We start from the raw sequence: 123907 nt of genomic DNA, 5'->3' as shown, positions 1-123907 counted from the left end.
CTCATCTGGCCGCGTGGGTGGAGGGATGTCCCTGGGGGCAGGGGCTGGCTCCTCCTTTCCCCGGATCACCTTGAAGGGCACCGAGCACCTGCCCCCGCCGTTCTGTCAGATGAGGGCATTGTAGATAATGCGTGTTGTTATTTCCTAATTTCAGTAGGAACTGTGTGAGCGCCCACGGCGTGAGCATTCCACGGCCGCAGGGAGATGCCAAGGCCTCAGCACTAGCTCCCCGTCACTGATGCCCAAACTGCCTGACATGTGGTTGCACTGTCCCACTTCTCCCCCTGCAGAGCCCTGTGCTTTGCTGTTGTCACAGGCCCCTTGGTGAGGATGGGTTATCAGAGTCGTTCCCCTGAGGCTGAGGGAGGATGGGACGGAAGTCGGGGAGGTAACACAAAGTCCTAAAGTGGCTACAGCCCCCCATCCCAGCCCTCCAGGGTCAAGAAAGAGAAAGACCCCCATGCGCCCGGGCGGGACGTCCTCCAGGATGCCTTTCTATCCCCTCTCCCCTGCCGGGCAGGCAGCCCTCCTCCCCACGCTCGGGAAGCTGCTGCTTGTAGCTGATGCGGCAATAATAACGGCCGCTGCTCAGTGAGCAGCTACTGTATGCCAGGCACTACTCAGCGCTCATGAGGTGCCAGGGCATTATTCAGAGTATAAATACTACAACACGAGTAAGTACAAGGAGTACCCAACAAATGCTTATGGAATGGAAGGGGTGTCAGACATAGTTACCCCCAACGTCCATTCCCCCTTTTCCTCAGTAAACAATCCCTTAATTTTTTTGTTTTTGTTTTTGAGGAAGATTGGCCCTGGGCTAACATCTGCCACCAATCCTCCTCTTTTTGCTGAGGAAGAATGGCCCTGAGCTAACATCTGTGCCCATCTTCCTCTATTTTATATGTGGGACACCTGCCACAGCATAGCTTAGCAAGCGGTGCCATGTCCGCACCCAGGATCCGAACCTGAGAACCCAGGGTCGCCAAAGCAGAATGTGTGAACTTAACCACTGCACCACTGGGCCGGTCCCAACAACCCCCTAATTTTTAGCTGGGAACTTGGCTACCTGGAATTAAGGCTATTCCAGACCCCCTTGCAGCTAGATGTGACTATGTGATCAAGTAGGAGTGTCATGTGTCAATTTCCAGGAATCTTTCTTAAAAGGAAACTGGAATGTACCATTTGCCCCCTTCTTCATCTTTCCTCCTTGTTCCTGCCTGGAATGCAGCTGTAATGGCTGGAATTCTGGCTGCCATCTTGGACCATGAGGAGAAGATGGTGAAGCAGGGAGCTGGAAGGAGCCTAGGTCTCTGTGGATTGCAAAAAATCACCATACTGGCTTTGGGCTGCCTATGTCAGGACTTTTATGAGGGAAATAGACATTTCACTTTTGTTAAGTGGGGTCTTTATTCTTCAAAGCCAAGCCTGATCCTAGCTGAGATAGACCAGAAGAAGACAGAGAGATGAAGATAAAACACTCTTGTAGCCAGTGAAGATATCTCACTGCTGGGTGGCAATGGGAAGGGGCTTGGTCATAACACAAAAACCCTTGACCTGGGGAAGTCTACTTCTTGAAGGCTGGGTACAGCCTTGCTCTGGGCCCAAGGGAGCACTTCACAGGTGTCTCCAGGGATGGGTGAGCCTCAATGGATGGACCAGGTGAGGCTGTGCTGTGTGTGCACAGAGATTCTACCCACCCAAGCCTGGAGTGGGGACCCAAAGAGCCTGGAGTCCCTGGAAGCAGAAAAGTGCCAGGAGGGGGCAAGGAGGGGACTCCCCATCTGCTCAGCTGGGGCTCACGTGGACTACGGCGCTGAGAGGCTGCTGGGGACGGACCTTAGTGGTGGGCTCAAGGGAGGTTTGATGCCCACCCTGGGGCAACTCTGGTGGGCTCCAGGGGGAGGGCCAATTAGAGCGCATCTTTAACCCATGAGGGGAACCTGGGATACATACAGCCCTCAACGCCTTGATGCGTCCAGCACGGTGTCATGGCACCAGTTCGGGATTTGACGCAAATACACATTCTGGTTCTGTCACCTTCCAGCTCCATGACTTAGGCCGAGTCTGAAACCTGCCAGACCCGCCCTCCCCATCCCTAGAGAACTCCCTCAGAGATCAGGAGGGAGATGACGTCTGTGAAAGTGCTCTGTGAACCCAGACGCCCTGCCCCAAAGCCTTGCTGACCACCAGCCACTTGCCACGTGTCTGACATGAGACATCTTACTCCCTTGCAGGTAGATATTACTAGGCCCATTTTTCAGGTGAAGAAACTGAGGCCTGAATGTTTAAAATGTCTTCCCAAGGTCACAGCTGGGAAGCAATGCAAACTCAAATCTGCAGTTTCCTCCATCACCCCGTGCCTGATGGGACCCTGGTACTTCGCCCATCCCCTCGGGGCCAAGCCCCAGGTCCCCGGCATGGGTCACTGCCTCCATCAGACCTCCTGCCTCCTGCCACAGCTCCCCCAGGCTGGTCTCCTCTTCAACCCCGCTCTGGCCACCTGGTGTTGGGTGAAATGTGCCCCTCCTGTTTTCCCCCATCCAGACCCCACCCATTTGTTGTGGGCGATGCCCACCCCAGAGCCGCCCCTCGCTGGCCGTGTGACTCCATCCTGGAACTTTTCTCTGACCTACAGAGATAACACATTCTCTCTGGCCACTGGGGTTTCTGAGTCTTGAGAGTATAAGCTAGGAGCTGCCAGCCCCAGAGCGAGTGACAGCCCAGAGGAGAAGGACCTTGCTGACACTGCTGTGCGAGCACCTGGAGGAAGTGCCACTTCCTCCCTCTGTTGTTCACATGGGTTTGAGCTGAGTTTCTTCCAAGTGCGAGGGAAAGAAGCCCCATGCTTGAAGCCCGGGCTCAGGGACCCTCGTTCTGGCCCCTGCAGACCCGACATGGCCCAGTGCTTCGTGCCCCAGTTGTTTCCCAGGGTTTCTTTTCGTCCCAGGATTCTGACTTCTTGAGGGCAGGGACTCTGGAGCAGCGGCAGCATCAGGCCCATGGCACAGATTATGATTTCTGGAGCCGCTAGCCCGAGCGCCCCTCCCTCTCGGGTCCTCTCTCACCGCTAGCCCAGCAGAGAGTGAAGAGCGCTGGGTGGGAGGCAGGGCCGGGGCTCGGTTTCGGGGCTGCAGTTTATCAGTGGTGTCATCATGGAGTCTCAGGCCCCCTCGGAGCCTCCCTCGCCTCCTCCGTGAAATGCAGATGATACTTGCCCCGCTGACCTTGCGGGAGGGCGATGTGACGCGTGACTGTCATTGACAGCAGAAGTGGATGTACTTTGGAAAGGGGAGTCTGTCTGTGGGTCAGTCAGTCAGATTGCCGCCTTCCTAGCTTTCTTTCTGCCCCATCTCCTTGCACCCCCATCCTCCTACTTGGGTCCTGCCCTCCCAGGAGTGGCAGCCTGGGGGTGATGGCAGCAACAAGGCCGGGACCCACGCCAGCCACAGAGAGACGGGGCTGCCAGCTGGTTCTTGTCCGCCCCCTGCCTGGTTGACACAGGGCCCTGCCTTCGTCCTAGGCTCCAGCTATGAGAAGGTGGGAACAGCTGGGGGGAGGGCTCCCCTGCTGACCTGTGAAGAGCCTGGGGCTGGTCACCCAAATGGGACCTTGAGGGCAGGATGGGCAGGAAGCCTGGTTTGTGGGACCCAGAGACCACGCAGCCTCGTGGCACAGAGGAAGACCCTGAGACCAGAGAAGCTAGGGAACAGACCCGAGGACACCCCAGGGCTGGGGTCTGAATGCAGACCCCCAACCGTGCCCGCTCACATGTGCTGCGAGCTGTCTCATCTACTCGTACTAAGTCCAGCGCCTGAGGGGTTGCTTGACCTTCCCACTCACAGCTGAGGAACCGAGGCCCCTTCGACTTCCCCAAAGTCAGGCTAGAAAGCAGCAGAGGCAGGACTCGGGCTGGGTCTGTGGCAGTCCTGTTTCCAGGACACCATGCTGCAGCTGGAGGGGGACAAGGGGACCAGGAATAGCCTGGGGGGTGGCATCTACGTCCTCAGGAACACACAACTAGGCGTTTCCATCAAATGGAGTCTGTAGGGCTCGCTTGGGCCCAGGGGTGGCCCCTGGGTGTCCCTGGGCCATGACACATTGCTCTGCACAGGCCACCATGCACTTGGAGCACCTACTCTGTGCCAGGCCCTGCAGGAGGACTGGGGCATGGTGGCCAGGCACAACGTGCCCTGGACGAGTTTGTGGTCTGGTGGCTACAGCCACTCAGTGTCTCTCTGCCTCCGAGGGCACAGATGACCCCAGCATCCCTCCCAAGGCTAGTCATCTGTGGGCTTACTGGTTTCATGAACGCCTACTGTATGCAAGACCCTTTTCTTTCTAGGAAAAACTGACAGGTGGGAGGTGCCAAAGGCCTTGCCAGCTTGGAGCCTGGCTCCCCAGGCCCTAGGCTTCCTCACCAATGCCATCTCCTGCCTGTCCCCACACTGGCCCCTCCAAAAGAGACCCCAAGCACCAGAGGGGACCTGAGCAGATGGGCCAGTCTTCTCTGTGTCCAAGGCCTGGCTGCACCCAACTCACACACCCTTCTCTGTAGCCTCACCCCACCCCAGGGCCCAGCACAGCCCTCAGGGTCCCCGGGGTTTCCCTGTGGATGGAGCCAGGCAGGTTGCTGCCAGAGATGGCCTCCAAGCCTGGGGACCCTGCAGGCCTGTGCAGGGGGCAGATAGGACGCCTTCCCGACCCTGCAGGCCCCCGCGATGGCGGCGCAGGGTGGTGTCCCTGGCCTGGTCTCTGCCACAGGAATCTACTCACTCCACAAACATGTGCTGAAAGGATTAGCGGTGACCCTCGTTGGGTATACATTCTAGAGGAGAGAGACGGACAGTCAACAGTAAAAGTAATGAACAGGCAAATTATACAGTACACTGAAAAGTGCTGAGCACCATGACAAATAGGATGTCAGAAGTGCTGGGCAGGACGTGCAGAGTAGCGTCAAGTGTGGCGGTCGGGGTGGACCTCCCTGAGCAGGTGGGATTTGAGCGAAAGCATGAGGGAGGTCAAGGCATGAGCCCGGTGGTTATCTGGAGGGTTCCAGAGTGGAGGCAAAGCTTGAGCAAAGGCCCTGAGGCAGCTTGTGCTTGCAGAACATGGAGGAGGCGGGAGTGGCTGGAGCAGAGGGCAGGGGTGCAGGGAGGTGAGGCCCAGGAGGCAGTGTAGACCTGACTCCAGGGCCTTGAAGCCGCAGCCCCTCATTTCCCGTCTCCCCTGCCAAGCACCTCACTTGTCCGCTGCTCGCTGTGAGCCAGATGCCACGCCTATTGCTTTACAGAAGCTGACTCGTGTAATTGTCTTCACAACCCCTGGAGGTAGAGTGTCCCTATTTTAACCTCAGTGAGGAAACTGAGGCGCGGAGAGGGTGGCAGCCCGCGTGGCGAGGCGTGGAGCCAGGATCTAAAGTGAAGCCCCCCCTCCCTGCTCAGTGCGTCAGCTGTCCCTCCGGAGCGCCAGGTGTGCCCGGGCTGGGCCATCGTGGGGGGTGGTGGTGGAGGGCCTGTGGCACTGCAAGAGGTGGCCACTGCTTTTCACCCCCGCCACCCCGTGCAGAACCAGCGGGGCCTGACAAAACCGCAGGCCCAGATAAGAGCACAATCGGGACCTGTTCTGTGGCCGGCCGGCTGGGGGCTGGGCCGGGGCAGTGGGCCGGGGCGGCGGCTGGCAGCCGGGGCCCTGCTATCGGTGCTCTGCCCCCCGGCCCATTAGCCCCTTTGAAATTTACCCACCTTATCAGGGGAGACTTCTGGGGGCGGGCTGTGGTGCCTTCGTGTCCAGCTGCGCACGGTGGCCTTGCGCCCACTCGGCCTCTGCCCAGAGGAGATGATGGGGGGGACGCAGCTGGGAAGGACCCCGAAGGGGCCCCTCCTCTCACACACAGACCTGGGCCACTGTCACTGCAGGTGGGCTCCTCCCAGGCCAAGAGATGGCCCTGCCCAGGCACTGGCCCTCCTTGCCTGCCCTCCCCCGCTGCGCCACCCCCTTGCACTGAGCCTGGAGCCCCCCAGCTCCCTCACCCCTTCAGCCACACTCCTCTCGGCCTCCCGCCTCCTCCTGTCCCTGGCCGGCTTCCCTCGGCAGCCCAGGCCTGTGACGTGCCTGAACCTCCGTCACACCCTCAGCAAATGTTTATTGAGCACCTGCTACACGCCATGGGGCACGGCGGTGGGCAGGACGGACCAAGCTGGCTCTCCCTCGGAGCAGACATTCTCGTGCTGGGGACAGAGGAGAAATACACACAGATAGGTAGGACACAGAGGGTGTCAGAAGGCCATGACGCTGCCCTGTGGCACAAATGAAGCAGGGATGCAGGATAGGAGGTACTGGGGCAATTTTAAGTGTGTGTGAGGGGGCGAGGGGTCAGGGACAGCTTGCCTGAGAAGATGTTTGAATCAAGACCCGAAGGGCTCTAACTCTCTCCTTCTATGGGGTTAGACTCACAAACACAAGGGCAGAGCCAAGAGGGGGACAGAGATCAACCAGTCCTACACGTTCCCTTTTTACTGAGGCTCAGAGAGGGCAAGTGCCCAAGGTCACACAGCACAACGGCAGCAGAGCCGAGCAGGAGTTAGAGCCCAGCCAGGTCCTTTTCCCCATTCCTGCTGCCCCCAGCCTGGGGCACTGCCAGGGCCCTGGGTAGGACAGTCTGGCTATTCTTGGGGAGTCTGGAGGGTGGACTGAGCCTGAGTGTAGATGCTCACAGCCGCTTGACTGCCTTTTGCAGCTAAGGGGCCCACCAGGTCTTGTTGGAGGCTAAGGGCTGGGGTGTAGACCCTGGTTGAAGGACTACAGGGTGCACGTGGATGGCATTGTGACTCCGGGAGCTCTGCTCTCAGTGCCCCCTGCTTGGTGTTGAGGTCCTCCGGCTCCCTCCCCCACCCGTCCATGTTCTTTGTCTGCCCCGGATCTCCAGGTCCAGCAGAGGCCTGACCTCAAGGGCACGTTCTTCTAGAAGCCCCTTTCTACTCCCCACCCCGTCACTCCCCACACATGCCTGCTCTCCCATGAAGGGGTCAGTGGCCTGGAAGGGAGGAGGGGGCAGCGGCTGCAGCTGTGGGCAGGTGACGGTGGAGTCACGGGGCAGGATGGGCAGGTCCTGGGGCCTGACGTGTGCTGTGGGCTCTCAGCAGATGGATGAGAAGCCGATGCTGAAGGGAGCTCAGGCTGGTGGGCCGCTGGGCCATGGGGGATGGTGTCAGAGGCCCTTGGGCACTGTTTCTATTGAGCTGGAGAAGCCGGAGGCAGCTGGGCTGTTGAGGAAGAAACTGAGTTCAAACCTCAGCTCTGCTGCATCCTCGCTGCGTGACCTCGGGCAAGTCACTCCCCCCTCAGCCTCAGTTTCTCTGCTCGGTAAAAGAGCGACAAGGATTCCTCCTTCAAAGGGGTGCTGTAAGGAGCAGCGGGCTCTCCCCGTGGGGCCCCCTGTCTCGCTCCTCTGCATCACGGCCAGAGTTCAGGGAGCGCTCAGCACGGGCCAAGCGCCAGAGAGACTTTTTAAAGGACCCCTGTTAATGGAATTAGCCATAATCCTGGGTTTGTGACACACTCACCATGGGTCCATGCATGGCTCTGTCTTCATTTTTAATAATACAATGAATATTGTGAACCCATGTTAATCCAGGGTCAAGGTTATTGTCAGCAATGCCACGTGTATTAACTCACTTATTTCTCACATCAGTCCTATAGTTTTGGCTCTAAGTTGTCCCCAATTTACAGATGAGGAAATTGAGGCACAATTGAGGGTTCAGGGCATCTTCTCCACTGAACGATGCTGGAGATGCACCAGCTACGTTCTTCCCCGTGATGTCCTGTTCCGGGCTCCAGAGCCCTGGACAATAACGTCTTCACACGACCCCCACCCCAACCCCGCCACGTTCCTTAGCTCAGCTGAGGGGGTGACAGCCACAGGCTCAGCCTCCTCCCCCTGCAGGGCCCCCTCTGTCACTGCTCTGACACCTGGGAGAGCCCCGGGGAGCAGCCTGCCCAACCCTGTGCTCCCTGACCACCCGGGCCTCCCCAGGCCCCCTCTCGCCCCCACCCCTCCAGCACTCTCCCAGCCCAGCTAGTGACACAAGAGCCTGGGGCTCCCAACCACTCTCCTGTCCTCCTTCCAGGTGGCGCCCAAGAATGAACGAAAGAAATTAATAAATGAATGAATGAGGATGCTAGAAAGGGAAAGAGATGTCAAAATTTAAAAAATACAGAGCATTTCTGAGAGCTGGGGGGTGGGGAGGGGTGGGGGGAGGGCAAGGTGGGACTCAGCGTTGACAGACACCCCTTTACCAGCTGCCACATTCAGGGAGCCCCTGTGTCCTCGTGTGGATCCGACTCTCAGATCCGACTGCCCACGCCCTGACCCTGAGTCCTGCCCCTCCCCCACGGTGACTTCCCAGATACAGTGGCCACCAGAGTTCCCCAGAACCATCCTAAGCAGATAGAGCTAAAGCTGCTCCAGGGGCCTGGACTGTGGGCAGGACACCCCTGCTGGGCAGCAGCGCCACCAGCCAGGAAGTTCCGGGGCCCTTGCCTGCTGCCAGAACAGCTAGCTCCGAAGGAGGGCTGGGGAGGGTTTGGGGCCCAGGGCAGAGTCAGGGTTAGGCTGAGGCTGGGAGCCCTGGGCCTGAAACTTCTCAGCACCATCCAGGTGCAACGCCGAGGGAAGAAACTTTCTCCCCGACACGCGTGGGTCTTGAGCTGTGTGGGTCACCCTTGAGAACCTACAAAAAGCTGTAGACCCCCCCCCACTCAGAATACACACACACACACAATTCTATGGGCTCACAGGCCCCCTGAAACCCCTCCATGAACCCCAGATTAAGAGTGCCTGTCCTGGTTCGTGGGTAATGTGTAGGACTCTCTGATTCACCTCCAGCTAACAGCAAAACATCTGGCATGCAGTAGGTGCTTAATATGTGCTTATTTTCATGAATCAACAGATATGGATGTGTTGGATGGAAGGGCAGGGCAGCTGGGGCTGGGCTGTGCATTGGATCGGAGAGTCAGAGTCGGAGAAGGGAATGGAGGGTGAGGCGGGGCCGTTGCTCTGCAGCTCACCATCCCCCACTCTCCCCATCACCCTCAGGGAAAGCGCAGGGGGGGCGTTGGATGCTGCGCGTGACCCTGTCCCAGGCACCCATTCTGCTTCAGCTCACAACCACAGGCGCTGGAAGGCTCTAGGAGCTGCCTGAAGCTCTCCCCAAATTTACTTATTCCAGCATTTACTGAGCCTCCATTGCATGTCACCCTGTTCTAGACACTGGGGACACCACGGTGATACCTCGCCGGGCTGATGGTAGCTCTTGCTTCCAGACTTTCCTACCCCCCCTCGTACTTGGGCTTCAGAATCCAGCCTGGGCTTCATCTCCCCTAGGAAGCCCTCCCAGACCCTGGGGTCACAGTGCTGAACCCCCCCTTATCCAACTGTCCTTCTCCTAGTCTCCTGCCCTGGGCGGGGCGTGCACAGTCAGGGGCTTTGTCTTATTTGCTTGGCATCCTTGGACTCCAGTGCTGTGCCTGCAAACAGCTGTGCATGGAATAAAGGGATGGACAGAAGGATGGATGGACAGATGGATGGACGGACGGATGGATAGATGGATGGAATCTGTTGGGGGGGGTGTACCAATGAGGAAGTGGGAGGGGAATGGGGGCTGGGGCCAAGGCAGTTCTGGGAATGTCCGTGGGGAGGGCAGAGGGTGTGGGGAGGGTGCAGGGCCCGGCTCCCTCCTGCTTCCCACCTGAGACCGGAGTGCCCTGGACAACAATGGCCGCAGGCGTGCGGGAAGGAGGATCAGGGGAGGGGTGACAGAAAATAGGATTTGCTTCCTGGTCTGGGGTTTCCAGCCACTCCCACCCCACCCTGGGCTCCAGTCAGAGGTGCCCCTCCCCTGAAATGACTCAGGCGGGGCAGGCTGCAGGGCAGGTGGGCATACAGACCACCTGCGTCGGGGCTGGGAATCTCAGAGCTCCTACTTCCCTGAGTCATGACCTGTGTGTCACCAACTCCGGGAGGGGCTGAGACACTGCCTGCCCTGTGCACAGACCTCAAGACAGGCTCAGAGAGAACAAGGGGTCTGCCCGAGGTCACACAGCTGCCAGGGCTCGACCTGTCGCCTCTGCTGTCTTCTTTCTTTCGGGACCCTCCGAGGCAGGACCTGCCCACCTCCACCAAGCCAAGGAGGGGGCTTCTGAGAGGGTTCTCCCTCCTGATGGAGGGGGCAAGCCAGGCCTGCCTTGGAGGGTCCCAGCCTGGTAGGAGAGGAGCAGCCGCCTGGCCCAGCTGCCCATCCCTGGGGCACCAGTGGGCAGCAGGAACAGGACAGAGAGTTGGTGGGAAGGGATCCATCAGCTCCTCAGCATCCTGAACCTGTGACCGCCTCCACCCTTCACCACTAAGTCTGCCCCTCTCCTTTGGCCGCCTTCCTGGAGGAGGGGAAAGGAGAGATGGAGACGGAGAACAGAGGCTGGGGAGGGGAGCTGTCCTCAGGTGTGTGGGGACTGTAAACAGGGGAGGGGGGTGTGAACCCAGCGTGCCTCCGCTCCCCAGAACTATGGAGCTCAGAGCTGAAGGAGCCTCCAGCTGACTAGTCTAATGGTTCATTTTAAAGGGATGAAGCAAAGGCCCAGAGAGGGAAGGGACTTTCTCAAGGTCACACAGCACTATAACTGCTGAGCTTATGGAGCGTTTTCTCTGTATAAGGCACTCTTCTAAGCACTTTACACATATTAACTCTTTAATCCTTCCTATGAGGCAGGTGCATTATTATAACCCCTATTTTATAGATGGATAAATTGAGTCACAGATGGAGAAACTGAGACACAGAGAGGCTAAGGAACTTGCTTGAGGTCACACAGCTTGTGAGTGGCAGAGCTGATCTGTGAGGCCAGGAAGCCCGGCTCCAGGGCCTCATGCGTAATCCCATGCTTTGTTGCCCCTTGCTAGAGGTACCAAGTAGGAGTCTTGGTTCTTCCTTGGCTTCCACCTACTGCGTGGCTTCAGTTCAGTCTCTCATGGTCTCTGTGCCTTTATGCTAATAAATATAATAATAACAATATTACTATTTGTACTTATTGAATCTTCTCTATGGTATAGGCACTGAACGAATGCCTTTTCGACATAATATCATTTAATTCTCATAACAACCCTATGGGGTAGGTATCATAACCTCCATCTGCAGATGAGGAAACTGAGGCCCAGATAGGTTAATTAAATTGCCCAGGGACACACAGCTAATAAGGAACAGCCAGGATGCAAAGCTAGCGAAGCCCAAGCTCTGATCATGACTCTGTCCTGCCTGTACATGGGCCGGGATGGGGGAGAGTTTAGTCAGTCAGTCCCAGGAAGGTCGTTCTGTCCAGTCCTTTCCTCCGCCTTTGGAGACATCTTGCCACGCGCGCCCTTCACTGGGCCCAGCAGCCGGTGGCCCTGAGGAACGCCCCTGCCCCCGCCAGTGACCCTTGCCTGCTCCTGCACCTGAGGCCGCTCGGCTCGTGCGTCATGTCAGGGAAGCCAGGGTCCCCGCGCCCAGTCTGGGACGCACTTGGCAGCAGCTGCCGGAAGGAAGCAGGGCCGCCCAGCATCTCGGGTGTCGCGGGCCACCCTCACACTCTCCCGCACGGCCATCCACCTCCTTCTTCAGCCCATGTGTGCCCAGCCGAGCCCTGCCCTAGGGAGCTGAGACCGGCTGCCCCCTGTAACCGGGACGGGGTAGATGGGAAGGCCCCCAGGAACAGGAAGGGGGGGGTGGTCTTGGGGTTCCGAGAGCCCGGGAAGGCGGCATGGCCGAGGCGGCGGAGCCAGGGAGGGGCTGGGACTTGGCGAGGTGCGAGGAAAGGGAAGGGAACAAGCCAGTGAAGGTGGTACTCGGCATTTCCCACGTGGGAGGCGCGTACACGAGTGGGGCGGGCGGGGCGCCCTCAGCGGAGCCCCCTCCCTCCCCAGGCCTCAGTGGGGACGTCCTGAGTGGGGGCAGGACTAACCGCTGACACATGTAAAGCAGGGAACACGTGGTAAGAGGTGGGGGGCCGCAGGTGCGTCACCCACGGGTCTTCGCAACCACCCTGGGCAGAGTTCTGCCCTTACCCCCATTTCAGAGACAGACGCAGTGAGGCAGGGCAGGGACCCAGACGATCAGAGCAAGGGCCTGCCTAACCAGGCACCCCAGAGCATCTGAGGCAGGAGTGGGTGGGAAGTCTGGGAGCCGTCTCTTCGTACCCCTCGAGGTCGGCAGGCCATGGGCCTGGAACTGGGGGCTCAACACCCAGCTCTAGCCCCAGCCCTGCCTTTGACTTGCTGTGCAATCTCCACAAGTTCCTTTCCCTCTCTGGGCCTCAGCCTGGTCTTCTGAAAGCCGAGAGGCTGGATTAGACAGTCTATCATTAAATGTCTTGTGGGCCCTCTCAGTACTTGCCCACAAGCCCTCTCATGGTGGGGAGGGACTGCCTCTGCCCCTCACTGAATTTACTCTGAATCGCTATCCCCAACAACACTATGGCGGTAATTGTGCAGGATCTTTACCTACATAGTCTCATTTCATCTCCACACCCTTGAGGAAGCTCTCACTTCCAGTTTACAGATGAGGAAATTGGGACCCTGAGAAGGTGAGTGGGTGGCCAGGCCCCACAGACAGTAGATGAGTGGGTAGAATGGGAAGCCGCAGTCTTCATGCCCCTGCCTCTCCTCCCAGGGAGACGGTCACCCGGCCCAGGGGAGGCCACAACTGGCGTGTCCTCCAGCCTAACAGACTTGGAGGAGGGAGGTTTCAGGATGGGGTAGCTTCACTCGGCCTACCCGGTGGCCACCCACTACCTGGGGCTGCCCAGGCCTGGGCTGGGATCCTGGGGGCACCATCTTTCCACGGTTCAGCCTTTCACAGGCAGGGGCTGGCAGCGCCACCATGGTGAGTGGCAATTGCCGTTCCCCCTGCGTTGCTCCACCAGCGATCTTCCTGGGCGCCTCCGAGGAGCACCAGCTGGGCCTCTGGGAGGTCCCTTGCTCACTGGGCAGACAGACGAGAAGAGTGGCAGTAAGACCATGCACAGAGCCTGGTGGTTGTCAGCACCCCACACGTCTGAACTGTTAAAGCTGCATGTCGACCCTCTGAGTTGGGCGCTACGATTATTAACCCCATTTTACAGAGGAGGAAACTGAGGCCGAGGAGCGGTTACATTGCCTCCGGGGTAACACAGCTAGCAGGTGCAGAGTGAGGACTTGAACCCTGGCAGCCTGGCCCCAGAACCACAGCGCTCCACTCCCGCCCAACACACATGAAACGAAGGGCAACAATAGCACGTAGGCGTCTGTAATTAAGACTTTAACTGCACAGGACGGACTCTCTGTGCCCAGGAAGCTGAGCGGGAGGGAGATCAAAGCTGCAGAGAACGCCTGAGTCCTGGGGACCCAGGGGTTGGAATGGGTGTCAGGGCTGAGGCACAGGGCTCCTGATAAAGGTGTTTGATCCCTGTGAGATACTGGGTCCTGGCCCCATGGGTGCCAGGCACTTCACCCAGCCCACCTCCCCCCGACACACCAACCCTGCCGCTCCTATCACACAGATAGGAAACTGAGGCCCGAGCTCGGTCCAGAAGGGCCCTCTGAGAAGAGGGTGGGGATGTCAGGCTGAGGGTACGAGTTCCCGGGGGCCCAGGAGGAGGGGATGTGGCCCCTGCTTGCCTGGCCTGGGACCTCAGCTCTCCAGGCTCCTGCCCCTGCCCACCTGGGAAGGATCACCCCTCCTCCTCCCTCTTCCCTGCCCCCTCCAAAGTAGGAGGTAGGCAGATGAGAGGCCAGCAGGCTGCCCTTCACCTGAGGCCTCCCAAGGCATCCTTTAGTCCTCACAGCCAGCCCAGGTAGGGGGCCATTCCACAGAGGGAAAAGCGAGAGCTCAGCGAGTTTCAGTGACTAGCCCAAGGTCACACAGCTGATTAAAGTGGGTCAGTTTGCCTCTCTTGAGAAGGGGGAGGAAGAACAGAGAAGAGAGAGGAGAGGAGAGAGGAAGGGAAAGAGGACGGGGTGGTCTCAAGTGTCCTGAGCCCATTTTCACAGCTCTCTGCTCTGGTCTCAGTCTCCCTGGTTGGCTTCTCCTCCCCCTTCCCGGAAAGGACAGGGCACAGCCCTGGCCCCAAACTGCTGCCCCTCACACCTGGCCCCAGCCATGAGGCATCCTGCAAGTGGATGGTGTGGTGTGGGTTCGAGAGGGTGTGGCCTCCTGGGAGGGCCGGGGAGGGGATGTTTGTTCCTGGGCGGCCCAGGTTCGAGGTGCCATCTGGAAGATGTGGCACGGGCGGGCCTAGCTGGCACAGGGCCAGGGAAGGGAAGGGGGGACCGGGGCACAGCAGGAGCTGCCCCCCAGCTGTTGCCTGGCCCCAAGAGGAGGGTGGTGGCCTCAGGTGGGCGGGAGCCCAGTGTCGTCTGAAAAAGACCCTATGAAATGGGAACTAGCCCCATATCACGGGTGAGGACACCGAGGCCCAGTAGATCAGTGAACTGCCCAAGGTCACACCTGGCCAGGTGTAAGTGACATTGGAGCCTGTGTCCTACACGCCTCTCAGCACTGCCACATGGGCGCTGGGCACAAAGGGCAGGCATGGGACCAGAGGACCCGGCCCAGGTGTCCTGAAACCTTGGGCAAGCGTCTCCACCTCCTTACGGCTCAGTTTCCTGTACCGTGAACCGGGGATAACGTATACCTTGCAGGTGGATGGATGGGAGAAACAGATGAGATACAATTGGTAACCACGGTCAGCAGGATGAGAGCAGCCGCAGGGATGGGGGTGGATGTGCGTCTACATCATGTGGGTACATCAGGCTGACGACCCCACAGGGCTCACTGCTGCCACTGGATAGGGTCCTAGCCTGGCACCCAGACCCTGGACCGCAGGACCCAGCTCTGCTCCTCCCCGCAGCCACTCCCCTCCCTCTGGGGGAGGTTGAGCAGGTTTGTCTCCTCTTGCAGAGCCTCTGTCTTCTCACATGTCGGGCGGGGGTGCAGTGACATTCTCTATAGAGGGCCCACGGGAGGCTCCGGGAACCCCAGCGTGAGCAAAAGCGTCCTAGAGACACAGGAGGTATCATTACTCAGTAGCAGCATGGACACCGTAAGCTGTATCAGCCTCAGCTCCTCGGTGCGAAGGGGTTCGTTTGATCTTCCTCAGGGCCTCAGAGACATCATGGTGAGAGGCACGCTCTGGGGCAGCAGGCCGTGCAGAAGAGACAGCTTGGGGAGCCGGCCCGTCCCCTCCCTCCCCAGCACCCGGGCACTTTCTCCAGGGGAAGGTGCTCAGGGCCTAGGTCTCTGCCCCGGGGGTGGAAGTCCCCTCTCTCTCATGGCCGTTTTGGGGTGGGGGGGCTCCTCTCCAAGCCCAGCAAGCTGCCAGGAAGGTCCGCCAGGGGTGCGAGGATCTGGGCGGCGAGGACCTGCCTCCTTCCTCAGGCCTCCTCGAGTCCACCATCCAGCCACAACCTGGAGCCCCAGCGGCCAGGGAGGACCACTCAGGGGACCCATGGGGACCCCAGTCTTGGACCTTTGGCATCAGCTAGGTGTCTGGACCCAGCAGCTCCTCTGAAAGCCTCAGCACTGGCACAGGAGCCCCCACCCAGACCCCCCTGTTATTTCTTTGTCCCCCAGGGCTGAGAGCATGGCACCTGACACCTGCCCTGGGCCTTCCGCCTGGGGCTGCGTTCCATCAGCTGCCCCTCAAGGGTCCACAGCCTCTGGACTCTGGGGCCCTCTCCTGAGGGCTGTGTCCCGCACACACTGAGTGCGTGCGACTGTGCCCAGTGCTCCCCGACCACCCGGTTCATCTCTCTGCACTGCCCTTCCCTTTATCTTCTTGGCACTCAGAGGAGCGTGAGAAGCCTGAGATGACCTTGTTAGATTTTGGTCTGTGCAATGACCGTCTGTCCCCATCAGAGTGTCAGCTCCTTGGAGGCAGAGACTGGACCTGGCTTGTTCACTGCTGTGTCTCCAGCCCTGGGCTGCGCAGGAGGTGGGGAGGCCCTACCCCTCCTCTCGGATAGACACAGAGCACAGAGGCTGGTGTGTGTTCTTCCAATCAACTCCACCCTCCCCCTTCCACTTGAGCAACTCTGGAGGGTTTCTCTTCCTGGCAACCTCCACAGGTTCAGAAAATGTGCTGTAGGCTCCTTAGCAGAGAATAGATGTGTAGGGGTGAGGGTGGAGGGAAGAGCATGAGTTTTTTACGTACAGAGATGGAAGAGTACACGGCATGCATACGGAAGAGAGCACTACTTGCCTCCCTAATATCCATTCTCTTTCTTTCTTTCTTACAAATGGAATCCCAATTTTCTTGGGTGAAATAATGCCAGCATTCCTAGCAGACAGAAGGAACAGTTAACCAAGTTCTGGCCAATGGCACATACATGAAGTTGTTGGGTAGGGATTCCAGGACTGTTCTGTAAAAAAGGGACTGATTCAGTCTTTCCTCCTTTCTGCCTACAACTGGAATGTGATGACTGGAGCTGTGGTGGCTACATTGTGACCATGAGGAGGCCTTGAGGATGGAAGCCAACCTGTAATTACCTTCAGATTTTACATTCAATGAGAGAAAAATAAACCCCTATCTTGGTTAAGCCGCTGTCTTTCAGGACTATGTTACTTGCAGCTGAATGCAATTCCTAAATGACCCACGAGGGTGTGTCCGTATCTCCTTCGCCATCTTCTTTCTTGTCTAGACGGTCTTGGCTGACCACTTCCCTTAAGGAGGCTTTTGAGAAAAAAGGGGAGGAAGGGAAGGGAACAGAGAATAGACGTGAAGCCAACCCTGGGAGGAGGCCAGGGGCTACCCAGGAGAGAGGTCCTGTAGACATCGGCTGGGCCTGGGCATATGCAGGGAGAGCGGAGTCTGAAGGGACCCTGGATTCAGCTCTCATCCGCTGTTCCTCTTAACAGTAAATGTGCAGATAAACATACATACGATACCCAAGGCACCCCAGGAATGCCACCCCATTCTCCCAATTACACGTAGTCACTATTGGAAAATGCTCTAATGTCCAGGAACCATGCCAGGATCTCCCCTACCGCCATCCCTGGCCACTGCATCAAAGGGGTCAGGGCCCTGGACTGAGGCTGTGGCCAGCCCTGGAGTGAGGGTGGCCAGGCCAGAGACACTGCTGTGGAACTCTGCCAGGCCCTGTGAACAAGCCTCCTCCACTGGGTAGGGAGGCCCGCGAGGACACAGAGCGCTCAGGTGGACAGGGCAGCTCATTATCTAAGCCTCACATCATGTGGGTGAAGAGACAGAGCCCAGAGAGGGGGAGTGGCTCCATCAAAGCCACACAGCACTAAGGGCGAGGCAGGTGCTAGAATGTGCATTTCACAAAATCCATAATGGGCATCTAAATACAACAGGTGCCTGTCTTCTCTCACATATCCACAATGGTCACTCCCTCAGCTGCTTCCCATCTTTCCTCTAACAGCTCCTTCTCAGTGGGGTGGACCCTGGTGTTCTGTTTAAAGTTGCACTTCCGCCTCCCTTCCCTATCCTCTCTCCTTTCTCCAGAGCCCTTTTCATTACCCCACATCCCAGATATTTCACTGTCTGTCAGCTCCACGACGCAGGGATATTTTTTGCGTTTCACTGCTGCATCCTCAGCACCTAGGGCAGGACTGACACAAGGTAGGGAAGTGCTCAATACACATTTATTAACAGAAGGAACGAATGAATCTCAAGCTTCACCAGTTCCGTCAGGCGCCGCATAACAATGCTTCAGTCAATGATGGACCGCATATCTGGTGGTCCCAGAAGACTAGTACCGTACAGCATGGACATGGGGGAAGCTAGACCATCTAGGTTTGTGTAAGCACACTCTATGACGTTCACAAGACAATGAAATTACCCAATGACGCATTTCTCAGGATGTGTCCCGGTTAAGCGACACGTGACCATGGTGCTTCTGCAGGTGGAGGGCATGATAAAAATGTTTGAATGGCTTCTTCTAGTGCAGAGGTGTCCTCGAATGTGTCCCCCGCCCCATGGACACACTATGCCCGAGGGTAGGAGCTGCAGCCCCTGAGCTCGCTCATCCTTTGTGAGCCAAGATCCGACCATTGAAGGGCAGGTGGAAAACAAAGCTTAACGTGTCTCTGCTGCTTTCCTCATGGAAAAATCTGAATAGGCCCCTCCACTCTGTTTGTGATCACGGCCCTCTATCAGTGTGAGGGTGTGCACTAATGGACATTCATGCAGTGTGGGAGTCCACAGGCGCAGAGCTTCCAGTCCGGCCGCCTCTTAGAGTGTGCCCGTGGGTCTGAGCCTTGGACTTCTCACCTCTTACGTGGGAATAACAATGGCGCATCAGGAAGGCACAGCGGGAGCTTGCTGGGGCTCTGGACGTGCTCTCCATCTTGACCTGGGTGATGGTTCTGCAGGGTGTGCACACGAAAGAGCTCATCGATTTGAACCCTTGAGTTTTGGTTCTTTACTGTATATAAAGTATACTTCAGTAACAAAGAAAAAATAGTACTTACTTCAGAAGGTTGTTGTGAGCACAGAATAGAAAGAATTTCAAATACGCCTGACTTACAGAGAAAACTGGTAAAAACTATCAACTATGATTAAGTAGAAATGTGTGCAGCCAGGTGTGAGCTTGGTGTGGGTACGTGCTGGTGTGAGACTAGGGACCCTAAGGGTTTGGTGGTGTGTCTGTGTATGAACTAAGGTCATGAGTGGGCTCAGTGTAAGTGGATTCATGTGTTGTGTGAACATACGCCCTTGAGTGTGAGTAGCACACAGAACTGCACGTGTATGTTGGAGAACATGCTTGTGAGTGTGTGTGTATGCACGTGCAGGTGTGTAGAGGGCTCTGTTCTATGACCCACTTGTTCTACACTGGACAGAGCCTGACTGCTGAGCTAATGGCACTAGGATGCAGCTGTGTCCCTCACCCCGGGTCAGGTTGGGGCTGGTTGGCATATGTCCTGCTCCCCCACACCCACCCCATCCAGGGGGAGACAGGAGACTGAAGGCCTGAGTAACGGCTCCCAGCAGCCCTTCCCTTCCCACAGTGGTAACTTCTCAAAGATGCAAATACCTCTTCACTCCATGCAAACAAGTCCTAAAAGCAGAGGCTGCCTCCCCTGAGGGCCCAACCACCACCACTACGATTGGACCCCACTGGGCCTCCCCAGCCTGGCTGCCCTCGCTTGGGGATGGGAGCCAGCTGGAGTCAGTTCCTGTTTCCCAGCCATTGATTCTTTGTCTTCCCTGGGGGGCCTTGGCTCTCCTTGCTGGCTCAGGTGTCCAGGACTGGGCTGGGAGTGGCTGTGGGACACTGGAAAACGCAGTGTCCCCTCTGGCTGGGCTCTAAGTCCCTTCCTGGTCTCATGTTTGGGGATGCTCTGAATGGTCACTGCCCCCATCCTGTATGGCATAATTACTGTGGGCTCCACTCACAGGACCCTCAGCCTACCCAATTCCCCACCAGTGTTGACTTTTCCTGTCTCCTAGGTCCTGTCTCCCATCAGGGACGTGTGTTTTCAGCAGCCCTGGGTGACCCACATAGGGGAACCCAGCATGGGCTCAACACACACACAGATTGTCCTCCTGACCCATCTTGTAACAACTGCCCCAAACCCATCAGCTCTGCCAGCACGCTCACCCCCAAGCCTTCAGCCCCATGGCTCCTGGTTAAAGTGTGCTCAACTATCAGGAAGCCCGGATGCGTGGGAGGAAAGAGGCAGGTGGAGGAAACAGCATGAAAGCAAGAGCTGGAGATGTTCAGAGGATTTGGGTGCTGTGTGACACAAGCAAATGCCACGAGGACAGAGTGCAAATGCCACCTTGGTGCCCACCTGTGGCCTGGCCTCCATCCCTGGCCCTGGTACTGATACAGCCCTTGCAGGAACCTGGATGCAAACATGTCCGCCCCAGTGCCGCGCCCTCGGAAGTGGTAAACCACAGTGGCCAGACCAGTTCCAGGCATAGGCTTCTGGGCTGTCATTTTCAACCTTGGGCACACCTGTGATCCTGCCCCTCTCCAGGAGCCCCCACCGCTGTCTGGGGTCTGAGCTGGGCTGGGCAGCGTCCAGCTCCAGCAATCAGGCCAGCCCAGCACAAGGCAGTCTCTCCTGCACATCTGTTCATTTCTCCACTCAACCAAGGTGGACTGAGAGCCTCCTGCATCGACTGCTGAGGACAGCTTCCTGCCTCACAGCCTTGTCTTAGAGGAAATTAGGATCTCTTAGACTCTCTTCCAGAACAGTCCTTTCCAGCATCCCAACTCCCACCCAGCCAGGAAATACCCGTAAGGCAAGGATTTGCTGGAAATAAGAGCTGTGGTCCAGGGAGAGATTCCTGAGCAGGCTGCAGACTTTCTGGACTCTGCCTCCCCAATGCCCAGTGTCCCAGTCCTCTCTTCTCAGGAGCCCAGACCTGCCACATCTTGCAGGTCACAAAAATATAACAACGGTCACCACATATTGGACACTTATTATGTGCCAAGTATACGATGAGAAACTTAACGATGGGTTTTCACTCTCATGATACCTCTGGGGAAAGGAACTGCCCTCATTTACAGATTAGGGCCCTGAGGTTCTGAGAGCTTAAATAAAGCAGTCCCACGGTGGACAAGCAGCAGAGCCTACAGCAAACCCCAGCTTGCCCACCTGGAGTGGAGAGCAGAGGCAACACTTGCCCTGGAGGAGTAGGGGTTTGGAAAACACACTTGCAGGAGGGTGGGGGGGTTCGGCCAGGGCAGTATCTATCCTTTCCGGACAAGGTCTGGGCCATGTGGCTCCCTCTGCTGGCCTTGGGCCCACCCTGCACCAGCTCTGAGGTGCAGTCCCCTCAAGGGACTCCTGCTCTCCACACATCCCCCCTCCCACCCACAACACACCTGAGGCCATTCCTCACGACTCAGTGCCACCCTGGCCCCTGCTATCCCACTGCCCTCTGCGTGGGGGGCCTCAGCGGCTCAGAGGCCCCGAGCAGCGACAGCCCAGCCTTTCAGGGGTCTTAGGTGTCTTGGCTGCCGACCAGGGCTGGGGGCTTGGTACAGGTGAGCATGGCCCCCAGAGGGCCTCTCTCCTCGGGCCCCTACTCAGACACAGCCCCCTTCTTCTCTCAGACTTCCTCCCTTTCCCACAGCCCAGCAGGAGGAATTTCTAGAACTTGGCTCCAGGGCCCATGTCCTTGAGGACAGGACCACAAGAATGAAGCCATGACCTACTGGGGCCCTGGCTCCACTCCTCATGCCCATGCTGCCTGGCTCCCGGGTGGGGCCCACTCCTGGCCTGGACAGCATCTAGCCCCTTGTTCACTCCATTACCATCCGCGGGAGGGGCCAGCAGGGAGAGGGCCGGGACACAAGCGTCTAGGGACAGGACAGGGATTGCCAGGACAGGGGAGAGGTCACCTGCAGTCATCAGAGCTCTGAGGTCTGAGGAGGGGACTTCTCGGTCAGAGATCCTTACAGAGGGAGCTGGCTAAGAGCAGGCTTTGAGGGAGTGTTTGACAGATGAGGTCAAACCCACTGACAACTCCTTTGATGATCTCATACAGTCCTGAGACTTGAAATTCCATCCAATTGCTGATGACTCTCACAATATGTCTCCTGCCCCAACCTCCCCTCTGAACTGCAGACCTTACATCCACCCGTCGGCCCAGCACCTCCCATGGATGCCTAACAGGCATCTCACGCTGAACAGCAGGTCCAAAACGGATTCCTGATTTCTAGCCCCAAGACTGCTCCCCGTCAGCCCCGCCTGTCTTAGGTAACAGCAACTCATCCATCTACTAAGTCGATTCCAGCTGTTCAGGCCCCAATGTCAGGAGTTGTCCCTCCCTCACACTGTACACCTAACCCATCAGCAAATAGTGTCGGCTCAGCCTTCATATTGTTCTGAGGCTCTAACTCCTCACCACCTCCACCGACACCATCCAGTAAACATGGGGTCTCCCTGCTTCTGCTCTTGTCCCTACAGCGTATTCTCAACACAGCAGCCAGAGACATCTTTTCTAGGATGTCGGAGGTGTCCTTTCTTGTGCTCACAATCCTTCAACGGCTCCTGTCTCTCCTGGGGTGAAAACAAAGCCATTTCAGTCACCTCCCAGCCCCACACGATCTGACCCCTCACCTCTCTGACCTCATCTCTTACTACTCTTCTCTCTCACTCTGCAACAGCCCCGCTCCCACCTCGGAGCCTCTGCCTTTACTGTTCTCCGCCTGCACCGTCCTTACTCTTTGTGGCTATGAGTGAAGGCTTCTCCGACCGCCCCGTATGAAACAGCAGTGCTCGCCCTCACCAGCACTCCCTGTGCTTCTTGGCTTTATTTCTCTCCCCAGTGCCTGTCACCTCTTAGTACGTCTCTGCTGTCTGTCTACCCTGACTAGAACGTCAGCTCCACGAGGGCAGGGGGTCTGTCTCTTTTAGTTACTGCTGTATCTCCAGCACCTGGAAGAGTGCCCGGCCCGTAAGTAATGGTCAATAAATGGATGAGTAAATGACCCTCCCAGCGCAATGGCAGCAGAGCTCTCCCGGACGGGGTGAACACTGGGAAGCGCGTGTTCTCATACCTCTTCCCCTCTAGACACACACAGGAACAGAGAAGCGCTGATCTCCTTTCAGAGTCTCAAGTACACCACCCTCTCTCATCTTCCCACAGGCAGTTTCCTCGGTGCCCTTCCCATTTCTCTGTTCTTCAGGTCGCAGTTTAAGTGTCGCTTCCTCAGGGAAGGCTCCCAGATACTCTGGACTAAGTTAAGGTTGCTTACTCCACACTCTCCAGCACCTGCACGTCCATTTTCACAGGAGTCGTGACACTCAGGAGTTACCTGTCACAAACTGAGCACCAGGCTGACCTGCCCTCCACTGTTGCATCTGGAGGGTTGTGAGGATTATATGAGGTAAATCATAAAAAATAGTTTAACAGAAGTTGGTCACTAATGATCAGCCAACATTATCATAATTATGGTGGACACTTAGATATTTGTTGTTTGTGACAGAAAAGCAACACACTAGAAATGATGTTTAAATCAGAAGTCACAGCCTGGATAAACCCTGGGAAGTGCTGGGAGCCACGGCCACATTTCAAGTGTTATTGTTCTAGGTGACCTTAGCTCCCTCAAATTCTAGTGGGCCTAGCCAACACAGCCCTGCCTACATCTGGCTCAGTCTCACAGATCAGGCGGGTGGTGGGGTGGGGGTGGGGAGCTGCAATCCTTCAGGCCACCCCTCCTCATGTGAAGTTCAGACTGAGCGCCAGCAGTGTCCACTCACCTGGGAACCTGTTAGAAATGCAGAATCTTGCCCTCTTCCCCAAGATATACTAAATCAGAATTTGCATTTTAACATGTCTGAGTTTGAGAAGCACTGCCCCGGATCACAGCATCTCAGAACTAATGGCTAAAAAGGATTTAAAGGAAAAATCCACACGTTCCATCCAGGTCCTGGTTTCTAAAGCAGTACACCTCCACTTCACACAGGAGGCACCTGAGACCCGACAGTCACGCTGGCCTGTCAGAATCCATTCGGTGGGCACCCTGACCCCCAAACACACACACTCTCCCCGATCTCCAGGCACTCTCGTCTGCTCCCTGTCCCACTCCTATTTTTGAAATCCAGAGCTGCCATGAGCGCCCTTGGTTTTCTTGGCCGCCAGACAGGGCCGGACACCAGGCGGTGTCTGGGAAAGTTGCTGGGTCACAGCGGGGAGGTGAGGGAGGGGCCTTCCCGAGAACAGAGAGGGAGGCACCAGGTACAACCTGAGCTGGGGCAGGCAGGTGGCTTGAGAAGACCTGTTTGCTCTGCCAGGAAGGCTGGGCCCAGACCACTGCAATTGCCTCCCTCACTCTCCACCCCCAAGACAAAAGCTAAGCCGAGAGCCCCCTCCCTGTCACCTAGCCCCCGTGGGAATGGCTCAAGCCAGGAGCTACCATCAAACCTGCTCCCTCTCCCAGGGCCTGGTGACTTCTTGACAGGTTACAGCCCCAAAGACAAACAGATTCTGCCAAGCAAATAACTGTCCAGCAGTGGGGGTTTTGGGGAAGGCCTGGGAGTGGGTCTCAGCTGCCAGAAGACCCAGGTGACAGACAGGGTGGGGGCCCCTCTCCTGCGAGGACTTCCGTGGGCACCTGGAAGGAAGCAGGATGCGGGTGGACAGTCCCGCCACTGGGGGCGGAGGCAAGGGCGCTCACCCCAGGGGTCTCCGGGCCAGTCTCCCAGGCTCCCTCGCCCTGGGCTCTGTATCAGGCTATACGGAGAAAGAGTTCTGCATTCAGGCCCTTGGGCCAGGAACAGTTCTTTTGTGGGGTCTCCGCGTCTCTCATGCACTCTGTGGCCACAGGTTCCCTTACTGAGCTGCCTACCGGGAGAAGGCCATGGAATCCCCTTCCCACAACTCCCACAGCATAGATGGCCCAGCTCACACCCAGGGCCACCATCACTTAGAACACACAGCTTTGACAGCCAGGGTGGAGGCCAAATTCTGGGGTCTGCAATTAAGTGAAAATAATGCCGGCATCTGGGAGTCCTGGGTCATGGTCTGCAAGACTCAAGGAACTCCCTTCCCTCTCTGATCTCACTTTCCCTTCAACACAGAGGGGTGCTGATGTGACTGAGGACAAACTTGAGATCTGAGCTTTTAAGAGTGTTACAGACAACAAGGGATGGATCCAGTGAACCCACCATTTGCTGTGTTATCTGCCACTTAAGTTTCTTTCATGCTATCTGACCACCTGTATAACTGACCACCCCATCTCCTGGCCAAGGTCCCAGGCCTGTCTCACATAAGTACATGGGATAGGTTCCAATTTTGTTTGCCAACTGCCTGGACTGTGGTCCCTACCTGACTCTCAGGCTCCCAGGCCAGTCTGCAAAAACTTACCTAATCCAGATTATACCAGAAGGAGCACCTAGAGCAACCAGGACCTATACCTAACCACCACGGGAAGAGGCACTCCCTCTTCTAAATCTAGGATGCTGGGGCCCAGTGGGGACTGAGGACGACAACTCCCCAGCTTGGCTCTGCTTTCCCAGTGGGGAAGAGGCCTGTGCAGCTCTGCACTCTTCCTGTGCTCGTCCTGCACCCGTGCCGTGTGCCTGACACAGTAAAGGCCCAAACAATGCCTGCTGGCTGGTCAACACTCACTTGGCCAGTACTTGTTATGTGCTGGGGATAGAGTGGTGCTCAGTGGACGCATGGTACCCTGGGGGCCTAAAGGCCACTGGAAGCAGTTTCCTCACCTTTCTGGTCACTGGGAGCCAGAAGGGCAACAGATCTAATTATAACCCCCGAACTAATCTCCCAAACACATAAGGAAACTCAGGGTCTGTTTTCCCATTTGCAAAAGGCAGAAATCTGGAGACCAAAAAGTGCACATCACAAAGCCACTGTGGGGCCAAGCAGGTACACAGGGCTCAGAGGCGCAATAAAACTCAATGACACACATGAAAACAGGGTTTTGTGTGTGTTAATTTAATCATACAAATATTCATTTATACAGTAAGGAAAAACCTCCTCATCTTCATCTCCTCCCAGGCACCATGAGGCCCCACCACAAACGCCCACCCAGCTTGCTTGTACACACCAGTGTCCAGGCGAAGGGGCAGCCATCGCTGCTCCAGCACTCACCCAAGAAAACAAACAAAAGGCAAGGCAGGGTGGGATGGGGAATCAGCTTGCATTTCTGAGCCCTGGCAACCCCACCATCCGCTCCTGCTGGGGCTCAGACTGAATTTGGGGAGGTGTTTTTTCTCGTGCCTACTTCCCACCTTGGCCACCCTGCCATCCTCGGGCCACACCAGCTGTCTTGGTGAGGTTCTCTCCAGGCTGGAAGCGCCTTTGATGGGCTTAAGGTTACAGCCAGTCTTTACTGGGGGAGAGAAGGCTGTTTCTTGTAGAAAAATACCCCGAATTCAACTGTCCCCATGGCAAAAAGAAAAAAAGGCATGCACTCGTGCACACACATCCACACACACCTCACTCCATGCACACAGACAGGTTCTTCCCAAGCCTGAGCCCCTCTGCCTCCCACACTGGGCTCAGGCCCCTTAAGGATGGTGCCTGCCTCACCTCCTGGGTGGCAGACACTGGTGATCCTGCCCAGAGGCAGCCTGCAACTTGGTGCAGAGCCCAAGAGGAGCAGGGAGTACTGGGGCTGAGAGGGTAGCCTCTACCACCCGACTAGGCAGGGGAAGAGAGGGGCTCTAAGCATTGCTCACAACCCAAACCACTGATAGGAGGCAGAATAAATGGTACTGATACCCTCCTGGTCCTGGGGGAGCCATGGACTCCCTCTGCCCCTACTCTAAGGCTTGCACTTGCTCTGGCCCTCTGCAAGGAACTCACTTCTCCAAGGATGTGCACAGAAATGGTTTGTTCTTGGAAGGGAAGCCAGCGTGCCCGGGGACAGCCAATGTGCTTCCCGGGTGAGGGTGACTATAAGCAAGAGGAGCAGGACGCCTCTGGTAGGGCCAGCCCCACTGCTGGTGGCCTATGAAGCCCCTGCTGAATAACCACAGGCAGCCCCTCCTGGGAAACGGGGCAGGGACACCCAGTGTGGGGCAGATGAGGAAGCCAGGAAACCAGGGGATGTAAAACCTCCCACGACTGCCAGGGGCAGCTGGAGATGTGCTGCTTTGAGGGCTGTCAAGTGAGGAGAATGGCTGGGCATGTGTGGGCTCCAGGGTGGCAGAGTCCCAGGAGGTTGGCACCAACAGCAGTGGCAATCTGGGCCTAACAGAGTCCTCAGACAAAAAGCCACAGTGAGCCCCTGGCTTGGGCCAGCGGTGGCCTGGGCACCCAGCAGGGGCTCCTCTCTGCTCTGCTTGGGAATGGGGCATTCATCGTGTGCATAGAAAGTGGGTGCTCCAGTGTGAGCCCCAGTCCAGCCCCAGACTCCGCTGCACTGCCCTTCTCAGCAGGCTGGCCCCACCCTCCTCCAGGGCTTCTCCAGTGGACCAGTTTATTCTTCATTTTTTGGGAGGTGGGGAGGTGAAGAGGGAATTTCATACAAGCTTTTCTCCCACAATCAAGCTTTAAAAAACAACAGTCTCAGAAGAGAATGAGGAGGAACAAACAACACACATTTTTGGAACTCAGACACCCAGACAGAGACAGACAGGCAGGCAGACCCTCACCCACACCCAGGCTATATGACCCCTGCAGCCGCTCATCACCTGGTCTCCCTGCTTGTCTTGCACCCCCAGGGTGGGTGGGGGTGTGGTAACAGGCAGGCGACCCTGCAACCGCACCCTAGATTCATATCCCTGGCTATCAAACCAACTAAGACTCGAGGGAAGGATGGGGTGAGAAGAGAAGAGGGACTTTGCATATTCTTGTATCTTTGGCAGATAGCTGTTCTAGCCTGGTTCAAGCTTCCCATGGAGATATCCACATCTCAACCTGCTCAGAGGCCAATGGGGCCACCTGCCCAAGTGAGAAGACAGCCAATCAGCCTCTGCTTGGCTGGATTGCACGTCCCCCCACCACCCCATGCGCCGCCTTCCACCTCGCAATAATCAAGCATTCTGCTCAGGGCGGGGGTTCCCTCATTTCCATCAAAATGTGGTCTCCAAGATCATGTAGTCAGTAACTGTGGCCCTTACACATGGCAAATTCCCCATTTGCGGCTGTGTTTTCATACCTTAACAGCTCAGCCTCCACTAACAGGCTGTGAGAACACCAGAAAGGATAACTGGAGGGAAACACGGGGAAGGGAGTTGTGTGACAACAGAGAAGCATGGGACATCTTCACACTCGCCTTCTGCACACTCACTGTGAGCTGCACCAACACCCGTGTGTGGGTGCAAGTGGTACACACATAGACCCAGCACAGAGCCACTGTTCCCAGAGCAAACAGGAGCCAGTGTATGAAAAATCCAAAAGAGCAGTAGGCATGATGGCATTTCTCTCTGCCAAGAGAAACAGGGAAGAAAAGCAATTTGAATTGTTACAAGTTGTGTAGAAGGACACCTCTCGGCCTTAGAAACTCCCAAGTCACCCAAGATCTGTCCTAAAGGCTTCCCGTTGGCCACATAGGGAAGTTTGGTCTTCAGAGAGGTTCTGATGATAACAAGCCACAGGGTTGACGAATACAAATGTCAAAGGTGTAAATCAACAGAAGGTTAAGGAGAAAAGAAGAGGAAAAGGGTGATAACTCATTGGCTGATGCCATTAAAAACAAATGGGGTCAGAGACTTCTGGAGTCATGTGGCACAGCAGATGTCCTCCTGTAGTACTGACCCACAGAGTCCCCAAACGTGCCACGCCAGCTTTTAACCTGAATTGGTTCCAGAGCAAGCAGCTATTCTATAAAGAGTATGTTATCCCTTATCTAAAAAAATAAAAGTGGGGAAAGAGGGAAGAAAATTAACATGTGCTCAAAACTACAACCTGTCTGTAGGCAAAATAATTTTTGTTTAAAAAGATGGCTTTTTTCCCCCATTTTAAACTTATTTTCCCTTCCCGAGTGACCTAATGATTTGTTAGACTGACGCCTAATAAACAAAACCCAAGGTGGCTGCATGGATTTCTTCTTGGTAGCCTCAACACCATTCCTGCAATTCAGCATTCACACATGCATACTGAGTTTACTCAAAACTAGTCTGTTCTGCTTCTTCCTCTTCTTCCGGGAAGGGGGTCAGAGCCAGGGGTCTGTACGATGTGGTCTGCAATCCAGAGGAACCCCTTGCCCACCCCCCCCAAAGTCAGGCCTTCTGTCTTTTAATTTTTCTTCTTGCTGACACCCGTTTAGGACTGGCCGAAGGGGTAAGGCCCGTGGAGCCCCTGGAAGAGAGTGAACACAGTCAGTGACGGTAGACACAGCAGGTACATTTTGACAACCAAACCAAGTGAAACAATCTATGGTTCCCAGTGAGCCAAAGGAAGCCCCAAGGACCCGACAGGGCCCAAGGGTTATCCTTGCCACACAAAACCTCAGGAGGCCAAAAATTGGCACATTTCAAGTTGCTAAGTGTTCTTCTGCAATCACACCATCTGAACAGAGGGGAGGCAGAGGGAGAGACTCCTCATCTTTCAACTTCTAGGTCACTTGGTGCCAACTTTCCTCCACCCTGGTCACAAAGCCTTCCTTCCTTCTTGAAAGACTGTCTCAACCCCTCTGCTCAAGGTCCCTGTACATCACTTTCTGCACTGTAACTTCAGAGGGAGGCTACTGCTGGCTAACGACACTTACATCAACAACAAAAAAACCACAGCAGAGGGGCTGGCCCCGTGGCCGAGCGGTTAAGTTTGCGCGCTCCGCTGCAGGCGGCCCAGTGTTTCGTTGGTTCGAATCCTGGGCGTGGACATGGCACTGCTCATCAGACCACGCTGAGGTAGCGTCCCACATGCCACAATTAGAAGGACCCACAACGAAGAATATACAACTATGTACCGGGGGGCTTTGGGGAGAAAAAGGAAAAAAATAAAATCTTTAAAAAAAAAAAAAACTACAGCAGAAAAAGCGATTGGCTACTGGGCACCCAAGTACCAGGCATGGTACTAGAAGCTGCTTTGCGTACCTGGTCTTTAATCCTCACCCCGAAAGCCAGGTGAGTATTATTACACCCATGTGACTAATGCCCATTCAAGTGCAGAGACTAAGAGACTTGTTCCAAGTCACATGTGTAGTAAAAGGCAGAGCCAAGATTCAAACCAAAGTCTGATCTTTGTTTTCCCTACATTGCCTCTCCCTTGCCACATGATGATAAGGTTTATTCCAACTTCCCAAAGGCATTTCCAGGCTGCTTGGCTGGGTGGAAAAGGCTTCATGGCCTTGCTTTTCCCTTATGTTAAAAATGAGACACCAAGATGTGCCAACATCAAAAGCAGCTCCAGGAACTCACTGGAAGATGACCTGTGTCTCCCTCTACCTTACCCCCTCCTCCCAGAGTACCCTCCTTGGAAAGACCCAGTCAATGCCAAGACCGAGGAGGGTAAAAGTATCCAGTGACCAGCCTCACTAGGGTCCTACACTCCAAAGTGGCCCAGGAGCAGCAGGGCCCTTTGACCAAAGGGACTAAATGGGCGTGGAGAGCAGGTGCCTCGGCCATAACCAAGACAAACGACCACGGGGGTTTCCCAACCCTTGACAACTACCTAAAGAATCTTGAATCCAAGCACCACTCGGGATGAGGAGCACAAGAATGACTGAGGTGACATTTTTCATTAGTTTGATAGGATGTGGGCAGTCAGAATTTGACTGCCTTAAAAAATGACACACTTCTTTGAAAAGAAATAAAAATGCTTGGTTGCAGGGCTGCCAGTTGAGTTAGAATCCCTTTTCAGTATGACTTTGTCTGTCTGCTGCAATCTCTCCCACACCTAGCACGGTGCCTGGCCCTTAGCAGGCACCCAGTAAGTATCTGTTGAATTAGTAACTAAGGAGGACAGGCACTTCTCAGTCTACCACCTGGAGCGTCAGACCCCTCTAAGTCACAGGAATACTGGCCCTTCCAAAACCAAGTTTTTAAACAGCTGCTTAGGCCTGGAGATATAAGTGTCTGGGTCATGCCTTCCATCTGGTCACAGCCTCCAGGGTCCTGGGAGAGGCTGGGCTCTCTGGAGATGGTTAGCTAGGGATGCAGAACCCTCACAGTTTCCACTGCAGTGTGATGAAGGTCATGCAGAACTGGGAGAAGGAGATCTGAGTTCTGCTCCCGGCTTTGCACCAGCTCACCAAATGACCTTGAATAAGGTCCCATCCCCAGCCCCTTATAGGATCCTGTGAGGTTCCTCCTTAAATCTTTCCAGATTTAAGGTTCTAAAAACCGAAACAAAGTGCCTGGCTCAGGAGGCTGAAAAAGAGTATTCCAAGAAAAAATGCCCTTTGATCACGCTTTTAAGCCAGAGGTCAAAGCTGTCAAATGTTCTTCATAGTTTATTCATAGTTTGTTCAGTGGAAAGCACTGAAACTGCTTTTGTTCCCTCCTCCCCCTATCATATAAAGCCTCAGAAGACCAGGAGTATGCCTGTAGCTGCCTGTGGTGTCATTGAACAAGAAGTTCTGAGGAGGTGAATCTGGGGGAGGGGCAGGCCAACACTGACGGAGCGTCAACTGTGAGCCAGGGGCTGCGGTAGCAATTTAACATCTTCTCTGTAATTCTCACCAAGATCCACGGAGACGAGTACGATCTCCAAGTTCAGAGAGGGGAAGTAACCTGATCAAGGGCACAGAGCTGGAAAGTAGAGCAGTGGTGCTTAAAATGCCAAATGCCACAGTCTGCCAGCCTCGAGCAATCTTGCCTCCAGCAGGCAAGCCAAGGCTGTCACCATCTCAGTAGCCATGGCACCCACCCACTCAAAGGAGTATGGGCTGGGGTAGCAAAGGACTCTCAGATTCCATTTTGTGGGGCCTGGTTGGAGGCCAGAAGTGGAAAGTAACAGAAGCTTAAAACAAGCTGCTCTCAGTACTTTCCAACAACATTCATTCATCCGGAACAATCCAAGGAAAGCAATAAAAGTTTCGATTCCCCTAAGACTTAGAACCAATAAAATGCTCAAAGGTCTCTGTGCAGGAAAATGTGCACAGAGAAAAGAAAACTTGAAAAACAAACAGCATTTGTTTTCTATGAAATATTTTCCCCTTATCCTAAATGTAACTGCTTTCCAGACCAAAGCTCCACACATTTCACATGGGCCTTTATAAAGCAAGTACCAGCCTCTGACTTGTCTGGAATGCTTGGAGATAGATAAAATGGGTCCTACACAATTGGCAGAGAGAGGAATAAAGACATGAGCATTTTCCGATTTCCACTTGAGGGACCCAGCCTTTAGACCATTCAGCGTGGTATTTAACTAGCTTAGAGGACGGAGTCACTGTTGATCCTCTGTTTACTGACTGAGGTTCCATGCCTTTTGGAAAGAAAAATGCTACATAATTCCCTTTCACCCAGAGAATGGCACATGGAGTTGCTGATGTTTAATTGGTGCAGAAAGGTGGCTTGAGGAACAAGTTCTATTTCCCTTCCCCCCCAAATTAACTACCATCACTTCAAGGAAGGGAGAGGGAGCCAATTCTATTTCAAAATCACTTCATCATCTAGACTCCCCACATGCAAGATTATAGGTGTCACAAGTGGATCACAGAACAGAGGCAATGCAACACCTGTTGTAGAGGAAAAAAGCTTGGCAGAGAGTCCAAGAACAGCTTGGTCAGGGCATCTTATGGCAGGAGGCCAAGCAGTAAGTGCCTTTCCTAACAGTGGGATGGAGGTATATTCAAAACGGGAGGCCCACTCACACTTTAGGTTCCACTGCGGTTCCTAGACCCTACGTAACTGGTTTTGATGGCAAACGTCTCCAACCCTAGTCTAGAAGTAAAGTGCAGCAAAACAGATAAGGTTCACTCTCTGCTGGGGCCCAGCAACTCTTCAACTTTTATTTGTAGGAAAAGCAAATGTCAAATATTTTAACTAACCTGCATCACTGACATCTCTCCTGTAACAGTGTGCCACTACTAATAAGGAAAACAGACCAAGAGACAGATGCATCGGATGGCACTACAGAGCCCTGAATTAAACTCTGAACAAAGCAAAAATTGAGGAAATCAGCATGATTACAAAACTCCATGAGTCTGAAGTACAAGGCCACCCTCCTCTCTCCGAGGAATCACTCTCAGCACATAGGGAACAGAGGCAAGGCAGGATTTATCCACGCTAATAGAGGGTATGAACAATCAAACCCAGAGAAGAACTCCTGTATCTGACTCGGGGTCTAAAGGCCGGTTCCCCAGGGCCTACCCAACTTGCATGGAAATAGGTTTTCAAAGGCTCCATTTCTTGGAGTAGCTCCACTGCTGCTAGGGGACGAGAAAGTGTTGCTGGTGAAGGAGAGACAGTCTTTAGGTCCATGGGGGTTGAGGCGCTGCCTGTTTGTCTCAGCCTCCCTTAAACTTTTCACTGAAATGCTGTCACAGCTGTGAGCCCCGGGACCTAAGTTTTACTTCGCTACAGGGCAAGTGAGCTCTCTTAAAGCACAGACGCTCCATACTTGCCAGCTAAGACACAGGGGTCCCCCTGTTTGCTGGTGTCTGGGAAGAGACCTTGGCCTCAAGCCAGCTGAATGATTACAGTAGATGGGCCAGGTCCTCAACTGCACTTCCATGATGGAATAACTACTGCGAGTCACAATTTGGCTAATTCTCTAAAATATTTTGAAAAGAGAACACTTACGGACATAAGAGTCTCAAGCTCAGTCTCATTTATCACAATCTCTCTCTTTTTTTTTTTGCTGGGAAAGATTTGCCCCAGGGCTAACATCTGTTGCCAGTCTTCCTCTTTTTTTTTTTCTCCCTTCCCAAAGCCCCAGTATATTGTATATTCTAGTTGTAGGTCCTTCTAGTTCTTCTGTGTGAGCCACACATGGTTACTGAGCGGTGTGGTTCTGTGTCTAGGAACTGAATCCAGGCCGCCAAAGCCAAACGTGCTGAATTTTAACCACTAGGCCATCAGGGTTAGCTCCATCACAATCTCTTGAACTGACAATTTAAGATCCAGTACTTGTTCTCAAAGCAAACCTAAAAATAACAACTAGCACTCTGCTTTGTTGTTCACAATAGTTTATAGTTGCCCTTGTGGAATAGCAGAATCACTCCTAGCCAGTGATTTGGTTATCACTGATCTTATGTGAGTGTGCACCTGCAAGATCTTAAAAGTTCTTCCCAAAATTAAACAGAAATCAAAATAAATTTTCCAAAAAGGAGTACTAAAAAACTGTCACTGAGAGAAAATCTGAACTGTATGCTAAATTACTAAAAAACAAGAAACTAGTTTTGTTTCAGCTAGAACATTTTTTTTTAAAGATTTTATTTTTCCTTTTTCTCCCCAAAGCCCCCCGGTACATAGTTGTATATTTTTAGATGTGGGTCCTTCTAGTTGTGGCATGTGGGACGCTGCCTCAGCATGGCTTGATGAGTGGCGCCATGTCCGCGCCAAGGATGCAAACCGGCGAAGCCCCGGTTCACCGAAGCGGAGTGCACAAACTTAACCACTGGGCCACAGGCCCGGCCCCAGAACATTTTTTAAAACAAGTTTACTCATCAATTTTCAACAATAATAAGTACAGTGTTACCAGAAGAGCAAGGTGCCCTTTTATGAGGGTGGAACCTGTTTCTGCCAATTATTTGTGCCCTGCACACAGTAAGACTCAAATATAAGTAAAATGTACTGTGAAATATTCTGTTTTCTGACCTTCCAGGAAAAAAAAAAGAAGGCTGAAATTCCTAATGAAACAAGGATGTCTTCTGAGGGCTTTTTTGGGTTACTCTTTGCCTATGTGAAAGTTTGTTGTTTAGAGAAAGCACTTGGAAACTTTCACATACCTGTCTTCGTTTTGCTTTTATTTGTGATTTGATTTAAATAAATAAAAAGGTTTACACAGGTTAATAAAAAGACAGGAGTGTTTGCTGCATGGCTGTGAAATAACGTGCTCGCCCAGTGTATACTGATAGCAGCATCGGATAACACCAAGAGGGCCCTCCTCCATCTCATTTCCTGGGCCAGTCCCCCTTTGTGCCTCACTCACCTAGTGCTCCTTATGTACATGGAATGCAAACACAGAAGAATACAGAGCTTAGTACTAAGTTCTGTCCTGATCCTATACCACAAACATGGTGTAGTGAGGCCCACTCATAGGGCTGGCTTGGTTGGCAAGGGCCAGAGAGTGACGAAGCCCTGATCAAACCCATTCGTCTCTCATTAATTAGAAATAAAATAAAGTCTGTATTGGAGTAACGGGAGGGCAGCAAGGATTCTCTAAGGAGTACTCAAACCAGGGCGCCTCCCTTGATGGCTGCCGACCACTCAAGGTGGTATAAGCCACGTCAGCACAATGGGAACTTCCGCAGATGCTTCAACACTGGTGTTCAAGCCACTTTCACGTGACAGTCCTCTAAAATTTCAAAGATGGATTTGATGCAGTGGCTGAGGATTAGTGTGAGAACCAGCCAAAGAATAAAAAAATCTACTCTTATGCATGAGGGTTGATCACAGGGCAGGCGAAGTTCACAGCCTTCTGGTTGTGCCAAAACTGCGTAAAAGCTTGACTCAGTTACAGGTGTGCTGAACTAATTTTTCAAAAGCCCTATAAAACCATTTTTTATACCTACCTAACACAGTTTTCTGTTGCTCTTAACTAACTTCTCCAGTCCTGCTTAGGACCTTCTCATCCATCCATCCATCCTCCCTCTACCCATCCATCCAATCCTCCATCTTGCATCCCTCATTCCTCCTCCCTCCATCATCCATCTTTCCATCGGCCTTCCACTCTTCCTGTCACTCATCCTCCCGCCCATCCAAAGCTCCTGTAGCCAAAGGCAATTCCCAGAGCCTTCACCCACCCTCTGCCAAATCAGGAAAATCATCAAGAAGAATACAATCCAAACATAATTGTCAATGAAAACACATTACGTAAATTTCTGCAAGGAGAAGGAGGATAGTGGCTGAGTTCAATTCTCCCTTTCAGTAAAGACTTCAGAAAAAGCTATTTGCTACCTGGACTTCTAGCCCCAAAGATCTTGTGTAATAGCAAGGGTGACAGAATCTAAGTGGGATGCTGGCAGACAGAGCTCTCTCATGGTCATCTCCTAGGGCAGAGGGGATTCCTAAAAGGGAAGAAAGAACTGATAAGAATCTCACTGAGGAGGAGATCGAAAAGGAGAAAAGCTTACCAAAGTTCCCACCCTGTCGCCATTGGTGCTGCACTGGGATCCTGCTGAGGCATAGGGTGGGCTGCTGGTCCCATTTCCTCTCAGAATTTCCACTCAAGCTCCTGTATCCTTCTGTCAACTACCCTTCCCTTACATGCTATGGTCTTCGCTCATCTATTTTACAATTAATTCACAGCATTACCACCCCCCCACCAATGGCTGGCTGACTGCGGGAAGAGAATAAATTGTCCCTCCTTGGTCCCATTCAGCCATATTTGGTTTCTTCTTGCCACTCCCCTGCTCAAAAGCTTTGTTGGCACTCTGTTTCCTTTCACATTAAAAGTGAACTTTCCTTGGCTTGGTTTTCAAAGGTCTTCTTCCAAAATTCACCCCACCCTCTCTAAGCACACCTCACTCACCACAGTCAGGCTGGCCAGCATCCCATGAACACACCCTGCCTGTGGTTGCCCTGCCTTCCAGCATGTGGTTTCTTTTCTCTCTAATTCAGTTTGAATCTATTATCCACCAAGGTATCACTTTCCTTGCTACTCCAAACCTCACTGCTTTCCCCTTCCTCCAAATTCCTACGAGCACTTAAAAGTCAAGTGGAACTCAACAGACTCCATCTTTACTGGCACTCATTCGTTCCTATGAGCTAGTCACATCTATGTAATCAGACAGTAATTTCTTTGAAGATAAGGATTAGCACAGGCTGAGCACCTATTCACTTACTGGCTGAATAACAGCAAGGCTATCTCTGCGTAAAGCAAACAGTTTAAACTGGCCTTTGGGCAGTAAAATCACAGCAGAGAGCCCAAGACCCTGAAAGCTTTGCAGGTGAACCGTCCACAGCTTTGGAAAGGGTCTAACTTTCAGCTGAGCTTTAAGGAAGCCCACAATTTCCCCCTGAGGTACCACATCTCTTAATCTTACATTCTGCAGCACCTGGTCCTACCAGAGTACAGTTATAGCAGACTTAGCTGAGAACAAGTCATTTGAAACCCGAGCATCTACACCAGGAGACAAATTCTCACATTTTTGAATTACAGTTATCTGTTTGAACCCGTAATTTCACTAGTCCAACTTTGAGAACTTTTTTCAGAAATTAAAATGTTGGGGCCAGCCTGGTGGCGCAGTGGTTAAGTTTGCACATTCCACTTCAGGTGCCTGGGGTTCACCGGTTCCGATCCCGGGTGTGGACCTACACACCGCTTGTCAAGCCATGCTGTGGCCAGTGTCCCACATGTAAAGTAGAGGAAGATGGGCACGGGCACAGATATTAGCTCAGGGCCGGTCCTCCTCAGCAAAAAGAGGAGGATTGGCGGCAAATGTTAGCTCAGGGCTAATCTTCCTCAAAAAAAAAAGAAAAAGAAAAAAAAGAAATTAAAATGCTAAATTCAGAGTATAGGGAAGAGAATGTGTTCTTATAACCAAAAGAAAATATGCTGGCAATCTTGAGAACACTAGCTCTGTTTCAGCTATAAGACTGCCCAGGGTCAGATCAGTCTAAAACAATGCTCAGAGCCCTAAAGCAAAGAAACTGGAGCTGAACAGCTTTGAAGCTGTTGAGGTACAAAAGGGAAAGTTCCTGGAGATACTTTTTATTCTCAGTCAGATAGTAATGTTACAAACAACAAAAGACATTTTCTAAGGTTCACAGTGTTTGCTTGATTTATTTGTAAAATGCACATATGACCCATGCCAATGCAAACACCAATAAGACTGGGAGGGCTCTACTGGCTCCGCTGGGTTTTCAAGAGAAAGTCAACGGAGTATCATCCAGGCTTCCTGGCAAACCCCTACTGGGACGGAACGTGCTAATCTGCCGGGGGTGGGGGCAGGTTCCTCAGTTACTCTGCACTGCTACCTCCTTGGCCACAAATGTTTTTTGTAGCTACCTCCTTGGCCACAAATGTTTTTTGTAGCTCCCAAAGGAGGTCTTTACAACCTGACACTAGGTGTAAAACCACCTTCAGAGAACAGCCAACAAACAGCTTCTGCCAGCAAACCTCATCACAGTGCAGTCTACAAGAACGTTAGATTCAACCTGGGCTCCTGGGTTCAGCCCACGGCCCACCCCCAATCTGCTGTGTGAAAGTGAGCAAGTCACTTACAACTTCCTTATTATTTTGTCAAGTGAAAAGAGTTAACTACAAAAGTCATGAAAGTGCTATGAATCAAGAATAAGAATAAATGCAATAAGGGTGCTCTGGATAACACGAAGGGTTTGTTTACATGTTAGACAGAGAGTATTAAGCTCAGTCCCCAGACCTCTTCTCCTTCTATACCAGTGGTTTGCAAGTAGGGGGATTTTGCCACCTCCTGGGGCATTCGGCAATGTCTGGAGACATTTTTGGTAGTTACAATCTGGGGTAGGGACGTACTTCTGGCATCTAGTGGGTAAGGGCCAGGGATGCTATCAAACATCTTACAACACATAAGATGCCCCCTTCTAGTTACTCAGGCCAAAAACCTTGGTATCATCTTTTACTCTCTTCTCTCCTACATCGCCTTCCGACCCATTAGCAAATCCTGCTAGCTCTAGCTACAAACTAGATCCAGACTCGGACCGCTTCTCCTACCTCTGTCGCCACCACTCTGGTCCAAACCACTTGCTTTTTTTCACCTAGATGATTGCACTAACTTCCCTATTGGCCCCTACTTCTATTCCTGCCTTGTATTCTCCTCACGAGAGCCAGAGTGATCTTTTCACAACACTAGTCAGGTCACATCACTCCTCTACTCAAAACCCTTTAACGGTTTCCTTTGTCCCTTAGAGCAAAAGCCCAAAGCTTTATAAGGGCCCACAAAACCCTCCATGACCTGGTTTCCGTCCTCTGACTTTGTCTCCCTCCACTGTCCTTCTCCTTCACTCTGTTCCTTGAACAAAACAGGTAAACTTCCACCTAAGGGCTTATAGTGGCTGTCTCTCTGCCTAAAATATTTTTTCTCCAGACAGCCTTTGCAGAAACAAAATCCAACTTTAAAGGGAGTAAGATATCCCCTAAGTACGTTCTAGTTCTAAAATACTAAATATGTTGAAAGGGTTATTTTAAAGTTGTTCCAGAAAAACAAAACTCCAGAGACTGTATCTTTTGGTCACAACCAAGGAATACAGACAGGTTTTGTGACTTCAAGAGGTGTGGGCATTACTGTCACAGGAGTGAGTTAATGGAAATTTCTATGTCAACAAAAAACTAAACCCAAGTGACCATGGAAGTTAGGGAATCCATTCCCTTCCTGGATGCTAGAGAGAAAGGCTGATTTCTGTAGCTTCCATAATAGCTTGTGGGAGAGCGGTTTAGTAGCAGAAAAGTCACATACTATTTGGTCAATAATTGGCTTGGTCCTCATTTGAAACGCAGTAGCACAATATAGAAAGCATGCTCTCCCTAGCCCACAGCTGTCAGCTGCGTGTAAAAATAAATTAACAAAAATGTGAACTTGAACATTATCTGTAATTGGGAAGCAATGTAGTGCACTGTTAAGAGAGCAGGCTCAGGAGTCAAAATCAACTGCTTTTGTTTGTATCCTGCTTTTACCACCTTCTAGCTGCATGACCTTCAGCAAGTCATGCAATCTGTGCACCTCAGGTCTCCACAACTGTAAAGGTATAACAAGAGTACCAGTACTGTGGTACTGTTGTGTGGACTAAGTGAAGTAATGTATGTCAAACACTGAGCCTGCTGCCTCTGGGGAACAAACACTGGGGGCTGGGAGGTGACTGGCACTTTTTGCAATAAGTTCTGTAGAACTACTTGGCTCCTTAAACTAAGTACATTGATAATTTTAACAAGAAAACTTAAATTTAAAAAGTCCAGGCACCGGCCCCGTGGCTAGCGGTTAAGTTCAACGTGCTCCACTTTGGTGGCCTGGGTTCGCAGGTTTGGATCCTGGGGGCAGACCTACACCACTTGTCAGCCATACTGTGGTGATGACCCACATATAAAATAAAGGAAGACTGGCACAGATATCAGCTCAAGGTGAAATTTTCCTCAGCAAAAAAAAAAAAAAGTCCTCAGCACAGTGGTTGGCACACAATAAGTGCTCAATAAATGGTAGTTTTACAGCTCTGACTACTGCACTTTCATTGGCTTCTGCATAGGAATAGCATGCTTTTGCTACTTGTCCCTTGCCAGGTAAAAACACAAGCTGGATAGAATATCAAGTGACACAAGTTTTCTTTCCAGCTTCTCTCAGAGCCATCTTTAAGCCTTTCATGGAAAGGGTCTGTATCTGAGAACGAAGACTCAGGTTTCATAGCAGTGGGAAGGTTACACTGCCCTCTATTGCCTCACATAACCATTAGCCCAGCTAAGGACACCAACCACCTGCCTTCTGCTCAAATTCAGCACCCTCTGCACTGTGCAAATGTTGGGCTCAATTGCACTGAGTTGCCCCAAACCCATCCCTTATTATGTCAAACTGGCTGGCTACCTTAAACTAGATAATAAGATCCACAAGCCATTACATCCTCAGGCCCATAGAGCAGACCTGCCTTTTCCAAACTTCCCCTGTACCCTCTACAACGATGTCTAAACCCTCACCTGAACAGAGGGAAAACAGCTCACCTATGCCTTAGTCAACACAGACAGCAGCAGGTTAGAAGAGAGTTGATTTCTGATGTAATAAAAGCAGCCTGACTCCTCTAGCTCCAGAGACAAAACGTACTAAGGGCGTCAGAGAGAGAGAGAGAGGAAGAAGAGCAGGTGGGAATGTGGGCAGGCAGGGCAGATGGCACTCGGCAGTGGCTGACGCTGGCAGTGGCTGACGCTGGAGGAGCGCGATGAACCTCCCCACAAAGATAATAGCAGGTTTCGCCTTCGGAACTAGCACTTGGCGGAAGTAATAACAGCAGCTCAGACTGTAATCCAGTTTAAAGGAGGAGTGCTGTATGACATATACCAGCTCCAACATTTTTTTTAAGTAAGAACAAACACAAAATAAGAGCCATAGTCCAAGTAACAAACTAAAATGAATTTGGGATTCTTTTCAGCTCCCCAGTACAAATTATTACTCTGTTAGAGAAAGGAAGCAAAGCATCTGGCCATCCGAAAGAACAGCCCCTCGGTTTTTGCCAGCCATCCTCTTACTCCCAGTTGTCCTCAATCAGACCATTTGGTTGGTGTCTTATTCCTCTGTATGTCTTAGAAAACATATAGAGATTTTAAAAATTACAGAAAAAGAAGTATCTAACTTAACAGGACTTACTCTCCTTCCACACCTCTATAAACTGTTTTTCACTTCTCTCACACTGTCCAAACAGGAGCTATCCTGGCCTCCAGAGATGAGTCAGAGAGCTGGAATTCATGCCAACACTAGCCTTGGGTCAAAAGACTGAGCATCTACCCTACTGTGACCCTTTGTCCTCAGAGGCTCTTGAACTAGTCACATTAAAAGGGTTCATTAAAACAGCACCTAACCTTCACCAACACTTGATCTGACTGTTCACCTGGGACACGTCAGCCACAATTGAGCTGACAATGAAGCCAGCCAATTTCTAACAAAAGCAAGGAGTCAGATTTATGGATCTCTGGAGCAGGTCAGCATATACTTACTTTTCTGACTCCCTCTGACAGCGCTCACACAGGGAGAGGCCAGGCAGGCCCTCTGGGCTGTGGGATGGAGTTAGGGCTGGTGTTTCCACCCAGAGCTTTCCCCTAGGCATGGAGCACTGAGTCTAGAGAGCTTATGGGTTGTCAAGGGCAGCTGGGGAAGGGCTCTAGGGGTGTCCAGTTCCTGGAATGACAGATATGCCATTATGCTGGCATATCCACCCAGTCCTCATATGTATGAAGCAATTTTTTCATTTTACCCTACCAACCTTAACAAGTTAAATTATAACTATGGAGGCAGCAAGAAACTCTACCTGCCTACTAAAACTGTGGTCATAGGCCTCCAAGAGCATCATGTTCTTCCCCAGCCTTAACGGCAGGCAGGGAATTTCTTTAGAGTAAATCAAATCTATTGCCACCTCAGTGATCCCTAACAGTAGGCCATCAGGAACTCCTCCTACCCATCCAATAAAGACAGGACCTGGAGTGAGCTGAAGACACTTGCCCCAACTCTAAGAGTCCCAAGAGTCTCTTTCATCCTTTCCACCCCTCCATAAATAAAAGGGTGCTATTTATTATAAACACCACATGGTTTGTACACCCCAAGAGTTATAAAAACAGTTTTTACTTTTATCAACCAGGAAAAGAATTCACTACTATAAGGACTCAACAGACAAGGAAATTCTTCAAAAAGAAGATGGCACAGGCAATCCTCAGTTTACATTAGAGCCGCTTATCTTAGTTCAACTCTGCTTCTTTCACGCCTTGATGATACTGAGCATCAAAGCAGTTAATGGTTTCACTCAACACAGCCTCCAGCCCAACAGGAGGGTCTAGGGAAAGCCCAAGCTCACCTATTAGGAAATACTTTTTAGTAATGTGGCACCTAGATTTGAATCCCAGCTCTGCCTCTCACTAGCTGTGTGATACTGGGCAAGTTAGCCCCTCTGAGCTTTTGTTTTCTTATCAAAAAATGAGATGATAAATGTAAAGTACTTGGCAGCACACCTGGCACACAGGAACAGTTAAAAATAACTGATTATATATATACCTGATCTCATCACTTGGTCAAGTACACCCTTTAGAACCTCAAGCATGCCTGCCTTTAAAAATAAATAAATCTATATTCTCAGGGCAAACACAAATGTTTAGAATTATGAATTATCTCTGCTTTAAGATATCCGTTTAAGTATATAGCCCCAAGTCTTTTCAAAACCATTTGTAATTATTTCATCCACTGCTTGTCAAAGGAACACACTGCCCCCAACTTAACCTAGCTCCCATTGTCCGTCATCCACATCTCCTGACCACACATCCCTTACTCATTCTGCCCTCAGCACTTAAACTGTTCTCCATACCATCGTACTTCCTGTCTGTCTTTCCAAATCTGTCCATTCTTTGGAAAGCCCTTTCCATCAACTCCATCTCTACCTCATCTCTGCCTTCCCTACTTCTAAGCCCAGTCATACACACAAATCACACATTTGACAGTGTTGTTCTCTAGTGACCAAATTCATACTTGGTCTTGACTGAACTGTACATGTGTCTATCTCCCCTACTGTACTGTAAGCTGCTAGTTGGTAGGGACAGCTTGCTTTATTCTTCGAGTCTCTGACTGAACACTGGACACTGCTCTAAACAGTGCACAGATGTGTTAAGAAATACTTACTGATGACTGTCTACACAATCTGCCCCATTTCTCAGGAGCCCTAAGAAGTGGAGCTGACTCAACTTTAGCCAGAAATGCTTTCAAAGAACTTGCTGGATGCTTACTAAGTGCTTTCTGAATAAGATTCTGTTTCAATTAAGAAAAAAGAAAGGCTCCAATTTCTCTTTGAGATCTAAGTGCCCCATTCTCAATGCATTATAGCCAATAGTCTCCTTGATATCCTCTCCAATGAGAATCTTTTCTCTGTGGTTCTTGCAAATGCTACTTCTGAATGATCCTACAGAGTTTACAAAAAGAACTAGGTAATATACCACGAGTTCAACAACCTCAAGAAATATCTCAATAGCCTCACCATAGCCCAGCCCTTCCAAGAAAAGGCAGCAAGGTAGGACCTCAATGAAGGCTGGTAGGTAATCCATTCGGACTCCCCCTACCCCTGGGCCAGGGCAATCGTCACGTAGTTAGTTAAAAGATATAAAGCCCTAAAGGAGTGTAAAACAACTGACAGGTTCACAACTCAGGAAGATGAGTGCAGTGTCCTGGCCAGGAACACCAGCCCTCTCCTAAGACTAACAGCGATGGCCAAGCCAGGTGGTTCACAGATGAGTAAAGGGGCTGCCATTATAGAAAGCATTGGAGCAATTGGTTTTTCCTCCTCCAACTCTGATCTTCCCACTCAACTCAAATGCCTCAAGCTCCCATTCTAACAGGGCATGCTTAGCTTAAGGCCTGTAACACCTGGAACAGCCATACTCTGGAAGGTTAAATTCAAGGAATAAAAATCTGGAGCAATAGGAGCTTAGAGGGAAATCTTTTATTAGAATGTTAAGATGCAAAGTCTTTCCTCCAATACAGGCAATTTACTGTCTTGCCAATTTACTTCTCTTATATACTGTACAACTAACATGACTCCACAGAATTGTTTAATCCTTTATAATGACCATCCAATCAACTAATAAATCAACCCTTTGTTACACTACTATTGAATGAAGTTCCTCTCACTAGACTGTGGAGAAAGAGGAGTCACATCACCAGATTTCTTTTCTTAATTTCCTCTTGATCTAGACCATATACAAAGCATTGGTCAGAGCAACTTTTCCCTCAAATAAATATCAATTTTATTTAAAAAATTTTGAGGGTGAATGCCAACATGAAGCAAGGACAGACTTAACAGTAATATTATATAGATGGGATGCTGGGCCTACTACACAGCATTATTAATCAGAGAAGAATGCACAGGAATACTCATAGGCCCCACCACACGAACTGCCTACAACAGTCAGCTCTCAGCTTCAGGGCTTTATTCAACCAACCAAACCCAACAACCAGGAACCACCACCACCTTAGCAGAGTGTGAAAGACACCATTTAATCAGCTAGCATAGAGAGAAACAGATTAAGATATCCAACACCTAGAAGAGCGTCTCAGAAGAATCAGAATATTTAAAATCACGGTTAACTCAACCAACAATTCTCTCACTTATTCCCAACATGTGAGAAGTCAAAATATCACTTGGGCCACTCTGGGTTGTGGGTGAGGAGGCAGATGGGCCATAACAGACAGGAAACAGATCAACAAGAAGACATGCTGGGGCCGGCCCTATGGCCAAGTGGTTAAGTTTGCGTGGTGGCCTTGGTGGCCCAGGGTTCACTGGTTCAGATCCTGGGTGTGAACCTACACACCACTCATCAAGCCATGCCATGGCGGCGTCCCACATGGAGGAACTAGAATGACTTGCAACTAGGATATACAACTATGTACTGGGGCTTTGGGAAGAAAAAAAGAAGACATGCAAACAAGGTAAATAAAGTAAAAACCCAATGACACTATTTAGGATAAATAATTTAGCTTGTCTTTTTCCTTGGCGGGGGGGGGGGGGGAAGACCTCTACCCAAAACCGAAAAAACAAAGTAGGAACAAATTCTAAAGGTGTGTTCTTATTGCTCTAAACTTAGCATACATTTACACTGTAAGCATGGCTGGTGATATTTTGACTTTCTTTTTTTTAAATGCTATTATGGTAAAAAAACTTTGTTCTTTCAACACCCAAACCAGAGCAGAGAGACAGTAGTAAATTATAAATGTGGATAAAGTAACATCCACAGGGTGTGGAGAGGGGGGGCGGGGGGAGGGGAGAAGGGGTAGGTTTTTGCGTTGTTGCTGTTGGCAGGAGAGCTAAGCAGTCTTAAAGAACATTCTAGGCTTCTAGGTTTGCCATGAAGGGGTATCACAAATCCCAAGGCCCACCACCTACCCCTTCTCCTCTTCTCCGAGGGCACCTACCTTACTGTAAGTCACTACTGATAAGTTGTTTGCGTGACTGCTGGGGGACAGATTTACAGAGTTCTGTGAGAGTCTATTCTCATCTTGCTCGGTTTGGTCAGGAGCAGGAGCCCATGTGTTTTTGCTGATCGAGTCGAACTCGGAACCCCCAGGGTCTTTTAAGTTGTTTTCATCTGATTGTCGGTTCTTTTGGGGAGAGGCAAACGGGTTGAAGTTTCCTTCTACCTTGCGATGTGGCTGTGTGTTGAACTCCGTTTCAAAAGATGACAGCTGCTGCGTTACTCCTAAAAGTCCACCCACCTCCACACTGAGAATCACCCAGATGACATCTGAAAGAAAAAGGCAACACAGGTCAATGCCAGGCACACCCCCAAGGCCCAAGCCACCATCAAGAACCCCAAACACCACTCAAACCTTAGAAAGAAACGTTCTTCTAGATGCCAGTTTTAAACTCTTGCTGACAAAGGAGTCCAGTACATTTGCACTGCATGCAACTCTACATTTTTGGTAACGCCAAGTTCAAACTCTGGTACAAATTCAGTAGAAGTCTGTGGTGAGACCCATGAAACTATTTGTAAAGACTTTATTAGTCAATTCTGATGCACATCTTTATTTCAAAATCATTCCTCCAGAAACAATGATCAATAAATAGAAACCTAAAAGCTAATTCCCCAGAATTACAAGCTCTTTGTGGGTTTTACTTTATTTTGCACATGTTTAACTCAGAAAACTCAGGGTGGGCATAATTGAGTCAAAAATGCTTATAATTACTAGAATTGCAATATTTCAACAGCCCCCCTACCCCCATTTGGGCAATTCAGAGTGACCATATATTGTCCAAACTAGGATAACTCAGAGTAAAAAAAGGAGCTATTAAAAATTACACCAGGACACGGGTATAAACCATCACTAATCCTGACAAATTAGGACAGATATCACTATCTGGCTATTTTCATGATGTAGATGATCAAAAGATATCAAAATTTAATATGCTTCAGACTTTCTAAAATAATCCAATTTAACACCAACTGTGCATTTCTGTCATGTAGGGAAACGCTACTATTCACAATGGAACCATAAGAGATTTGTTTGGTCACAATTCAGTGATCTTCTCCACCACCAAAGCTAAGGCTGAGACAGCAGAGAGCAGGAAGCAGCAGTCTCCTTTGACATTCAGCACCTCAATTCAGAGAGGAGTGTCATCTACTTTCCTCCTAGAAGGTTTTCAAAAAGTGAGCTACAAAAAGGCCAAGAAGCTTTAAGTGTGAACCCTGCTGAAAACAAGTATGAAAAATTGTCCAGGCTCCTAAGTAACTGCTGAAAGGCTGACAGGAAACAAATTTCCTCTCAAATAAATTCCATCAGTTAGCTACATGGAAATACAGATAATATATAAGCCTAGAACAAATACACTAAAATATGCAAGATAGTGAAGGAAACTGAAGAAAGCCCTCTTGGGCTGTGTCTACTACCAATTTTGTGTTTGGGTTCTGTATCTGGGGAAGGGGATCTTAGAGTGCCAGACAGCCAGAAAAGCTCAACTTAAGGTTAGTGGTGGGGCCGGTCAGTGCTGTAGTGGTTGGGTTTGTGCGCTCTGCTTTGGGAGCCCAGAGTTTGGAGGTTCAGATCCCAAGCGTGGACCTACACACTGCTCACTGAGCCATGCTGTGGCAGCATCCCACTTACAAAATAGAGGAAGACTGCCACAGATGTTAGCTCAGCTTCCTCGAACAAAAAGAGGAAGAGCAAGGGAAGTTGGCTCAGGGCCAATCTTCCTGAAAAAAAAAAAAGGTTGGTGGTTTGGGAGCTGTGTTGCATGCAAACATCCATGAGCCAGAATCCTCGTTAGGCAGACATGCAGCGACATCTGCTGTTCACTTCTAGAATTAGCAACTCTTTTCACCTCTTACGAAGGGAAGCTAAAGTCACTAGCAACACTAGCATGACTCACAGGAATGGGCATCCATTCCAGACAACTTATTATTAAAGCAAATGTGGATCTTCAAGTAAACTGATACCATAAAAGTTGATTTAACACTTAAGCCAGGATATGCAGCATGCCACTTCACTTAGAAACCTGGAACAAAGCCAGGAATGGTGGGTCAGAGGACTTTCATTTAAGGTTCTAAGTCAATCTCATAAACAATATGATGTGGGCCTTAAAGAAGAATTCAACGGCAGGCAGCCTGAGGAAGACTCATTCCATGCTCTCCTATCCTAGCTTTCTAACCAAAGGCAACAGTCCTCACTCTACTGTTTGTTTTTCCCAAACAGATATGCCCTGTCTTCTTACAGTACATTGATTCCTACTTCTTGTTTTCACCCATCTGTTTTCAAAGTCCCTTTGTAAGTACATATGTTTAGCAGACTCAGCTACAGGTCATATGCTTCGTTTTCTTAGCTCAGGAAACGAAATGCTTATGAAAAAGAACAGTCTTCTGAAGGCTGTTATCAGTATATGAGACTAATGGCATTAGTTCCCCTGGCTTTAAGCACTAAAACTTCATTAACATAACTCACTGGGCCTTATCATACTTAAGCCACCACACGCTCTTCACCTTGGCTGTTTTTCTGTACTGTTCATAGATCCTACAGAATAGCTATAGAAGAAACGTCATCTAAGAAGCCACTGATTTATAAACACCACCAATAAACCCTCCAGTTCTGATCCTCCAAAGTTATTACACAATGGGTCATTATGAACAGCAAAATATGCCTTCTCTATGCTACAATCTGAGCCATCTAGGTATGACCTCTAGACCTCGCATTTCAGGATGTGTTCATCTGTGTGCATAGTGTGTATCTGTGTTTTTAAATCAAATAAAAAGAATGATAAAAGTGGGCCCAACAAGCTTGTTTCAAGAGGTTGACAACTTCCAGTTCTTGCCAGAATACCTTGATTAATGAGATAAGAGCTACCAGCCAGATATTTTACTATCTCTGATGATAAAATCACAGCTGTATGGAACTTCTTCACTTACAGTGGAGAAACTGGCAAACAAACTACTCAACCGAGTGATGAAGGCTAACATCACCAGTGATGCTACGTAAATATCAGGTACCCGTGAAAAGGCACTTCACTTTCGTAGCACTCTTCCCAAGCGCATAATATCAGTCTAATCATGAGGAAAAACATCAGACAAGCTCAGACTGGGAAACATTATAAAGGATACTTGCCAGTATTCCTTAAAACTATCAGGGTCATGAAAAACCTGGAAAGACTGAAAAACTGTTACAGACCAGAGGAGACTGGGAGACACGACAACTAAGCATAATATGGTACCCTTGACTGGGTTCTCAAACAGAAAGAGGTCATGAGTGGAAAAACTGATGAAATCTAAATAAAGCCTGGAGTTCAGTTAATAGTAATGTACCACTGTTGATGTCTTCATCCTAACAAGTGTGCCGTAGTTATGTAAGACACTAAAATGGGGGAAACTGGGTATATGGGAACTCTGTATCCTTTCCAAAACTTCACTATAAATCTAAAACCGTTCCAGAGTAAAGTCTACTAAAAGAAATAAGTATAGCATTAAAAAATTGTATTTTCAGACATTAAGAGGTAAAGTTGCAGCAGAGCCAATGATGTGTAGTGAACTGACTACAAAGGAGAGTGCTTTGATCCAGTAGCAGGGAGGACAAGACAGGGCAGGGAAGAGGGGCCTGTCACCTGCTCAAATTCTTCAGACACCTCAAAAAGACCACCTTATCACTGGACACGAATAACTCCTATCTGTGGGGAGATCTCTTTTCCAGGGCAACTCCTTCTCAGTAAAGCAGTAGGGGCCAGTTAACAGTCTTTACACAGCAGTGACAGTAACAACTGTACAAATGAACTATCATCTTGATGTGGATGGTGGGCTGAGGCTGCCTGAATAATTCCACAGCCTGCCTCTGGCCTGCACAAGGTGCAAACAGAAACCACTTAAAACAAGCAATAAACTGACACATCAATAGGTTCCACTTGGTCTGGGCTTCCCAAAGGGAAAAGCCAGGGGACCTGCGAAAGCACCACTTTCAAAAACCCGGTTTACAAGGATACCTCAAAGTGGTTCAAACTGTGAGTAGGACTGAAGTCTTGTAGGCTTCTGATCTCTAGAGCGACTGCCTTAGGCTTATCCCCAGGAGTTCTGAGACAAATCATGCCCTATTTAATAATCATGAGCTTGCACCTTAAATTGGGGGGGAGAGCAGAGAAATACAGTGATCATTTAACCACTTATTTATTTGCTTCAAATCTTAGGAAATATGGATCCTTACTTCCCAAGTCCAGTAAAATCAGTGCCATGGAACTTCAGTTCAGAGTAAAACTATGTCTGGGACAAAAGATGAAAATCAGCTAGGAATGAAAAGAGAAAACAATAACCCTGCCATTAACTGGGCTAGGAGGACAGACATAGATGAAGGCAGGTGTAAAGTTAACAAGAAACATTATTTCTTCCAAGGTCATACAGCAGCTGTAAAATGCTATAATGACCCTCTTTGAGTGGCTACTACTTTCTTCCCAATGATGGCCCTAGACCCACTTTGCTACAGCCAAATTGCTAAACTGCCCTTGTCTCATGACAGCACCCAAACCCTAACTGATCCTCTCTTCTACTCCTGCCTCAGAAAACTGACCCCCACATCCTTTAGAAACTCCTCAGAATCCTTCAGCAGGAACCTAAATCTGATAAAAGCTGCTTCCCTGCTCCCTCTTATTGCATGACATCCTACAGTTCTCCTGGAGTGCCTCCCCTCACTGCAGTGTGTTAATAAATCTGGTTTTGTCAAGACTACAGGCTTGTTTCAGGTGATCTTTGAACCCAGATCCTTCCAGCCTCAACTCCTACATGCAGTGACTCCACCCCTTCCTACCTATCCTCCCTTCCTGCGTACTGCTCTCGCCTGAAGTGGGCTCAGCTGGCCCAGCCATCAGCTGATACATAAGGAAGGAAGAGCGCATTTATTCAACGATAAGGGGGTCAGAAAAAGAGAGAAGGAGCAGCCCCTAGAATAAAGGAAAATGGAGTATATGGTGTTCTAGTATATACACCAAGAATTCATGATACCTATAAAAAGGGTATGTAAGCTTTAACTCCTCTGCCTCACTCATTAGTTTCACTGAAAGCAACTAGAGCACTAAATACTTTAAAAATTGGCACTTAAAGGTAAAGAATTAAGTGTTTAATCTAGCTTTATTTGTAAAATTGAATTTCAAGGTAAGTCATTGTTGATAAAGAAAAGTTTCCCTCACCAAGAACTATTCCACCTAATATATGTGGAAGAAATCATCACTTTGTAACCCCTAATTAAAAGGATTCACGCAACAATCAATGAATGAAACCATTAGGCAAAAGGTTGGTTGACAAGGTGGACCAACGCAATGCAGGGATCAGGCGGTCACCACCTGACCCCTTTGACTGACCTTAGTAACACTAAGAGCCAAATAATCTTCAATACTCAAAACAATTCTGAAAAAGAAGAACAAAGTTGGAGGTCTGATACTTCCTGATTTCAAAACTGATTACAACACTACAGTAATCAAAATAGTGCGGTACTGGCAGAAAGACAGACACATAGACCATGGGAGAGAAAGAAGAGCTCAGAAATAAACTCTCACATTTATGGTCAAAAGATTTTCGACAAGAGTGCTAAGACCATTCAAAGGAGAAGGGACAGTCTTTTTAACAAATGGTGTTGGGAAACTCGGATATCCACATGCAGAGAATGAAGTTGGACCTTTACTTTATACTACATACAAAAATTAACTCAAAATGGATCAAAGACCTAAACATAAGAGCTAAAGCTATAAAACTCTTAGAAGAAAACATGGAAGGAAAGCTTCATGACATTGGATTTGGAAATGATTTCTTGGAGATGACACCAAAAGCATGGCAACCAAAGAAAAAAGATAAATCGGACTACATCAAAAAGAAAACTTTTGTGCATCAAAGGATACAATCAACAGAGTGAAAAGGCAAACCACAGTATGGAGAAAATTTCTGCAAATCATATACTTGATGAGGGGCTAATATCCAGAATATATTAAAAAGTCTTATAAATTAAAACAAATAACCTGATTAAAAAATGGGCAAAGGACTTGAATAGACAAACTGAATGGCCAAAAAGCACATGAAAAGATGCTCAACATCACTGATCATTAGGTAAATGCAAATCAAAACCATAAGGAGGGGCTGGCCCCGTGGCCGAGTGGGTAAGTTCGAGCACTCCGCTGCAGGCGGCCCAGTGTTTCCTTGGTTCGAATCCTGGGTGCGGACATGGCACTGCTCATCAAACCACGCTGAGGCAGCGTCCCACATGCCACAACTAGAGGGACCCACAACGAAGAATATACAACTAGGTACTGGGGAGCTGTGGGGAGAAAAAGGAAAAAAATAAGATCTTTAAAAAAAATACAAAACAAAACCATAAGGAGATACCACATCATACTCATTAGGATGGCTACTATCAAAAAACAGAAAATAACAAGTCTTGGCAAGGCTGTGGGGAAATTGGAATCCTTGTGCATCGTTGGCAGGAGGGTAAAATGATACAGCCTCTATGGAAAACACTCCTCAGAAAATTAAAAATAGACTTGCCATATGGTCCAGCAATTCTACTTCTAGGTGTCTACCCAACAAAACTAAAAGTAGAGTCTCAAAGATATACTTGTATACCCATTTTCATAGCAACATTATTCATAATACCAAAAGAGAAAAGCAATTCAAGTGTACATCAATGGACGAATGGATTAAAAAAGTGTGGTAAATACATACAATAAAATATTATTCAGCCTTAAAAAGGAAGGAAATTTTGAGACATCCTACAACTTGGATGAACCTTTAGGACGTATGCTAAGTGAAATCAGTCAGTCACAAAAGGCCAAATACTGTATGATACCACTTATATGAGGTACTTAGTCAAATTCACAAAGACAGAAAGTAGAATGCTGGCTGTCAGGGGCTGGACAGAGAGGGGAATGAGAAGTTATTATTTAATGGGTACAGAGTTTCAGTTTTGCAAGATGAAAAGAGTTCTGGAGATAGATGGTGGTGATGGTTGCACAACAATGTGAATATACTTAATTCCACTGACCTATATACTTAAAAACGGTTAAGATGGTAAATTTTGTTATGTGTATGTCACTACAATTTAAAAAAAAAACCCAAACCTTGGGGCCTGGTAACTTTAAGATAGTTGCTCAAAGTCAGTCGGTAATATATTAAGTGACAGCATCAAAACCACAAGTTAGATCTTTTTTTTTTTTTTTAAAGATTTTATTTTTTCCTTTTTCTCCCCAAAGCCCCCCGGTACATAGTTGTATATTCTTTGTTGTGGGTCCTTCTAGTTGTGGTACGTGGGACGCTGCCTCAGCGTGGTCTGATGAGCAGTGCCATGTCCACACCCAGGATTCGAACTAACGAAACACTGGGTCGCCTGCAGCGGAGCGCACGAACTTAACCACTCGGCCACGGGGCCGGCCCCGAGATCTTTTTAATCCTGGTCTAGTGTTTATTTATAACACCATGCAGCACTCACTCCCCAACCCTGGTCAGTTTTGAGTGTTCCACCAATCAAGAAATAGATAATACTTATGGAGACAACTATTTCTGGCAGAAAAGATGGAAATATTAACATCCCAATAATAATTTAAACTTATATAGCCTACTAATAAGGCATAACCTGAGTGGGTTATAGCATAATAGCACAAAGTTAATATAGCATGAAAGTACATTTAAGCAACTTAAATTACTAATTTAAATTTCAAACTATAATTACGTTTAAGGATAATGCAGGGAATTCAACCTATAGCTAGAACACATTAGGAGCCAAATGTATGCAACTGGCATAAAATACACAGATTAAAACTGGCATTTTAACAATCATTTTGGCATTAACATTGAAAAGTACTTAAATGTAACACTGGATAAAGGGGCTTAACACTTAAATACTGTCCGTTTTATATGCAGATAGGTAGAAAAATGGCTGGTATTCTTATTCCTTCACTATTGCTGCTGAATTTCTCAACCAGTCTGATTGGGACACACTTGGTGTTTCTCGACATCTGTAGTATTTTCATCAAAGGGTAATTTAAAAAAGAATATCTGAGCAGAAGTAGTACCTCCAAGTAACTATTTAGTTCAACAACCAGAAAGTCAGATTTTAGACTAGCAACTGATTTACTTAATTCAACCTTAATTATCTTGATTTTTTTTTAAAAAAAGGCCACTTCTCCTGGTATACATGCTTCTAAGGTGAGGATTTAAGAACTCTGATACCCTTCTACAGAGTTACTATGTATGTTTTGAATACTTAAGAGCATAGTAACAAGACATGAGCCCCATTTTTCTTTTTTTTAGAAACTCAAACCCTATCTTTCACATAATATGGACAAAAAGTATAAACCAGCATTACTGATAGTAGTTATCCTTGGAGAAAGCTTTTCCGTCCTAGAGATCTCTGAGAATGTACTACATTAACTCTGCTCTTCCTTCCGCCGCCTCCTAAAAGAGGAAGGGCTTTCTTTCTGGCTTCAGGAAAACTGCTCCCACTCAGTATCACCCTAGCTGGACCAGTAGAAGAACTAGCAAAACAAAGAAAATAATGCCTCCCCCTCGACATTCTATCCAGACTTCACATTCACTGACGAGCCAAAGTCAAAGACAGCAATAAAGCACAACTTCCTAAATACTTCATTCTTTTTCTCCCCCTTAATTTTTCACTTTCTTCTTCATTTCTTTGGTCTTACAAAACTTTCCCAACATCCCTTCCTCTTCATTTCCACTGCAGACTCTTAACAGTCCAAAATATTTTCCTGGCTTGAATCTGGACACAGCACCTCGGGGGGAATGAACGATACTCATCCCTAGACTGAAGCAGGTCTAGTAACACCCACACACAGGGGGTATTAGGGCTCACTCACAGCCATCCGGACTTCTCAATCCTACAAAAGGGAGTCAGCCGCACCTCCCCCTCACACCTGAGGTGCAGAGCACACAGAAGCCTTCTTGGGCCTCTTAGTCTGGGCCGTGATATTCCGCTACTCACCTGTCTTCCAGATGACCTGTGGGTGTAAATACTCTTCAGAGTACGATCATCTCCAGTCTGTATAGCACTCTTTCACACATAGAACCCTCAACTCATGCCAAACCACACTAGTCACACTCAACCAAACCAGTTTATGCTTATTTAATGCAATCTGGAAATGTGGCACCTTCTCCCTGTTGCCAGTCTGAATCTATCTGGTTAAAATACTGCATATTTGGAAAAGTCCTTCCAGACCATCTGACCTAGAAAATTATTTCCTAATGCGTACTATTTTTTCTTATTGAAGAAGCATTTTTAATAGACTTTATTATTTTTTATGACTTTATCTTTAGAGCAGCATTAGGTTCACAGCAAAACTGAGCAGAAGTTACATATACCCTCTGCCTCCACACTCACACAACTTTCTCCACTATTAACATCCCACAACAAAGTGGTATGTATTTGTTACAATCAATGAAGCTACCCAGATGTACCATTACAACTCAAAGTCCATAGTTTACATTAGTTTTACTCTTGGTGTTGTACATTCCACAGGTTTTGATAAACGCATAATGACATGCATCCACCATTATAGTATCAAAGAGCGCAGTTTCTCTGTACTAACAATCCTGTGTGCTCTGCCTGTTCACCCCTCCCTCCCCAAGCCCCTGGCAATCACGGATCTTTTTCCTGTCTCCACAGTTCTGCCTTTTCCAGAAGGTCATACAGTTGGAATCATACCGTTAGTGGCCTTTTCAGACGGGCTTCTTTCACTTGGTAATATGCATTTAACGTTCCTCCGTGTCTTTTCATGGACTGAAAGCTCATTTCTTCTTAGTGCTGAACAGCATTCCACTGTCCGGATATACAATAGTTTATTTATCCATTCACCTACTAAAGGACATCTGAGTTGCCTCCAAGTTTTGGCAATTATAAATAAAACTGCTATAAACATGGTAAGAGTATTTTAGTTTTTTAAGAAACTGCCAAGCTGTCTTCCAAAATGACTATCATTTTGCATTCCCACCAGTGATAGATGAGAGTTCCTGCTGCTCCACACTCTCACCAGCATTTGGTGGTGTCAGTGTTCTGGATTTTGGCCATCCTAATAAGTGGGTAGCACTAACTCATTTAAATTTAATTTGCAATTCTCTAATGACTATGAAGTTGGACATCTTTTCATATGCTTATTTGCCATCTGTATATCTTATGTGGTGAGACGTCTGTTCAACTCTTTTGCCCTTTTTCAATTCGGTTGTTTTCCTATTATTGAGTTTTAAAAACTTTTTGTATATTTTGGATAACAGTTCTTTATCAGAAGGGTCTTTTGCAAATGTTTTCTCCCAGTCTACAGCTTGTCTTCTCATTCTCCTTACATTATCTTTCTCAGAGTGAAGTTTTTAATTAATTTTTTTGCTGAGGAAGATTTGCCCTGAGCTAATATCTGCTGACAACCTTCCTCTATTTTGTATGTGGGTTGTTGGCTGGCCACGAGTGGTGTAGGTCCACACCTGGGAACCAAACCCAGGCTGTTGAAGTGGAGCATGCCGAATTTAACCACTATGCACTGGGGCTGGCTCAGAAGTTTTTAATTTTAATAAAGTCCAGTTTATCAATTCTTTCATAGATTGAGCCCTTGGTGTTACATTTAAAAAATCATTGCCATACCCAAGGTCACCTAGATTTTCTCCTGTGTTATCTTCTAGAAGTTTTATAGTTTTGCATTTTACATTTAAGTTTATGATCCATTTTGAGTTAATTTTTGTCAAGAACGTAAGGTCTGTGTGAAGATTCACTTTTCTTTTGTGTGTAGATGTCTAGTTAACCCAGCAACATTTGTTGAAAAGACTATCTTTTCTCCAGTGTATTGTCATTGCTTCTTTGTCAAAGATGAGTTGACTATATTTGTGTCGGTCTGTTTCTGGGCCCTCTATTCTGCTCCATTGATCTATTTCTTTATTCTTCCACCAATACCACATTGTCTTGATTACTATAACTTTACAGTAAGTCTTAAAGTCAAGGAGGTCAGTTCTCCAACTTTGTTCTTCTTCAAAACTGAGTTGGGTATTCTGGGTCTTTTCCTTTCCATATAAAATTTAGAATAAGTTTGTTGATACCCACACAATAACTTGCTGGGATTTTTATTGGGATTGTGTTGAATCTGTAGATCCAGTTGTGAAGAACTAACATCTTGACAATATTGAGCCTGCCTATCCATTTACATGGAATATCTCTCCACTTAGTTCTTGTTTGATTTCTCTCATCAGAGTTTTGTTGTTTTCCTCACATACATCTTGTTCATATTTTGATAGATTTATACCTAAGTATATTTCATTTGGGTAGAATGCTAACATAGATGGTAATGTGTTTTTAATTTCAAACTCAACTTGCTTACTGTTGGTATATAGAAAAGTGATTAACTTCTGGATATCAACCTTCTATCTTGAAACCTTGCTATAATTGCTTATTAGTTCCAGGAGTTTGCTGATTCTTTCAGATTTTCTACATAGATAACTATGTCATTTGCAAAAAAAAAGACATTTTTTTTTCTTTGAGGAAGATTAGCCCTAGGCTAACATCTGCTGCCAATCCTCCTCTTTTTGCTGAGGAAGACTGGCCCTGAGCTAACATCCGTGCCCTTCTTCCTCTACTTTATATGTGGGACGCCTACTACAGCATGACTTGCCAAGTGGCGCCATGTCCGCACCTGGGATCTGAACCGGCGACCCTGGGCCGCTGAAACGGAAGGCACAAACATAACTGCTGTGCCACTGGGCAGGCCCCCCAAAAAAGACAGTTTTATTTTTTCCTTCCAAATCTGTATACGTTTTATTTCCTTTAGTTGTCTCATTGCACTAGCTAGCACTTCCAGTACAATGCTGAAAAAGCAGTGGCCTTTTCCTTATTTCTGATCTTAGCAGGAAACTTCTAATTTCTCAGCATTTAGTATGATATTAGCTGCAGGATTTTTGTAGATGTTCTTTATCAAGTAGAGGAAGCTCCCCTCTATTCCTAGTTTGCTGACAGTTTAATCATGAATGGGTGCTGAATTCTGACAAATGGCTTTTCTGCATCTATTGATATGAACATGTGATTTTTTTTCTTAGCCTGTTGATGTAATGGATTATATTAACCAGCCTTTTTTTCCTTTAACTATAACTCTTCTTTTTAATTGAGGTAACACTGGTTCATAACATTATATAAATTTCAGGTGTACATTATTATTCTTCAACTTCTGTGTAGATTACATTGTGTTCACACCCAAAGACTAGTTACCACCCATCACCACACACACGTGCCTAATCACTCCTTTCGCCCTCCTCCCTCCCTGCTTCCCCTCTGGTGACCACCAATCCAATCTCTGTCTCTATGTTTGTTGTTGTTTTTATCTTCTATTTATGAGTGAGATCATATGACATTAATTAATTTTTGAATGTTGAAGCAGCGGTGCATATCTGGGATAAATCCCACTTGGTCAGGGTTTGTAAAATTCTTTTTATATATTGTTGGATTTGATTTGCTAATATTCTGTTGAAGATTTTTGCATCTATGTTCATGGGAGATAATGGTCTGTGGTTTTCTTTTCTTGTAATCTCTTTAGTTTTGGTATTCGGATAATGCTGGCTTCATAGAATGAGTCAGGAAATATTCCTTCAGCTTCTAGGTTCTGGAAGAGATTCTAGAGAAGTGGTATAATTTCTTCCTTAAATAAACATTTAGTAGAATTCACCAGTGACTTCATCTGAGCCTGATACTCTCTGTTCTGTAAGGTTATTAATTGTTGGTTCAACTTTTTTTTTTGTAAACATTGTCACCTGAGCTAACACCTATTGCCAATCTTCTTTTTCTCCTCCCCAAAGTGCTGCCCCTCACCCCAGACATAATTGTATAGTTGTGAGTGCCTCTGGTTGTGCTATGTGGGCCTGGGACACCACCTCAGCATGGCCTGATAAGCGGTGCCATGTCCGCACCCAGGATCCAAACCAGTGAAACCCCGGGCTGCTGAAGCAGAGCGCACAAATTTAACCACCCGGCCATGGGGCTGGCCCCCTCAACTTCTTAAGAATAGGCCTATTTATATTGTCTATTTCTTCTTTTTTTTTTTTGTCCTTAAAGACTGACACCTGAGCTAACATCTGTTGCCAATCTTTTTTTTTCTTCTTGTTCTTCTCCCCAGAGTTCCCCCAGTACATAATCATATATACTAGTTGTATGTCCTTCTGGTTCTGCTATGTGGGATGCCACCTCAGCATGGCTTGATGAGTGGTGCTAGATCCGTGCCCAGGATTCAAACTGGTGAAACCCCGGGCTGCCAAAGCAGAGCATGCGAACTTAACCACTCAGCTACAGGGCCGGCCCCTGTCTATTTCTTCTTGTGTGAGTTTTGGCAGATTGTAGCTTTCAAAGAATTGGTCCATTAGATGTAGGTTATCACATCTGTTCCACACAGAGTTGCTCATAATATTCTTTTATTATCTTTTTAATGTCCATGGGATGTGTAGTGATGTTCCCTCTTTCATTTCTGATATTGGTAATTTGTATCTTCTCCCTTTTTTTTCTTAGTTAGCCTGACTAATGGCTTATTAATTTAATTGATCTTTTCAAAGAATTGGATTTTGGTTTTGTCGATTTTCTCTACTGATTTTCTGTTTGCAATTTCATTCGTTTCTGCTCCAATTTTTATTACTTCTTTGCTTCTGCTTACTTTGGACTTAATTTGCTCTTCTTTTTTTTACTTTCCTAAGGTGGAAGCTTAGATTATGCATTTTAGGTCTTTCTTCTTTTCAAATATATGTATTCAATACTATAAATTTCCCTCTAAACACTGCTTTTGCCGCATTTCACAATTCTAATTAGTGGTGTTTTCATTTTCAGTCAGTTCAATGTATTTTAAAATTTCTCTTGAGATTTCTCCTTTGACCCATGTGTTATTTAGAAGTGTGTTGTTTAAATTTCCAAGTGCCTGAGAATTTTCCCACTATCTTTCTCTTGTTGACTTCTGGTTTAATTCCATTGTGGTCTGGGAGGATATACTGCATGATTTCTGGTCCTTCAAATTTGTTAAGGTGTTTTATAGCCCAGAATGTGGTCTATCTTGGTGAATGCTTCACGTGAACTTCAGAAAAATGTGTATTCTGCTGTTGTTGTATGAAGTTGTCTATAAATTTCAACTGTATCCAAGTAGACTGATGTTGTTGAGTTCAACTATATCCTTAATGGTTTTCTGCCTGCTGGAGCTGTCCATTTCTGACAGTGGGGTGCTGAAGTCTCCAACATAAGTGGATTCATCTATTTCTCCTTGCAGTTCTATCAGTTTTTACCCACACGGTTTGACACTCTCTTGTTAGGTGTGTACACATTAAGGATTGTTATGTCTTCTTGGAGTACTGATCCCTTCATCATTATGTAATGCCCCTCTTCATCCCTGATAACCTTTGGTCTGATGTCTGCTCTGTCCGAATATAGCTACTCCTGCTTTCTTTGGATTAATGTTAGCATGGTATATCTTTCTCCATTGCTTTATCTTTTTTGTCTTTTAAATTTTTATTGAGTTAATGATAGGTTACAATCTTGTGAAATTTCAGTTGTACATTATTGTTTGTCAGTCGTGTTGTAGGTACACCCCTTCAACCTTTGTGCCCACCCCCCACCCCATCTTTCCCCTGGTAGCCACTAATCTGTTCTTTGTCTACATTTTTTAATTTCTCATATGAGTGGAGTCATACAAAGATTGTCCTTCTCTAACTGGTTTATTTCACTTAACATAATTCCCTCAAGGTCCATCCATGTTGTTGCAAATGGGACGATTTTGTTCTGTTTTACGGCTGAGTAGTATTCCATTGTGTATATATATATATATATATATATATATACACCACATCTTCTTTACCCAATCATCTGTTGATGGGCACTTAGGTTGCTTCCATGTCTTGGCTATTGTAAATAATGCTGCAACAAACATTGGAGTGCATAGGACTTTTGGAATTGCTGACTTCAAGCTCTTTGGATAGATACCCAGTAGAGGGATAGCTGGGTCATAGGGTAGTTCTATTTTTAATTTTTTGAGGAATCTCCATACTGTTTTCCGTAGTGGCTGCACCAGTTTGCATTCCCACCAGCAATGTATGAGGGTTCCTTTTTCTCCACAACCTCTCCAACATTTGTTATTATTAGTTTTAGATATTTTTGTCATTCTAATGGGTGTAAGGTGATATCTTAATGTAGTTTTGATTTGCATTTCCCTGATGATCAGCGATGATGAACATCTTTTCACGTGCCTATTGGACATTCGTATATCTTCTTTGGAGAAATGTCTCTTCATGTATCCAACCCATTTTTTGATTGGGTTGTTTGATTTTTTTGTTGTTGAGTTGTGTGAGTTCTTTATATATTATGGATATTAAGCCTTTGTCAGACATATGGCTTGCAAATATTTTTTCCCAATAAGTGGGTTGTTTTTTTGTTTCAATCCTGTTTTCATTTGCCTTGAAGAAGCTCCTTAGTGTGATGAAGTCCCATTTGTTTATTCCTTCTATTGTTTCCCTTCTCTGAGAAGACATGGTATCCGAAAAGATCCTTTTAATACTGATGTCAAAGAGTATACTGCCTACATTTTCTTCTAGAAGCCTTATGGTTTCAGGTCTCACCTTTAGGTCTTTGATCCATTTTGAGTTTATTTTGGTGAATGGTGAGAAAGAATGGTCGATTTTCATTCTTTTACATAGGGCTTTCCAGTTTTCCCAGCACCATTTGTTGAAAAGACTTTCTTTTCTCCATTGTATGCCCTCAGCTCCTGTGTCAAAGATAAGCTGTCCATAGATGTGTGGTTTTATTTCTGGGCTTTCAATTCTGTTCCATTGATCTGTGCACCTGTTTTTGTCCCAGTACCATGCTGTTTTGATTACTGTAGCTTTGTAGTATGTTTTGAAGTCAGGGATTGTGATGCGTCCTGTTTTGTTCTTTTTTCTCAGGATTGCTTTGGCAATTCGGGGTCTTTTGTTGCCCCATATGAATTTTAGGATTCTTTGTTCTAATTCTGTAAAGAATGTCATTGGGATTCTGATTGGGATAGCATTGAATCTGTAGATTGCTTTAGGTAGGATGGACATTTTAAGTATGTATATTGTTCCAATCCATGTACATGGAATGTCTTTCCATCTCTTTATGTCGTCATCCAATTCTTTCAGAAAGGCCTTGTAATTTTCATTGTATAGGCCTTTCACTTCCTTAGTTAAATTCACCCTGAGGTATTTTATTCTTTTTGTAGCGATTGTGAATGGCATTGTGTTCTTGAGTTCTTTTTCTGTTAGTTCATTATTAGAATATACAAATGCCATTCATTTATGCAAATTGATTTTATACCCTGCAACTTTGCTGTAGTTGTTGATTACTTCTATGAGTTTCCCAATGGATTCTTTGGGGTTTTCTATATATAAGATCATGTCGTCTGCAAACAGTGAGAGTTTCACTTCTTCCCTCCCTATTTAGATTCCTTTTATTCCTTTTGCTTGCCTGATTGCTCTGGCCAGAACCTCCATTCCTATGTTAAATAAGAGTGGTGATAGAGGGCATCCTTGTCTTGTTCCTGTTTTCAGGGGGATGGTGCTCAGTTTTTGCCCAATGAGTATGATGTTGGCTGTGGGTTTGTCATATATGGCCTTTATTATGTTGAGGTAGTTCCCTTCGATGCCCATTTTGTTCAGAGTTTTTATCATAAATGGCTGTTGGATCTTGTCAAATGCTTTCTCTGCATCTATTGAGATGATCATGTGGTTTTTACTCCTCAGTTTGTTGATGTGGTGTATCACGTTGATTGATTTGCGGATGTTGAACCATCCCTGTGTCCCTGGTATGAATCCCACTTGATCATGATGTATGATCCTTTTGATGAACTGCTGAATTCTGGTTGCCAAAATTTTGTTTAGAATTTTTGCATCTATGTTCATCAGCGATATTGGCCTGTAGTTCTCTTTTGGTGTGCTGTCCTTGTCAGGCTTTGGTATCAGCGTGATGTTGGCCTTGTAGAGTGTGATAGGAAGTGTTCCATCCTCCCTAATTTTTTGGAATAGCTTGAAAAGGACAGGTAGTAAATCCTCTCTGAAAGTTTGGTAGAATTCCCCAGGAAAGCCATCTGGTCCTGGGGTTTTACTCTTCAGGATGTTTTTGATTGCTGTTTCAATCTCTTGTGATTGGTCTGTTCAAACTGCCTGCTTCTTCTTGAGTGAGCTTTGGGAGACTGTAGGAGTTCAAGAATTTATCCATTTCCTCTAGGTTATCCATTCTGTTGGCATATAGTTTTTTGTAGTATTCTCTTATAATCTGTTGTATTTCTGCAGAGTCTGTTGTTATTTCTCCTCGCTGATTTCTGATTTTGTTTATTTGAGCTTTCTCCCTTTTTTTCTTTGTAAGTCTGGCTAGGGGTTTGTCAATTTTACTTATCTTCTCAAAAAACCAGCTCTTTGTCTCATTGATCCTTTCTACTGCCTTTTTCGTTTCAATAGTATTTATTTCTGCTCTGATTTTTATTATTTCTCTCCTTCTGCTGACTTTGGGCTTCATTTGTTCTTTTTTCTCCAGTTCAGTTAGGTGTGCTTTAAGGTTGCTTATTTGGGATTTTTCTTGTTTGTTAAGATGTGCCTGTATTGCAATGAATTCTCCTCTTAATACAGCTTTTGCTGTATCCCATATGAGTTGGTATGGCATGCTATCATTTTCATTTGTTTCCAGGTATTTTTTTATTTCTTCTTTAATTTCATCAATGATCCATTGCTTGTTCAGTAGTGTGTTGTTTACTCTCCACATCTTTGTGCCTTTCTCAACTTTTTTCTTGTAATTAATTTCTAGCCTTATAGCACTATGATCTGAGAAGATGCTTGTTATTATTTCAATTTTTTTAAATTTGTAGAGGCTTGCCATGTTTCCCAACATATGGTCTATCCTAGAGAATGTTCCATGTGCACTTGAGAAGAATGTGTATTCAGCTCCTTCAGGGTGGAGTGATCTATATATGTCTATTAAGTCCAATTGTTTTAGTTTTTCATTCAGCTCCACTATTTCCTTGTTGATTTTCTGTCTGGATGATCTGTCCATTGATGTGAGTGGGGTGTTGAGGTCCCCTACTATTATTGTGTTGTTTTTAACATCTTCCTTTAGGTCTGTTAATAGTTGCTTTATGAATCTTGGTGCTCCTGTGTTGGGTGCATAGATATTTATAAGTGTTATTTCTTCTTGATGAAGTGTCCCTTTGATCATTATATATTGTCCCTCTGTGTCTCTCTTTACCTGTCTTATTTTGAAATCCACTTGGTCTGATATGACAATTGCAACACCTGCCTTTTTTTCCTTGCTATTTGCTTGAAGTATTGTCCTCCACCCCTTCACCCTGAGTCTGTGTTTGTCCCTGGGGCTGAGGTGTGTTTCCTGGAGGCAACAAATTGTTGGATCTTGTTCTTTAATCCATTTTGCCACTCTGTGTCTTTTTATTGGAGAGTTCAATCTGTTCACATTGAGAGTGATTATTGATGCATGTGGACTTAATACTGTCAATCTGTCGCTCATTATCTTGTTTTCCTGGGTTTCTTTTCCTGTGTGCTTTAGACTACCCATTTAATACTGCAATTTCTTATGCTGGGTTTCTTAGATTTTTCCTTATCTATGATTTGTGACTCTGTTCTATACTTTATTTTAGTGTCTACCTTGAAGTTTGTATTTAGAATCTCGTGTATAATATAGTCTATTCTCTGGTGGTCTCTTACTTACTCGACCAATACTGATTTAGACCCTTTGCTCTTCCCCTCCTAAATAATTATTTTCATTTTTCATTCCAACTCGTCTTATTAATTTGTAGTTAGAGTGCTAAGATCGTCCTTGTTTTGGTAGTTTCCTTATTTTTACCCTAATGCTATAGTTGAATATTTGCTATCCTGTTCTGGTTCTATCCATCGGTCTCCCTAGTCTGTGGCTTGTGTCCCCTTTCTCCCTTTTTTCTTTTTTCAAGTATGAGAGCCTTCTTGAGGATTTCTTGTAATGGAGGGCTTTTAGTTACAAATTCCCTTAACTTTTGTTTGTCTGGAAAAGATTTAATTTCTCCCTCATATCTGAAGGAAATTCTTGCTGGATAGAGTATTCTTGGCTGAAGATTTTTATCTTTTAAAGCTTTGAATATATCACTCCATTCTCTCCTAGCTTGTAGGGTTTCTGTAGAGAAATCCGCTGACAGTCTGATAGGGGCTCCTTTATAGGTTATTCTCTTTTTTTTTCTTACTTCCCTGAGTATTCTTTCCTTATCATTCCTATTTGCCAACTTTACTATTATGTGCCTTGCGGTGGGTCTTTTTACATTGACAAATCTAGGAGATCTAAAACCCTCCTCTACACACATTTCTCCATTGATCCCTAGATTTGGGAAGTTCTCTTCAATAATTTCGTTAAGCACACTTTCTGCTCCATTTTCTTTTTCCATATTCTCGGGAACTCCTATGATCCTTATGTTCTTACTCCTCATTGAATCCATTATCTCTCGGAGATTTTCCTCATTTTTTTTAATTCTTAGTTCTCTTTCTTCCTCTGTCTGGCGCCATTCAGCCTGTCTGTCCTCGATTATGCTGATTTGCTCCTCTATATTGTCTACACGGGCATTCAGGGAATCCGTATTCTGTTTTATCTGGTCCATTGTGTTTTTCATCTCAAGTAATTCTGTTTGATTCTTCTTTATGATTTCAATCTCTTTTGTGAAGTAACTCCAGAACTCGGCTTGTTTCTCTATCTTTCTCTCTACCTCATTGAGTTTTTTGATTATAGCTGCTCTGAATTCATTATCACTTAGTTTACCTAATTCCAAGTCCTCAGGACTTAATTCTGTGTTTTTATTGTTTTCCTTCTGGTCTGGGGCTTTTATAAATTGCTGGATGGTAGAGGAGTGGTTTTTTCTCATGGTGGTAGAATTCAGTTGCAGTTACAGCCTGTCGCCACTAGATGGGGGTCGAGAGCGGCATGTTAGCTCTCCACCTTGGGGCAAGATGGCTGCGCCCACTGGCTTCGCTGGGGGGGAGGGGCTGTTACGCGCCGGTCTGGGTTCAAATCAGTTCTGTTCTCTGGTCTCCCAAGGCCCTTGATTTATAGGGTCCCCGCGGATGGAAGCTTTACCCCCCTCAGCGGGTCTCCACTGAATCAGCGGCAGGAGTCCTGGATGATCCCCCGGTTGCGCGGCCTCTCCCCGGCTCCTTCCTGACCGCGCCGCAGCAATCGCAGACTCTAGGGGAGGGAGCGATGTTCTCTCCTACCGTTCCAGCACCTCCGAGGGTGTAAAGCTAGGTTTATGATCTCCGCCTTCTTGGTATGGTAGGTCTCTAACGAGCTGGCATTATGTTTATTCTCTGAAATTCAGTTCTTCCAATCTTTTGTTGTATTTTGGAGGGGAGAGAATCCCGGGTCAGCTCACCCCACCATTTTGCTCCGCCCACTCCCTCCCGATGATTCTTAAATTGGTTCTCCTCATTGAATCTGCTATTTCTCTGATATTTCCTCATTCTTTTTAATCCTTAGTTCTCTTTCTTCCTCTGTCTGGAGCCATTCAGCCTGTCTATCTTCGATTATGCTAATTTGCTCCTCTATGGTGTCTACACAGGCATTTAGGGAATCCATATTCTGTTTTATCTGATCCATTGTATTTTTCATCTCTAGTATTTCTGATTGATTCTTCTTTATAGTTTCAATCTCTTTTGTGAAGTAACTCCAGAACTCATTGACTTGTTTCTCTATATTTCCCTTTACTTCGTTGATTTTTTTGATGATAGCTAGTCTGAACTCATTTTTACTTAGTTTACCTATTTCCAATTCCTCAGGACTTAATTCTGTGTTTTTATTGTTTTCCTTCTGGTCTGGAGCTTTTATAAATTGCTGGATGGTAGAGGAGCAGTTTTTGCGCACGATGGTAGTATTTGGTTGCAGTTACAGCCTGTCGCCACTAGACGGGTTGAGAGCTGTGCGTTCTGAGCCCTCCGCCTTCAGCCACAATGGCGGGTGTGCAGCACGGGTCAGGGGAGGAGGGACACTTTCTCTCATGCGCTGATCTGGATTCTGATCAGCTCTCGCTCTCTGGTCTCCTGGGGCCCTGGCTTCATGGGGTCCCCGCACACGGAAGCTTTCCTCCGTCAGCAGGTTTCCACTGCACCGGCAGTGGGAATCCTGGACGATCCCCAGACACATGGCCCCTTCCCCGTTCCTTCCCTCACCCGTGGCAGCGATCCCAGTCTCTAGGGGAGGGAGCGAAGTTCTCTCTTACCCTGTTCCAGCTCCTCAAAGGCCAGCTGCAGCCTCTCCATCCTCCATTGTCTTGCTGCTCTAGGTCTCTGATGGTCTCCGTATTAGGGCTATTGGTTGAAATTCAGTTGTTCCGGTTCTTTGGTTGTAGTTTGGAGGGGAGAGAGTCCCAGGTCAGCTCACCCCGCCATTTTGCCGACATCACCTCTCTCCATCACTTTATCTTAATGTACATGTATCTTTATATTAGAAGTAAGTTTCTTGTAAACAATATATGGTTGGATCTTATTTTGCGATCCACTGATAATCTCTTTCTTTTAACTGATGTATTTAGACCGCTGAGGTTTAAAAAACGATTACTGGTACAGCTGGATTAACATCTACCATATGTGTTACTTTTTTCTACTTTTTGCCCTTGTCCTTTGTTCCTATTTTTGTCTTCTACTGTTTTTCTGCCTTTTGTGGTTTTAATTGAACATTTTATATGATTCCATTTTCTCTCCTTCCTTAGCATATCAATTATACTTTTTTTTTAGTGGTTGTCAGTTTGCAATGTACATTAACAACTAATCCAAGAAAAGTCTGAAATGACACTATACCAGTTCACAGATACTCCAAGTATCTTATAATAGCAAAATATTCCTAATTTCCCTCTCCTGTCCCTTATATCATTGCTGTCATTCATTTCACTTACACATATATATACACACACACAAGATACTAATTGAACACACTTTTGCTATTATTATTTTGAACAAACTGTTCTCTGCTAGATCAATAAAAAATAAGAAAAAAACAAGTCTTAATTTTACCTTCACTTAGTCATTCTCCAGTGTGCTTCATTTCTTTGTATAGACCCAAGTTTCTGACTTATATCATTTTTCTTCTCTCTGAAGAACTACCTTTAATATTTCTTGCAGGGAAGGTCTACTGGCAACAAATTCCCTTAATTTTGGTTTGTCTAAGGAAGTATTTCTCCCCAACTTTTTTTTTTTTTTGAAAGATTTTATTTTTTCCTTTTTCTCCCCAAAGCCCCCCAGTACATAGCTGTATATTCTTCGTTGTGGGTCCTTCTAGTTGTAGCATGTGGGATGCTGCCTCAGCGTGGTTTGATGAGCAGTGCCATGTCCGTGCCCAGGATTCGAACCAACGAAACACTGGGCTGCCTGCAGCGGAGCGCACGGACCTAACCACTCGGCCACGGGGCCAGCCCCTTCTCCCCAACTTTTGAAGAATAACTTTGCAGGGCACAGAATCCTAGTTTGGTGGGGAGAGTTTTCTCTCAAAATTTTAAATATGTCATTCCATTCTCCTCTTGCTTGCATGGTTTCTGAGAAGTCATATACAATTCTTATCTTTGCTTCTCTATCAGTCAGCTGTTTTTCAAGACTTTTTCCTTATCTTTGATTTTCCGCATTATGAATATGATATGCCTATGTGTAGTTTTTTTGGCATTTATCCTATTGATGTTCTCAACTTCCTAGACCTATGATTTGGCATCTGACATTAATTTAGGGAAATTATCAGTCATTATTGCTTCAAATATTTCTTCTGTTCCTTTCTTCCTTCTTCTGGTAGTCCAATTACGTGTATGTTTACTTCTTTTGTAGTTGTACCACAGTTCTTGAATATTCTGTTCCATCTTTTTTTCTGTTCCCTTTTTTTCTTTGCTTTTCAGTTGTAAAAGTTTCTATTGATATATCCTCAAGCTCAAAAGTTCTTTCCTCAGCTGTGCCCAGTCTACTAATGAGCCCATCAAAGGCATTCTTCATTTCTGTTAGTTTTTGATCTCTAGCATTTTTAAAATTTTTTCTTAGAGTTTCTATCTCTCTGCTTATATTAACCATCTCTTCTTGCATGTTGTCTAGTTTTTCCATTACAGCCCTTAGCATATTAATCACAGACTTTAAGAACTCCTGTCTGTTAACACCAACACTCCTCCATGTCTGACTCTGGTTCTGAGCTTGTTCAGTCTCTTCAAACTGTGTTTTGTGCCTTGTCATTTTTTGTTGAAAGGTGTACATGATATACTGAGTAAAAGAAACTGCAGAAAAGAGCCTTTTAATAATGCAGTGGTAAGGTACAGGGGAGGGGAAGCATTCCTTAGTCCCACAATCAGGTCTCAGTCTTTTGGTGCGCCTGTGCCCCTGGGCTGTGAATGCCACCAGTGCTTCTCAGGTTTTTCCCGTCTTGATGGGACAGGATGGCTAAAGGGGCTGGAGCTGGGTATTTCCCTTCCCCGTGTGGAAGGCTAGAGCCAGCTAGAGTTGGTTATTTCACTTCCCTCAGGTCAGTTAGGCTCTGATAAAACCACCTCTGGTAAAATAATTTCTCTTGTGGGCAAGCCTTGTTAAGAAGAACAGAATGCTCTGCATAATTTCAAAACAGTTACTTTCCCCCTCTGCTGCCTGAAGCATTAGGGGATTTTTCTCCAGTATTCACTGTGAGAACCTGGTAGAGATCCTTGAGGTAGAACTCACAAAAGTGTGGGGACACCCCAGGAGTTTTTATAACTCTCAGACTTGTCCACACTGAGCCTCCACAATTTGTCAACCACAGTTCCTGTTTTTCTACCCCAGTACTGGTTCCTGCAGAAGTGCCTGTGATTCTCTGTATAATTTTCAGTGCACATTAAGCTACATGTTCTGCCTTGGGTACTCCAGAACTCCACACAAGCATTCAACACCTTTCTGGTTTTATGAGCTGGAATCTTTGACTCCACCCTGAAGATCCCACCAGGACTCCAAAGAAACAGATCTTTGGAATATTTGAGATGAAAAAACTTTAAGGAATCTTTACTAAGAAAAGTTCAGGGGCCAGCCCTGTGGCTGAGTGGTTAAGTTTGTGCGCTCTGCTTCAGCAGCCCAGGGTTTCACTGGTTTGGATCCTGGGTGTGGACATGACATCACTCATCAGGCTACGCTGAGGTGGCGTCCCACATGCCACAACTAGAAGGACCCACAACTAAAATATACAACTATGTACTGGGGGTATTTGGGGAGAAAAGGCAAAAAAAAAAAAAAGACTGGCAACAGTTGTTAGCTCAGGTGTCAATCTTAAAAAAAAGAAAGAAAGAAAAGTTCATACAAGACAAGTTAACAGTTGAGGAAGGATTACTAGAGAAGGTTTCACAATATAATCAACTCTTTTAATAACAACAACAGTAAGAATGTCAAAATAATAATAATAAGCAGCAGTATCTTAGACTTATTCACTATTTACCATCCAGGTGCTGCTGTAAAAGCTTTTACACGCATTAACTCCTCTAATTTCCTCAAAGCCCTATGAGGTAAGTGCTGTTTTCCTTAGTTTAGTGTTGAAGAAACTGAGTCATTAAAAGATAAAATAATTTCCTAAAGGTCACACTGTTATTTCACTGCTGAACTAGAAGTCAAACCCAGACAACATGACATCAGAGCTCATGCAGCCACCCTATTGTCCTTTATAAAAAAAAGAATATCTAAGAATTTGACTATAAATGAGTCAAATAAGTTGTGGTTTGTTCATTCTGTTTTTGAGATGGCTAATACATTTTATTATTTGGTCACTTTTTATATATCTTGCCCCAACACAGCAAAAAGAATTATCAACCCAGACAGAAAGTACATTAGTGGTTGCCAGGGGCTACAGAAATAGAGAGTGACTGCTTAAGGGGTATGGGGTTCCCTTCTGGGGTGATAAAAACGTGTTGGAACTAAACAGATGACAGTTGCACAATACTGTGACTGTATTAAATACCACTGAACCGTACACTTTAAAATGGTTAATTTATTATGTGAATTTTATCTTAATTTAAAAAAAGAATGATCTACATATTTTGGTTAATAGTCATCCAATGGAATGGTATACAACTATTAAAAACTGCATTTTTGCAAATAATGACAAGGGGAAAAGGTTCTAAAATACTACAGAGTAGGAAAAAAGTAGGTGACACAACTATATGTAGCACAATATCAAATTTGGAAAACAAAAAATTTTTTTTACTTTAATATTTGGATACATATATTAACATGTCTGTATAACAGAGCAAATGTTTTCTTTTTTTCTCTATACTTTCTACATCATATTTCTTCTATCGAAACAAATCTATTTTTAAAAGAATTCAATCACAAATAATGAATAAGTTTAGCAACGTAAGTGACATAAAAGTCATCAAATAAGAGAAGAAACAGAAAACTAAAATGGTCAAACTAAATTCAAATATCAATAATTAAATTAAACGTGAATAGCCTTAAACACACCAATTAGAAGACAGAGATTCACAGAAGAGTAAAAAAAAAAAAAAAAAATCCAACTATATGCTGTCTAAAGAAACTCCAAATATAGTGATATAGGTAGGTTGAACATAAAAGGCTGGTAAAAGATACATCATGCAAACACTAATCAAAGAAAGCTAGAGAGGCTATATTAATATCAGATAAAGTAGACTCCAGAGGGAAGACAATTACAGGGGAAAAAAAAGAGGGACATAATGGGTCATTTACCCAGAAGACATAATCCTAAATGTGTATGCATCTAACAATAGAACTTCAAAATATATGAATCATGGGGCCAGCCCCATGGCCTGCTGGTTAAGTGCAGTGTGCTCTGCTTCAGCAGCCCAGGTTCACAGGTTCAGATCCTGGGCATGGACCTATACCATTTGTCAGCCATGCTGTGGTGGTGACCCACATGAAAAATAGAGGAAGATTGGCATGAATGTTAGTTCAGGGTGAATCTTCTTCAGCAAAAATAAAAGAGCCAAAAACTGACAGAACTGAAAGGAGAAATAGACAATGCGAAACTGAAGTTGGAGCCTTCAATACTCCTTTCTCAGTAAGATAGAACTAGCAGATCTCTGCAAAAAAATCTATAAAGAACAGAGGAATGGAAAAACACCATAAATCAACTGGATCCAACTGACATGTATAGGACATTCCATCCAACAGTAGCATAATATACATTCTTTTGAGGTACACATGAAATATTCACCAAGAGAGACAATATCTCCTGGGCCATAAACACCTAAATATATTTAAAAGAACTGAAATGATGCAAAGTAGGTTCTCTGACCATAATGGAATTAAATTAGAAATGGTTAAACAAGATAACAGAAAAATGACCAAATATTTGGAAATTTAACAACACACTTCTATATAATCCATGGGTCAAACAGGAAGTCTCAAGAGAAATTAGAAAATATTTTGAACTGAATGAAAATACAGTCTTTCAAAATTTGTAGCTAAAAGCAGTGTTTAGAGGGAAATTTATAGTTGCAATAGAGCAAATGTTTGTGTCTCCCCTGCAAAATTATTATATTGAAACCTAATCCCCAAAGTGACTGTATTTGGAGGTGGAGCCTTTGGGAGGTGATTAGGTCATGAGGGTAGAGTCCCCATGCATGGGATTAGTGCCCTTATGAAAAAAGATCCCAGAGAGCTCCCTTGTCCCATTAGCCATATGAGGACACAGCAAGAAGACTGCAGTCCATGAACAAGGATGCAGGCCCTCACCAGATAACAACTCTGCCAGCATCTTCATGTTAGACTTCCCAGCCTCCAGAACTGCGAGAAATAAATTTCAGTTGTTTACAAGTCATCTAATCTATAGTATTTTGTTACAGCAGGCTGAATGGATTAAGAAAATAGCATTAAACACCTATATTATAAAAGAAGAACGATCTCAAATCAATGACCTCAGCTTCCATCTTAAGAAACTAGAAAAAGAATAAAATAAACCCGAATCAAGCAGGAGAGAAACAAAATTAACAGCAGAAATCCATGTAATTGAAAACATAAAAACAGTAAAATCAATGAAACCAAAAGCTGGTTCTTTGAAAAGACCAATTAAATTAAGAAATCTATCAAGATTATTAAAAAAAAAAAAAAAGAGGAGACACAAAATACCAAGAATGAAAGAGGGGATTATCACTACAGACATAGAAGGCATTAAAATGATAATAAAGATTCTACAAACAACTCTATGCACATATATCTGACAATTAAGTAAAAAGGGCCAATTCCTTGAAATTACTCAAAGTCCCTGAAGATGAAATAGATAACCTGAACAGATCTATAACTACAAAAATAAGTTGAATTAGTAATTAAAAACCTTCCAAAAGAACCCTCCAGGCTCAGATGATTTCACTGACAAATTCTTCAGAAGAAGAATACCACCAATTCGATACAATTTGTTACAGAGGAAAAAAACTGGTACAACATACTGGAGTTTATAATAGAGGTGCACTATCCAATGGGGCAGGCCACTAGCCACATGTAGCTACTGAGTACTGGAAATGTGGGCTGGAGTCACATGTTGAAATGACAGTATTTTGGCCATATAGAGTTAAATAAAATGTATTACTAAACATTTTTGCAAGTCCTCAAATAAGACTTAGGTCAGAAATAAGATCTTTTTCTTAATCACTTCTGATTTCTAAATATAAAAGAGAAACTGTAAAACTAAAAAGGAAAAATGACTTTCAAGTGGCTACTAAGCCAAAGTCTAACCCACTCTAGAATTCAATTGCTTTCAAGACCATCTCAAAACAAATTACAAGTAAAACTCTTAGAAATCATAAGAGGAAACTGGAAGGACACCGTTCACTACAAAGCAAAAATCAGTTACAGGCTTACAGCATTCCTTCCTGGAACCCAATGTCCAGACATATTGACATTCTCTTTGTAAAGAAAGGAAAGCATGAGCTCTTTAAAGATAAAAAGAGAAAAATAAAGAGCTAAAAGAAAAAGGCCCGATTTTTTCAAGATAAAGATTATAGAATGAACTAATTTCTAAGTGATAAATATCTTTTCTATTCCAAGGAAAAACCCATTAGAGCATTCTGTGGGTAGTGTCAAAGCATCATAATAGGAACAGAATGCAATTTGCTTTTCAGTAAGAAGATGGCCTCTTCAAAGATTCCCACCCTTAACTACAAGACTAATGGGACTAATTACCGTCATATAGGAAGCAAAGAAGAGCAGGAAGTTTCACGTTTAACGTTTTACTATGATAGGGCTATGGTCTCTAATGGGAGGTTTGTAAAAATAAAGAAACGGCTATATTCTGAGCAGCAATTAAGGAATATAAGCTGTATCAGAAAAACTAAGATACCAGATAAAGCTTGAAAGCCCTATACATTGATCATTTTAGATACTAATCATTCTTCAGTAGTTTTATAGCATATACTGATTAAATTAGGTACTAACCATGATTTAAACAGAAAGCAATTATGCTTGCTTCCTTATTTATAAGAAATATGCTCTGGTCTGATTCAGTGGCAAGTGTACACAATGGCACTTACTAAAAATTCCCATCACACAACAATTCAGTAAACCCTCAAGAATTTCATCTGAAATAATTTCAGCATACATGTAAACATTTTTGTGAAGGGGTAATGTACATATCTCCTCCACTGTAAGTCTTACTTTTTTCCTCGTTTTTAATATTTCTGAAATCAAAATGATCATGTAATTAAATGTGTTAATATGGTAATAGCTCTACCCTTCCCTCCATAAGAGAAGTTGTCACTAAACTAACGATGGATGTTAAAATTACCATCATATAGGAATCAAAGAAGTGCAGGAAGTTTTATGTGTAAATGTTTTACTATAATAGGGCTATAGCCTCTAAGTAACTAAACACTTTAACTAGATGCAGCCTCAGTTATAGACCTTACCAATGCATACACACAAAAAAAGATTATATGCATTTTTTTAAAAAGCAAATTATGCCTAAGTATTTAATCTTTAAAATGGTCAGTGGTTTTACAACTATTTTCTTTCTAACAATAAGTATAATAGTATTTTAAAAAAGAATTATATCTGGTTAAAAAAATTTTTTAAGGAACTGTCAATCCCAAAATTCAGAATCCTAGGAACCTACCATTCCAGATCAAAGAACTTTCTGTTAACAGAAGGGCTCTGGCTACCATCAAAAAAATAGAGGTTGGGGCCAGCCCCGGAGCCCAGTGGTTAAGTTTGTGCGCTCCGCTTCGGCGGCCCAGGGTTTCGCCAGTTGGATCCTGGGCGTGGACATGGCACCGCTCATCAGGCCATGCTGAGGCGGCGTTCCACACAGCACAACCAAAAAGACCTACAACTAGAATATACAACTATGTACCGGGGGACTTTGAGGAGGAGAAGAAGAAGAAAAAAAAAGATTGGCAACAGATGTTAGCTCAGGTGCCAATCTTTAAAAAACAAAAGATGCTGCTTTCAAATTACATTTTTGCCTCTCTACCAAATCCTTATATATATATCGGTCTAACAAGAAATAATAAAACTAATTATAAAGTGAACAGTGTTAGCACTAACAGTACACACTACAACTACTCGCAGTTAAATTTCAAAGCAGTTAAAACTATTATTTGATGATTCATACCTGGACATGCAAATATTTTATTTACTACACTTTATAGATAGAACAGTGTTTCATCTGATTTCTTGATTTTCTATGCTTCAGAGGTTCAGGACCCATATATTTGCATTTTACAAGTTAATAGGAACAGAAGAGCCATTTCACTCTGCCTTTGACTCACGCATAACTACCTGGACATGACCACCAAACAAGCACCACCATCTGGTGGCGACATGACCATGGCAGGCTTCCTTCTCTGAAGCAGAAATAGCCCATCACCATATAAACTTTAAACAGACCTTAGAACATAAAGATATTTAAGGATTTCAGATATCATTTACTCTTTGAAATGTCCCTTCTAAAAACATTTCCCATACCAGTCACAGTCAGCTTAGGGAGCATTTCTTTTATCAAAAAAGAAATCTGTTGTTTTCAAGGGCTACTCATATTGCTGATATTGGAGAATTCTAGAGATCAGAATTGAAACAGAGAGCATCTTATTGAAGATTGTCTAGAAGAAACTGAGGCAGCCATTTTGAGTCCAACATAAAAGAGAGATGTTCTAAAGGTGGGGTCAATAGGCAGAAGGGCAAGAGAACTGGCAGAAATGTCAGGTAGAACAGCATCTAAACAGGAGACACCTGTGTGGAGTCTGGAGGCGCTCTGCATGAAACCAGAGCTGCTTTCCTAACACGATCAGTTAAAACTCAGGATAAGAACAAGGAGGGACAGCTCTACATCACCTGGTTACGGAGGACACTGCATAAATTGAGAAGATGGAAGAACTTACAAAGGTTTTAGGAAACAAACAGCATGGTTTACAGAGAGCACGCAATAAGTTTCCTAATATGTGAGACATATTATGGTTTGGAAGCTTAGTAAGGGAAGTACCATTTCCAACCTCTGAGAAACTAAATGAATAATGTATAAGTATTTAATCTATATAAAAATGTCCCTAGGGACCTATGTGAAGTACTTAACAAGAAGAGCTACTTCAAGTGGGAGAAACCATCACCAGCATGTGATAACCAGAGTATCACTTGATCTTCGCAACTAGATCTCTCCAATTTAGAAAGAACCAACACAGTGCAAGTGTAAATCTCTCCTGTGGAATTATGGAAGAGGGTACTCTACTAGGAAGAAGGGAGGCATGTTGCCACTGGTACCAAGGCTAAAATGGGGACAAGCACCCATGCTGCTTACTCCTTCTCAAGAGTCAAGTGTCCTGTAGGAACTGTGTATCTTCTAGCAGGCCAGAACTCTTTGGGAATACTCATACTTACCCAACTACCTAAGAGTTGCCTCACCAATCTCAACCCCCACCCTCATTCCCACTCACTCCGGAAATGGAGGGAGGACTTAGGGACCAGATACCCTACCCTCACTAAACCCTAACAAGCATCAACATTCTAGAGCCAAAGTTTCTTTGTGAACCTCATATAGTAGTGAAGGCCAAATTAATGACAAAGATCATAAAACTACTTTTGTTAATTTATACCTATAATTTATAGCTAATTTATAACTTTTCAGAGATCCTAGACAAACCATTATTTCTCTCTGGTCTTCAGTTTCCTCATCCTTAAAATGTAGTAGCTAATACTTCCTTCATAAGGTAGTTTATATGCAAAAAGCCCAATTTAATGCCTGACATACAGTAGGTATTAGATAACAGGTTGCTTTTATCTAAGAAGCAAAAGTCTGTTACAAGAAGATAAAATAAAATGTTTGGGTTTGAAAATAAATGTGCCAAGAATCAGATAGTTTGTGGTACTCAACCAAGGGAGTTAGAAACATATGTGGTGGGGGAGGATTGGTTGTAAAGATGAACATGTGAAGCTACAGATATTTAGGGCTAAGGGTCTTATAAATATGCCCCACATAATGAAGAACTATCCACACAACATGCCAACAGCACCTCTGTTGACTCTGAGAGTGCATAACCAATCTAAAATGTAAATTATTAAATACAACAAAAATTTCTTGTGAGGAAGAGAAATGAGCTGAAACAACATAAGTGTTATTATAAAAATAAGGAGAATGAATTATTTCTAGAGAAGACCATCTAAAGACTAAAAAAGAGGGGCCAGCTCCATGGCCTAGTGGTTAGGTTTGGCACGCTCTGTTTCAGGGGCCTGGGTTCACAGGTTCAGATCCCAGGTGCGGACCTACACCACTCATCAGCCATGCTGTGGCGCATCCCACATATAAAATAGAGGAATATTGGCAGAGATGTTAGCTCAGCAGCAATCTACCTCAAGCCAAAAAAAAATGAGGAAGAATAGCAACAGATGTTAGCTCAAGGCTAATCTTCCTCAGCAAAAAAAAAAGTTCTAAAACTGATTGTGGTGATGATTACACAACTCTGAATATACTAAAACCCACTGAATTATACACATTAAATAAGTAAATTGTATGCATTGTACGGTATGTGAATTATATCTCAATAAAGTTTTTAAAAAAAGAAATTAAAGAAAAAAAGACTAAAGAAGAGACCACCCTATCAAAAACAAAACAAACAAAAAACCAGTTTTATTGTTAAAACAGAAAGATAAGGTACAGAGAAGTTACCTAACCTGTCCAAGTTTGTGCCCAGGCAACCTAGTCCTACATTCCAAACTCTTATCCCTACGCTATACTCAATGAGCTAGCAAAGCTAAGAATGAGCAGAAAAACTGGGATGAGCCAATCATGGTTAACATGGCAGTTTATGTTTTTTCATGTATTCATAGTTGTGGTTTTATACATATTATATTCACTTTCTGCCAGTCATTTAACATCTCTGCTATTAGGAGGTGTTTTGTAAGCAACAGTAACTTGGATTCAATGAAATTTGATAGTGTATAAAATGGAATTAAATTCTTTACTACAGCAGATGAAAGATTTGCCAACTGTACTCGACAGAGGCCCAGAGGTCACCTCAGAGAGAGAGCAGGAAAACACAAGCCAAGGAAGCTCCTAATTCAACAAAACCAGTTTCATTTTTATCTTTTCTCCTTTTTGGAGGGGGCATTCACACAGGCTTTTATCAAGAAAAGTGTTCCACTGATTAAGAAAAATGCATGAAAACCATGGAATCAGATGAATTATTAAGATCCTTTGAAGGTATTAGATTTCACAAAGTCCTGAGAAACAACTCACAAACTATAAGACAAGAAAGTCTTTAAATTCTTTACTGCCTCCAAAGCTTAGTATATTTATACTCTACCGACTTCTAGAATTTGAGACGGATGTTAAAAATATAAAATTTAATGTCCCCCATAATGATAATTATTTTTAAGTTAACATTAAAAAAACACACACAAACAAGACTAGAGCTCTCAAACACTGGAGAATGCTAAGAAGCAAAATCTTTGCACCAAAAAGATTTTAAAAAATCATGTATGTTGTCTTCCTCCCCCCTTAAAAACTCTGACATTCATTTAAAAAATGTATTGAGTAGCCACTCTCTGCTCTGCACTGGGTTCAGCTTTTTAAAAATTTACAAAGATAAATGAGACATGTATCACCTTAAGTTTCAAAGGTGATATGAGACATTCATCAAATTAAATGGGTAGAAAGAGGTAAAGTACCAAAGAGAGGCAAAGGAGTGAGAGGGAAAGAGAATGCAATGGGAGCTCAGCAGCAGGAGAAACGATTTCCAACTGTGCAGGTAAGAAGACACTTAGGAGAGGTGGCCTGAATAACGAAGAGTCCAGAAGGGAAGGGACAAACAACCTCTCTGCATTCTGATACACGGTTACATGTTCATTTGTTATTCAACAAATAGTTCACAGTCTAGTAGGAGAAAGGATAAGTGAACAAACACCTAAAATACAATGTGTTAAGTATAATAACAAGCATGTGCATAATATTAATGAAAAAGGGAGGGATGAATTTCCTTGGGGCAGGAGGGAGAGTAAGCAAGTGGGGTGGAGGGAAGAAGGAAAGGTGACTTCAGGGCCCTGAGGATGAGCAGGAGTTTGTTGGAAAGAAGGAAAAGGTATTTCAGGCAATGGGAACAATATGAACAGGGGCATGGAGAAGTGAAAACATGTGATGTCTTCAGGGACTGGCTATGGGCGAGTAAGGAGGTGGCTGAAGACAAAAGTGAAAACGAGGCCAGGATCAGATTGCGAGGACCTTTAAGCCCCATGCCAAGGAGTTTGGCTTCATTACAGTAGGCACAAAGGTTCTAGGCAGAGAATGATGTCACATAAGCACTATAAGACACCTTTTCTTTTTATTTTTTTTTAAAGACGGCTGTTGCTTCCATTTTATTTTATTTTTAAATTTATTTATTTATTCATTTTTCGAGGAAGATTAGCCCTGAGCTAACATCTGCTGCCAATCCTCCTCTTTTTGCTGAGGAAGACTGGCGCTGAGCTAACATCCATGCCCATCTTCCTCTACTTTATATGTGGGATGCCTGTCACAGTATGGCTTGCCACGTGGTGCCATGTCCACGCCCAGGATCCGAATTGGCGAACCCCGGGCCACTGAAGCTGAACATGTACACTTAACTGCTGTACCACCGGGCCGGCCCCAAGACACCTTTTCTAACATTAAAAATTTGTGAGGTTGTAAAAATATTTTTTAAAAACATATAGGAGAATGTTAATTGCAGGACACCTTGAAATAAATCCAAATTGGCATGAAGCCAATTAAGAGCTCCCTGAGGGCGAGAACTATTTACTATTTATTTTCCTTTGGATTTCAGGACATGGGATATAGTAGAATCCAAAAGGGACTGGTTTTTGATTATGAACAACAAGACAGAACAAAAGATGACTCCAAGGTTTCTGGCCTGATCATCTCAGTGGAGTGCCATTGAGAAGAATGTCAGTTTTGCCTGGGAGATGCTAAAATTCAGCAATCTGCAGACTATTCAGGTGTTCTGTCCATAAGTGGTTAAAATACAGATTTGGAGGTCCACAAAGGGTCTGCAGCCAGAGACATGAATTTGAGCATTGCTGTGTCTGCTGTACTGGAGACAGCTGAAGCCATGTGGGTGGATGAGGTCACCGAGCGTGCACGGGGCCCAGCTCAGAATCGAGTAATCCAAGGGCAAAGATGAGACTGGACAGGGAAAGAACATTCAGAGGAGGAGGAGGGGAACCAAGAGAGGTATCATGTGAGTTTAGGAAGGTACAAATTTCAAAAAGTACTTGGAGTATGGTGCCAAATGACAGAAGGTCAGCATGAAGACTATAAAGTGGCTTTGGATTTAGAAACTGGGTAGTCACCGATAAACATTTCATTAGAGTGGGTAAAGGACAGATTAGGTTGAAGAGTATATGGAAAACTGGGAGAAGAGACAGTGAGTATACACTGCTCTGTTCAAAAAGTGTGGTAATAAAGAGGAGGAATAAAAGGCTTGACAGGTCAACAGGTGGAGAGAAGTATGCAAATTTTGCACATTATCTTCTTTTATATAACTTGTGCCTTGAGATTCTGAGGACAATGACTACCTTCAGTATTCTTACAGCACCTACTAGATTATACAATGAAAACAGCAGCACTACTAAATCATTGTTTAGAATGCAAGATATATCTTATACACTTCACTGAATTTTAACTAAATTCCTAGTGTAAAAGGGAGAGTGCCAGCCCACACCAATTAGATAGTCATTAAATTCAAGTCATTTACCTTAAAAGAGGCCGTTGCCCTGTTATTTAATTTGACAGCTTCTATGAGCAACACTGGGGATGCTGTAAGATGTTACCTGAATTCCTTCACCCTGGGCTGCACAAGGACATACTCACCTCCATAGTAGAGTCCTGTAGCAGTGCACATCCGCCACTGTCCCTGATACATTCCTGCTCTGCTGGGGCTGCACATCTGGACGCTGACATCTGCAATCTCTTGGGGCTCTAGCGATCTCACCATCACCATGTTCACATGTCCAAATTGGTCTCCCCCGACATATTTAAGACAAACCCCTGGAGGCCAGGCCTCTGTCCCTGAGTTCAAGCAAAAGAAAAAAATGTTAGGTAATCAGTGGTCCTATGCTGGGTGCAGTTCATTAAAAAACTGTAGAAAAGGCCTCCTTCTTTGTCTCACACATACATAAACCTACCCACATATCCTTGAGCCATGTAACACCTCACACAACTGATGAGAAGGAATCATCAGAATCAACAACCTCTGACCAACACTCTATCCCTAAGAGAAGGCACATCCGGCAAAAGCAAGGCAGTTCCTCAAGGAGATGTGTTTCAGGTGACCCCAGGGAAGGCCACACATCACACTGAATCTGCAGAACCTAAGAATGATGTCCATGAAGACCAGAGAACAAAGCACAGACTCACATCTTTGGAGGACTGCTTTCTCTACTAAGATGGAACACAGGCCCATTTTCACTTCAACTTTTTAAGCTGACATTCAAAATAAAAATATGTCTGATTGTCCCCAGCTTTTCCATTGAGGCAAAAGGATGAAACACATGACGAGTAATTTCTATGATATTATTTTCTTTTGAAACTACTTTTTCCCTGATGTATGACTTTTCTTCTGGAGTCCTTAACTATGAAAAGACTGAGGCTCAAGAGACTCTGTAAATATAAGAGGAGTCGAGTGAAAATTTCATTTTCAGGTTCAAACAGTAGTGGGGGGAAGCTCAACAGTGAGGTGAACTTGTCTGATAACACAATGAAACTGTGATCTCGGGGGTGATGACACCAGTCAAGAGGTGCTTGCAGGAAGCACAGGAATGGTAAGACAGAGAAACGGCTTTGGCAGGAATGTCTTTCCTCCTTTGGAAATACAAAGATCTTATTTTGTACCTACTCTTGTGTACCTATTTTCATATAAACTAATTCAAAATGAGAAATCTATATATTGACTTGTTCTGACCAGTCATAGGTAGCCACATAGTGACTAACGTGATCTTTCCTGTGAAGCCTCTCCAATATACTTCTTTTTACTATAGACAGAAACCTCTATATATCTTTCTTGGGGATACATACATTTACTATAAAAATAAATCACTATGAGGGGCTGGCCCCGTGGCCGAGTGGTTAAGTTCACATGCTCTGCTGCAGGCGGCCCAGTGTTTCGTTGGTTCGAATCCTGGGCGTGGACATGGCACTGCTCATCAGACCACGCTGAGGCAGCGTCCCACATGCCACAACTAGAAGGACCCACAACAAAGAATATACAACTATGTACCTGGGGGCTTTGGGGAGAAAAAGGAAAAGAATAAAATCTTTAAAAAATGAAAATAAAAAAAATAAATCACTATGAAAAGTTGAACATGGCAGGGCTCTCAGGACAAGGCATGCTTGAAATTTACCTCCTAATAGTACTCTAAGATGCCTCAGTACCTTATTCTTGAAGTGCCAGGCTAGTTTTGATACACCTGAAAGCTTACCACTGAGAAGGGAACCAGAGAGAAAAGCAACCTGAGCTTTACTGCTGAGATCTCAGTCCCATAATAAACAGTACCTTCTGTGGCTCTTAGATCTTCAGGGGTAGCAGATGCAGCAGCAGCCACTATGTTTTGTCACACCCTCTTAAAAAAAACCTGCCAGCAAAGTGCTCTCTTAACACTAGAAAGAGCAACTGGTTGTGGATGATACACTGGCAATACATGCAAATTTTGTTTTTCATTTCTGGGGCCTATGGCTTGGCAAAAGCCTATCTGTCTTAGGTCAAGAACAGTAGCAGGTGACATGAAGCACCTTAGAAAATGTCAGTCTCTAAAGACCAGGATCCAAGAGGAAAATTAAACTACCGTTATTAGGGCTAAATTCACAATTATTCTTAAAACAAACATACACACACACACATGTGTAACAAGACAATGTCGGTTTACATGAAAACCCAAGAATGAATCCGTTTTTGAACTTCTAAGAAAATAAGGAAAACCAAGAATGTCTGGGTGTGGGAAATACTTGGCTGTCCTGAGCAGACAACCACAAGCAGCTGAGAGCTCTAAGCTGTGCAAAAGAGGGAGTGCTGCTAGGTTTCAGGGAGACTGAGTTAGTTGGTAAAACGCTAAATGATTAACAAATTATGCAGCTACAATCCTAATCTATTTAGTACGCCAAACCCTATTAATGTAGTACTTGGAGAGCCTCTTGAAGAAAAAACTGGAAGAGTTATCAACGATCAACTCTAGAGTGCTAATCTGCTATAAAGTAACCAGTCATCTGCCTTCTGAGACTTAGCAACAGTTCACTATGACATATAGTTCTTACAGCCCCAACGGTTAGGTCAGGTAACTCTGAAAAGGTCAAAGATATTGATTCTTGATGCAAAACAAAGGGAAATACTGGTGAACTATTCAGACCACCAGACTAAGGATACCTGAAATCCTAATGTGAGAAGTATAATACAACAAGGCTTCAAATTAACTCTCAGTTGCAGACTGGCTAATGGGGGATAGACATATCTAAACAAAAAGAAAAACTAATCTGTTTTATGACTTTCCAAGTCAAGTATCACAAGCATGCATATGATTAAGGCCGTAATTCACCACTTATCATGGAATATGTTTATTTAAAAAAATAAAAATTAGTAACAAAAACCTGTCATATAGCAATTTTGAGACAAGAAAGAGCATGGCAAAAACGAAATAAATGTCCATCAGTTGCAGAAAGCCTGGGACTTACTAAGTATAAGTGATTATAAAAATAGTTTGGAGACAGCAAGAAACATCTAAAGAGCAATGCAGAAAAACCACGATGAAGATCCCCTAATCTTTTTAACCCCTGTAAGTGTGAAGACTGCGTTTCAAATTAAGCTACATATAAACAGGGATCTTCACTGATCTGGTCATTGTTTTCTCCCGATAACCGATAAAGTCACTGGAACATCATAAAATTCGTTGAATGAAGAAAGCAGAATTATGTTCTCTATAGTCATACTGAAGAGAAAGGTAGAAAATTAACTATTTTAAGAAGCCAAAAGAAAACTGCAGGAAATAGTTGTTCTTTCTCAAGTTCCTTCCCCAACTCTTGTTTTATATTCACCTCGATGTAATTCAAAAAAAAACAAAGATGACTTTGAAGCCGCTCTCTCACAGGACAGTCACAATTACTTCACCAAAGTCAGAGAAACACCAGCTATTATAACATGCTCAGCTTAACGTTCACTACAGCTGGACAGCAGAGCATGGCTGTAAGAACTGAGAAGCCATGTTGGTAAAGAGAACTGTCTGCTTTTTATCTTTAGAGGGACAGTTTCAAATTTTCACTTCAAATCTAATTGGAAGGTTTCCTGCTCAAGTCTCCCAAGCTTCTAATACTTATATAGTGCCAGAAGTGTGGATCCTGGGATTCTGCAGCTAATGTCATTAAATGCCTCACTTCTGTTTTCCTATGGTCTGAATCTAAGGATTTAAACAATATTAGGAGTTTAATTTTAAACAATGTGCGACATTTATCTTCTTTGGGAAAGCTGTTGAGACAGCTATATGTAGTTCCTATCAATCTCATCTGTTGTATATTTGAATGCCTGGCATGCCTAAAACATGAGAGCAGAGAGGCACCATGAAAATTACTTACGAAACTTCAGTGAGCACTTATCTCTTAGAAGGTTATGAACAACAGTAAGAGAGCCAGAGGAGAAACAGCTAAGGCGTGCCCTACTTCTATGTTACTACTCTATTTCCAGAAAGAATTCAGGCCAGACTAGGATGATGTTGAAGAACCAGTGCACATGCATGCTTTCCCTCTCTTTAATAACAAATCTGTTACTTAGTTATGAGAGGCCAGTTTCTCCTTAATCAAATGGAAAGCATTTAGCTATAGACACAAAACTGTTTTACAACTGGGTGAACAACTTCCAGAAGAATAAAAAACCTATTTGTTCAAGTACCTTGAAAGGTAAATCTCTAGCAATTGTTGCCCAACTTTTCCAGAGGTGTTCGGAACAAGAATGCCCTTTTACAGAAAGAAAGGCTGCAGACACAGAGGCTGTTTTAAAGGGAATTACCATGCAAAAGCAGGAGGAAAAAGTGGCCAGGCCCACCAATACAGATTTTTCTCCAAGTCAAGGTGGAGCGCAGGCTCTTTGGGGTTTTTTACATTCTAGCCATTTTATATCAATCCCCCCAACTCCCCATTAACCCAAGGAACTGTCCAGTGAGTGAATAAATATATCAAGAGGTTTTCTGAAATATAAAATGGTTATTCTGCAACAAGATAGTGTTTAAAACATTTCAACAGTATTCTAACCGCTTTCAATATTTAACTATAAAGAACTCATGGAAAGCCAGACCATTTTCAGTGTTTTCACTGTAAGTAAACAAGGTCTTGGTTTAATTTTTTAAAAGATAAATAAAAGTTGTGAATGTGTCATATTTTATAAACAAACATCACTCATTTAAAAAATTCATGTATAGGTTTCAAAAGTATTTTTGATCACTAACACAGTAGGTTTTAGTAATTCAGAGAAGAAACATGATGAATAGAAGCTGAAGTAAAGAGATTGCTTTAATATTTTTCAAAGCAGGCAACATTAACAAAGGTGAGAAAGAAAGTAAGCAAAGTGAAGATAATCAAAGTTCAAACAAGCAAGAATTTCAAGAAAAATAGAAAATATGGCTATTTTCCCATATTACCCTGTGCTATTCAAACTACCAAAGCACCACACTACTAGAAGCAAAAGGGAAAATAAGCTAATGAAAATTTTACAAAGCCACAAATGTCCCCAGTCATCTACAACACTGGGTCAATCCGGATTATGTGTTTGCTCAGTGACACAATGAATCTTCACCCAAGGGAGAGTTACTTCTAAATAAGCCAGAAAAACTAATAACAACCATTTGGTACATGAATTATTAAGTAAAACGTTAGCCGGTTTTTCCCCATCATAAAAGAACTGAAGCTACAGAAAAGTAAAGAGTCAATAAAAGGTCACTTTTACAAGTTTGTTTGAGCCCCCAAAGAGAGTTTTCTATCATCTTGCTATCTAGATAGGGTTCCCCTATACTCACAAATTTTTAGCTACTCATTTTGCCTAGTTCTCCATCTCAGAATTTCTCTGTTTCAATCCTCATTAATAAGGAAATAAAAGCACCACCACCAGGTCAGCATAAACTGTTACTGGATGGGACAAGAAATATTAAACCCACTCCAACAAAAAAAGCCTTTAGAAAAGAATTTAACAAGTAAAAGGTAACAATTAACAGTTACCAGACACATAGATATTATTTTCAAAGAACTATGGTTAACTTTTTAATTTTTCTTAAAGTCAACAATACATCAAAACTTTTTTTTTTTTTTGAGGAAGAGTAGCCCTGAGCTAACATCTGCTGCCAATCCTCCTCTTTCTGCTGAGGAAGACTGGCCCTGAGCTCATATCTGTGCCCATCTTCCTCTACTTTATATGTGGGATGCTGCCACAGCATGGCTGGACAAGCGGGCCATGTCCGCACCTGGGATCCAAACCAGCTACCCTGGGCCGCCGAAGTGGAACGTGAGAACTTAACTGCTGTGCCACGGGGCTGATCCCAAAAACAGTATTAAAAAAATAATAATAATTTCTCAATCTTTCCATCTTTCCCATTTTAAACAAATAACTACACTTCTTACTCTGTTTTTCAAAGTGATATTAACATCTCAAATAGATATCACAATGAAATTTCAGATAGAATCATGCTGTGGCTGCAAAGAAATGAGCTCTCAAAAAGGTAGATGCTCACAGCTCCTTCTAACTGCTTTGTTCTATGCAAGGATGTACCACCTCTAACCTACTGGAAATAACTGGAAGATTAATTAGAGCAGAATTAAAATGATGGAGTAGAACTGTACAGGTGGATACAATACCACTACCACACACAGGCCTAATTTCTGATATCAAATAAATACTGAATTGTGTTTAGATGCCATCAAGACTTAAATCCTTCTTCCACTTTAGGGTAGGGGATATTTCATTGATGTCTGGTCATCATACCAGCACAAGAAAAAAAATGCTATATCATGTATAAGAAAAAGCTCAGAGTTACACAATCACATAACTTAAGCTAAAACATTTCCTTATTTCCTTTTAACCACTAAGAAAAAGAAAGCTTGGCAAGGAAGAAATCCCCATTATACATTTACCAGAATTCTGGATCCGCCATGTTTTTATAAACTGAGTATCAGGAGGTATCGACTCCCCTTCTCCTATGGTGACATCTTCAACAAAGGACATAGAGGGCACATTGATGTTTGGGCTCTCAAAGTCATAATAGGCGCCAATTGCTGCTTGTAGGTTCCTGCAAATAAAGAGAAAAGGCAAAAGACTTCAGTCCTGCCCAAAGCATATTATCCTAATTGTCAAACAAAAGGAAAAAAAACCTGTTTCTTAGGGTTTGTTATAGAACCTGAGGCTCCTGGTACACAAATCTTCAGAGCCACCGTTTCTGGCTGAGGAACAACAGGAAAAACACCAAGACCAACAAACTTGTGCATCATTTTCTTCCAAGCTACCCACACAGAAAGTAACAAACATCAGCACCACCACCAGCAACAACAAGAAAAATCTCCCTCTTACTCACAGGCAGCAAGTAGGGTACAGAAGTCAATCAAAAGAGCTCCTCTGTCACTGTGACTAGAATTCAAAGAAGCTCCATTTTTTAAAACATTCTAATTACTTAATTTTTTGAAAAAGCAATACATGCTCATAGTTCAAAAAGTTTCATACAGTGAAAAATACCCATCCTACACGGAGACACACACACACGGGTAATCATTCATATTACTTTCTTAAATATCCTTCTAGAACTTCCTTATGTGCATACAAGCAAATGATATATATTCTTATTTACCCCCTTTTTATATAATTGGAAGCATATTACAAACTGGTCCTTTGCTTTATTCCCTTAACACTATATATCATGAAGACATTTCTATGTCAGTACATAATGAGTATCCTCATTGTTTTTTACATCTATATCCACTGTATGTATAAATACATCATTAATTATGTAACCAGTCCACTTCTGAGTTTGTTCCCAATCTTTCTCTTTTTTTTTAAGATTTTATTTTTCCTTTTTCTCCCCAAAGCTCGCCGGTACATAGTTGTGTATTTTTAGTTGTGGGTCCTTACAGTTGTGGCATGTGGGACACCGCCCCAGCATGGCCCAACAAGCAGTGCCATGTCCGCACCCAAGATTCAAACTGGCGAAACCCTGGGCCGCTAAAGCGGAACACGCGAACTTAGCCACTCGGCCACAGGGCGGGTCCCTGTTCCCAATCTTTAATCATTCAACAAATAAGCTTAAGCATACATCATTTTATATACACGCAAGTGCATCCATGGGATAAATTCCTATAAGTGATACCACTGGGTTAAAGAGTATATATCTGTGATTATTTTAATAGATATATCTGAACTTCCCTCAACAAAAGTTATACAGTTAAAAATGCTGCTACCAAGGGGCTGGCCCTGTGGCCGAGTGGTTAAGTTCATGCGCTCCACTGCAGGCGGCCCAGTGTTTCGTTGGTTCGAATCCTGGGCGCGGACATGGCACTGCTCATCAAACCACACTGAGGCAGCGTCCCACATGCCACAACTAGAAGGACCCACAACTAAAATATATACAACTATGTACCGGGGGGCTTTGGGGAGAAAAAGGAAAAAATTTTTTAAAAAATCTTCAAAAAAAAAAAAACCGCTCCCACCAAGAATGTATGAGAGCGCCTATTTTCCCACTTGTTCATCAACAGTGTTTCTCCAAAATTTTGGATTTTTGTCAATCTGATAGGTAAAAAATCTCAGTGAATTCTTAAAATGTTTTCTCTTTTTATGAGAGAGGTTAAGTACTTTTTACATGTTATGGAGCCATTTGTAGTTTCTTTTTTGGAAGTACCATTTGTAAATGTTAGTGTTCTTTTTAATTACTCATAAACCCCCTTCGGTAAGAAGGAACTAGCAAGCACATAAACTCGAGTCCATAATTGAACAGAATCACATGATTGACAGCTTGATTCATCAGTGCCAGAAACCAAAGGCCACTATGGGGTTTAAGTAAGCTGTATTCATTACAGAGATCAAAGAAGTTGTTGGTAATAACAGTAACTGCTTCTCTTATGATCTTACTCAAAGTAGTGACATCATCCCCAGTTCCCACAGTAGACAACAACACAAATTGCATTTTTCTAAACATAACCTAACCATAAGCCAATGGATCCAGTGGATTGTTTTTAATTATGCATAAACATAGCATGAAATAAGCTCTGACGGTATACAACTGTTCAAGACACATGCTATTAACAGCAAATACTTTTCTGCTGGGGCCTGCCTGTTCCTCCAGGTGTTTGCAGCTGCCAGAAAGGCAGGCTATATTTAGAGCAGCTATCTCAGGTCAAGCTTCATGCAATGGTGGCCTGTCATATTAGTGATGACTGGAATTACACCACCACCAACTGCCTGCCTGTCCTGTGTGTGCTAGACAAAATTTACATAGAGCAGAGCTGGGCCAGGGGCCAAACTGTGCCTGTTTGCTTGACCATTCAGTAGGAAGGCTCAGACTTTAATGTTCCCAGCAACTTCGTTACCTAGCTGACTGTGATCCAAAGTGAAGAAAATGCGACTGGTCAAACTTGGGGAAGTCCAACCCTACCACCCACAAACAGACTTAGGAGGACATAAACTTAGAGATCAGGGATAAAATGAGGGAGAGAAAAATAAGCCTGGTTCGCATTTGTTCTTCTGAAAACTTTTTGTAAAAGCTATGTGTTCATCTTTTTATAAAGATAATTTTTCTGCTGCAGGTCTCCAGCAGGTAGCTTGCTAAATTGTCTTCAGCTCGCTTAGCCATAAAATATGCTTGGGAGGGAAGAAACTATTTGTGTACTCAGGAAAACTGCCAATTCTCATCCTCAGCCTGTGTCATATTTCACCACTTGGCTCTGCCTGATATCAGACAAGACTTCGAGACCACTGCAGTAGAAGCACTAACAAGTGGAAAAGTCCAGCTACCCTATTTAGGCAGATTCATCCTCCTCCTCACATCTCCTTTTGCACATCCCAATTCATCCCACAGCCAGACCAACAAAACTGATTATTTGTACCTCTATTATCCAAGTACTTCAGCCAGAGAAAGATGAAGAAACATTTTTAAAGCCCAAAGTGAAACTGAAAGTAGTGAACTGGCCTCCTGGCAGGAAGCAGGAGTGGAGGATGACAAAGCAAATTCACCTCCCAAGTACAGGGCAGGGAGTGGACTTCAGCCCAGTGGCGTTCTAACCCATCAGGCAGGTACACGGCTCAAAACGTGGGTACACAGCTCCAGAGCACTGGAAAGATTTAGATCACAGCTCACTGGGCTGAGCAACAGCAGGAATAAACCAAAGAGCTCCAACTCAGTGTGAGAACAAGTAGACACAATAGCATGTATTCCGATTCAAAACAACATGCTCAACTATTATTAGACACCAAGAAATTCTCCATGAAATAGAGCTGACTGAAGAGACGGAAAACAGAACACTGACTCACTATTCAGCCTCAAAGTTTAAACTTCCAGGTTCCTTCAGTGTTTTTGCTCAAAAAGTTTTTAAATCTGATTTCAGACGGTAAAAAGCACCCTGAAGAACAAAGGGGAGGCAGTGTAACAGTGGGGAAAACAGACACAGGCTAATAAGATGGAGGATGGTGATGGTAGTACAACACTGTGAATATACTTAATGCCACAGAACTCCACACTTAAAAATGGCTAAAATGGTAAATTTTATGTTACATAGCACAGACTTTGTTTGGAGACAGCTCCAACTCCTGGCTGTGGGGCTTTGAACTTGTGGCTAAGCATATATGTCAGTTTATTCATCTGCAAAACTGAATTTTTTATATTAAAATATTGGTATATAATTAATGAGCATTTATCCACGTGCTGGGCACTCGCCCTGGGACTAGGCATAGAACACCCAGCAAGAAAGACAAGGCCCCTGCCTTTACCAGGCTTACAGTCTAGAAGACTGTGGTAACCCGGAGACCTCAAACAAAGGCAACTCCAACTGCCTCTCACACCAAGGCTATCAGCCCAAGGCAGCTTTTCCTACTTGGGGTGAGAAATGGGCTTGGTGCACAACACAGTTTCAACTGCACTGATAATCAGGTTAACCTGATTTGGACTAGACTTTGGTGATGATGATTATGTGTACACTGCTGAAATGCAGTTTTGTAACTCAGAAGCAATATTGTCCAACCTTCACTTTATAGATAAGGCCACAGATGCACTGACAGATAAATAACTTGCCCCAGGCTAGACAGCCAATTATTAGAATTCAGAACCACACCTATCCAAAGGCCTAAAACTTTTAACTTATCCAGAATTTGCTAATTATCTAATAACACTATGAACATCTGATTTTCTTAAGAACATATTAATTACCATCATGAATTCGATGAATGAATTAGTTGTAACTCTCTCGTTAAGATGAATTCTTGAAGTGGTTAAATACCTAATCTTGCATGTACAGTAGTTGCCCCTTATCTATGGTTTCACTTTCCACAGCTTTAGTCACCCTAGGCCAAGCCTAGTCCAAAAATATTAAATGGAAAATGCCAGAAATAAACAATTCTGAGTTTTAAATTGCACACCATTCTGAGTAGTGTGATGAAATCTTGCGCCTTTCCACTTTGTCCTGCCTGGAACGTGAATCATCCCTTTGTCCATGTACCCACACTGTGTAGGCTACCTACCTACTGGTTAGTCACTTATTACGTATGTACAGGAGAAAACATAGTATATATAGGGTTCAGTACTGTCTGCAGTTGCAGGCATCCACTGGGGGGCTTGGAACGTATCCCTGTGGATAAGAGGGGACTACTATATTAACAAACACAGAATATTTTATTCTTGTACTATGTATACATACATAAGTCAGATTACTGGTCTTACAAAGAAAAATCATCTATATACCAATTAGACTGCCAGGAACATCACTCAAAATTACGGGGGTAGAAAACAGTTAAGAAAATCAGGAAATCAGATTTAAAGAGGCAACGCCAAAAGTCTGAGAATTAGCTCAGATTCTCAGGAAAATAAAATTAAATACCTTCTTTTTCCATTCTCTAAACAAGTAAGAAACTCAAAAGGATCCAACTTATTTATGAGAAAAAGAAAACCATCCATCTTATTTGGACACAAATTAAAATGAGAAATCAGAATAATGAACCAATCCATTTAAGCACCAACAACAGCATCTTTGGGCTTCGAGCAATACTTATCCGGAACCACAAGAAGCTTCCCTCACCTGTGGAGTGCCAATGACACTGCAGTGGAGGCCATAAGCCTCCCAGGGATCAGGAAGGCCTTACTATCTCTGAATGACTGAAAAACCTGAGTAAGAAAAGGATTAGCAAAATTACGGGGGTTCCTACAAGGTCTTACCAACATCAACTCAACACGAATCTAACATGAAAGACCGAAAAGAGGGGCCAAAAAATATGTACCTGTGACTATCGTGAATGTTAAGGCCTGGGAAGAAACTGAGAATTTCATTAAAACAGAAAGATGACTGCAGGTAGGGAATAGGAGTCGGGCTAAAGAAGACTCTCAATATTTTCAAACCTAAAAACTAACTCACAGATGATACTATTTAACATGCGAAGACAGTAGAAAAAAGAAAGAACTTGTGGAAAACTTCATTAAGAGGAGCAACAAAGTTGGCACCAGCATTTACCTACTTCTTAGAGCCACAGAGAGCACAAGATTGTTTCTTCTCCTTTCCCTAGCTATTTACTGATCCATTAATTTTATTACTTTTTAGAACTGGTCCTTCTAACTATGGTCAACAGTTATACTTTTCCCAAACATAAAGTAAAAAACAAGCATTCTGCCATGAAAAGGCAAGGTGGCAGCACTGTTTTAGATTTAAAGAGACATTAACCACAATAGTATACAGTCCTTGAGGTTCTTGACTGGATTCTGATTCTTTAAAAAACTTGAAAGGGTCATTAAAGATACATCCGGGGACAACTGAGGAAATTTAAACATGGACTGGATATTTTTTATTAGTATTTTTTGTAAATTATCTTAGTATCTTAGTATGCAGTTATGTAAGAGAACGTCCTTATTTTTAGGAGAAGCACATTGAACTGTTTAAGGATGAAGGGTTGTGATGTCTACAACTTTGAAGTGATTCAAAAAAATTTTACATAGAGAAAACAAATTATGGCAAAAATGTTAACCACTGTTGAATTTAGGTAATAAGTATAAGGGCATACACTCTACAATTCTTTAAAATTTTCTGTAGGTTTAAAAAGTTTCTAATAGGGGCCAGCCCCGCGGCCAAGTGGTTAAGTTTGTGCGCTCCACTTTGACGGCCCAGGGTTTCACTGGTTCAGATCCTGGGTGCGGACATGGCACTGCTCGTCAGGCCGCGTTGAGGAGGCGTCCCACATACCACAACTAGGAGGACCCATAAGTAAAAATACACAACTATGTGCTGGGGGGATTTGGGGAGAAAAAAGCAGAAAAAAAAATTGGCAACCGTTGTTAGCTCAGGGGCCAATCTTTAAGGGAAAAAAAAAAGCTTATAATAAAAAGGTAAATGGAAAAAAGAAGAAAGAGAGGGTATACTTTATGCTGCTACTGGAAGATATAAAAAAAAATTCAATGCACAGAATTACTGCAACCATCTTGGGAAAATGAAGGGACCTACTGGGAACCTCAGGAGACCTAATGACATGCCAAGGATAATCAGAAAGAGAAATAATTGCTTTGTCCTTTATGACAGAGTTGAACCACTAAACTAGGCAACTCCAGAGCCGTCTTACACTGGGTATTCTTGTCATCTGAGATAGTAAAATTGGCTTATAGTTTAAAACAACAACAATGAAAAGCAGATTCTGAGGACACAGTAATATAATACTGGCTTTCTAAGTGCCTTTGGCTAACATCTCAGGATCAAACTGTTTTTCCTTTTTTTAAAAAAATGAGGTGAAATTCACAAAACATACAATTAACTACTTTTAAGTACATAATTCAGTGGCATTTAGTGTATTCACAACGTTGTGCAACCACCACCTCTCTCGAGTTTCAAAACTTTTTCATCACCTCATATCCATTAAGAGCCTTCCAGACCCATTAGGTAATCACTCCTCATCCTTCCTCCCCAGTCCACTGGCAACCATTAATCTTCTGATGTCTGTCTCTGTGAATTCGCCTATTCTAGATAATTTATATAAAAGAAATCATATAATACACAACCTTCTGTCTCTGTCTTATTTCACTTAGCATGTTTTCGAGATTCACCCCAAACTGCAGCATGTTGATCAGCACTTCATTCCTTTTTATGGCTGAGAAATATTCCATTATACATACATACAGTCACGCATAGCTTAACAACAGGGATACGTTCCAAGAAATGCATCATTAGGCAATTTCCTTATCATGCAAACATCATAGAGTGTACTTACACAAATCTAGATGGTATAGCCTACTACACACCAGGCTATATGGTACTAACCTTAAGAGACTAGTCACATATGCAGTTCCTCATTGACCAAAACTCTATGAGACACAGGACTGCATGATTTTTTATTTACCCATTCACCTGTTGATGGGCATTTGGGTTGTTTCTACCTTTTGAATATTATGAGTAATCCTGTTATAAACACTCACATACAAGTGTCTGTGTGGGCATACGTGTTCATGTCTTTGGAGTAGAACTGCTGGGTCATATGGTAATTTTGTGTTTAACTTTTCGAAGAACCACCAAACTCTTTTCCATAGCAGCTGAACCATTTTACATTTCTACCAGCAATGTACAAGTGTTCCTATTTCTCCACATCTTCACCAACACTTATTTTCTTTTTCATTACAGCCATCCTAGTGGGTGTGAAGTGATATCCGACTGTGGTTATGATTTGCATTTCATTAATGACCAAGGATCCTAAACATCTTCTCGTGTACTTATTGGCCATATCCTCTCTGAAAGAAATGTCTAGAGGAAGTGACATGCCATAGAAGATTTGAGAAAGCTCTAAATCCAGAATTTTCCATCCATACCCTGAGGGTAGAGACCTTTAGACTGGAAAGATAAGCAGAGCTAAGGGCCCTAACCCAGTCCTACATGTTCTCTTGAAGTAAAAAGTCTAATTATAATATTACTGGAGTTGGTTATTTATCAGAGGAAATGGCCCAGTATGAAATGGATAAGCAGTGAAGTTTGAAAGGAGTTCTATCACCAGGAGCCTGTAATTATTATATTCCCAGTCAAACTCTAGGTCCAAAAATGGCATCTTATTGGAAGGGGAAAGCTAAAGCAGCATGGCCCTCATACAGGAACTCTCTCTGACACTGCCGCTACATGCCCTGTGCTCCTCTCAAGTATGGTCCTAAAGGATATCAGACATGGGGAATCTTTCTGGGGGAAGCCGGGCCAAGGCATTCAGTCCTCCGTCAGCGAAATGAGTTAACGGGTGACCACGAGACTTGCTGATTTTCTCTTACTGCTCCCATCCTATAGAAGACAATATATGCTCTGTATTCTTACTGCTTGTATGCCCCAGACTGAGAACATTACCTGGCACATAGAAGGTGCTTAATAAATCTTTGCTGAATGGAATAAACCAGTGACCAAAATACAGTATTTTTCTTTTCTCCTTTTTATTTGGTTTCTCACAATCGTATACTGGGACTATATGACAGAGGGCAGAGGAATGACGACAACAACAAAAATGTATCATTTGGCCCACGGACTGCTGATCATGCAAACGTATATCTGGACCAATCAAGGCTAAACTAGGGAGAGCATAGCTACCTCCCAGAGACCTTCAGCTGGTTGGATGGGGCACCTGCAACAAGTCACAGTATGATAGCTGGACCTGACTAGGAGTCCTCTCTCATTCGGGAGGGGGAGGAGAGTATCTGTAGTTGTTACTTGTTTAGGGAATGCTCCCACTTCCACGGAGGATTCCATAGTACAGAGTGAGGTCATTCCAGAGTTGACATGGGGGTGGGGCCACCCAGGAATTTAGAACTGGAAGAGAGTTTTTCTCATAGTACCTGGTCTATAAACTACACATCTGGGAGCTTTTGACAGTCATGGTTCTCTTCAGCAGAGACGGAAGACCACTGCGAAGACCTAAAGACCACAAACACAGAAGGAAATCTACAAGTATTTTCAGTCCTTGGTTCCAGCTGTTCCTGAAGCCCAAACAAATGCCCATCTTGGAAGTCTGTGTAACATAGCAATATCCTTTAAATACCCCTTGCCCCTTTAGCATTATCTAGTTTGAAGTGAGTTTGCTATTTGCAATGTAACAAACCCAGATTAATTCAAAATTGTACAGTGTGTTCAAGGGATAGAGTCTGCACATCTGGTGCAAAGTCTGTTAGAAGAGGCAGAAGAGGAGCCAGCCCCATGGACGAGTGGTTAAGTTCCCGCGCTCCGCTTCAGCGGCCCAGAGTTTCGCCGGTTCAGATCCTGGATGCAGGCATGGCACCACTCATCAAGCCATGCTGAAGTGGCATCCCACATGCCACAACTAGAAGGAACCACAACTAAAAATATACAACTAAGTACCAGGGGGCTTTGGGGAGAAAAAGCAGGAAAAAGAAAAAAAGAAGATTGGCAACAGTTGTTACCTCAGGTACCAATCTTTGAAAAAAAAAAGGCAGAAGTGCTGGAAAGGTAAATTAAAACAACTCAGGCCGAGAAATCCCACTTTTGGGTATATATTTATCCAAAACAACTGAATGCAGAGTCTCAAAGAGATATTTGCTATCCATGTTCACAGCAGCATTATTCACAATAGCCAAAAGGCAGAAGCAACCCAAGTGTCTACCAGCGGATGAACGGATAAACTAAATACAGTATATGCATACAATGGAATATTATTAAAAAGGAAAATCTACCTCATCCTAAAATGGGGATGAACACTGAGGACCTTATGCTAACTGAAATAAGCTGGCAGAAAGACAAATAATGTCAAATTCCACTTATATGAGGTATCTGGAGTAGTCAAATTCATAGAAACAGAAAGTAAAATGATGATGGACAGGGACTGAAGGAATGGGGAAATGGAGAGTTATTGTTTAATGGGTATAGTTTCAGTCTTGCAAGATGAAAAATTTCTGGAGATTGGTTGCACAACATGCTTAACACTACTGAACCGTACAATTAAAAATGGTTAAGATGGTAAATTTTATGTTATGTGTACTTTACCACAGTTTTTAAAAAATTTAATTAGAGGGGGGCCAATATGCTTCATTAAGAAATCTGGACTTACTCCTCAAAGCAAGAAGAGCATCTAAAGGTTTTTTAAAAGAAAAAAAACAATTTTATTGAAGTATAATTTACATTATATAAAATTCATCCATTTCAATTGTACAATTCAAAGATTCTTCCTAAAGTTACCAAGTTGTAAAACCATCACCATGTTCAGGGACATTTTCATCATCCCAGTAATGTCCTACTCCCCATAACGTGTAAATATGTTACATTACATGGCAAAGCGGAATTAAAGCTGCTAATCACTTAGCTGAAAATAGAGAAATTATCCAGGTGAACTCAGTGTAACCCCTTAAGGGTGGAAGACCAAACTGACAGAACCAGAGACAGCAGCGTGAGAAGGACTTGCAAGACATGCTGGCTTTGAAGATGGAGAAATGAGGCCATAAGTCAAGGAATGCGTGTAGCTCCTAGAAGCAGGAAAAGGCAAGGAAATGGATTCTCCAGCATGAACACATCCTGATAGCACCTAGCTTTTAGCCCAGAGACACACATTTTGGACTTCTTATAAATTGGGGTTTTTTTAAACCATTGAGTATGTGGTACTTTATTACAGCAGCAAAAAGCCAATACAATGGCTATTCATTCTATTATTTGTTCTATTTTACTGTATATTTGAAAATGTTCATTGTAAAAGGAAAAACACTATGAATACGAGGGCAGACTAAGGATTACAATTTAAAAGGTGCTGTTTTCTGCTGAGTCATTTCCTTCATAACGCTGCTTTCAAGAATTCAATTATCCATTAAAGATGCATACTTAGAAATAACTCCCACTTTTCTTGCCCCCCGAATTTAATTGTTATGAATACTTCCCGAAAAAGGTAAACGATCACTAGGATCAGTGCTAACAAAATTTTTGAAGATAGCAGAACACTGGCCTAGAAGAGACATGAAAATGTATGGTACACAAAAATTCCCAGAATGATGAACAGAAAACGTGATTCAGACAAAGCTATCTTCATAAACAAAACGTTTGTGGTTTATTGTTGTTCATGAAACTTTCTTTGGGACATAATTTAAAGTAGCAGTTACGAAATGATCAGGTAAATCTATAATTAAGTAAGGTTTTCAAAAGCGTGTTTACCTAACAGGGAACTGACAATAAGCCAGCAGTGGTCAAATGTATCTCATCCTACAGCCTAGTCAGAGAGCTATTTTCTAAAATATACTAGGAACTTTGGGGGGTTTTTTATTTTTAAAAAAGGAGAAAGTGCCAAAAAGCTAAATTGTAAACCAACATTCCATTTTCAAATCTAGCTGTTGTTACTGCATACAGAGAAAAATGCACCGGCTTTGAAAAGAAATACCACACACCTTTTACACGTATCTTTGATTAAAATGCTCCACATGGGTCTAATATGTCTTGCCTTTGCGATTTCCTCACGGTGTGCTACAGGGGCCAGCTTCAAAGCCTTTCCAATTCATCTCCCCTAAAGAACGATGCTGACCATACCATCTTTGGAAATATTACAAAAGTAAACTTCAGCACACTTCACCTCTAAAAATGCATACCAGGGTACACATCTAAGAGAGAATCTAAGGCCTATGTTATCACTCGTAGTCTCTCCTCTAAGAACAAAAGGGTAAATAAATCTTGGCCAAGTTCTACGTAATAAGATGAACAAAACCAATGCAATGTTATCACCACTACCAGTAATGCCACACGGCCTAAATGCCAACTTTACTCATTCTGCAGCCAACCCATCTCCAAATACACTGTGGCTATATTTGGCTGCTCCCTGGTACATGTGAGATAGGTACCTTTAAAAAGCTACACACTTACAGCTAGGAGACTAAATTAAATTAGATGGAACTTGGAGAAAGAATATGATAAAGGCAGACTTTATGAGAGCTAACAGACCTGAGTGGACCAGGCCTCTTTTTCTTTTACAAACTAATAAAATGACACTATAAGTATGTCAGAGACTGCTGCCGGTTTTTAGTAGTAGCTTATCACTGAGAACAAACAAAGAAGACAATATTTAAAGAATATTTCCTCTAAAAGCCCTGTGACACTTGGAAACAATCTTACATACTCTGTTAATATTTTCATGTTCTGGGAAACCAGCTACAGACGACAAGCAGTCAGGTTTAGACAGCTCATCCAACTATGGCATTTCTTATACATTACAGAAGAAAAGGATTTTCTAAAATAGCTACTTTGCATGACACTGCATAATTATCACCAGTTAAACTACAAAAAAAGTCATAAAACCACCCAAAGAAACATGAAAAAAACACTACCAAATTTGGTTTATGAGGAAATAATACAAACTGAGGAAAAAAATTCTTCTATAGCTTTTTCTGATTTGTCCTAAAAACAAGTGGTGTCTCAAAGAGAGAAAAAGAGCAAACATCCCAAAATAATGGAAACAGTGAAGGAGTTTATGTATTACAAGCTTCACAAAGGTCAAGAAGATCCCTCTCTCCAGCACCTTTTCTTTCGATCCTCTGTGGATGAGGGTAAGGCAAATACACTTAGTTCCACACTAGTAAGATATACTAAAAACTAACCAAAAATTTGCTTCATTCACCATAAAATCCTTCATGACTCTAATTTAATAAGTTCTATTTAAAAATTAGCACTATCTTTAACAAAAGGTTGCCAACTAATAAATGAAGAAAGAACAGAATTAGAAAACTACCTTTTTGCAACCACTTATGCGATAAACAAACCACTCAGGCAAGGATCATCAACGGATACTAAATCACTTGGGAGAAAGACTGCTAGGGAAAAGGATATTCTCACAGTCTCTCACAGATTACTCATTAATTACAAAGGAGAAAAATAGGTGAACACTATTTTAAGCAAATACTCATATTCAGCATAATAATGGGACAAACTAACAGAATACGCCTCCTGACATATGATAAAACAGAAGACACAGAATCATCTGTGTATTATTTCTAACAAAAAAATGTTTAACCTGAATCTAATTGTGAGGAAACAATCAGACTAACCAAAAATAAAGGGCACTCTGGAGGACAAATGGCCTGCACTATTAAAAAATGTCAATGTCAGACCCAAATGACAAAGGTGAAGAAACTGTTGCAGATTAAAGACGACTAAAGAGACATGACAACCAAATGTAACAGAAGACGCTTGAGAAGATCTTGGATTTAAAAAAGTTATAAAGGGCATTTGGGGAACAAATAGAAAAATCTAGATATGGACTGTATACTGGATAACACTAGTGCTTTCAAGGAACGCTAAATTCCTTGGGAGTGACCATGATAATGCACTTATGTAAGATAATGCCCTTGTTCTTAGGAGACATTTCCTTCAGGGCTAAAGGGTGAAATATCATGATGTCTGCAATTTATCTCAAGCGGTTGGGGGGCGGAATGTATAAAATCCATAGAGAGAACTCTGATACACTGCTGGTGGGAATGTAAAATAGTAGTCAATTTGGAAGAATTTGGCCGTTTCTTGAAAAGTTAAACATAACTTTACCATACAAAACAGCAATCCACTCCTAGGTATCTACCCAAAAGAAATTAAAACACATCCACACACAGTCTTACAAGCAAATGTTCATAGCAGTTTTATTCATAATAGCCAAAAAGTACAAACAACCCACATGTCCATCAACTAGAAAATGGACAAACAAAATGTGGTATATCCATACAACAGAATATACTCAGCAATAAACATGAATGAAACACTATACATGCTAAACCATGGATAACCTCATAAATATTATGCCAAGTGAAAAAAGCCAGATACAAAAAACCACAAATTACATGATTCCAATGATATAAAAAGTGAAGAAAAGGCAACTATTCAGAGACAGAAAAAAGACTACTGGCTGCCTGAAGTTGGAGATGAGAATGGGAATTAACTGTAGAGAAATCTACTGGAGTGATGAAAATATTAAACAATTGGATTGCAGTGATGGTTCTTAGCTCTGGAAACTTATGAAAAATCATTCAATTATCCAGTTTAAATGGATTAATTTATTACTGTAAATCATTCTTCAATAAAAGTGCTTAAAAAATAAAGCAAATATAATAAAATAGAAATTATACAGGTATTCATTGTGTTAAGTCTTTCAACTCTTCTAGTTTTGAAATTCTTCAAAATAAAAAATTAGGGGACAGATGAAAATGAACTCTGCAACACACACACACACACTCCAAATTAGTGTTTCTAACTGCAGGCTACCTAAAGGAGGAAAAGGACATAGCACAACTCAGATTTAGGGTTAAACAAAAGCACTGGAACGTAGGGACAAATTTTATCTGATTAACAATTTTTTTCTACTTAGGTATTGTTTTTTCCTAATTACACAAGTAATGTATGTTCATCGTAGAAAATTTAGGAATTAAAGCAGAAAAGAAAGAAGAAGAATTAAAGTATAAAAAGGAAAATAAAACCCAACTGTAATCTCATAGCCAGAGATAACCATTTATAATTTCTTTATTCTACAGGTAAAAGGAGATCCATTTCCGGGAGGGAAAGGTATCTATACATAACATCATCACAACTTGATCAATTATTCAGTTGGCATAGCAAAATTTTATATCGTATCCAAACACATAAATCATAAGAATGAAAAGGCAGAATAAAAAATTTTAGATGGAAATCCAATGCTTCCTTTCAGCTTCCAATGAAAAACTGCATGCATTAGCCTCAGGTCTCTCCCAAAACCCTCCTAAAATACAGGTGTGATGCTACAGACTAAATGAATGTTTGCGCTCACCCCCGACCCCCCAAACTCATATGCTGAAATCCTAACCCTGCATGTGATGGTATCAGGAGGTGGGGCCTTTGGGAGGTGATTAGGCCACAAGGGTGGAGCTCTCCTGAAAGGGATTACTGCCCTTAAAAAAGAAACACGCCCCCACCCCCACCCCCAGCCCTGCCCCCTGGAGCTCCCTCACCCCTTCCATCACATGGGGTTACAGCAAGAGGTCAGCCATCTCTGAATCAGGAATGGAACCCTCATGGAATATCACATTTGTCGGCAACTTGATCTTTGACATCCTAGCTTCCAAATTTGTGAGAAACAAATTTCTGTTGTTCATAAGGCACACAGTCTATGGTATTTTTGTTATAGCAGCCAGAATGAACTAAGACAAATGGGGGGGTAAAAGTCATAAATTCACAAGGACAAAGTGAACAAGTGGAGGCAACATTTGGGGCCCTGGAAAGTAGACAGACAAGTGCTAAATGACTTAGCTGACCTGAGAAAGCTGACTCCTCCTCAGCCAGCAGTGAGGAAAAGGAGAGAAGCAACCTGCCTTAAAATGAAGATCCCCAAAAGGTTCAGGAATTAATGGCACCACGTACCCTACAAGTGAGGTGAAGACAGGGATAAAAACAGGAGAGGTTATGCATTTGCCTAAACCTAACAGTCAGACTTCAGATCCCCTAATATAGTCTAAACACCACATAGCCTAGGGACTGCTCCACCCTGGAGGAAATGGGTGGGGCTGCTAAGCCCTCAGTTAACAAACCCTACAATCAGGACCACAGCTTCCAATCTACTTTTTGTGTCCTCTTAAATAGGAGCAGATAGCCAAGAACCACCAAATATTTAAGGTAAAGCATCTAATATGAAAGAAAAAGACTAAAGCAAGCAAACAGAAAAGGCAACTTGAAGAAAACAACAAGGAGATCTCCCAGAAAACAGAGCAAAATTTTTGTTAAAAGGTGAAAAGAGAAAAGATAGAGGAGCAGACCAGAAGGTCCAATATCTGAAAAATAGGAGATCTAAGACAAGAGAACAGAGAAAGTGAAGGGGAGGAAATCAAAAGATTAATTCAAGAAATTTTCCAAGAGAGAGGACAGTTTCCAGACTGGAAGAGCTCTCCAAAGCTGAGCAGAGTGTATGAAAAGACATGCTGAAACGCATCACCACCACATTTCAAGACACTGGAGACACAGACAGTTACCAAAAGCTTCCAGAAAGGGAAAAAACAGATTCATTCAAAGAACAAAGAATCAGAACAGCATCACATTTTAACATCTTCACTGAAAAACAGAAGACAAAGGAGCAGTGCCTTCAAAATTCCGAAAAAAATATTCCAACATTAAAATTGCTACCTAACCAAACCCAGAGTATATCAACCAAGCATTAGAGTAAAATACAGTTTCAGAATACAAAAGTCTCAAATTTGATCTCCTTTGCACTCTCAGGAAGTTTAAAAAAATGGGGTCCAGGAAACAGAGGTTCCAACAAAGGGGGGGAGAGTGTGAAAGAAATCCCCAGGGTACCCAGGGTAAGAGCTGTGCAGCAGACCTAGCACTCACCCAGTCCAGATCAGAGGAGGTCAAACACTCTGGATAAAAAGATAAAACTGATAGAACACCTAAAGTGTCTGAACCTACTAAGAGATTCATAGTTGGTAAGGAGTTTGAGGATAACTCGGTAAAAAACATGTAAGAGACTGAGCAAACCAAAAATCAAGACGATTATTACCCTTGGGGCAGCAAAAGACTGCAGAAAAGGAAAATAAATCCAAGTACGGTAGTCCCCCCGATCTGTGGAGGATACAATCCAAGATCCGCATGGGATGCCTAAAACCACAGATAATAAAGCTTACAGATACTGTGTTTTTTCCTATACATGCAGACATACCTGTGATAAAGTGTAAGTTATAAATTAGGCATAATAAGAGATTAACAATGATAACTAATAATCGAACAATTATAACAAGATACTATAATAAAAGTTACCATAGATCTTAGCAACCTCAGCATATGATTTTTTTTCTTTTCTTACTAAGTCAGGAACTTTCACCTTTTCACTTAAAGGAAACCACTTTACAGTTTCTCTAAATCGGCAAGATCACTACTCTTGCACTTTGGCGCCATTATTAAGTAAAATAATAACTTGAACACAAGCACTGTGATACCACCACAGTTGATCTCCTAACGAGACAGCTATTAAGGAACTAACAGGCGGGTAGTGTGTACAGCATGGATACGCTGGACAAAGAGATGATTCACGACCCTGGTGGGACACAGCGGGACAGTACGAGATCTCATCATGCTACTCAGAACAACGCCCAATTTAAAACTTATGAATTGTTCATTTCTGGAATTTTCCATTTAATATTTTCAGACTGAGGTTGACTGCGGGTAACTGAAACCCTGGAAAGCAAAACCGTGGATAAGGGGGACTACTCTACACTAATGGCTCAAATGTCAATAAGCATTTAAAGACTTAAACACTGAAAACTGATTTAACCAAATTACAAATAATTAAAATGGGAGACAGGGTGAGTGAAACTAACAATTACCATGTGACAGCACAGTTCTGAATCTTTACACATATTAATTTATCCAATCCTCAGATAAAAACTGACACTGTCCTTATATATGATGAAAACAAGGCATAAAGAGGGTAAATATCTTGCCAAAGGTCACACAGATAGTAAATAGCATAAGTTTTGAACTTTGCTCTTCACCACACTGGCTCTCACAGAACAAAATCCCCATCTCCCTGTGGGAAGTCAACAGATAATGGTTAAAATTGAAAAAATCAATTGAGAAGTAAAAATCCAAAAATCAGTTGAAAGAACTGAAAAAGATTACCTCTGGAGAGTGAGATAAGGACAAGGGGGTCTAGAATCCGTGTTCCTTTTAACAAGCCTGTAGAACTACTTTACTCTTTAAACTACATGTGTTTATAACTTGGATAAAATGAAAATTAAATTATAAGAAAATATACTTCCCTTTCAAAACACTTTTTAAGTAAACATTAAAACTCTTATTCAACCCTAGAACACTGGACACACACAACAGAGGAAAAAGGGCAAAAACAAGCTCAAATATATATATAAGCATTTGACACATGATAAAGACAGCTTTTCAAATCATTGGGAGAAATGTGAATTTCTCAATAAATGGGAAAACTGACTAATCATCTGGAAAACATGTTAAATACTGGTCTCTCACCACAAAGCCAAATAAGCTTCAACTATATAAAAGATTTATATGTAAATTATGCAATCATAAAGAAAACTGAGGTGAATAATTATATCACAGTCAGATGGGGAAGCATGTCTAACCACGAAACCAAAAGCTGAAATCAGAAAGGAAAAGACTGCTCCATTCAACTTCATAAAAATTCTCAAAACAGTGCTACATAGTAAAAAACATTATAAACCAAGTTAAAAGATGAACTAGAGGAAAAGTAAGCATTTAATAAGAAGCTAATTTCCTTAATATGCAAACAGCTCATACAAATCAATAAGAAAAATAATCTAATAGAGGTAGAGAGGAAAACACACAAGTCACAAAAAAACAAATGGTTTCAATAAAGCTGGGGAAAAAATACAAATGGCCAATAAAGCTATGGAAAGAAGTTCTATCTCATTCATAATTAAAGCAACACAAATTAAAATGAATATATTATTGGGGGCTGGCCCAGTGGTATAGTAGTTAAGTTTGGCACACTCTGCTTTGGTGGCCCGGGTTCACGGGTTGGGATCCCAGGTGAGGACCTACACCACTCATCAAGCCAAGCTGTGCTGGCGACTCACATACAAAATAGAGGAAAGACTGGCACAAATGTTAGCTCAGGGCCAGTATTCCTCCAGAAAAAGAGGAAGACTGGCAACAGATGTTAGCTCAGGGGCAATCTCCCTCACCAAATAAATAAATAAAGTGAATACCTTTTTAACCCATTAGACCAGCAATAATGTAAAGACAAAGACCACTCTTGGGCTGATAAGTGTGGCAAAACAAGCACTCTTGTACCCTGGTAGTAAAGACGAAAATTGGTACAATACTTTTGGAGTGAATTTGATACTACCTATCAAAATCTAAATTGCCCATACACTCAGCCCCAGCAATTCTACTTCTAGGCCTGTATCCAGAAGAGTATGAAGACACTTGTACCAGAGCAGCTTTATAAAAGCAAATACCTGGAAACTGTCCATTCACCAGGAAGTGGTTAAATAAAATATGGTCAGCCACAATGGAATACCATGCAGCCATTAAAAAAAAAAAGATCATGTTCATAGCATACTGTGAAGTTAAACAAGTTAACCTGGGAACAGTAGGTATAGGACGATTCCATTTGTGTGTGTGCGTGTGTGTGTGTGTGTGTGTGTGTGTGTGTTTTTAAGTATGGGGGAGGGGATAAGACCTCTATACACAAGATGGTGCACCTACAGATCATGTTCTCCCAGTTAGAAAAAATCCTGACAACTTAAGTGGATGATGGATCTGAAATGGCCCAGCCTAAAGTCCATACTTAACAACATATCAAAGTTTGTTTTAATGTATAGTGGAAGAGACAATCTCCCAAGAATGCCTAACATTGAAGACCTAAAGACATCTATCAGGGACTACTTTCATGACTTTTAACTATCTATATAGAAAAAAGGCCTCTTTCAGAAAAATGGTAGGAGAAGGGATTCAAACCTGCATGGAGAATGGAGAAAAGTATAATGAAAACTTTCCATTAGCATACCTAAGGACTCTGTGACCACTTTGATCAAATACATGCCTATAATGGTACAGAATGTCTCTGAAAGAATAGAATAATAGCCACTTCTGGACAGTGGGATGAGAGAAACACACGGATTTATGTACTATCTAAACTTCTCACAAGAAGCATGTATTATCTTTATGATTATATAGCCAAATAAAATTTTAAGAAGTTAAAACACAAATAGGAAACGGGAAAATCACGCAAAAAATACAACTTAACAAATATCAATTTTTAAAATGACAAAAACGCCGAAAAGCAAGGACATTTACAGCTATTAAAACGACATAGAGGGGCTGGCCCGGTGGCGCAATGGTTAAGTGCGCATGTTCCACTTCTCGGCGCGCCAGGGTTTGCCGGTTCAGATCCCGGGTGTGGACATGGCACCGCTTGGCAAGCCATGCTGTGGCAGGTGTCCCACATATAATGTAGAGAAAGATGGGCATGGATGTGAGCTCAGGGCCAGTCTTCCTCAGCAAAAAGAGGAGGATTGGCAGCAGATGTTAGCTCAGGGCTAATCTTCCTAAAAAAAAAAACAAAACAACACTACATAGAATAACACCTGGAAAGATACACAGGGGACTGATAGTGGTTAGTACCTCTGGCAAGAGATAGGAAGTCTAGAATTGGAAAATTACTTACTTTTCTTTTTTCTGTTGTTTTTTTTTTTGCGAGGAAGACTGGCCCTGAGCTAACATCTGTTGCCAATCTTTCTCGTTTTGCTTGAGGAAGATTGTCACTGAGCTAACATCTGTGCCAATTTTCCTCTATTTTATGTGGGATGCCACCACAGTGTGGCCCAATTAGCAGTGCTGGTCTGTGCCCATGATCCAAACCTGTGAACAGCAGGCTGCCAAAGTGGAGCACACGAATTTAACCACTACACCACCAGGCCGGCCCCAAGACTTACTTTTCATTGAAAAATCTTTGGTACTGTTTGAATAACTATTTTTTAAAAATATTGATGATTTTTTAATGTATATAGAATATTCAGCAGTAAAACAGAATGAACTTCTATATATGATACATGCTACGATGTGGATAATTATACCTTGAAAACATTATGCTAAGGGAAAGGAGCCAGTCACGAAGGTATACTGCATGTCTACATTTATATGAAATATCCAGAAAAGGCAAGTCCAGAGAGACAGAAAACAGAACTGTGGTTGCCTGGAGCTGGGGGTGAGAGTGGGGACCGACCACCAACTGGCATAAATCCTACTGGAGTGACAGAAATGTTCTAAAACTGGATTGTGATGATGGCTGTACAAATCCATAAACTTACAAGAATCACTGAATTGTACATTTAAAATAGGTGAATTTTTTGATATATAAATTATACCTCAATAAAGTTGTAACATTTTAAAAACCAAAACAAGAAGCTACCACATAGCTGGAATTTGCTTTAAAATACTGTTTTCTGGTGGGAAAAATGAAGAAAAAAAGGCAAAATACTAATGATTGTGAAATCAAGATGAGAGGTAGATAGGGTTCATTATAGTTTTTTTCCTAAATAAAAATGTTAAGTCTATAAAAAATAGCCAACGTGTGCACGCACCCACGCACGCACACGCACACACACACAAATAAGGCTTCACCAGAAATCAAGGAAATGCAAATTAAAACAAGTAATGCCTTTCATCTATCAGATAAATCTACCCGGCAAAAATTAAAAATTTTAATTCCCAGAAAGCAGGCCTTCTAATGCCTAACTGTTAAGATTATTACTTAGCATACCCTTCATGGAGGCAATCCGGCAATGTTTATCAAGAACCTTCAAAAGAGCATACCTTTGACCTGGCAATTCCACTTCTAAGAATCTGTCCTAAATAAACACATGGGTTATATATCACAATTTTTTTAAAAAATTAAGAAAGAGAGAAAGAAGAAAATAATTAGGCAAGTGAACAGATATTTTTAACAGTGAAAAACAAAAAAATCAACAAATGGCTGCTTAAATAAGTTACAGAATACTCAAGTAATGGAATATTAGTAGATGAAAAACAGGGAAAGATATCCATAATGTTTAGTGAAAAAGTAGGCTATAAAGCAGTATGTATTATAGATATTCTAACTTACATTTAGCAAAATGTACATGAATATCTATAAATGCACATATATGAACACAAACTGACAGCAGTGATTAGCTTTGAGCAGTATTATAAGTGGCTTTATTGTCTCCCTTCAACATTTCTGATTTGCTGGGTTTCTGTGTTCAGTGTTATTATTTTTAGTCAGAAAAAAAGGATATTTCCATTTCCCAAAAAGGCAAACTTCCCTATGAAAAAAAGAGACAAAGGGCATATTCAGCCAATTCATAAGAGTACACAAATTAAAACAAGATCACGTTTTATGAAACTGAAAAAGAAAACTTTTTAAATTATACTATGCTACATTGATGAGATATTAAAGAAATAGTTACTCACACAGTAGTGGCAGACATAAAAATTAGTCCAACCTTTATGGAGGAAACAATTTGGCAATTAAGTTTTAAGTGCATTAAAACCATGTTTATCTTTAGCCCAGCAATCTAATTTCTAGGAATAAATTTAAAGGAAATAATTAAAAATGCAAGCAAAGATTTAGCCACAAGGATGTTCAATATTGAGTTTATATTGACAAAAAACTGGAAACATATCCAACAAAAAGGGATTATTAAATTGTTCCACATCCACATAATGGAATACTGTGAAACCTTCAAAAGTAAAAGTGTAGAATCCTATTTATTAAGAATGGAGAAATGTTCATAAGCTATTGCTAAGTGAAAATAAATAATGTATGTACTGGTTGAAGAGCGACCCCCAAATTGATGTCCACCTAGAACCTCAAAATGCGACCTTATTTAGAAATAGAGTCTTTGCAGATGTAATTAGTTAAGATGAGGTCATACTAGATTAGGTTGGGCCCTAAATCCAACTGACTGGTGTCCTTCTAAAGAGGGGAAAATTTGGAGACATACACACAAGGAAGAAGACCACGTGATTACTGAGGCAGAGACTGGAGTGATGCAGCCACAAGCTAAGGAACACCAAGAAACCATCACAAACTAAGGACAGATAAGGAAGGATTCTTCCCTAGAACCTTCAGAGGGAGCACGGTCCTGCCGTGCTTGATTTCGGACTTCTGGCCTCCAGAACTATAAGAGAATAAATTTCTGCTTTAAGACACCCAGTTTGTGGTAATTTGTTAAGTAAAACACAGCAACCAGGAGCAGTCTCTAGTTCCAGGCTGCTCACATTTGAATCCTATTTCCACCACTTATTATCCATGTAACTTTAACTAAGTTATTAACCTTACCTAGTCTCTTTTCCTTTTCTGTAAAATGAGGATAACAGTACTTATTTCCTAGAATTACTGTATTAAATTATATAATAAATGTAATCACTTAAAACAGTACCTGGAATATAGTAAATACTCCATTTTTGTAGAGCAAACACAGGTGTGTACACACACACACTACAGTTTAGAAAAATATAGATCAAAAGGTTAAAACTGTTTATCTCTGGGTCCTGTGAGTATGGCTTATCTCTGTTTTCTTTTTGCTTACTAGTACTTTCTAGCGTATCTGCAATAAGATGTATGTCATAATACTGTTTATGTCATAACACGTTATTTTCTTAATTTTAAAAAATTTAAAAGGCAGTGGTTCCCAGTTACAGTTGTATGTAAACCCCATCCCTCAGCTAGTGATTTCCACTCTCTCAAACTTGTTATTAAATATTGTATTAAAAAAATTCAAAAGCAAAATTTGAGAAAATAAGTGCCAACCAGAAAGCACTTGAGCAGCACATCATGTATCATTCAATCCATCATTAGCAGGCTGCTGCTCCACAACAGGCTGTGAGTCACTGACCTCGAGCACAATAATTCAAGTGTGAAACCTTGGAAACATTTTATAGACCAGAGGCTCAAACATTTCAAGAAAACACAACTGTTCATTTTTTAGAGTGAGTCTTTTAAAATCCAGTACATAGTAAATTCAATGGGGCTGGGTTCCATATTTGGAATAAACTGCTCCTCCTCCCAAGACATACATTAACTTTGGCAAATCATTAGAAAACCACTTACAAAATCAATTACCTTTCCAACAAGTGAAAAATGCATTAGTTTCATCTGCACAAGGTGATTTAATAAGAGTTAAACCTCTTCAGTGAGTTTTAGTCTTGTGTTCCAGGTCCCTAAAAAACTCAACTTATAAAATGTGTTCTCTGACACTATAAGTAAAATATAAGTATATAAATTCAGATGAGCTCACTACAAGATAGTTTACTTAACACATTTTACTCAACACAGCAAAACCAAGTTTTAATAATTATATGTAATTACTGGATGAAAGTCTGTTGCTTAATACAGTGAAGGAATTCTACTATACTTGCAGAGACCAAATACACCACTGCATTGTTAATTAAAAGAAATATACCGAGCCAGCCCTGACAGCCCAGAGATTAAAGTTCAATGCGCTCCACTTCAGCAGCCCAAGTTCGGTTCCCAGGCGCAAACCACACCACTGGTCTGAAAGTAGCCATGCTGTGGCAGTGGTTCCCATAGAAGAACCAGAAGAACTTACAACTATACATAACTATATACCGGGGCTTTGCAGGGGGGAGAGGTGGGGAGGGCAGAGGAAGAAAAAAGGAGGAAGATTGGTAACAGATGTTAGCTTAGGGTGACTCTTCCCCTGCAAACACAAACACACAAACACACACACACACACAATTTGATCAGCCTATCCAAGTACCTTGACAACTAATTCAGTTTCCACTGAAGCAAAGAAGGAGGTACAAGGGCCATGGTACCCACTACTCTAGTAATAATTCTAACTAGATAATTATTCAAATTGGAATACCACTGCTGTAAAAACATTTTATATATATATATATATAATTTTATATATTTACACACACGTGCATAGAAAATTCTCTACGTATATGCGTGTACATGCATATGTGTGCATATACATATGCATACAAAATTTCATAGGCATAGAAATTTCCCAAAAGGCAAAGAAGAAATAGTAGTGGCTGTATCTGGAAAGGAGAGGGGATTTTTCCTTTTCACTTTTAGTCCAGAGGCTGCAAATTAGTGGCCCAAGGACCACATCCTACCTACATATGTGCTTTATTTGGCCCCCACAGTGTTTTAAAAATATTTAAATTAGTTGCCAATGCTTGAAAATCAGGAAATTTCCCATAAAAATCTGAATTTCTGGCTTCTCTTGAAAAAACAGAAAAATCTAAGAACACTGGGCCCCCATTCCATCACAGAAATATTTTATTTAAGGTAAATATCAGACATCTTTATAAAAAGCAAGCGCTTTCCAGCTCATACACACACTTCGACTGTTCATGTTCCCCATTTGGCACCTATAGGCATTTTAGTTAGCAACCGTTTTTTAGGCCCTTCTAAACTATTTGAACTTACTATATACATTACTTTTTAAAGTTTTTCCTCAATGAAACACACTGGCAAAGATCCAGGAGAACTTTAGAGAACTTACAAAATATTTTCCTCCATTCACATCTAAGTAACTGTTACCTAACTTTTCTGAATAAGAAATTGATTATAAAGGATATTCAGTACAAGGAAATATGCCTGGAAAAGGTAGGTATATAAGGTGGGGCCAATCTTTAGAGGGCTCAAATTGCTTCCAAAAACAATATTCTTGTTGTTACTTAAATCTTAATTTGCTTTTCATGTTATGTATGGAACGATCAGCAGCATTTAAATCTCATGTCCAAATTTAAACTTACAAACAAAAGGGCCTGAAAAGGAGCTGAGTTTGTAGGACTTGTTTCTTCTAACAGCACTAGACTTCAAGATGTCCATAAAAATGAAGTCTTTACTCCCATCTACCTTCATGTATTACTTCCACAAATATTTACTGATCACCTACTATGTACAAAGCATTGCGTCAGATGCTTAGGGATAAACAAAGGCCCTTAGAGGTGCATTTTCCTCTCCAGGGTGTGTACTGTATATGACAAATGTTATTAAGGCAAGAGTGGAGTTTGGAAAAGACAGGATTAGCAAGAACAGTGATTAGTGTCCCAATTTCAAAAAAACAATAGGATTTCATAAGGCATAAAGAGAGGAAAGAACAGAACTCTAGGTAGAAGAAAAAAGTTTAAAATCAGGGAAGCAAAAGTATTCGTGGGAAACGAGCAGCAGACCCGTCTGAACAGGGCAGAGAGAAGCAGGATATCCAGCACAAAGATGTGCTGGAAAGGTAGAGGCAGATAAGTGGGATCAATCTTTGGAAGGCCCTGAATGACAACCTAGAGCTCTCTGCTCTTTATCTGGTATGCAACAAGGCATTGTTAATGGTGTCTGAGAAAAGAAGGGCCCAGATCAAAGGTGTGATTTAGAAAGACTGATCTCGTGGTGGCATGTCCACAAAATGGACTAGAAGGAAGACAGCCAGGTGTAGAAAACTAATTTGGAGACTATTCCTACGTTACCATGTTAAAGTGGTAACATTATCTACAAACTAAGGTGGTGGCAGGGAGAATGGAAAAAAAAGACAGTTGGGAGGTGCACTGCAGAGTGGAAATGCACTAGGTTTTGGCACATAATGTGGGGTATCCAGGAAAGACAGGGCATTGGAAATAGCTCAGTTCAAGTCTAGTGTCTGAGAGACCATTGAGCTATTAACAGAACAGGAAAAAGCCAGAAAGAAAAGCTAGCTGGGGGCAGGGATAAGGATAAACTGAACTTTTAAACACATTTAGTTTTGGACATCAGCAGAACATCCATAAGTTTTTTCCCCCATCAGAAGACTTTGCACTTTTCTGGTCCAATTTTTAGTGATGGCCAAAGAGAGTATATATTTAATAAAAGTAAAGGATATATTTAATGCAGAGTCAATGAGAAGCCAGTCCCAGAGCATATAACATGACAAAAATTAAGCTCCAGAAAATGAAGCTGGACTCCTACTGTATATCATATAAAAAAATTAATTCAAAATGGATCAGTAACCTAAATATAAGAAATCAAACTATAAAACTCCTAGAAGAAAACAGAGAGGTTAATCTTCACAACCTTTGATTTGCAATGGATTATTAGATATAACATCAAAAGCACAAGCAACAACAAAAAGTTAGATAAACTGAATCTCATAAAAATTAAAAACATTGTGCATCAAAGAACATTATCAAGAAAATGAAAAGATAATCTATAGAATGGGAGAAAATATATGCAAACCACACATCTGATAAGAGTCTAGTATCCAGAATACACAAAGAACTCTTACAACTAGACAACAAAAAGACAAACAATCCAATTAAAAAACAGGCAAAGGACTTGAATAGACATTTCTCCAAAGAAAATATACAACTGGCCAAGAAGCACATAGAAAGACATTCAATATCATTAGTAATTAGACAAATGCAAATCAAAATCACAACAAGGTACCACTTCATACCCACTGCTAGGGGAAATGTAAAATGATTCAGTCACTGTGGAAAACAGTTTCGTGGTTCCTCCAAAAGTTAAACATAGAATTACCATATGACCCAACAATTCAATTCCTACATATATATCCAAAAGACCTGAAAACAGGTACTCAAACAAGTACATGTACACTCATGTTTGTAGCAGCACCATTCACAATAGCCAAAAGGCGAAAACAGGTCAAATGTCCACCAACGGATGAATGGCAAATTGCGGTACATATATGTATACACTAGAATATTAATCAGCCAAAAAAGGAATGTAGCACTGATACATGCTCTACAACATGCATGAACCCTGAAAGAAGCCAGACACAAAAAGACAAATATCGTATGATTCCATTTATATGAAATATCTAGGATAGGTACATCCATAAGGAAAGAACTCAGACTGGTGGCTGCCAGAGGCTGGAGCCAGAGGGGAAGGGGGAGCAACTGCCTAACGGGTGCGGGGTTTCCTTTTGGGGTGATGAAAATGTCTTGGCTAGACAGAGGTAGTGGTTGCACAACATTAGGAATACACTAAATGCCACTGATTTGTTCACTTGATCATGGTTTAATTTTATGTCAATTTCATTCAATTTCTTAAAAATCAACAATATTCCAAACCAAAAATAAAAATAAGCTCCATGTGTTGTCACTCCTGATCCCATTAACCATATACTAGCCAAGCCACTCAGATGGCTCTGCTCCACTTGCTCCTTCCTGGTTTCACTCAGGAAACATCCTCTAGCTATAATACACTCATTTTCCATCAATTCAGATCCCCCAATCATTTCAAAACTTCTAGGAAAGCAACTTGTCATAGCAGGCACTCAATCTTTGTGAATCACTGGTTCTATTTAATTTAGTCCATTCTTACCTGTACTGAAATTTCACTTAGTTAATTCAGTATTAACATAGGAAAGTTTCCTTCTTATTATTCCAAAACTTTTCTCTGATAGTTTCAGGCATGTTCTTTTCCTATTAGAGAGCAAATTATGACAGTCTATCTTCTGCTTTTGTATTATATTACCTGCTAGGAATCCATCCCAAATACATTTGTTTAAATACTTTCTGGTTAATAGTTTTTGCTGATATGTGCTAGATTTTGTGTGTTGGGGCGTGGGACGATAAGAGGTGGTAAAGAAACCACCTCCACCCACCCTGGCTATACTGGAGATTAGTTCTGACTTGATCTACGATCAGAAATGCAAGTCCCACAGCAAAAGGATAGTAAAAAGACTTCCTGTGGGACAGCAATGTATTTTTTACTGTGTTCCTTTTAAAACTAAAATAATCTGGATGCTGTATTTGTAAACTATTTAATATCATACCCAGAGTCCCAACTTGTGTGTGTCAATCAAAAAAGACCAAAGAAAGTGGAAAAGAAGAATATTCTAAGCAAGAACTCCTAACCTTCTTAAAAATGGAATAAAGTGCACAGCACTCTATCACTGAGTGTTATGCAACACTTCCCTACTCTTCCTACAACTGCCGCTTGGAACACATTTTTTAAGGAAACCAGTATTAATATCATGTTTTATTTCTCATAAAGGGACTTTTCCTAGCTTCACACATACAAACCAGAGAGTGGATCAGAAACTCATTTAGCATACAGGTGACTGAGAAATGGATTAAGACGAGGCAGGGGAGACACTGAGATCAGATAAGATGCACAACCGATTTTCAGATCTAGATTCTGATTCACTTCATTGCATAGTGGTTATACCTTTATTTTACCCAGTAGGGTGCCTCTGACAATGTTGAGAAAGTCAATAGGATATTTTACAAAAATGTTTTTCCCAAGTTTCTTTTCTAGAAAACATCTGTTCCATCTACCATGGACAAGTGGAGTGTTCCAAAAAACACACACTGCTTCCTGAAGATACCTGGAGGCAACCTAGGATGTTGCAACAGAAAACTGCAAAGCACTAGCCTAATTATTCCTTAGGAAGGAGAGAAACAGCCAATGTTGTCTATATGCCACTTAAAGATATTTTCCTTATACCTATACTGAGAAATAAGGCCAGTACTAACTCCCACCTTAACACCCTCTAAAAACCTAGAAGTGTTATCTGCCTCTTGTCACAAACACTGAAGAACTCACTTTGAAAACTTAACAGAGACAAATGACTTTGAGGGCCAAAGTGAGTTTAAAATCTTATGTAACACTGAACTGTACACTTAAAATTGGTTCAAATGGTAAATTTTACGTTATGTATATTTTATTACAATCTTGTTGGTTTCCCCTGGAAAAAAATATATAAATCTAACAGGCTGTATTAAAGAATGAGAAGCCATGAAATTGAATTTGTTTAAATTATAAGTGGTTGACAATTTTTAGCGATTTGAATTATTAGAAGCTGTCTGACCTCTTCAGGAAGGTAGTTATTAGATATTCTCCATCTCCAAGGAGGACATAAGCAAATGAAAAAAGCTTGAATTGTAGTAAGAGATTTAGTTTTGACATAATTCTAACTAGAAAAGTAATTAACCACTATAAAAAGGTATCATGGCAAATCTCTGCCCTCAGGGAAGGGAAGGGTTATATGCAATGCTGCAGGAAAAACTGGAATGAACTACAGAATTTCCTAAGCCACTTTTCAGTTTTAGAATTCCAAGTTCTATATTCACAGCCCAATAGTGCCTCTGGGAGACATTTCACCTATAGAAAGTTATATTAGACCACAAGTCATTTCAGTCTGGCTTTGAATACTGGGTCTTTTCACCACACTATTTATTCATTTTGGGTATTCAGGAACTGAAAATTGACTACTTTTGTGAAGAAGCTATTCCACCACTCCAGCAGCATGGCTGCCAGCTCAGGTATAAACACTACAAAAAAATGCTTAAACTGAAACAATACTTGGCTCTAAATTAAACACATAGAAATGTCTACATAATGCACACCCAACCTAAGACTAAAAATAAGTAAATAAACAAATCTGTGTTTACAGAGTAGATAATTTACAAGGCCAAAACATTCAATTTAGTCAGTTTTTCAATAGCTTCTTAAAAAGTTGTTTGTTATCAACAATAAAAAATAACTTCTTACTTTTGAAAACAAAGGCATAGTTTTTCCAACTCAGGTTTCATTTCAGAAGACTCACGGCCTTCATTTGAAAATAATGATTTGTAATTTTGCACATTATTTTTTAATAGTCATCAGACAACTGAATGGTGGTTATTTATTACAACCCAAAGCTAGCACTTATGAAGGCATAGGAAGGTTAATCATCTCAAATTCAACAGGTTAACCAGAGCAATTTGAGAGAGATTTTGCCAACCTGTATCAGGACTATCTCAACAGTTTCCAAGGTTAGACATTAAATGACACTTTAAAACAATATATTTCTAGACTTTAGATACTTAAACAACACATAAATATTTTGACCAAGTATGCTTGTATTTTTTAAACTAGATTTTATTAATTATGTTGCATATTGGTTTAAAACAAAAAATCTAACAAGACGAATTTAGCAAGGTCAACACAGGAATCAGACTATAATACTGGATTATGGAGCTAACTGCTTTCATTAGAAAGAAAAGAATAACAAGCCTTACTTCCTCAGTTCACAAATGACTTTTCATTTTATAATCAAAGAAAACAACATGTCTTCTACAGTCAAAAAATACGGTAGTATAGCTTAAAGCTGAGTTATCACTTAACTGCCTGGATTCCTAAGAAGCAAGTGATTTCTAACTGCTTTAAAACCAGAATACATTTTTTAATGGTTCACTCTTTTGCTCAGAAATGTATCAAACCTTATTTCATAGAGAGAGAACATCTCATCAGAATACATGTCTTTGATCTTAATAAGTTTTTATAAAAAACTGAAATAAAATTTTTATAACGCAACTATAATTTTTAAGTTATTTATTCTTATCCACATTGGGCCTCATTTTAATGACACCTAAAAATAAACAATCTTAGATGTTAAACACACACACCTCAAAGCACATAAAATTCATTACACTGGTTTTTTAACCATAATCATTGTACTAATAAATACTAACTCTGAAGAACTAAAAACTTATTAGGGCAGGGTTTAAATGGTACAACTCACAAGGAGGTGGGGAGAAATAATGATCCTCCCCTACCAAACTGGCAGCAATGATATGCCAAGTTTCCTATGCTGAACTAGTGTAAACAAGGAAGAAAAAAGCTGAGGGTGGGAAGCAGGCAATCAATCAACCCTCCTCAAGATATAGCTTTACTTCTAAATTTGACCAGTATATACCTCTTCTCAGTGTTTTCAATACCTCCTGTCACCTTCTATTTAAACATCACAGGCTAGTGTTCAGAAAGCTACTATAGGCTGTAGTCCCTGTCTGAGATCATCCCGGACACAAAAGACGCAAGTGGAGATCACAAATGCTTCTTTAACTATAAAGACTATCTCCTGCATTCAATGCCTCAAAGAGTTTTCTAAACATCTAGAAATTCAATCCCACTCTTGGTATAACAATCAACTTTAAAGATAAAATAATAGGACCCACCAAAGATGCTGCACAGAAAAAAAAAAACTCACATCACTTTTGGGGTGGCCACAGCTACAAGGCTCCCATTAGTAAGATAAGCATCATGCAGGACAGGACTAGATGAGGAAGGGGATAAAGGCTAGGCTCACAGCCTTTTTGGCTGGCATTGCCTGAGGCATCAGTGGACAGGGCATAAAGGGGAGGCTGGCTGCATAGTGATGCCAAGAGAAACAAGATTTCACACGTCAGGGGACTGAATGCCCAACAGAGAGAGCAAAGGGCACTCATCTCAGGCTTTCTGACCAAAGAAAGATGAGTTGTTTCACCTGAAATCCTTTCAAAGGAAGGCTAATGGTCTCCACTTTATCACTCACCTCGAGTGAACTCAACAACCCCTCTCAGAGAACAGGGGGAAGCCTTGCTTATCAAAAATAGCAAGCGCTACATCCAAAGCCAAGAAACACTCCTCCGGTCTAAGTGCCATGGTCTTCTGTCCCAATTCAGTATTCTATAAGAAGACGCCGAGCCAAAAATACTCGGTTGCCGGTCTAAGTCAAGTTCTCCATTTTCCCAAACATCTACCAACCCAGCCTTCTTTCGGATAAGCCCCTCTCCATTCGGGCACTCGGGAGCCCAGAGCTCCAGACCCCTCGGAAAGTTCACTCTCCCAAAATAACCTCCTTTCCTTCACTCTTCCTAAGGGTTTTCCCAGACCCTGCCCCAGGTCTAGGACTCCCGGTCCTCCGGTAGATCCCACTTCTTCCCGGCACAACTTTTCGGAAAGTCATCTCTTACCGTACTCACTTGTCCTCCCCGCTAATAGTCTTCCCTTTTCCCTATCTATCCTGGAGTGGAGAGAGACTCACACATTTTCTCTTCTTCTCGGTTCCTAACTTACAAGTCTCGCCCGTGCCCCAGGTTCTTCCATAGCACCTAATTCTCTCCCGGAGTTGCCACTCATCCCTGTCATCCTCAGCCACTAACTCCAGCCCCCAAGCTTTTTTCCCACTCCCCAAATTCAGGTTTCCTGTGCTTTTTACTCTTAGCCAACATCACAGCCCTCTTGCTCCCAGGTCCACCCCTACGCTTCGATGCTCAAGTCTTGTCCCCTTTTCCCACGTTCCTCGGCCCCCAACTCTACGCAGAACCTCAGGAACCCCTCCCCGGTCTCCCTTCCGCCTCTCCTACCCTCCGTAGCCCCCAACTCTCCTCGTGCGTCCTCTCTAAGCCCTGCTCAGTCCCCAAATTTCTCCCATGGCCCTGGGGGCTCCCCCACGCGCCCTCCCCGCCCCGGAAAGCCGGAGCCCCTCATGCCAGCCCCGCCCGCCCTGCTGCCGGGCTCGGGTGTCCCTTCCCTTCCCCTCGGGGCCCCGAGGCCGCTGCCAGCGTTGGCGCGGCCGGCTCACCAGTTGGTCATGTCCAGGAAGAAGGCGCAGCCGGCCGGGTTGAGCTGGAAGCCGAGCAGCCGCTGGAACTCGGAGATGAGCACGTCCTTGTCGGTGGTGCCCAGGCAGCTGAACTTCTGCATCAGCTCGGGGTCCAGGTCCACGTCCATGCCCTCCATGGCTGGGGCCGGACACCCGCTTCCCCGCCTCCTCACAACCGAGCCGCCGCCGCGCCGCCGGGCCCGGGGACCGGGAGGGGGCCCGCTGCTAGCTGGCGCCGCGACCCCGCTCCTCTGAGGTAGGCCCCGGGCCTCTCACCGCCTCATAGGGATAAACTCACTCAGCCACTCACTCACTCTCGCGCTCCCCCCCCTCCCACCCCCCCCAGCGCCGCCGCCTCCGCCGCCGCTGCCGCCGCCTCTCGTTTCTCCGCCGCCTCCGCCTCCTCCCGCGCCGCGCCCACTGCGCAAGCGCCGCCCGCCTCGACCCCGCCCCTTCCTCTCCCGGAGGCCCGCCCCTCAGTGGCGTCACAACCCCGTGACGTCCCCCGCGTGACCTCACCGCGGTGGAGCGAGGGGGCGGGAAGCGAGAAGGAGGAAAGGGACAGCTCGGCGGCGGCTGTGACTCCCCGCCTGACCGTCTCCTCGCCCCGCCCCCGCCTCACGGGGAGGAGTTAAAGCTCTGGGGTTGGGAAGAAGCTCGGGGAGTTAAGTCTAGGGCCACTCCACCGTTTTGCAGATGAGGGGGCTGAAGTCCGGGGAGGAGCAGAGACCGTAGTAAGGTTAAGTACCAAAGTGCGCGTAGGACCCAGTCCTCCCAGCCCAGGGTTTGCCCATCGCTCTGGAAAGGTTTCTTTGCTTAAGTTTCCAGAGCTCCTTTCCCAGAGCGATCCTGCCGTAAATCTTTGGTTCCCGGCCCCCCTCGGAGATGATTACTCCAGTTTATCAGTGCAGCTTCTCTTATGGGACAGGGGTGTCGAGTCTCCAGGGAGTAAAGGAGGCCTCAGTACAAATGTCAATCACGGGTCCAGATGAACGCCGCACATAATCTTCCACCCACTCTATCAAGACCAACCGTCTCAAAATAAAGGTTAAGTCACGGGAATTTGGCGTGCCTTATTCTGTTTTTAAAATAGAAGGCAAAGTGTTACTGTACATATGGTACACCTACCTGGTCAAGGCCCCATTTCAAGATCAAAGAAGGAGAGAGGAAGCATAGGGACCAGCTTGTTTACGCCCTTGCATTCCTTCTTTCAGCGTGTGCTTTAAACACCACTATTTGCGTGACATTCTGCTACATCCAAAGGGGAAAAAGATGAGTAAGAAATGGTCTGCCTTCAAGAAGCCCTCTGTTTTACAAATAAGGAAAGTGAGATCCAGAAAGGTTATATGGCTTGTCCAAAAACAGAGCAGCAAAACTAGAATCCAGCTTTCAGGTTCCTAATGGAGTATGTTTCCCATAACTTTCAACAGCACACAGAACGAGTATTGTCTGGGGTGCTAGGAGGTTTCGGAAAGGGAAAGCATTCTACCTCTTTCTGTACCACTACCAAATAAGAGTTAGTAAAGCATAGTGGCTTTAAAAGCCTGGGTTCTAGAGTCACATTTGGGATTCAAATTCTCTTTCTGCCAATTATTGGTAATCATGGTGCTTGCCCAGATAGGATTGTTGTGGGGATTAAATGATGTAACAATATATAAACTCAGTACCGTGCCTGCTCCATAAGAAGCACTCAGGAAATGGTAACTAGTAGTGTGGCCGTAAACATGAGGAAATGGCTGTGGAGTTAAACAGTGATACAAGTAGGCAGGAATTACTTCTTCATCTGGCCCCTCTTCTACTTCATTTCCCTTCCTGGTCTTCTATTAAAATATGAAACATATACTCTTTCTTTTTTCTTAATAAGGGACCAACCTATCTCCAGTGATTTTTTTCCCTCCGACAGGGATATCTTATCGGAGACAGACGCCTTTAACAGCATACAGTAATAATACAAACTTATACTGTACTGTAGTATGAATATTTTATAAGAAACTGTTCTTGAGCTTCCAAGATCTGTGTGGAAGCTTAGATCATTGCCAGGGCCTAATTTTTGGGTGGCCACAATGTTGGAATATTTCACCAATATTAAGGAAAATTCAGTCTCCCTCAGAGATGTGCACATATTGTCGCAATCTTATGGAGGATGGAAGGGGACTCAGAAAGATTATAAAAATCTCAATATTAGAGCTGAAAGTAATTGAGACTGTCTAGTCCAACCTCCCCATTTTACAGATGAAGAAGTTGAAACCAAGAGAGGGGAACTGATTAACCCAAGATCATGCAGCTAGTAAGAGGTCTCCAGACTCCCAGTCCAGCACTCCATCCACTATATCCTGCTACGATTCCCTTTCTACTTGAGTTCAATTTGGACTTACACACAAAATAATCAGATATTATGGCCCAAGAGCTGATTTGATGTTAGACTCTAGGCTTTCTAGGAAGCGTTTTAACTTGCAATATCCATGGATTAAAGTTGTGTTGAGCGAGGATCCAAAAGAAGAAAATGTTTTTGGAACCTGACGACTTCATTAGAATGCTGTCCCAAGGGAACCAAAACTCTTGGCCAACACCATGTGGTACTAGGGTCTGAGCTCACCCCTAAACAGCGCTCATAATGCAAAGAGATCCTTGCAAATAAGAGACCCAAATGACTCAGAACTTCAGTTCATGATAAGAATTATCTCAAAAGAGTAAAATGACTCCTCAAGTGAATTCTGAAACTTTGTGGGGACATTTTTGGTTCTCCTGAGATTTGGGTGGTACACTGGCCAGTAATTCTGTGAAGACCAAGGATGCTAAACATCTGCAATTCTTGGGACAGTCATGCACAGTAAATAACTGCCCCATCCCTAATCGCTGTGCAGAAACACTGACCAAGGGGCTGGCACGTTAGACATGAAGGAAGAACCAAGCCCCAAACCCATGAAATGGTTGTCTTGTGAACATGGGATATTAAATTGAGGAAATGAGGTGTTACCCAATCAGGAGACTCCCAGAAATGTGAATTTCTACTTGAGTCTGAGGGATTATTAACAACACCTAGGGTTCTGCCCTGATGGTTCTGCAGCTTTGTTTTGTTTGAAAAAGGACCTGGAGAAGGACTGGTTGAGAGGCAAAGGGACAAACTGCTGAGCACCCTAAGGAAGGAAGGCTGACTGCAGTGTTCCAAAAGGGCTTCTAGGTGCCATCTCAGAACTATGTCAGGGGCTGTACTTGGAGATGCCACTGCCTGAATATGCATCCAAAACCAGTCGGCTTCTTTCTGAATTTCTTGGGCTGGTAATCTTGTGTAAGAAATTTAAACTAATCCCAGATCCCTGGACCAGGTCAGTTTCAGGGTTTCTGAAGGGAGTTAAGCCATTCTATCGTTTGGAAGTTGAAAGCCTAGGAGAAAAGTGATTCATCTCACCTGGGCAGTCTAGCTTGCCTCCGGATCTCCAAGTCCTTAAGATTCAGAATTGCCAAGGCCAGCTGGTACTAAGATTATGTCACAGCATACCTGATTCACAGAGTAAACACATAGTCCAAATAGATAATAGCAACTTGTAGTAGAAACCTTTTGGGGGTACATCCAAACATTGATGACCTCCTTTCTCTGAGAGCTATTAACAACCTTCTAGGTGGCCCCCAGCAGCCATATCTGCCCCACATAACCCTGTCCTTTAGCCCCTTCTGATTGGTCAAGAGGGAAAAGCCTGACCTAGGGTCAGCCAATCAGATTCTCTCTCTCTGGAATTTGGTATTGGAACTTAATGAGTTCCTGGAATAGGCCTAGGCTGTTTACTTGAAAGGGAGTGATGGAAATAGAAGAAAAGAGACCACTTTTGGGGGCACCCATGAAAAGGAGATAATACCCATCTGCGGAAAGAGAGCTGTGAAGCCGAGAGAAGCAAAGACAAGAGACCTGAAGGCATGAAAGAGAGGGTCTCCTGTCATCCTGAGTCCTGGTTGTTCAGCTTCCTTTAGATTCTATGAGATTCTCCAGGTTCCATTCAAAATACATGGTCTCCTGGATGAAGTAAAAAAATAGTCATAAAAAAAAAGTTGGAGGCTGGCCCAGTGGCATAGTGGTTGTTTGCACACTCTGCTTCGGCAGACCTGAGTTCGCAGGTTTGGATCCCAGGCATGGGCCCACATACTGCTCATCAAGCCATGCTGTGGTGGCAACCCACATACAAAATAGAGGAAGATTGGCACAGATGTTAGCTCAGGGACAATCTTCCTCACCAAAAAAAAGTTA

General features: G+C 43.9%; 1 protein-coding gene across 2 annotated transcripts; it reads right to left on the bottom strand.

The window, feature by feature from the left end:
• Positions 1-25421: 25421 nt before the first annotated feature.
• On the bottom strand, positions 25422-120048 carry ILRUN (inflammation and lipid regulator with UBA-like and NBR1-like domains). 2 transcript variants are annotated; one of them, XM_046639521.1, is made up of 5 exons: positions 119647-120044; positions 86759-86913; positions 80474-80671; positions 45125-45453; positions 25422-28755 (listed from the first exon to the last, which is right to left on the bottom strand). In XM_046639521.1, the coding sequence occupies exons 1-5, from the start codon at positions 119802-119804 to the stop codon at positions 28720-28722; spliced, it is 876 nt and encodes a 291-aa protein (XP_046495477.1). In that variant the 5' UTR covers positions 119805-120044; the 3' UTR covers positions 25422-28719. The 2 variants fall into 2 exon arrangements, with proteins under 2 accessions (XP_046495477.1, XP_046495479.1); XM_046639523.1 differs by lacking the exon at positions 80474-80671 and having other exon boundaries at positions 119647-120048.
• Positions 120049-123907: the final 3859 nt, after the last annotated feature.

Source organism: Equus quagga, chromosome 15 (assembly GCF_021613505.1).
Source record: "Equus quagga isolate Etosha38 chromosome 15, UCLA_HA_Equagga_1.0, whole genome shotgun sequence".
In the NCBI taxonomy this organism is placed as follows: domain Eukaryota; kingdom Metazoa; phylum Chordata; class Mammalia; order Perissodactyla; family Equidae; genus Equus; species Equus quagga.
Note: the sequence above shows the minus strand (reverse complement) of the source record. Positions and strands in the feature narration are given on the sequence as shown.

Bases quoted from the DNA above. Each gene is read 5' to 3' on its own strand.
- ILRUN (XM_046639521.1), bottom strand. From the start codon at position 119,804: ATGGAGGGCATGGACGTGGACCTGGACCCCGAGCTGATGCAGAAGTTC. The intron at 86,914-119,646 runs GTGAGCCGGCCG...CTTTATTTGCAG, and splicing joins TTCCTGGACATGACCAACTG to GAACCTACAAGCAGCAATTG. The intron at 28,756-45,124 runs GTAGGTGCCCTC...ACTCTCTTCCAG, and splicing joins CAGTAGTGACTTACAGTAAG to GGGCTCCACGGGCCTTACCC.